The sequence below is a fragment of the Rhinoraja longicauda genome, chromosome 12, assembly GCF_053455715.1.
Source record: "Rhinoraja longicauda isolate Sanriku21f chromosome 12, sRhiLon1.1, whole genome shotgun sequence".
NCBI lineage: Eukaryota > Metazoa > Chordata > Chondrichthyes > Rajiformes > Arhynchobatidae > Rhinoraja > Rhinoraja longicauda.
The window spans coordinates 12,644,859-12,762,855 of NC_135964.1; the positions used below are offsets into that span (position 1 = coordinate 12,644,859).

General features: G+C 41.0%; 1 protein-coding gene across 1 annotated transcript; it reads left to right on the forward strand.

Moving 5' to 3' along the window:
• Positions 1-1,941: 1,941 nt before the first annotated feature.
• gsk3ba (glycogen synthase kinase 3 beta, genome duplicate a) lies at positions 1,942-115,575 on the forward strand. The gene is made up of 12 exons (XM_078409046.1): positions 1,942-2,034; positions 2,462-2,568; positions 48,744-48,937; positions 55,452-55,535; positions 78,762-78,872; positions 86,918-87,048; positions 89,435-89,541; positions 95,826-95,923; positions 96,589-96,684; positions 103,774-103,960; positions 107,718-107,816; positions 111,306-115,575. The coding sequence occupies exons 2-12, from the start codon at positions 2,481-2,483 to the stop codon at positions 111,374-111,376; spliced, it is 1,266 nt and encodes a 421-aa protein (XP_078265172.1). The 5' UTR covers positions 1,942-2,034; positions 2,462-2,480; the 3' UTR covers positions 111,377-115,575.
• The last annotated feature ends 2,422 nt before the right edge of the window (positions 115,576-117,997 follow it).

Sequence of the window (117,997 nt, forward strand, 5' to 3'; positions counted from 1 at the left end):
TGTTCCCAATGTTGGGGGAGTCCAGAACAAGGGGCCACAGTTTAAGAATAAGGGGTAGGCCATTTAGAACTGAGATGAGGAAAAACTTTTTCAGTCAGAGTTGTGAATTTGTGGAATTCTCTGCCTCAGAAGGCAGTGGAGGCCAATTCTCTGAATGCATTCAAAAGAGAGCAAGATAGAGCTCTGAAGGACAGCAGAGTCAGGGGGTATGGGGAGAAGGCAGGAACGGGGTACTTACTGAGAATGATCAGCCATGATCACATTGAATGGCTGGCTCGAAGGGCCAAATGGCCTCCTCCTGCACCTATTGACTATTGTCTATAAGCACCAATGTAGGGGGAAGGGGAATAGCACCTCATATTCCACTTGGGTAGCTTACAACCAAATGGTACCCCCTCCCCCCCCCTTTCTGTGCATCACCTACTCACACCTATTTCACCCCCCTCTTTCTGTGCACCACCTACTTCACCCCCCCCCCCCCCCCCATATTACTTCCTCCAGCTTTTCACAACTCAATGCTTTTGTATCAAACCGTCTGTCTTTTTATCTCTGGGTTTTGTCCAACCATCTGCCTATCAAAAATCCCCTTCACCTGTATCCGCCTATTAAGAAGGGTCTCGACCCGAAACGTCACCCATTCCTTCTCTCCCGAGATGCTGCCTGGCCTGCTGAGTTACTCCAGCATTTTGTGAATAAATCCACCTATTACCTGCCAGACCTTTTACTGCCCCCTCCCCTCCCCTCCCCTCTGGAGAAGAGTCCTGACCTGAAACATCACCTCCCAATGTTCTCCAGAGATGCTGCCTGATTCAGTTATTCCAGCACTTTGTGTCATTTTTTTCCCTGGCAAGTAATCGGTTGATACGCGTGATTGGGTAGAGTAAGTGACACAGGCTGGAGGTGAAAAAGAGACAAAGCTGGAAGGGAGGATATGGGTGGAGGACATTGGGGCAGTGATGTTACCTGAAAATGGAGAATTTCAGGCGTCTTTTACTCAAAGTAGGGAAATCAAGAACAGGGGCCATGACAGGGTGAGAGGAAAGATTTGATAGGAACCTGAGGAGCAACTTTTTAGTACAAAGGGTGGTAGGTATATGGAATGTGCTGCCAGAGGAGGTAGTTACAATAACACATTTAAAAGACATTTGGGCAGGTACACGAATAGGGTTTAGAGGAATCTGGGCCAAACGTGGGCAGGTGGGACAGGGGGTTAGTGGGGCATCCTGGTTGGTATGGGTGAGTTGGGCCAAACGGCCAGCTTCCGTGCTCAATGACTCCAATACTAATTCCATGTTCATGTTCAAACGCTGAGTTACTCCAGCATTGTGTGTCTGTCTTCCATGTTCACACCGTTGGGGTGTAAGGTGCGCAGACGGAACATGAGGTTCACGCTGTTCCTCCAGGGACAGAAAGGTCAGCGTGTGAACACGGTTCCTTGTGCAGCCATTTGAATGGTGAACTCTCACATCTTACTCACTCGTGTCTTCTCCCTGTGCTAATTGTCCCGCAGGCTGCACCTGTGGACCGAGTGGCGCCACTCGTCCCTCCGAGCCTGGAGGCCGCGTTCCGTGACGCAACCAGTCGTCAGGCGCCGCCTGTCGTCAGGGCGCACCCGCTCCTTAGGAGCTTGGCGATTGGCCGCAGCCAGCGGCACTTCGCGGAGCTCGTGCGTTTCCGTGCGTTTCCGTCACCGCCTCCGTGCGAGCGGCCGGCGGAGATAGACGAGGAGGAGGGCGGGGCTTTCCCCCCTCCCTCCCCCCTCCGGCGCCTTCGCTGCCGGTCTACCAAACTTGATCAGCGCCCTGGAAGCACCGCCCACCCGCGCCCATTGGCTGCGTGGGCGGCCGGCGTGACGCAGGCGTCGCCAACGCCCTCTGCGAATGGCACTCCCTCGCGTCAGTCATCACGTCGCCGGCAGCAAGTTAGATGGAGCGCTAGGTTACAGCTGCAGTAAGAGGGAGAAAGAGCCAGGCAGAAAAATAGTACAAAGACAGCCGAGTGAATTAGGGAGGGGTTTTAACCGTTTTAATTTGGGTAAGAACACGGGTTTGCCCCCCTCAGAAATCGCTTTCGTTTTTTTTTACCGTCTGAGGTGCGAATGGGTTTTTGAAGTCTGGAAAAAATAAGCCGAGAAATTAAAAAAGGAAAAAAATTACCTCAGGAATTGAACTGAAGGATCCGCCATGGCAGGAACCACCACCACCATCATCATCATCACCATCCTGCATTGAGCTCAGGTCAAGATACATGTAGAGCTCTCAGATCATTCAGATTTATTTCTGGCGATTCGTTTCCTAAAAGGAAAAGGAATTAAAAAAAATTTTTTATACAGAACTAATTTGTCTGGGAGGAATTTACGCGATGAAACCCGGTGGACAGGATTAAAATTAAGAAAGAGGGGGAAGAAAATAAAGGAACGTAGAAGTGTCTTTTAAAAAAATATATATGTTTGAAAAATTAGATGTCGCTTTAAAGTAATCATGAGTGGTCGACCCAGGACAACGTCTTTTGCTGAGAGCTGCAAACCTGTGCAGCAGCCGTCTGCTTTTGGAAGCATGAAAGTCAGCAGTAAGTACATTTTAACCAAATCATTTTTCTGTATTTTGAGGTTTCATCATCTTGGAAATATCACCGATCGAGCGAAGAATCGATTTGCTGATCAATAATCGGTTGGTTAGCTGGGTAACATCCTATGTAGGAAAATAAAGCCTGGCTTGGCCTACCCTGGCCTGGCCTGATCTTCTTACGATCATAAAGACGATCACAAGCCATTATTCATGAACATTTTCTTTTCGTCTATTTAAAATCCAGTTTAATAATCTTTTAATGATGAATTGAAACTAGCACTGGACTTGCTTTTTTAACTTGGTAAATAGTTAGTGTTAAGATTAACATTGATATCCAGTCCACAGTAATTGAACTGGATTTCTCCCATAGCTGACGGGAGTAAGTATTAGCATAACTTTATGGAACAACGGATAGATTTTGACATATTTTATGTCTGATTTTCAGCCTTTACTGCATCTGCATATCTACTAGATATCTACCAGAGTAGTTGGAGATACAGTAACTTAAATGATTAGGAATTTCACAATTATGTGCCATTTAGTTGCTCTAACTTGTCTATTATTTGAGTTGATTGATTTAATTATTTTAAATGGTTATTTTTTCAGTGATTTAATATATCAGAGGTTTTATATCAAAAAGCAATAATGTGTTTAGGAGAGTATTCTCTATTTTTCGGTTGAGAAAATGCAACGAACTGCAATGAAATATTGCGAAAATAATCTCACTGATTTTCTGTAATTTATCATAATTCCACTCTTTTTGTTAACTAAGAGTAAAGCAGAGTTTAAACCAAAGTTGACTGACTTCATTTATGAGACATCATTGCTAGTGTAACTTCCATGCTGCAAATATACAACCTACAAACTACCCACCATCATTACTGGAGAGGGAATATTTGAGGCTGGCGTGAAGCACATAAGGAAGCGTTGGCAAATGAGACTAGTTTAGATGGGGCATCTTGGTCAGCATGGATAAGTTGCACCAAAGGACTATTTCCCTGCAGTATGTCTCAGCTTCTTTGTCATGACTGACTTTAAAGTTGAGTTTGAAAATTTTCTGCAGTTCATGCTGTTTCACAATATTCTTTGTTATAATTAATGCCTTTATTCTAATTTTATAAATCCTGAAATTGATATTAGTTTAGCATATTTTAAATTAAAATTATTATACATTTATTTTATAAACTACTGTTATGATCATGAGTTCCAAAAGCACATGAAGTGACAGATTGCAGCTTGGCTTTTGTGAGAGTGTATTTGAAAATAATAATTTTTATGCCAGACTTTTTTATGGGGACAGAAGTACATGCAGATGTTGGCATCATGGGAAAAACAAGGGGCTGGAGAAACTCAGCAGGTCAGGCAGCATCAGTGGAGGGAAATGGACAGACGCCATTTCAATTCAGGTACCACCTTCAGCCTGAAACAACGTCTGTGCGTTCCCGCACAGATGCTGCTTGACCCACTGAGCTCCTCTGACACTTTGTTTTGTTCCAGATTCAGTTAATTGAGTTTCCATGTAGATTTTAAAGCAGCAAGTTCTAAATCTTCTGAATGTGGAAAGACAACTATGTCAGATGTTTTCAGGCACTAAAGTTATGCTAAAAGTATTCATCTACTGTTTCAAGGCTAAAGCGGGGCATTTTTCGAAGAGCAGGGAAAATTGCTAAATACTATATAGCAGGGCTATACTATAAGAGACTTGAGATTGATCATTGTTGGTTTATAATCTTGACCACAACGTTGTTGCTGTGCTACTGTTGGCTTCTGTAGTACCAATAAGAGGTGGAAAAAAGCTACGCTCTAGACCACTAATTTGCCTCTTGCAGTCCTTTTGCACAGCCTTTTTTTCCACTTTTGAGATGTTCTTCGAATTTAATGTGAATTGCACCTCTTTCCCTCAATTGCTCTTATTCCCCTCCTTTTCCCCTTTGAGGTTGCTTTGTTTCAAAGTTGCTTTGCTGACAACTCTAGAAGAGATTGGGAAATGCACAGACTTGCAAGTTTCAAGCTATCCTCGTGCATTGTAATAATGGAAATGATGCACTATTGAGGCACTTGTAATCTGCGAGCTTGGTGTACAAATGGTTATTTGTTTATGATGAGTATGTATTTGAAATACTAAGTCACCACCTAATTCTTAGAAAAATGATCATTCCTAGCAGCTAATTCATTATTGCCAAGGCAATATAAAATGATTCATTGTTAACATGTGGTTCAAGGGATTTTGGTACATACTTATTTCGCAGTATTTTTTCAGATGAAGCCTGCTTAACTTCATTTTGAAGTAATTGCAATAGCAATCAACTTAGCAGACATCTATCAAAATAATAAACTGGGATAAAATATGTATCATACAGCTTCTGACTGCATTACGGAAACATAAGTAAGAAAGAGGATTGTTGCTCATTTGTAAACCCTTTTAATTACAGGTCTGCATTAATTTATTTAATAGATTTTGTGCATGTTTTTTTGTTACAGAACCAGTGAAGCTAAAAGATTTTGGATGAGTTTTCAGTTTCTGTGGTTGTTTATTTAACTAAGGAACAATAGATACAGCAAAATATTATCATTAGGTTAAATACAATTCAGTTAAGGCATATTGGAATATCAATGTTATTGTAAGGAACAAATTTTGAATTTTTTTAATTTAATTTATTGTTTCCAGTAGGATTAAACAATAGAAACACTCAGATCTTAATTTGATTGTAGATTTGTGCTGAATCTTCTAACATTGCTTGGCGCTGCAGTTGCCATTGCTGCTGTCAGGAGCGGAGGGGAAGATCAACCAGGCTTCCTGGCCTTGATCATTTTCCAAAAATGCCCATCGCTCCCTGGAAGTGTACATGCAAGGACTAAGTTGCACTCTTATCTATTATTTCTTAAATGGCTCCTGAAGCTCTGCAAACGGGGAGGGAAAAAATGGTCATGGATGTGTTGTGATATAGAGAAAATGTGGAAATCATGGATGTTAAAAATAATTCTAGTGTTTATAAATTATTTCATTTGGCAAATAATCCGTTACTTGGCTACGGTTATATTTATTCAATCTTGGCCATATAGGCGGATTGACCTTGTCTTCAGAATTTTTTTAATAGTACCCTTTACTTTCATGTTATTTTTCTGCTGTTCATTTGCTGCATCAACTTTTCATTCATCATCTTATTACTCGTATTAAAGTTGCACTTATAGGCGCAGAAACTACAATCAAATCTTTTGCAAGGGACCCATCAATATCATGCCACGCATCCTACAACATTCTCGGAAACACGTGGACTGGCCCCAGGGATTCTTTTATAATTCTCCTTTAGCTTGTCTGCTAGGAATACCTCGCGGCCCGTTTTTTGCCATCCTAATTTCCTTAAGTATACTCCAACAACCCTTGCGCTCGAGCTAGCTAGATCCCAGTTGCCTTTACCTGACATATGCCTATCTAGACCCTCTCTATCCTTAGTCAAGCAACGTTCCCCAGCCAGCCTTGCTCTTTACTCCAGGAACATGTGAGCCTGAATTCTTATTGTCTCACTTTTAAAAGCTTAATTTTTCAGATGTCCCTTTACCTGCCATCAGCCTACTGCAATTAACATTTGAGAGTTCCTTCCTGTTGCCATTGAAATTCGCCTTCCTCCAATTTAGGACTTTAAGTTTAGGACCAGTCGAATCTTTATCCACTATTTTCTTGAAACTAAGAGAAAAGTGGTCAAAATTCCTGATGAGCTCCTCCATTGACATGTTAACTATTTACTGAGCCATATTTCTCTAAAGGAGGTTGAGTATAGCTTCTTCTGTATATTACTTGAAAAAACATTTTTTTAAGACCTAAGAAATGAAGCGCCACCTAATCCCTCAGCACTATGATTCCCAGTCAATATCAGGGAAGTTAAAATCACCTCCTCTTACAGCTCTATTCCTACACCTATCTGGGATTTCCCTACATAGAGTCCCTATGGCCCAACCTGCCCATGCTGACCAAGATTCCCCCTCTACACTAGTCCAACCTGCCTGTGATATATCCCTCTAAACTTTTCCTGTCCATGTACCTGTCCAAATGTCTTTTAAATGTTGTTATAGTACCTGGCTCCCCATGTTCTCTGGCAGCATGTTCCGTATACCCACCACCCTCTGTGTAGAGAAAATTGCCCCTCGAGTTGCAATTAAATCTTTCCCCTCTTATCTTAAATCATCAATATCCAGGTACCCAGGAACATTGAACTGCCAATCCTGCCCATCCTTTATTGTATTATATGTATTGACTGGTTAGCACGCAACAAAAGCTTTTCACTGTACCTCGGTACACGTGACAATAAAAAAAACTGAACCATGTTTCCTTATTAATTATAATTCCTTATTAATTATAATATCTTATTCCCTTGTGCTGATCCATGCTCTGAGGTCATCTGCTTTACCTGCTGCATGCATTAAAGTAAATATAGTTTAGTCTATTAGATCTTCCACACTCCCTGCCTCTGCCTCGTCAACTGCTAGATTTTCTGTAATCGATGTTTGCTTCATCTTTCTCATCTGCTATGAGTCCCACCCACATGCTAGACTAGTTTATACCTTCCTGAACAGCACCAGCAAATCTCCAAAGGACCCTGCTCCCCCTCCAGTGCAGATGTGATTTATCCCTCTTGTGCAGGTCGCTTCTGTCCCAGAAGAGATCCCAAATGGTTCCAGTAGCTGAAGCCCCCCTTGTCTGCCCCAGCTCTTCAGCCATGCATTCATGCCTACTCTTATTAGTGTGTGGCACATGGAATAATCCTGAGATGACTGCCCTTAAGGCCTTGCTCTTTAACATGTAGGAGAGAAATGCAGATGCTGGTTTTAAATCGAAGGTAGACACAATCATCGGAGAGAGGAGGAGAACTTCTTCAGTAGTCGTCGGAGAGAGGAGGAGGATTAGTCTGAAGAAGGGTCTCGACCCGAAATGTCACCGATTCCTTCTCTCCAGAGATGCTGCCTGACCCACTGAGTTACCCCAGCATTTTGTGCCTACCTTGCTCTTTAACATTCTGCCTAACTCCCTGTATTTAATTTGCATAACCATGTCTCCCTGCCTGCATCATTGGAACCTATATGGACCCAGACCTCTACCCGCAGCCCTTACTGTCAACTATTTGGCCAAATAATGCAAGTTTTATTGTTCCCACCAATATTTAAATCTGAAAATATACTGGTGTGAACAAGGGTCCTGACTCATAAAGTTGTCTGTCCATAACCCCAAATAGGAATGGCTGACCTGCTGAGTTTCTCCAGTACTTTGTTTTGCTCAAGATTCTGCAGTTCCTTGTCTTCATATTTAAATCATCAATATAATATGTAGTGCAGAAAGCAAGGGACTGAGTACTAAACCGTGCAAAATGCTACTGTCCCTTTCTTCGTGTTTGGAAGACATCTAGATTTTATTTGATTTTTACTTGCCAGTCCTTTTTCATATCCATTCTTTGCTTTTGTAACTTCCCTTTTAATTTCACTTTTGCTCTTAGTGTAGTCTTATTGGCGTTGGTCTTGCCATCTGAGATCAGCTTCCATTTTTATCATACTCTTTTAAGAACCTTCTCATCAAGGCAGTGTTCTATATTTGGCAGTCCCTTGCTTGCTCTTTATCCTAACGCCCCATTTTTCTTCCTTGAATGCCTCCCATTGTTTTAGTACTAATACGCCTTCCGGGACTATTTCAAGCCCATGTTTGCTAATTTCCTCGAGTCCAGTAAAGTTGGCCTTGTGGTAAAACAAAGCTATTATGTATGTTTGGGTTTATTATTGTCATCTGTACTGAGGTACAGTGGAAAAACTTTGGTTTTGCATGCTATCTAATACATAAAAACAATCATGTAAAACTCAGTACAATGGATAGAGCAAAGGGGAAAGATACAGAGGGCAGAATATATTTTTCAGCATTGCTGTGCATCAGGAGCATAGACAAAGTCTGAAGAAGGGTCTCAACCTAAAATGTCACCGTTCCTTCTCTCCAGAGATGCTGGCTGTCCTGCTGAGTTACTCCAGCTTTTTGTGTCTATCTTCAGTTTAAACCTGCATCTGCAGTTCCTTCCTAGACAAAGTCCAATATATACCTTGGCTTCCGATATAATGACTTAAAAGTCTCCTTGAATGCAATTTAGAAATTCTAGCCATCTATACTGACGATAACCCAGTTACTGGGAGGCCATTTGAAATCGGCCACAACTGTCAGAGTGTTTTAGAACTTTTCCCTTCCTCCAAATTTCCTCTTCTATCGCCCTTGAGCTGTTTCGAGATCTACATTACAATCGGAGAAATGTGTTTGTCACTTTTTTCTGTTTTGGTCCAACACATTATTGTCGTCACCTTGCGCTTTACAAAGCGATCAACATAATGAAAGACCTTTTTCATTCTGGTCATTCCCTCTTCTACTCTTCCATCAGTGGAAGATCCAAAGGCCTGGAAGCATGTACCATTAGATTCAGGAATAGTTTATTCCCAGTTGTTACGGCAAGTGATTAGTGTCTTGTCAGTGATGGGGACACAGCCTTTGCTGCATTTTTTAACCATTCTGGAAGGTGGGGTGTAAATAAACATAAGTTTGCCAATTGCAAATATTTAATTAATTATTAAATTGATCAATAGATTTCTGCCAAATAAGGTAGGCAAGATTTCTAACTTCCTGGTTCAAGCTTATTTATATCTAAATTTTGACAGATGATTATATAAAGCATTTAATAGTGTACTGTCGTCATTAAATTTTCCGCCTCCAATGCTCTGATTTTCTGCAATCCTAAAATTAAAAAGTGTAAACACGGATATATTTCCTTTAAAATTATTAAAGAATGAAAGTTGGCAATACCAAGCTAAACATAGAAACATAGAAAATAGGTGCAGGAGTAGGCCATTCGGCCCTTCGAGCCTGCACCGCCATTCAATATGATCATGGCTGATCATCCAGCTCAGTAACCTGTACCTGCCTTCTCTCCATACCCCCTGATCCCTTTAGCCATAAGGGCCACATCTAACTCCCTCTTAAATATAGCCAATGAACTGGTCTCAACTACCTTCTGTGGCAGAGAATTCCACAGACTCACCACTCTCTGTGTGAAGAAATGTTTTCTCATCTCGGTCCTAAAATACTTCCTCCTTATCCTTAAGCTGTGACCCCTGGTTCTGGATTTCCCCAACATCGGGAACAATCTTCCCGCATCTAGCCTCTCCAACCCCTTAAGAATTTTATATGTTTCAATACGATCCCCCCTCAGTCTTCTAAATTCCAGCGAGTATAAGCCTAGTCTATCCAGTCTTTCTTCATATGAAAGTCCTGCCATCCCTGGGATCAATCTGGTGAACCTTCTCTGTACTCCCTCTAAGGCTAGAATGTCTTTCCTCAGATTAGGAGACCAAAACTGTACACAATACTCCAGGTGCGGTCTCACCAGGGCCCTGTACAACTGCAGCAGAACCTCCCTGCTCCTATACTCAAATCCTCTTGCTATGAATGCTAACATACCATTCGCTTTCTTCACTGCCTGTTGCACCTGCACGCTTGCTTTCAATGACTGGTGCACCATGACACCCAGGTCACGTTGCATCTCCCCTTTTCCTAATTGGCCACCATTCAGGTAATACTCTGCTTTCCTGTTCTTGCCGCCAAAGTGGATAATCCCACATTTATCGTGTAGTTATGGATAAGTCTGTAGAAGGGTCCCAACCCAAAATGTCACCTGCCCATGTCCTCCAGAGTTGCTGTCTGACCCGTTGACTTACTCCAGCACTTTGTCTTTTTTGTAAACAAATTGAATGAAATGTTAACTGGGCACCAAGCGAAATTCCTGATGGTAATTGATGCTGGTGGAGGCAAAATGTGTTGCACGGGTGAATGACACTTCAAGTCCACAAATCACAGCTATGGCCATTGTGCACAATAGGATATACACCCAAGGTAGACACAAAATGCTGGAGTAACTCAGCGGGACAGGCAGCATCTCTGGAGAGAAGGAATTGGGTATGTTTTGGGTCAAGACCCTTCAGACTAAGAGTCATGGGAGAGGGAAACGCAAGATATGGAAGGGCAATGCTTAAACTATTTCAGTGTCATTCACCCGTGAGTCTTTATCACAAAATTTCATTCACCCTCAACCAAATTTTCTTATGTTTTTTGGTAATTTTTGTCTTATTCTCCCTTGTGTATAATTTTATATATATTAAGTCATTTACCCCCCCTAGTTTCATTCACCCCCCCTAGTTTCATTCACCCCAAAATAATTTCATTCATCCTTGGGTGAACCATTCACCAGTCTAAGAAGCACTGTGGAGGGGTACAAAGAGCATGTAAGGTGTGAAAAGGTCAGATCAAAGTAGGCGATCAAGGAAATGTACAATGGTTCATTGTTGGATGAGGGGAAGGCATACAAACAGTAAAATTAACCAGGTGGACAATGGAACTAGTAGGAGAACTAGAGTGAAGGAGGGAAAACGAGGGTTGCTTGAAGATAGAGAAATCATATTCATACTGCTGGGTTGTCAGCTGCCCAAGCGAAATATGAGGTGCTGTTCCTCCAATTTGCATTTGGCCTCATTCTGACAGTGGAGGAGGCCCAGGGCAGAAAGGTCGGTATGGGAATCGGAGTTAGTGTTTAGCAACCAGGAGATTGCTTATGCCCTGGTGGACTTAGCAAGAGGTGTTCAGCGAAGCGATCGCCCAGTTTAGGCTTAGTCTTGCCAATATATAGGAGTCCACACCTAGAACAGCGGATATAGTAGATGAGGTTGGAGGAGGTTCAAGTGAACCTCTGCCTTACCTAAAGGACTGTTGGGGTCCTTGGACAGAGTCGAGGGGGGAGATATAGGGGCAGGTGTTTCACACAAAAGGTGGTGGGGGAATGGAACAAGCAGCCAGAGAAGGTAGTTGAGGCAGGGACTATCCACACATTTAAGAAACAGCTAGACAGGTGCATGGATAGGACAGGTTTGGAGATAAACGGGCCAAACGCAGGCAGGCAGGTAGGACTAGTGTAACTGGGACATGTTGGCCGGTGTGGGCAAATTGGGCCAAAGTTCCTGTTGCCACCCTGTATGGCTCTATGACTATCTCCTGCGGTTGCTGGGGAAATTACCTAGAGAAGGGGTAGTTTGGGTGGGAAGGGATGAGTTAACCAGAGTTGCGGAAGGAATGGTCTCTGCGGAAAGCGGTGGAGATGGGAAGATGTGGCTAGTGGTGGGATCCCGTTGGAGGTGGTTAAAATGTCGGAGGATTATGTGCTGTATGCGACGGCTATTTGGGTGAAATGTGAGGACTATCTAGAATGCCTCTGAGATGGTTTCTTAGAGCAGCTTGTAATGTAACCTACCAAAGAAAAGGCAATTCTGGACTTGGTGTTGTATAATGAAACGGATTTGATAAGGGAGCTCAAGGTAAAGGAACTACTAAGAGATAGACACCATAATATGATAAGATACAACTGCAATTTGAGAGGAAGAAGATGAAAGCAGATGTGTCTGTATTGCAGCTGAGCAAAGGTGACTACAGAGGCATGAGGGAGGAGCTGGCCGAAGTTAACTGGAAAGGTACTCTATCAGGAATGGCAATCGAACAGCAAAGGCAGGAATTTCTGGGAATAATTCGAGGGTGCAGGATCTTTTTGTTCCAAAGAGGAAGAAAGATTCTAAGGGGAGAATGAGGTGACTGGCTGATAAGGGAAATCAAAGACAGCAGAAAACTAAAAGAGAAGATATATAACGTTGCAAAGATTAGTGGGTAGCTAGAGGGTTGGGAAGTTTTAAAAAAACCCAGCAGAAGGTAACTAAAAAGGCAATGCAGGGAGAAAAGATGAAATATGAAAGGAAGCTAGCCAATAATATAACGGAGGATAACAAGAGTTTATTCATATATATAAACAGTTAGAATGAGGACCGCTGGAAAATGATGCAGGAGAAGTAATAATGGGGAATAAAGAAATGGCAAAGGAATTGAAGTTCCTTTTTACATCAGTCTTCTCAGGAGAAGACCAGCAAAGTGCCTGAAATTCAAGAGAGTTAGAGGTTGGAAGTTAGTGGAGAAGGTGCTTGGGAAGCTGAAAGGTCTGAAGGTGGATAAGGGACTGCACTCCTGGGTTCTGAAAGAAGTAGCTTTAGAGATTGTGTGGAGTCAGGAGTAGTTCCAGACGATTAGAAATTTGCAAATATTAGCCTGCTGTTCAACAAGGGAGCGAAGCAGAAGAGTGGAAACTATAGGCCGGTTAGCCTGACCTCAGGTTGGCAAGAAATTAGAGTCTACTATAAAGGATGAGGTTTCTGAGTACTTAGAAGTTCATGGTAAAATATGGTTTTGTGAATGGGAAATCTTGCCTGACGAATGTTGGAATTCTTCGAGGAAGTAAATAGGACAGACAAAGGAGAATCAGTTGTTTACCTGGATTTTCAGAAAGCTTTTGATGTTCCTAAGTGATTGGAGGAGAATTAGGCCATTCGGCCCATCAGGTCTATTCCACCATTCAATCGTGGCTGATCTATCCTTCCGTCAACCCCATTCTCCTGCCTTCTCCCCATAACCCCTGACACCTGTACTAATCAAGAATCTATCTATCTCTGCTGTAAAAATATCCATTGACTGCCTCCACAGCCTTTTGTGGCAATGAATTCCTCCTCACCTCCTTCCTAAAGGAACGTCCTTTAATTCTGAGGCTATGACCTCTGGAGGCACGGTGGTGCAACTGTAGAGTTGCTGCATTACATCACTCGCAGCGCCAGAGACTGGTTTGATCCTGGCTATGGGTAATTGTCTGTACGCAGTTTGTGCGTTCTCCCCATGACGTGCGTGGGTTTTCATCGAGAATTTTGGTTTGTCCCACACTCCAAAGACGTTTGGGTTTGTAGGTTAATTGACTTGGTATAATGTAAACATTGTCACTAGTGTAGGATAGTGTTAATGTTAGGGGATCGCTAGTCAGTGTGGACACGGTGGACCAAAGGGTCTGTTTCTGCGTTGTATTTCTAAACGAAAATCTCCCACTCGTGGAGACATCCTCTCCACATCCACTCAATCCAGGTGCCGCATGTGAGGCTGCTAAAGAAGATGTGAGCCCATGGTAAGACATTAGCATGGATAGCAGGTTGGCTGGATGCAGAAAGCAAAGAGTGGCAATAAAGGGGGCCTTTTCTGGTTGGCTGCCAGTGACTAGTGGAGTTCTGAAGGGGTTGGTGCTGGGGCCGCTACTCTTCACGTTGTATATCAATGATTTGGATGAGGGGATTGATGGCTTTGTGGCCAGGTTTGCGGATGATACGAAGTTAGGGGGAGAGGCAGGCAGTGTAGAGAAAGCAGGGACTCTGCAGGTGAACTTGGACAGGTTGGGAGAGTGGACAGAAAAGTGGCAGATGAATGGTAGCGCAGCAAAGTGTGGAGTCATGCATTTTGGTAGTGGGGAAAAAAGGTGTAGACTATTTTCGAAATGGGGAGAAAATTTAGGAATCAGAGGTGCACAGGGACTTGGGAGTGCTGGTGCAGGATTCCCTAAAAGTTAATTTGCAAGTCAAATCGGTAGTAAGGAAGGCAAATTCAATGCATTTATTTTGAGAGGACTAGAATACAAAAACGGGTGTAATGCTGAGGCTTTATAAGGTGCTGGTCAGTATTTTGAGAAATATTGGGCCCCATATCTGAGGAAGGATGTGCTGGTGCTGGAATGGGTCCAGAGGAGGTATACAAGAATGATCCCAGGAATGAGTGAGTGAACATGTGATGAGTGTTTGATGGCACTGGGCCTCTACTTGCTGGAGTTTAGGAGGGTAAGGGGGGACATTAAAATTTGCCGAATAGTGAAAGACCTCGATAGAGTACGGTTGAGAGGATGTTTTCACTCGTGGAAGAGTCTTAAGATCAGAGGCCCTAGCCTCCGAATAAAAGGACGCTCCTTAAGGAAGGAGATGAGGTGGAATTTCTTTAGTCAGAGAGTGGTGAATCTGTGGAATTCATTACCACAGAGGCTGTAAAGGCCAAGTCAATGGATATTTTTAAGGCAGAGATAGATAGATTCTTGATTAGTATGAGTGTCGGGGGTTATGGGGAGAAGGAAGAAGAATATGGTCAAGAAGGAAAGATAGATCAGCCATGATTGAATAGCGGAGTAGATTTGGTGGCCAAAGTGCCTAATTCTGCTCCTGCCACTCATGAACATGACTAGGGGGACTCTGTCCCTGTTTTTGACTGGAAGGAGGGGGCAAGAGCGGAGCTGTGGGATACCAAGGAGACCCCTGTGAAGGCTTCATCTATGATGGAAGAATGTGGAGATCTCGGACGTCCTGGCATGGAAAACCTCATCTTGGGTGCAGATGTGGCACAGTTGGAGCAATTTGGAGTATGGGATAGAGTCTGCAGGAGGCAGGGTGGAAAGAAGTGTACTCTAGATAGCTGTAGGAATCAGTAGGTTTATAATGGACATCAGTTGATAATCTATCTCCTGTGATGGAGACGGTGAGATCAAGAAAGGGAAGGGAGATGTTGGAGATGGTCCAAGTGAAATTTGACTGCAGGGTGGAAATTGGTAGTGAAGTTAATGAAGTCTTAATATGGAGTGATATGATTGAATAGTCTATTACTACATTATTTTTATGTATGGGTGATTTCATTTTTATTGTGGCAAATGGTCTGTGTTCTGGTCCTGTAATTTTTGTTAAGTGTGGTAATGTTTTGGTTAGACTGGTTTGAATAAATAATAGTGGTAAATTGCTGGTTAAACTGTATCTACAGTACTGCATTCAGTTGTTGCATCGCACCCTTACAGCCTTAGAAAATTTGTGCAGCCGATTGCTTCAGGCGATCACGAGAGGAATAGATCAGGTAGATGCACAAAGTCTGGCCCAGAGTAGGGGAATCGAGGACCAGAGGGCTTGGGTTCAAGGTGAAGGGGAAAAGATTTAATAGGAAACTGAGGGGTAACTTGTTCACATAAAGGGTCGTGGGTGTATGGAACAAACTGCCAGAGGAGGTGGTTGAGGGTGGGACTATCCCATTGTTTAAGAAACAGTTAGTTTGGTACATGGATAGGGCGGGTTTGGAGCAAAATGGACCAAGCGCAGGCAGGTGGGTCGAGTGTAGCTGGGACATGTTGGTCCGAAGGGCCTGTTTCCACAATGTATCACTCTATGACTCTGACTTTACTGGAGGAACCCGGGAGCTTGAGAAGCATTTGGGAATATGTCAACATTTTCGATCGAGAAATTGGTTTTATAATCAGATTTTTATTTGGCATTTTGCCTTTTCCATTGAGTATGATCATAGCTAATCTGATTTTAGCCTTGATGCATTCCTACTGCTCCACAAAATCCTTGATTCCCTATCAATTTATTCCAGCCTTGAAATATAGTTAATAACACTGGCTCCACTGCATTCAGGCTAGAGAATTGTGAAGATTTATGATCAGCAGAGACAATCTTTCCTGTTTCTCTCTTAAGTGGTGATCCTTATTCGGAAACCATCCTCCCCTCTAGTTCTGGATCTCCCACGAGGGATCTATCCATACCGTGGGTCTTTCTCAAATGTACTCTTTGCAAGTGTTAAAGATAAAACATTGGTGACAAAGCAGTACAATTACACTGCACCTTTAACCAGTTTTATGTATCCTTGCACATTATGCTCCTTGACATGTGAGCCGAGGTAACGCACATCAATGAACAAAGAAAGCCAACCCTATTTTTATTTCCCATGGTGCTACCATAACATTAAAACGATGCAGTAAGAAGCATTAGAATCAGAGATAGTAAAGAAAAAGATAAGACACTCAATGGCCTGTAGATGCTGGAATCTTGAGTAAAAGACAAAGTGCTGGAGGAACTTGATGGGCAGGCAGCATCTTTGGTTGACGACGTTTTAGGTTGGGAGCCTCTTCCAACTGAAAGAAAAAGATATGTTACGCATGTCAAATTTTGAATCCGATGGCAGTCTTGGTTCTGAATAATAGATTTCATCACAGTTGTGTCAAGCCTTGTAGGTGCATCAATTTTTTAGCTAATGTCTTGCATTTACAGTTCTCATTGCAGTTCCAAAACAATTAGATTAATTGTGGGGAGGGGGGAGGGGGGGGGGTGCGGAATTGAAGATTTGGACAAGTATCAACATAAAGAATGATATTGGAAGATACAATGTGATGAAGGGGCATAGGTACGGATAAGAAATATCAAACAGTGGGAGCCAAACATAAGTTTTGCAATCAGCCTGCTGATGTCATATTTATAGAGGAAATTGGCAGGCGATAGTATGGCTTGAATAAAGTAATAATTATACAGCATGGGAAAAGGTCCTGCTGTTCAACTGTCCAAGCCGACCAATATGTCTCCTGAGCCAGTCCTATTTGCTGCATTCGACCCCTATCCCTCTTTATGTTTGCTATGCATGTACTTGTCTAAATGTCGTAACATTGCAATTATGCCTCTACAGCTTCTTCTGATAGATCATTCCCATCACCTTCTGTGTGGAAAAGGTTGCCCTCTGGTTCCTTTTAAATGTTTCCCCTCTCACCTTAAAATTTTGCCCTCTAATTTTAGACTCTACCATGGAAAAAAGACAGACCCTTTCCCCTTGCCTTTGTCTCTCATCATTTTATCTGGCTTTGTAAGGTCATCCCAAAATCACCTCTGCTACGGGGGGAAAAATAATCCAAACCTGCGCAGTCACATAACTCAAACCGACCAGCACTAGTGACGTCCTTGTGAATTTTTCCCTGAGTAATGCCATTCTTCTGAGACCTGGGTGACCAGAAATGCACACAATACTCCAAGTGTGGCCTGGCCGATAACACGCAGAACAGACACAGGCCCCATGGCACATCTCATCCATGCCGACCAAGATGGTGCATCTAAGTTGTCCTATTTCTCCTGGCCCATATCCTTCTAAACCTTTCCTATCCATGTACGTCCAAATGTATTTAAGATGTTATAATTTGTGCCTGTCTCAACTACTTCCTCTGATAGGTTGTTCCAAACGTCCCCGTCTGTGGAAAAAGTTGCCCCTCGGATTCCAATTAAATTTTTCCCCTCTCACCTTAAAATTATGCCCTCTAATACTTGATTCCATTACCCTGGGAAAAAAGACTTTGTGCATTCACCCTATTTATTTCTCTCGTGATTTTATATACCTCTATAAGATCACTCAGATTTCTGCATTCCGAGGAATAAAGTCTCAGCCTGCCCACCCACTTCCTCGAGTCGTGGCAGCATCTTCGTAAATTTTCTCTGCACCCGTTCTAGCATGATGACATCTTTCCTACAGCAGGATGACCAAAATTTAACACAATGGTCCAAATGCAGCCTCACCAATGTAGTTTTAGAAAATTGGTACTTTAGAGTGTATGACAGATAATGATTAAAATAAAAATGTGAAGGAAAATAACTGGTACAAAATCAAAGGTATCACAAAATGCTGGAGTAACTCAGCGGGTCAGGCAGCATCGCTGGAGAGAAGGAATGGGTGACATTTCGGGTCAAGACCCTTCTTCAGACCCATGAAGGGATTTGACCCGAATTGTCACCCATTCCTTCTCTCCAGAGATGCTGCCTGACCCGCTGAGTTACTCCAGCATTTTGTGATACCTTCAAAATAAAAATGTGTGATCAGGGTCTAGGAAGATTGTGGAGGAGTACTTAATTGGGATAGGAGATGATAGAAGAACAAAATTGTTTCTCATTTGGAAACAGTATTTTCACCAGTTACTTGGCCAACATGTTCTATCACATGCAATATGAAGAAATTAATCAAATTGTATATCATAAAACACATTCAAAACGGGTAGGACTGGTTTTCCATATAAAAATTTGAGATTCGTCTCAAATCAAGATACTTTTGAATCAGTTGTCCAGGTGAGTTTGAACTGTTCAAAAATATATATTTTAGACAGGCTGAGAAAAGTAGGAGCAAAAGTAGGACATTCAGCCCTTGCTCAGCTATTCAATATCATATCATATATATACAGCCGGAAACAGGCCTTTTTCGGCCCTCCAAGTCCGTGCCGCCCAGTGATCCCCGCACATTAACACTATCCTACACCCACTAGGGACAATTTTTTACATTTACCCAGCCAATTAACCTACATACCTGTACGTCTTTGGAGTGTGGGAGGAAACCGAAGATCTTGGAGAAAACCCACGCAGGTCACGGGGAGAACGTACAAACTCCTTACAGTGCAGCACCCGTAGTCAGGATCGAACCTGAGTCTCCGGCGCTGCATTCGCTGTAAAGCAGCAACTCTACCGCTGCGCTACCGTGCCGACCTATGGTTGACCATCTACATTCAACACCAATTTTAATTTTCACCCATAGTCCTTGATCCCTCTAGGCAGTAGAAAATATCTACCACTTCCTTGATTATATCTAAAGCAGTTGAAGCTGAACCATTCTGTCATCAAGAACTCCAGAAGTTCACCATTCTCTTGGGAGCAGAAATTTCTCATCATTTATCTTCAATGACTTGTCCCTATCCTTGACTGTGGCCCCTGACCCAGAACTCTCTGGCTACTGGGAATATCCTTGCTGCATCTAATTTGTCTCGCCCTGGTAGAATTCTGGAGGTTTCTGATGAGATCCCCTTTTAATCTCTAATAATTATTTGCCAAATTGGCCCAATCCTCTCTTTGCCAACGTATCACCAATGGATCAGTGACCGTCACTCCATTGTAAGAACCTCCTCAGATAAGGGGACCGGAGCTGTGCACAATATGTGAGGTGTGGCCTCACAGGACCCTGTACAACCAAATCATAAAATCTCTAAAACTATGTTCAAATCTTGTTGCTATGAAGGCCGGCATACATTTGCAATTGTATGCTGCCCCTGCTTGCTCTCAGGAGCCCAAGAACTCTTGGCTTGTTGCACTTCCTCTGTATCTATCGCCATTTAGATAATTTGAGTTCCTTTTATCGCAACCAAAAATGATAACCTCACATTTATCCACATTATTCTCAATGTGTCAAAGTAACCTGGAACATTTCCGCAACCTTGTCAAGGCTCACCTTCCGACTAAGTTTCATCTGAAAATCTTGAGATATTGCATTTAGTTTCCTCTCGTAGCTGGGGACTCTGCACTGATCCCTGTGCATCTGGGGGTGGGGGGTGGTTATTGGCCTCTAATCCCTGCAGTTTCACTGATACCATTTCCCTACTAATACCAATTTCATTTTGTTCCATTGATCTTTTCTTAGTACAAGTAGAATAAGTTGTATGTATTCTGTGTGCTGGCCCACATCTTATTGTGGAATGGGGTGATCTGTCATGATTCCATGTTTTTCCATCCCATGAAGATGAATCATTTTAGTTAACTGTAGCATGTGGGTTATTACTGGACATTCTTATAGATTTTTAATTCTCTTTTATAGATAATGGTAAACATTTTTTTTGCAAAATCAAAATTGAGACCTTCACACCTACTTTGGAAGTTGGTTTGTTTCTTATGGATCCATGCAGCCTCTTTTCAGTTGTCTCATTCAGGAAATCGATCAATATCTACAATAATAATGTGCAGCATTTCTTAAAATATATCCCAAAGAAAACCTTGATATATAAAGGTCTGAGGAGATTCAGGAGAACACCATTGACTTAACACACTGTTCTCAGAGCTCCAGGAGTTTGATTTAGGGAGATTATATTAACTAATCCTGTGTTTCGTGGAGTATCAAAGGTTAAGTGGAGATTTGATTAAGGGGTTTAAGACTTTGAAAGAATTTATAGGGTCAATGTAATGGGGGTTATCTTGGCATCATAATTTTAAGTTCCCAGTCAGTCCTTTCAGTTGAGAAGTTAACACGTCAAGCAATGAGTTCTTATTACGTGTACAATTCTCAATGGATTGCTTTTCTAGGCAAGGGTGTTAAATGTCATGGAGGCAAGGCAGATAGATAATTTTATCATTCCAGTGCTAGTCAGGGAAAGAGCTTTTGGTAATTGACTTTTTTTGTGTTTCCATGTTGTAGTCCTTTCCCTTTAAGTTTTTAATCCACATTTCTTAATGACTTAGCGGAAAAATAAAATGGAATTGGAGAAATAAGAATGTTATTTTGAAGGAAGTTCTAATAGTGGACACATTAGTATTGCATATAATTATGACCAAATTCTCTTGTATGCACTGAAAACAATGGTATAAGGAACTTTATACATCCATAGATACTTCCAGGCAGTAATTTGTTTGATTTAGCACAATTTAACATACCGTGAATGCTGTTAATTATGTATACATGATACTATTTACTGTGGTAAGAGGCAGACGTGCAATTGAAAGTAAATAGTTGAAAGTTGCTGGCCAAATTGTGCAAACCTCTTGTCTTCAACAAAATAGTATTTTGAGGTCTGCTTCACTAAATTTCTCAGAATTAAACTCACCTGAGAAGCTTTACAAGCACATGGATCTGTACTGACTTGTCATAAAAATTACCAGTCAATTGTACAGTCATAATGACATTTCATTTCTTAAGGCTGTGATTTTTTTAGAAGATTCCAAAAAATATCATTATTTAAAATCCTACATTTCCTTTGGCTTTCTTTATTTTTCAGTTCCTGATTTAAATTTGAATACCTCTTCCTTCTTGCCGTTCTCTTTACTCAGACCCATGTTTCTTTCCCATTCACTGAATCTAATTTCTGAAGGAAGTGCCCTGTTGGTCGGTCTTTTCATTCTGGCTTCACATGTTTGCATTTTCTTGCTGTGATCATGTATTTTCAGCAATTGAGCAGGCAAAAATATTTTGAACTGAAGAGCAAGTCTATCTAATGTTTTAAAAAGACCAGGTAGTTCATAAATTGACCCGTGGAATTTGGTGTGTTTTCTTTTATTTTGTTGATCATAACCTCTTTTCTCGGTATACCATGCTGCGCTTTTAATTTCAATATTTTCTACAAATTACAATTCTCTCTTGTTTCCTTTTTGATTTAATGTCGAGGTTGAACAAGTGCCACCATTGCAAATGAGCAGCAATATTCCCTTTGGAAATAGAAGGCAATTGCTTTGATTTGTTTTTATATTTCCTTAATCTAGCTCCACGGAGATCTTCATATTATACTCAGCAGAAATATGCATCACATTATTGATGTTAGCAGTTCACACTCAAAGGTTAGGTTGGTGCAATTAATTCTGTTGCCAACCTCTTCAAGTGATGCAACTGCAACTGTTCCTTGACTTCTGAAAGGAATGTGTTCCTGGGAAACATTTTAATTAACTGAAATTTAGTAAATTGAAAAAGCTACGCAAACGGCAGAGATTGATACATTGTATGAGAACGTTAACCGTGTATTTACTACTGCTGGTTCAATTGGGTTTATTAGGGAAGGATGTTTCTGTTATATAGTGACATATAATAAGTATTCAGAAGCTCTGTGAAGTGTGTAAATAAATTTAGTACATGTGATTGGGAATACTCTTATTACCAAATGCTGTAATTACATGTCTGCTATTGACGTCAATTCTAATTCACCTATCCAAAGAAGAACTTGGTTTGTAATGTTCAAGTGGCGAGGGATGAAAGCATGTTTAAATGACGGTACTCCCCAGGTTCGACTTGCGATAGTTCGCTTTTGCGATGGTGCAATCGGCAGGGACCCGTAGCGAGCCGTCACTCGCTTCCGGACAGGTGATCGCGTGTTTTCAATGCATTTCGACTCACAATGCTTTCGGTTTCCGATGGGTTTCTTGGAATGGAACCCCATCGGAAGCTGAGGAGTAGCCGTATTTAGCAGACATCTGTCTTAAATAATACCGATTCTCTGCGATAGTTTGTCTACTTTGTAGTAAATTCTAATATTAATATTGCAGAAATATACTGAAAACAAATCTGTCAAAAATAGTACTTTTAGCAATTAAATAAATTGGCCTGCACTATAATATGGTCATTGCTACCCTCTGATACTGAAATTTGGCCTCCACACAGGATAATTCCACCATGACTCAGTTTTAATGTAAGTGTTTTGTGTTGGCTACGTTACATCAGCAGACAACTAAATACAGATGCTGAGAATTGTGCTTGTTCAGTTGCTTGTAATGCTGGGTAATTAATCATCATGACTTCCGACAAAATTGAAGTATTGTGGCTGAAATAAAAACTGAAAATGCAAGTTAAGTGTTAAAAGGATTATATCAAATTAATCTTTCATCAGAATTGGAGAAAAATGATGATAGACACAAAAAGCTGGAATAACTCAGCCGGTCAGACTGCATCTCTGGAAAATAGGAATAGGTGACGTTTTGGGTCAAGACCCTTCTTCAGACAGAGTCAGGGGAAAGGGAAACAAGAGATATAGACTGATGTAGAGAGATACAGAACAAATGAATGAAAGATATGTAAAAATTAAGCTGGTTTGAAGGCAAGGATAGAGATGGGAAAAGGTTAAGTGGAATAGCTGGTGGGGAAGAAAGAAACAAAATTGAACACACTTGATTGGTGGAGTTATCCTGTGGAGGCCAAATTTCAGTATCATAGGGTAGCAATGACCATGTACTAAAAAAGAATGATGTAATAAAAAAGCAGGAGCTATCAATAGTACTAGAGATATTACCGGTTGCTTCTTGTGAATTGAACTTTTTACAAGCGAATGGAGAATTTTGTTCAAAATAATTAAAGATAAGATTCCTGTCTAGAATTTGAAAGGGCCTGTTCGGGCTTTTGGCAAGACCAAGTAGGCTTTACAAATCAAACCCTTTTCCTTTGCCTGCTATAACGTTAAATGGGTAGGTAAGTGAGAGGGAGGAATGTTGTAGGAATGGGAGTGACATAGTCAGGAATTGGAAGAATGATTGGGACTGAATGAGAGGGGCCACAGTATGGGTCCAATGTTGAGGGTTCACTTCACTTTGGGTAATATGGAGACACAAGAGACTGCAGATGCTGTCATCTTGAGCATAAAACACTGCTGGAGAAACTCAGCAGGTCAGGCAGCATCTGTGGAAGAAAATGGACAAATTACGCCCCCCCCCCGATAACAGGCAGCCTTGGAAGCCTATCCTCCCTAGTCAAACCGCATGTCAAAAACCTTGGTGTGATATTTGACTCTGCATTAAAGTTTGACAAGCAAGTCAACGCTGTGGTAAAAGCCAGCTTCTTCCAGTTTCGTACCATAGCTAAAATCTATGACTTGTATTAAAATCAAACCATTCCTCCAATTTGACGACATTGAAAAAATCATCCAAGCATCATTTCCTCCCACCTAGACTACTGCAACTCCCTATATACTGGGATCAGCCAATCATCCCTGTCCCGCCTGCAATTGGTCCAAAATTCGCCGCAGCAAGACTCCTGACGGGTACCCGTAAAAGGGACCACATCACCCCGATTCTGGCCTCTCTCCACTGGCTCCCAGTACAGTACAGAATCAACTTCAAGCTCCTATTCACATATAAAGCCCTAAACGGGCTTGCCCCCCCCCCCCCCCATATCAAAAATCTTCTAACCCACCACTTTATCTCCAGGTCCCTCAGGTCGGTCGACTTGGGGCTACTGCGCGGTCTAGGCTTAAGCTCAGGGGTGACCGCACTTTTGCGGTTGCAGCTCCTAGACTGTGGAACAGCAATCCTCTCCCCATCAGAACTGCCCCCTCCATCGACTCCTTTAAGTCTTTACATCCAGGCTCAAAACCTATTTCTACTCCCTAGCGTTTGAGACCCTCTTAGGGGGCACTGTGAACTGTTTATGTATGTGCTGTTATGTTTGTGTGCCATTGTATGTTCGTTCTTAGTACCTGAACTGATGTACAGCACTTTGGTCAACGTGGGTTGTTTTTAAATGTGCTGTACAAATAAAATTGACTTGACTTGACTCCATGCTCCTGCCATCGGTAACCTATGACTTGTATTAATTTCCCAAAGGTTTATTCGTATGTATAGACTATACACATAAAATAGAGACGACCTCTATTTATGTTGTAATACAAGAATTCACAGGAGCTGGAACCTTGAGCAAAACACAAAGTGCTGGAGTAACTCAGCATTCTTTGGAGAGAATGGATTGGTGACTTTTTGGAATAGGTCCTGAGCTGCTGAGTTACTCCAGCGCTTTGTATTTTGCTGCATTTAAGTTATTCCAGGAGGTGTATTTTTTTCCATTGGTATAATATGCTTTTATTAGAAAAATGCATTAAAATATCATTTTAAATGTTTATTGATTAAGAGTGGTTGCTAGCCTTTGAAATTTGGACATTGCTTGATTTGTGGTAAGATCTTTTTGGAAAGTATTCTTAACTAGTGATTTTTAATTATTTGTTTATGGGAATTGTTGGGGAATGAAAAGTGTGATTGGTTTGTATATGTATATATAAATTGCACCTATTTGCTACTACAAAATATTCTAGGATGGACTGTCTAGTGTTTTTAGTAGCATGAGGGTAAAATATATAATATTGGAAAACTAACAGTCATAATAACTTGATGACTGCAAACAGTTTTTAGCCTATAAGAGATATAACTTGGAAAATGGTGAAATCTGTATTTATGAGACTCAATTTGGATTCTCTTGGGTTTGTTTCACGGAATGGTTTAGTTTAGAGATATAACGTGGAAATGGGCCCTGCAGCCCACCAAGTCCACGCTGACCAATGATCCTTCATGCACTAGTTTATATAAGCCAATTATATAAATTTACAGAAGCCAATGAATCTACAAACTTGCATGTCTTTGGAATGAGGGAGAAAACCACACAGTCACAGAGAGAATGTACAAACTCCATAGAGATAGCACCCGTGGTCAGGATCGAACCCGGGTCTCTGGTGCTGTAAAGCAGCAACTACTGCTGCATCACTGTGGTCTTTAAATTGTGGGATGTGGGAAATAAGAATTGTTTAAGCTTATGAAAATACGACATCATCTAAGCTAAAATATGCATGGCAAAATGTAATTCAGGAGATATTAATTTTCAACATATCTATTTTAAGTAATGAATTCTCAAGTCAATAATTCAAGTGAACAAGCTCTGCTATTTGAGCAAAAATGAATTGATGATATTTTATCAGACTTATGATGTATGCAAAATATTAATGGGCTTTCTGGACCCTTTTTTAACTATTCAATTTAGAGAGAAGAAGAAAATACAATAGGAATGTTTTGCTGTTTACAAATGCACAAAGTTTTTTCAGAAGTTGAGCATTATGAAAAAGCATGACTTTATTTTTTTAATCTGCAGATTTGCTGTTGTAAAGAAACATATTGCATTGCAAATCTCCATCTATGTTTCTTCAGCAGGTCTTGGAACATTTTTTCCCTTCGAGATTGTATAGACATTAGTGATCTTTCAATAATCACTAGTCAGGAGTGGTTCCAGAGGACTGGAAAGTTTGTAAATGTTACTCCACTGTTCAAGAAGCGAGCAGGACAAAAGAAAGGAATTGATAGGCCAGTTAACCTGACTTAAGTGGTTGGTACGGTTTTAGAATCCATTATTAAGGATGAGGTTTCTGAGTACGTTGAAGCACAGGATAAAAATTGGCCAATGTCAGAATGTTTTTGTGAAGAGGAGATCTTGCAAATCTGATAAAGGTGTCAAAGGTTACAGAGAGAAGGCAGGAGAATGGGATTGAGAGGGAAAGATAATCAGCCATAATTGTATGGCACAGCAGACTCGATTGGTTGAATGGTCTAATTCTGTTCCTAAGTCTTATGAATATCTCCCTCCACCCTTCCCACTCTTCCCAAAATAATTTATTCTACTGCTAACTTTTCTTTTACACTTTGTAATCAGAGAGGCACTTTGACGTTGTTCTGGTGCCTAGTTATTGATAGCTTGGCACTTGTCTAAAGAGTCACCGTTCACATATCATTGCATCAATATATTATCTACATGTAGAATGAATAATCTGCCATGGTTTCATTGGCAATATTTCTCAACCCTGCAATCTCCATCACCTCAGACATGATCTGTGAATACATAAAAAGTCATTGCCTTCAAGTTGCTCTCAGTCATATGACATTCTAACCCGGACATAGTTGCTCTGTTTAGCATTGCAAAATCCAGGCATTTCCTAACATGCAGTGGGAATACCTTCATTACACAATCTGTGGTTCTAGATAACATGCATCACCATATTCACACCATAGCAGCTCTTAAAGTATTGGTGCAAGTGGTATTAAACGTAGAAATCTAAAAGTTCCGAAGTGATTTATCCCCCACCCCTTCCCTCCACTGATTGCTGTTTGCATTCTTCTCCATCATAATTGAGGAGACTCATTTAATTGAAATATTTACCAAGCAAATTTTGGAGTAAAAATAACCTCAAAATGTAACATTTTGTTGCCTAACTTTTTAAAGTGGCCTCAAGGATTTACTAAATCGAAAGCTCAAACTGATGAACTCGTCTAATGATTCCGATTAGATATTTAAAACTAACAGATTTATAATTTAAAATAATTTTTTAGATATTTCACCAGGTGTAAATTTTCTAATATTAGTGTTGGAGTGTGGAGTATAAAAGTACGGAAGTTGTGTTGCAGCTGTATAAAATTTGTTTAGGTTATGTTTGGAGAATTGTGCACATACAGGAAGGATGTGGGGGCTTTGGAGAAGGTGCAGTGAAGGATGTGGAGATTCACTAGGATGTTGCCTAGATTAGAGTCTTGGCTATAAGTAGCAGTTGGACAAACTTGGATTCTTTTCTCTGGAGGCTGAGGGGCAACATCATTGAAGTATATGCCAGTCTTTCTCCCAGGATATAAATATCAAATACAAAACGGCATAGATTTAAGTTGAGGGGGGAAATGTTGAAGAAGATTTACAAAGTAAGCTTTCTTTACACAGAGTGGCTGGAACACACTGTCAGGGGAAAAGGTGGAAGCAGATACAATAGCAACGTATAAGGGGTAACTAGACAAACACATCAAGAGGTGGGAAATAGAGGAATTGACATCGTAGTCTGTACAGTGTGGCCCAAAAGGCCTGTATCTGTGCTGTTTGGTGTTATAAATGATGATGCTGATTGAAGAATCTGGATCTAATGGATTCAAAATAAGTTTGTTTTATACCTTTCAGGATTTGCATTATTCTGCAACTAATGTTATAATGACTACGGTTGGTTACTAATTTTAACTTTTTTATTAATCAAAGGCACTAGAGTACTGCTTGACCTGCTGAATATTTCAAGCGTTTTCTGTTTTATTTCAGTTTCCAAATGTGGTGTATTCTGCTTTTGTATTTAAGGTTGTTATGCATCATTGGTCCCATTAATTGTTGGGAGGCTGAACTCCTGTTCCTATATTCCTGCAACAAAAATCTTTTCTTTTTAATTTTGGAAGTGATCAGAAGATAGATTTCTTCCCATTTTGCAGAAAATTAATGTGCATATATACCTGTCTGTGTAGCTCTTTTGCTATAACCAATATTTACTTTGACTTCAATTATCCAAAAATTATCCTCTACCTTGAATTTACTTATTTGTGCTTGCGTGGCATGAAACTCTTGCAAACTGCTGCAGGGAATGAACTCTGAGAATGACATGTTGACATTTAGACCAGGATGGTGATTGACAAACTTTTAAACACGAGCTTTCGAGGGTGGAATTTGGAAAGTATGACCTTGGACATGATACAAATCTTAAGGTCTAATCAAGTTTGTCAGAAAGTGAAACAAAGTTAAAACTTGACCAGATCTGGTTGCATGTTTAATCGTTCATTAAGTTTGCATTGCTGTTTGCTTTTTGAGGTAAAAAGCTGAAAGGTGATCCCCCGTGTCACTGATTGGGCAACGCAGATTTTCCCTTGCAGGATTCACAAATCACAACCCTCAAATTTAAGGTACAGAATAAAATTCACTCTCTTGGAATTTATATTGGAAAAATAGTAAATCAGAACAATTTTGTTTGTTTTAAACATGTTTGGTTTTCTTGGTATGCACAGATAGTCATAATGTGGAAACAGGCTCTTCAGCCCAACTTGCTCATACCGGCCAACATGTCCCAACTACACTAGTCTCACCTACCTGCGATTGGCCCATATCCCTCCAAACCTGTCCTATCCATGTACCTATCTAACTGTTTCTTACATGCTGGGATAGTCCCTGCCTCAAATACCTCATCTGGCAGCTTGTTCCATATGCCCACCACCCTTTATGTGAAAAAGTTATCCCTCAGATTCCTATTAAATCTTTTCCCCTTCTCCTTAAACCTATGTCCTCTGGTCCTCGATTCGCCTACTCTGGGCAATAGACTCTGTGCATCTACCTGATCTATTCCTCTCATGATTTTATACACCTCAATAAATCACCCCTCATCCTCCTGCGCTCCAAGGAATAGAGTCCCAGCCTTCTCAACCTCTCCCTATAGCTCAGACCCTCTAGCCCTGGCAACATCCTTGTAAATCTTCTCTGTACCCTTTCCAGCTTGACAACATCTTTTCTATAACATGGTGCCCAGAACTCAACACAATATTCTAAATGCGGCCTCACCACCGTCTTATACAACTGCAACATGACCTCCCAACTTCTATACTCAATACTCTGACTGATGAAGGCCAATGTGCTAAATGCCTTTTTGACCATGCGTAGCTTTGATGCTTATGTAGCTTTGCGAAAAATTGTGATACTGATCATATTCTAGGAATATGCCCTGCCCCTATCTCTCTGGAATACGGCCTTGTTTGGATCCCTGTGTGTTACTTGGTGGTTTCTATACAATCAGAAACATAGCTTATTGGCAGGTATAAATAGCGTAGAATTTGTATATTATTTTAAAGAGCAATGGAAATTAATTGAAATGGAACCGAGCTTTCTTTTTCATTTAAGAACATGAGGCACAGAGTTTAACGAGACGTTAAGATCATTTAGTAAGATAAATGTCTGCAGTAATGGTAATCTGATAATGGTCTATAGTGCAGAAAGCTCTAGACTATCAATTTGAAATGAACATCTGTGTGTAATTTCTCCAAATAAGCAGTGAAGAGGTCGTGGATTGTAATTTAGGATGAAGATGAGCAGTGATGGTCTTTGATGCCTTCCAATAACGATTTCTAACATTTCTTAATTTACAAACAGTGGGTGAAAGGCAATATTTAAGTCCTGAGATGTACACCATGAATATCTGACAGTACTTGGCATTTTTCCATTCTGGATTTGAATCTACTTGTGGTCTAACAAACAAGCTCTCCAAGGTGACTGCATCTTGAAGTTTTTACAAAACCATAGTTGAACCTGACTGTCCATCTATCCACATTATTGTGTTGTCTTCTTGTCCTTCTTTACTAAGTGTATTTTGCTTCACTAAATTAAAAAAAATCCCCCATACTGTCCAACGTTTGTCAGTTTCCACGTGATTATAACTCATTGAGGACTAGACTGCTTTATTAGATTAAGACTTCATGATTTGGTTCTTTCTGCCATCTGGGATATCTGGTGAATTCGTATACAACATTTCAGAAGAGTCCTTCCTCTTCCATGTGCATATTCTGAAAGCCTGTGGTATGACTTAAGGAAAGCCAATACTCGTAACTGTGTCACATTTTCTTGATTAAGCAGGCTATTGACGTTTTTCCCCCTGATTTTAGCCACGTTCTGATGTGATAAATGCATCCCCCATTTCATCAGTTTTCTCAGGACAGTGAAAATGTTCCCTCGGTTGGTAACTGAATTCTTCAAAGATACCAAGTAAACATGTCTTCTTGCAAAGACTTCTATTACGAATGCTTTGTGATACTGTATGTTACCAAGGGTAACATAAATTCACTATGATGAAATACATTTACCTGTCCAATACAATAAAATAACCCTATTAAATTGAATAAATTTAATGTTCTTTCCAGATCAACCTCAAATAAAAAAGGAGTGCGGGCTTGCATGCTGTCTCACAATTTACCTTGACATGGTAGAGACCTGGGAGCTGGCCATTTCTCTGTTCTAAGAGCTAGAAATTGAGAGACCAATTATGACTTGGATCTTACTTTAAAAAGATGCATTATTTTCTACTTTTTTTTTCTCCAAGCCATTGGCATATTTCCTTTTTAAAAAAGCAGAACTATTAACAGCAAAATGTGAACAATTATATAATTTGCCATTTCAATTGAAGTACTATTTTGATCTACAAAACAAAATTTTTTTTTCACGTAGAAACCATGAACTGCAGGTGCTGATTTACAAAAAATAATCACAGTGCTGGAGTAACTCAGCGGGTCAGGCAACATCTCTAAAGAACATGAATGACATTTCATGTTCTGGAAAAGTAACCAATGTGTTTATTTCACATTGTCATATGTCTTACCACATTACTTAGTCATGTGGGTGCAAAGAGGACATTGGGTAAGTAATTAAAATGCTCTTTGAATATACAATTTCAAATAATAGTTGCAGAAAGGCAGTATAAAGCACTAGTGGTGTCCTAGCCTAGGACAAGGTTCAGTGTTGATCAAAGTTTCAAAATGTTTTCAAAGGCAATTTACTGATTGAGTGCTCATAACTCAAGGCACAGTTTCCTATTCCATTTGCTGTCATTGGAGTCTCCTTTCATGTTTGTCCTTTTTTTGCCCCGAATGTAGAATCATGTTGGAGTGCAGTTGTTATGCCTACTATGATGCTAAGGTGAACACGGCTTTGTTAGTGGATGTGGTGTTGTTATCTGATTAGTAAGATGCATTTAGAGATCTTTTGGAATTAAAGTTAATCGTATCATTAATACCATAAACACTTCCATATGTATATTTTAGTCTATCAGGGGCCATGTTTGAATTCTGCAGGCTTGACTAATGTGTGTAAAAAAATGTATCCTGTTTGCAACTAAAATGTAATTTCCTCCATTTTTAACGTTCCTTTCCCTTGAAATTATATTTTTCTGTAATCTTCAAAATGGTATAGGTAGTGGTAGTGAGCCTCAACCATTGAAAGTATTATATAATTAGAATTATATTCTATCACAGATTCTTTAAATTGGATTTTAGTGTGCTGTAAATCTGGACCACATTACAATTTTTCAGAATGGGTTAAATGGAGCCGAGGAATATGGAACAGACAGTTCAACCATGGAAAAATAGATAATTGTACTCTATCAAAATAGGCACAAAATGCAGGAGTAACTCAGCAGTTCAGGCAGCATCTCTGGAGAATGTGGATAAGTGACGTTTCAGGTTGGGACCATTTTCTCCAGGGATGACACCTGACCCACTGAGTTACTCCAGCATTTTGTGTTTATCTTTGGTATAAACCAGCATCTGCAGTTCCTTTTTATAAAATCAAAATATCACCATTTTCCAAACTATCTAGCTAGATGTAATCTTTTGAGTGCTGAATCATTTCTAAATGGCTTGATGAAAAGGCTGGAATGGCAAGCGTGTGCACACTAATCGTTAAACAAGACATTGAAAATATGGTTAAAATGCTTACTTGCATATTAGGTATAAATAGAGGAACATGAAAGCAAAAATATCATAAATCACTTGTTAGGATTTATGCGGATCTCTTCAGAGGTAGAAGTTCCTGGATACTTCACTGGTTGAACGGGTTCATGTATGAGAAGAGATTGAAAATATAAAGACTATTCTCAGATAACTAGAAAATTAAGTGTTGACATTTTAGATATTTTCAAGTTTGCATAACATGGATAACAATTGATTATTTTCTCTGGTGAGGGGCTTAATAACTCAACCACAGCTCAAAATTTGTTGGTAAAATTTCAAGACCAGTGGTGAGAAAACTGGCCTGTTTCTCGGGTAATCATTCTGTATAATCTTGCTATAAAAAAATGGTATTTTGCCTGGCTGAAGGCTGCAAGTTAGTCAGTGACTCATTTCCATGTTTTTAAACGGATAATTCAATGCCACTATGATTCTTGCTTCTTATTTTCATTCAATGTTCACCGTGATCTGTTAGCATGACTGCAGGTTCCAAATGATAAACCACACCTGAGCTCCTGAACATCGCTCTCACCTGTTTCACGTTTTTGCCCTGCGTTATCAATCTCTTCCCTCTCATAGAAGAATAGGGGAACAAGGAAATGGCAGACGAGTTGAACAGGTACTTTGGATCTGTCTTCACTAAGGAAGACACAAACAATCTCCCAGATGTACTAGTGGACAGAGGCCCTAGGGTGACGAAGGAACTAAAGGAAATTCACATTAGGCAGAAAATGGTGTTGGGTAGACTGATGGGACTGAAGGCTGATAAATCCCCAGGGCCTGATGGTCTGTATCCCAGGGTACTTAAGGAAGTGGCTCTAGAAATCGTGGATGCATTGGTGATCATTTTCCATTGTTCTATAGATTCAGGATCAGTCCCCGTGGATTGGAGGGTAGCTAATGTTATCCCACATTTTAAGAAAGGAGGGAGAGAGAAAATGGGAAATTATGGTCCAGTTAGCCTGACATCAGTGGTGGAGTCAATTGTAAAAGAAGAAATGGTGGAACATTTGGATAGCAGTAACAGGATCGTTCCAAGTCAGCATGGATTTACGAAGGGGAAATCATGCTTGACTAATCTTCTGGAATTTTTTGAGGATGTAACTAGGAAAATGGACAAGGAGAACCAGTGGCTGTAGTGTACCTGGACTTTCAGAAAGCCTTTGATAAGGTCCCACATAGGAGATTAGTGGGCAAAATTAGAGCACATGGTATTGGGGGTAGGGTACTGACATGGATAGGAAATTGTTGGCAGACAGGAAACAAAGAGTTGGGATTAACGGGTCCCTTTCAGAATGGCAGACAGTGACTAGAGGGGTGCCGCAAGGCTCGGTGCTGGGAGCGCAGCTATTTACAGTATACATTAATGACTTGGATGAAGGGATTAAAAGTAACATTAGCAAATTTGCAGATGACACAAAGCTGGGTGGCAGTGTGAACTGTGAGGAGAATGCTATGAGGATGCAGGGTGACTTGGACAGGTTGTGTGAGATGGCAGATGCAGTTTAATGTGGATAAATGTGAGGTTATCCACTTTGGTGGTAAGAACAGGAAGGCAGATTATTAACTGAATGATATCAAGTTAGGAAAAGGGGAAGTACAAAGAGATCTGGGTGTCCTTGTTCATCAGTCACTGAAAGTAAGCATGCAGGTACAGCAAGCAGTGAAGAAAACTAATGGCATGTTGGCCTTCATGACGAGAAGTTGAGTACAGAAGCAAAGAGGTCCTTCTACAGTTGTACAGGGCCCTAGTGAGACCACACCTGGAGTACTGTGTGCAGGTTTGGTCTCCAAATTTGAGGAAGGATATTCTTGCTATTGAGGGAGTGCAGCGTAGGTTCACCAGGTTAATTCCCGGAATGTCGGGACTGTCGTATGTTGAAAGACTGGAGCGACTGGGCTTGTATACACGAATTTAGAAGGATGAGAGGGGATCTATAAAAAAAATTTATAAAAAATTTAAAGAGTTCTATAAAAAATTTAAAGATTTGTTGTTACCAGTATTTATGGAAGTGATACATCAAGCGGAAAAAACTTCTACATTACCAGAATCCTTCTCACTGGCAATTATAACCGTAATTTTAAAAAAAGGGAAAGACCCTTTAAATGCATCTTCTTATAGACCAATATCATTGTTGAATGCAGATTATAAAATAGTTGCTAAACTTTTGGCAAGGAGATTGGCAGAATATTTACCGAAGCTGGTTAAAGAGGACCAAACTGGATTTGTCAAAAAAAGGAAAATATCTGATAATGTAGCAAGATTTATAAGTGTTTTACATTTAGCACAGAAAAGAAAGGAATTGAGCGTAGCAGTTGCTTTAGATGCTGAAAAGGCGTTTGACAGGTTAGAATGGGATTTTTTATTTAAAGTATTAGAGAAGTACGTATTAGGAAATGGTTTCATTAACTGGGTAAAAGCTCTTTATAAACAACCTAAAGCCAAAGTGGTGACAAATGGCCAATCTTCTCAATCATTTAATTTGGAAAGATCTAGTGGACAGGGATGTCCCTTGTCACCGGCTTTATTTGTATTGGCCATTGAACCTCTGGCAGAGCTAATAAGATCAGATTTAGACATTGAAGGATTTAAAGTGAATCAGGAAAATCACAAAATTACTTTATTTGCAGATGATGTTTTAATTTGTCTTACTAGACCATTGGAATTCTTAAGAAAATTATATTTCAGACTGGAAGAATATGGGAAAGTATCAGGATATAAAATTAATAAAGATAAAACTGAAATAATGCCTCTTTCTGAAGGTAATTATGATCAATGTAAAAGAGAAAGTCAGTTTAAATGGCAAAAAGAAGGCATGAAGTACTTACGGGTTAAAGTAGATAATAAGTTAAATAATCTGTATAAACTAAATTATAAACCACAAATTAAAAAAATTGAGGAGGACTTGAAGAAATGGATGAATCTTCCAATTACATTGCTAGGGAGAGTGAACTGTATTAAGATGAATATTTTTCCGAGGTTACAGTATTTATTTCAAACACTGCCTATACCTTTACCAAATAATTTTTTTCAAGAATTGAATAAAATTGTGAGAAATTTTCTTTGGAAAGGTAAAATGCCAAGAGTGTCTATGGAAAAATTAACATGGAAATTTGAATTAGGTGGACTGCAATTACCAAATTTTAAAAATTACTATCTGGCAGCACAAATGAGTTTTATTTCATCCTTTTATCAAGAGGGTGGAAAAACAGCATGGGTTAAAATTGAAATGGATAAAATAAAAGAACTATGCCCAGAAGAATTTATCTATAAATGGGAAGCGAAGCTATTAGTTAAGGATCAAGAGTCACCTTTGCTAAAACATTTAATTAATATATTGTTGAAAACAGTTAAAGCTAATGATAAAAGATTTTTTCTAACAGCTAAAACTCCATTAGTAAAAAATAGATTACTGCCGTTTGCTTGGAATAATCAAATATTACAAGTCTGGGAACAGAAGGGTATTAAACATATGGGAGATTGCTACGAAGGAAATAATTTTTGACATTTTCTCAATTGAGAAACAAATATCAAATTCCAGGGAATAGTATTTTTTTCTATTATCAATTACAATCTTATTTAAGGGAAAAGTTAGGTAATTCAATGTTTTTATTTCAAATTAAAGGAATTGAATCCCTGATTCAGGGCAAGGGAACTAAAAAAATTATATCTTCAATGTATAAATTGTTACAAAAATCTAGTCCAAAGACAGGAATTCAAAAATCAAGACAAAGATGGGAAACAGATCTGAATATTAGCATTGATGAACCAAGTTGGGAAAGATTGTGTTTAGAAAGTATGAAAAATACTATTAAGGTGAGATATAGTTTAGTACAATACAATTTTTTACATCAACTATATTTAACTCCGAAAAAATTAAACAATTTACATCCAAATTTACCTGAAATTTGTTTTAGATGCAACCAGGATGTGGGTACTTTTTTACACTCCACATGGGCATGTCCTAAGGTAACTCCTTTTTGGAAAGACCTAAAAAACTTTTTGGAACAATTGATGAATAAGACCATACCATTGGATTCAAGGCTGTTTTTATTGGGAGATACTAAAGGAATATTACCAAGATTAATTTTAGATAAATATCAGGAAAGATTTCTCAAAATAGCAATAGCAATAGCAAAAAAATGTGTGGCGGTCACTTGGAAAGATCACAATGAAATAAGAATTGCAAGATGGTATGCAGAAATGCGTAGTTGTATCCCATTAGAAAAAGCTACTTATAATCTGAGAGATAAATATGATTTCTTTTTGAAACTTTGGAACCCATTCACTTTAAAACTAGGATTAAGAATTGGAAATATTTAATTTCAGGATTGTTTTGATACCCCTAAAAAGAATTTAATAAGAAATTAGCCGGAAGTGTTTCCTTCTTGTCTCCAGATTCCCTTCTTTCTTCTTTCTTTCTTTCTTTCCTTTTTTAAAATTTTTATTTCTTTATCTTTCTTCTCCTTTTTCCTCTTTTTTCTAACTGGGGGGAGGGGGGTTGTGGGTGGGGAGATAATACAGAACAATACAGGTATAATCGAATTTAAATGTATAATCGAATTTATAATGTAGGTACCATCGCGTACTATGAGTTCATACATGTATTTGTTTTGTTAAAATTTAATTTTTTTTTTTATTTTAAAAAAGAGAGTTAGATAGTGCTCTTAATGATAGCAGAGACAAGGGGTATGGGAAGGGGGCAGGAACGGGGTACTGATTGTGGATAACCAGCCATGATCACATTGAAGGGCTGAATGGCCTACTCCTGCACCTATTGTCTAATCCCACCCATTAATAGGCAGGATGTCATTCAGTTGAAAAGGTGTTTATAAAATTAGATGGTGACAACGTTTTCATTCAGAGTATTGTCCATATCTGAAATGAGCCGCCATAGGCAACTATAGAAGCAGATAAAATTCTGCCGTTTAAAGACAACTGGACAGATATATGAATAGGAGGGGTATAGAGTGCTCTGGGACAAATACCGACAATGGAGACTAGCCCAGCATGCCAACTTAGTCGATGTGGACAAGGGGAACAACAGGGCTTGTTTCTTTGCTGTATGTGACTGATTAACTCTAGGGCACCCCTATTAGTACCATGTCCGTTAGTACTTCCATACTGAGCTTTCTTTCTCTTAGACCGAGTTAGTTATCAAGACAGGCAATTGGCCTTCCAATTTGAATGCTCTTTGAACATTTTTATATTGGCCATGTTATTCCGCTTCTGTTAAGGCCCTGTCCCAGTTAGGTGTTTTTTAAGGCGACTGTCATAGTCGTAGCAGGTCACCGAAAAACCGGCGACTGGACCCCCCCTACGACAATGTCTACGACAAGCTACAACATCCTATCACCTAATCGACGGCAAGCTACCGAAAACCAGCGACCCAATCGTTGCAAGTAGAACGTCCACCTACGACCACACCTACGACAACCTACCACCAGAGAGGCGACAACCGAAGAAAACCTACGTCCACCCGCGACAAGCTATGACACTGAAGACTTTAGACAAATGAAGACAATTCACGTTTCACCCACTTTGGAGACTACTCGTGACCATGCCCGCGACACCCCGGCGACCGTGCGGCGACAGTCTAGTCGCCTAAAAAATCGCCGAACTGGGACAGGACCTTTAACAGAAGCATGAGCTCCATCATACTATCCATGTTTTTGTTTGAGTGGTCAATATCATTAACCTCTTTCTCTTTGTCAGAATCTTCTCCCAATTTATCCTTGGTTAAAACAACCCCTGTCTATTACAGAGCTCCTTCAAAGTTCATAATCCACTTTTTTTTCGTGCTCATTTTCTTGACTCAGCCCACTAATTATTTTGGTACAAATCTGGTCCTCCTGCTCGTTATCTTTCATCCAAACTGTTGCCAATATAACAAACATTGCTCACTCATCGTAACTGTTCTGCTCACTTCCTCTGGTTCTGGTTCCCAGTGTCAGTTTTTAAATATTTTTTGTTCTCGAGTTCTTTGACAGCTGTGGCGCATCACATCCACCCTCACATTGGTGTAATTGCAGTGCAACGTCCTGGCTCTGGCACTCTAATCTAACTGTAATAAGGCCAACAAAACGTTACCTCCATCAATCCTTGCTATTATACATAACCTTTCTGTGTTGTGTACAAGCAATCCACCATCCCTCCTTACAGCAACATTTCTCGATGCTCAGAGTTTGGATGAATGCAGTTTGTGCAGGATAGAGAGTGGGAGAGAAAGAGTGTGTTGCTGTAAAACTGGACCCCGCGCATACCGAGACAAGTATTGGTTTTGTCCTCTCTTTCCAATAAAACTGATTGGCAACTAAACAGACGAGTGAGCCTTTTTCTGTTCTAGTCAGACCCTTGAACCTGTTCCCTTGAAACAATTAGGCGGTTGCTCTACCGCTACCCCACTGTGCCACCCATGTTTTGGGAGGGTGTATTTGTGAATGCAAACTCACTTCCTCGGAGGTGATGCTTTTACCTTCCATTGATCAACAGAGGCCATGCTGCTCTCTAGTTTAGTATTGTACGTCTGCCTGATGCCAAAGTCTTTGCACGTGATATTTTGCCATGCAGATAAAAACTCCAAAGGTGTAGGAAGTGGTGCTCTAAAATCCATGTGATTTCCAATGTCAAATAGCGTGCAGGGTGAGAATGGATTTGACCACACTTGAAGGTTTTAGCTGATGTGTTGCATTCAATGAGTAAAGCCATCAGCCACTCTTAAACTTTATGGTCTCGTGTCAGATTTTGCAAATTTGGATGTTAGAGACTGAGCATGAAATATGGTCTGCAACCTTGGTGTCAGAAAAAAACAATTGGTTATAGATCTGACACTGACTATTCAGGTTTCTGCCTACAGAGCAATTGATTGCAATCATTGAATTTGTGTGTGGCATAGGTGTACTTGTTTAGTGAGCAATGGTGAAACTCGGCAAATATGCAGACTTGTTGAACTGTTTGCTTGGTGAGTTGGCAATCAGTGAGCCACATTGCAAGTCCTCTGTCTTACTTTTCTTTTGTAGCCAAGGATTTGGATCACCTTTAACTGGCCAATATATCATCCACTGATGCTATTATTGATATGTAGATGTTGCCAGGACATGAGGGACTGAGGTATAGGGGGAGATTGAGCAAGCTAGATCTTTATTCCTTGGCGCACTGGAGGCTGAGGGGTGATCTTGTAGAGGTGTATAAAATCATGAGGGGAATAGATAATGAATGCACAGTGTCTTTGACCCAGAGTAGGAGAATCAAGAACCAGCAGACTTAGTTTTAAGGTGAAAGGGAAAAGATAGGAGCCCGAGGGGCATCTTTTTCACGCAGAATATGATGAGTGTGTGGAAGGAGCTGCCAGAGGAGGTAATTGAGGCAGGTACAATAATGACATTTAAAACGCAATTGGGCAGGTACATGGATAGGAAAGGTTTAGAGGGATATAATATAAATGTTTATGAGGGATATTTAGAGTTGTGTGGGATTAGCGTAGATGGGGCATCTTGGTTGGTGCGGACAAGTTGGGTTGAAGTGCATTTTTCCGTGCTATGAGTCTGATTCTATAGCTTACTATTAAGCTTAAACATATAAATAACATCATCATGTACCGTATCTGCTACGGATTACCACAGCCAAGTGAGTAAAAAAAGTATTGTCAAATCACACTTGGTTTGCTTTCAGAGAAATACTTCAGTTGCAAAAGAACATTATGCAGTTCAGATCACATGCTGATGCTATTTCCGCACCTCCGCATTGCACAAACGGGTTTGAGAGAGTTTCTCCGAAGTATAATACAAGGCACTGAAATTGTTTACAACTCGTGCAGTAAATCACAGAAAGGAATCATGGCAGATGCAAGCCTGTAAAGCCTGCCCCCCCCCCCTCCAATAAAACTTGCGGTACAAATTACATTCACCATTTTTTTAAATTAAAACACATGTTTTCCCAGTTTGTGGTGGGGAGAAAAACATGCAAAAACTCCAGTAGAGCAGATTGAGTCAAAAGCATTTTTTTGTCACACAAGGCTACGTAGTATAAAAGCAAAAGAGGGTAGGTGTTCATTGCTGAACAAAAGGTGTTCATTGCTGAACAGCTTTGTGGATATGTGGAGAGAATTAAAGGCAAGTTTCTCAATTCAACTTTGCATAAATAAGTGAGATACCTGTTTGTGACATTGAAATTCAATTACCTATCACTATTTTTGAAATATAATGGGCCACATCACTCTAGTTAATGCCAACAGTTCTGCAGTGACCCAGTGCAATCTACTCCATGAATGGAAGCAAGTTAGAGTCTGCATGAGTAGCCAAATATAGAAATCCCAAACTTATTGACTGATACTAGTGGGCCTGTTAGTTTCATTTTGTGTGTTACAACGAAGAGCAAGAAAAATGTAGGTCAATTTACTTATTTAATCATTTGCTTTTAAAGTAATGTTTCAATAATGTTTTTTTAAATGTATTAGGTATATTTTAAATCTCATTTTTAATACTTTTGGAATGCTGCTGAATACCAGTGACATTCAAGAAGATTGAAAAACTAAGGCTGGGGCAGAGCTTTGCCATCTGTCAGTTGTTGTCAGAGTAGTTCCTTGCGCAGGGAGTTTTCTGGGCAACCCATGTGGCTGAACTAGATCTCCAAGACCTGTCTGCTGCCCTCAGGGCTATCTCTGATGGCAAGATCGGTCTGCTGAGTCTCACCAAGTAAGCCAATGACGATCACAAAAAGCAGACTGATAATTTTACAAACTGAAAAAGGCTGCATTTATTGTCCATCCCTAAATATCTTCATATGGTTTTTAAAAATGGCTTACTAACAAGTCTTTCTCGTGAAGATATTCCCACAATGCTAATGCTTTGAGAATCTTGGGACTTAGTCCCAACTTTGAAGAACGATGTTATATTTGCAAGCCAATCACAAGCTCGTCACTTTCTTCCATCCAGTGCATCCTCACAGTGCGTTGCATTCGAAAGGCTCGAAGTATTGTTTAGGATGCTTGCCATCTGGCCATACCCTATTCCTTCTCCTACCTTCCAGGAAAAATACAGACATTTGAAAGCTTGGACTTCTAAGCTTTCGAACAGCTTCTTTCCCCTTCTCTTAGACTCTGGAACCAATCACCTTTTTCACATCCCCTTCCTATGGTGCTGCCTTAACTCTGTCATGTTTGATTATTTCATTATTGTATTTAATTTATTTTTTGCAGTGCCATCTTGCACCATTTTGCAGTTTTGCACTTGTTTTATTATTGTATTATTACAATATGTATATAGTTTACTCTGTGAGCTTCAAATGAACAATGGGTTTCACTGCACCTTGACATATAGTCAATAGTCGTTTATTTGTCACATACACATAAATGTGTATGATGTGTATGACTATAAACTAAGCAAATTCTGCTGCCCATATCCTCCTCAGTGGTGGATGTTATGGATTTAGGAGGGGGCTGTTGGTGTTAATAAGTAACTGCAATCCTCCTGCTGATGATACATTCTACATCCACAATGTGGAGGAAATGAACATTTAGGGTGGAGATTAAGGTCTTAATCAAAAGGGGGTTTGTCCTGGATAATATTAACTGGCTTATTGTCGGAGATGAAATCCAGGTAGATCCGTTTCCGACCATGAACACTGACAGGAGTTGATGGTGGGGAATTCGGTGATACGTTGAATGTCCAGGGTGAATGGTTAGAATCCCTAATGATGGAAATGGTCAGTGCACCACACTTCTGAGGCCGGAATGTTGACCTCATAAGATCATAAGATCAGGTATGTAGGTTAATTGACTGGGTAAATGTAAAAAATTGTCCCTAGTGGGTGTAGGATAGTGTTAATGTGCGGGGATTGCTGGGCGGCGCGGACTTGGTGGGCCGAAAAGGCCTGTTTCCGCGCTGTATATATATGATATGATATGATATGATAAGTGATAGGAGTAGAATTAGGCCATTTGGCCCATCAAGTCAAATCCACCATTCAATCATGGCTGATCTACCTCTCCCTCCTAACCCCATTCTCCTGCCTCCCTCCCATAACCTCTGACAGCTGTACTAATCAAGAATCTATCTATCTCTGCTTTAAATATATCCACTGACTTTGCCTCCACAGCCTACCGTGGCAAAGAATTCTACAGATTCACCACCCTCTGACTAAAGAAATTCCTCCTCGTCTCCTTCCTAAAGAACGTCCTTTAATTCTGAGGCTATGACCTCTAGACCTAGACGCTCCCACTAGTGAAACATCCTCTCCACATCCACTCTATCCAAGCCTTTCACTATTCTGTATGTTTCAATGAGGACCCACTAATTCTTCTAAATTCCAGCGAGTACAAGCCCAGTGCCGTGAAACACTCATCATATGTTAACCTACTCAATCCCAGGATCATTCTTGTAAACCACCACTGGACCCTCTCTAGAGCCAGCACATCCTCAGATATGGTGTCCAAAATTGCTCACAAAATTCCAAATGCGGTCTGACCAGCGCCTTATCACAAGCCCTCAGCATCACAAGCCTATTTACAAGCCCCCTCGAAATAAATGCTAGCATTGCGTTTGCTTTCCTTATTACCGATTCGACTTGCAGATTAACTTTTTGGGAATGCTGCACCAGCACTCCCAAGTCCTGGTTGGGAGGACCGATTTCTGGATTCTCTCCCCATTTAGAAAATAATCGACGCCTTTATTCCGACTACCAAAATGCTTGACTCCACATTTTGCTACACTATATTCCATCTGCCACTTCTCCGCCCACTCTCCCAACCTATCCAAGTCCTTCTGCAGAGACCGTGCTCTCTCTAGGCTACCTGCCCCTCCGCCTATTTTCGTATCATCCGCAAACTTGGGCCACCAAGCCTTCAATCCCCTCGTCCCAATCATTAATGTACATCGTGAAGAGCAGCGGCCCCAGCACCGACCCCCGAGGAACTCCGTTAATCACTGGCAGCCATCCAGAAAAATCCCCATTCATTGCCACTCTTTGCCTTCTGCCAACCAGCCAACCTGATATCCATGCTAGTATCTGCCCTTTGATACCATGGGCTCTCATCTTCCTTAGCAGCCTCCCTGATAATGTGGCACCTTATCAAAGGCTTTCTGAAAATTGAGGTAAATAACATCTACTAACTCTCCTTTGCTTGTCCTGCTATATACTTCAAAGAATACCAGCAAATTTGTCAGGCAACACCTCCCCTTCACAAAGCCATGCTGACAGACCTATTTTATCGTGAACTTCTAAGTACTCCATAACCTCAACCTTTATAATGGACTCTAAAATCTTACCAACCACCAAAGTCAGACTAACCGACCTATAGTTCCCACTATTCTGCTTTGCTCCCTTCTTGTGTAGTGGGGTAATATTGGCAATTTTCCGATCATCTGGATCACCTAACTCTAGTGATTCTTGAAATATCACTATCAATGCCTCCACAATCTCTAAAGCCACCTCTTTCAGAACCCTAGGGTGCAACCCATCTGGTTCAGGTGACATCCACTTTCAGCTTCCCAAGCACCTTCTCCCTAGTAATAGTCACTTCACTAACTTCCTCCTCCTGACTTGAATTTCAGGCATGTTGCTGGTGACTTCCACTGTGAAGACTGGTGCAAAAAAGTTATTTAATTCCTCTGCCATTTCTTTATTCCCCATTATCACTTCTCATGCATTATTTTCTAGTGGTCCAATGTCCACTCTTGCCTCTTTCTTACTCTTTGTATAACTGAAGAAACTCTTGCTATCCTCTTTTATTTGCTAACTTAGCTTCGTATTTCATCTTTTCACCCATATTGCCTTTTTAGTTACCTTCTGGCATTCTTTAAAAGCTTCCCACTCCTCTGGCTTCCCACTAATCTTTGCAATGTTATATACCTTCTCTTTCAGTTTTATACTGTCCTTCACTTTGCTTGTCAGCCACTGTCGCCTCTTTCTCCCCCTAGAATCGTTCTTCCTTTTTGGAATGAAAAGATCCTGCATCTTACGAATTATTCCTAGACATTCCTGCCATTACTGTTCCACTGTCATCTCTGCTGGGATCCCTTTCCAGTCAACTTTGGCCATCATGCCTCTGTAGTCCCCTTGCTCAGCTGCAATACCGACACATCCGATCGCATCTGCTCCCTCTCAAATTGCAGGTTAAAACATATCATGTTGTGGTCGCTACAGCCTAGTGGTTCCTTTACCTAGAGTCCCCTTATCAAATCCGGTTCATTGCCCAGAATTGCCTTTTCCCTGGTTGGCACTACAAGCTGTTCTAAGAATCCTTCTCAGAGGCACTCTACAAATTTCCTTTCTTGGGGTCCAGTACCAACCTGATTTTCACAGTCTACCTGCATATTGAAATCTCCCATGACCACCGTAGCATTGTCTTTCTAACATGCCAATTGTATCTCCTGATTTATCCTGACTATTGTTTGGGGGCCTGTAAATAACTCCTATTAGGGTCTTTTTACCCATACAATTTATCAGCTTGTTCCTCAATGACTCTACATCCTCTGATCCTATGTCACCCATCGCTAAGGACTGAATTTAATTTCTTACCAACAGGGCTACCCCGCCTCCTCTGCCTATCTGCCTGCCTTTCCAATAGGACATATCTTAAAGATTCAGCTCCCAGTACCGATCCTCTTGCAGCCACATCTCTGTAATTCCCACAGCATCATACCTACCAATTTCTAGCTGTGGCACAAGCTCATCCACTGTATTTCTTATACTGCGCGCATTCTGGTGGGTAGCGCCGTACATGGCAGCCGTGCCAACTGCCTGTCTCGTCTTTTTCTTCTTTTGCTATTGGTCTGTCTTTACTTGTATGTTTTTAGTGTACTTTTAGTTTTTGTATTATGTGGGTGGGGGGGGTTGGGGAAACCCTTTTTTTAATCTTTCCTCGATGGAGTTGCGACCTTTCATCGTATCTCTGTATGCACTGCGGCTTTAACATCATGGAGCTGGCGGTCCCTTTGTTAGGAATCGACTGCAGGAGATCCAACCGCAGGAGCTTCGACCGTCCCGATCACAGGAGCTTCGATCGCCGACTGGGGGAGCTCCGATCGCCCCGACTGCAGGAGAATAGGAGGAAGAAGGTATAAGTTATTTGCCTTCCATCACTGGGGAATGTGAGGTCGCTGAAAAAAAAAATGGACGTGCTGTCTGCACTGGTGAAGACTCGGAGGGAGTGCCTTGAGTGCAGTGATCTTGGTGTTTTGTGGGAACATGGCTCCATGAGGACATCCTGGAGTCTAGTGCGAGAGTGGACGGCTTTCTGACTGTTCGGGCGGACAGGGACTGCAGAGAGAGTGACAGCGGTCAGTACAACTCTGGTCACATCACGGTGAAGGAGCGTGTGTGGCCCGGACATTGAACTGATGGCTGTGGGTCTCCACTTATGCTGTGTGCCCTGGGGATTCTCACACGCCGCTGTGGTGGCTGTTTAACTCTATGGTTCATTTTTATGTGGTTACGTATCTTGTTGCTTTTTTGTATGACTGCTGGCAAATCAAATTCTTTGTATGTTTACATACTTGGCTAATGAATTAATTACAATTACAAAATTAATTACAATTACAATTCAAATACAACACCTTTAATTTGGTATTCTCCACCCCCCCTCTCACACCGGTCCCGATTGTACCTGACCTTACTCTCTTATCCCTTCTTAAACTTTCCGTCCCGTTAATACTGGAGACTTCTGTAACTTTTCCTGCACTCTCTTTCCCTTTAACTCCACCCTTACACTTCCAATTTGCTGACCGCCCCCCGCACTATTGTTTAAAGCTCTATCTACGGCACTCCAGTCTTTGAGCCACGCGTTAACTCTCTAATCCTCTCAACCCTGTGCCAATTTGCACGTGGCTCAGTTAGCAAACCAGAGATTATTACCTTCTTGGTTCTGCTTTTCAATTTGGTACCTAGCTGTTCAAATTCCTTTAGTAGAACCTTTCCTCGTTCTACCTACGGCATTGGTATCCACATGAATACCAGACAATATATCCTGAACCTGGGCACCAGGCAGGCAACACAGCCTTCAGGACTCTCGATCCTCGTGACCGAAAACAGTGTCAATGCCTCTAACAATACTATCCCCAAAGACAACTACGTTTTTCTTCCCTGTTCCCTCTCGAAGGCTGCCCTGAACCAGTGGCCTGGTCAGGTTGCTCATCCTTCTTATCTATCAGGCAGCATCTCTGAAGAGATGGAATGGGTGACGTTTCGAGTCGAGGCCCATCTGAAGAAGGGTCTCGACCCGAAACATCACCCATTCCTTCTCTCCAGAGATGCTGCCTATCCCTGCTGAGTTACTCCAGCTTTTTGTGTCGATCTTTGGTTTCAATTTCAAGTAATGCCTACCTCTTCTTCCCCATCCGGCGTGCACACATTTGTCCCATTATCCTATTCATGCTGTTCCCTTAGCCCTCCTCCATCTGCTTAACTCGCACTCCTCCCATCTCCAAGTTCTCCAACCCGCTTCCCCCTCCTCCATGTCCCCTTCCACTGATATCCCCCCCCCATCTGGCTTTATATTTCACCTCTCTCCTTATCTGACACCACTGTCTTCTTTTCACCTCTAGCCTTTGTTAATTATTCCACCCATCTGCAAATCACCCCCTTCTCACCTGAATCAACCAATCACTTGCCTGGGTTTTCCTCACCCCCACCTCTGTTTTCCAACTTTCTCACCTTCATCTGCATCAGTCTGAAGAAAGGTCCTGACCCGAAACATCATCCCCTCTACAATGCTGTCTGTCAAGAGAGAGCTGGATAGAGCTCTTAAGGATAGCGGAGTCAGTGGGTATGGGGAGAAGGCAGGAACGGGGTACTGATTGAGAATGATCAGCCATGATCACATTGAATGGCGGTGCTGGCTCGAAGGGCCGAATGGCGTCCTCCTGCACCTATTGTCTATTGACCCACTGAGTTCCTCCAGCACTTTGAAATTATGATTGTCAGTGGAAATATTTCTAGATACTTATGAAAGGAAGTGAAGATGTATTTTGAGAGTGGATTTTGGATTTATATTACTAAATCATGGAGCAGATGACTGCCGGAAAGCAGGCATAAAACTTTGGGTAAAGAATACGTGGATGTTCATGCAAAAGGAAACAAAGTGCTGGGTTCATTCAGTGGTTCAGGCAACATCTCTGGAGAACACGGATGGGTGACATTTTGGGTTGGGACCCTTCTTCAGTCTGACCTGCTGAGTTACTCCAGCACTTGGTGTCCTTTTGTGTAAACCAGCATCTGCGATTCTATGTTTCTGCATGGTGCTCCTTCATTTTGTCTGGGAAACTTTGTGGCTTTCCAAGTGCAAGCGTATATTCTGAACAACTAGAACAGCTTTTGGGAAGGGGAAATTGATAAACCAGGTTCAAGATTGTGAATGGTCACATTTGAAATCTGGAGGGTGGTCAAGATATTAGATATCAGATATTAAGAGATGTCTCTGTAGGAATCACGGCTGCGGCCATTCCAGGAAAGATTAAAACTCTGCAGCACAGGGATGCAGCTAGTAGAGTTGCTCTCACAGTGCCAGCGACCTGACCTTGGCTGCTGTCTAAGGAATTTGCTTGTTCTCTGTGACTGCAGAGGTTTCCTCCAGGAATTTCTAATTTCCTCCCAGGTATGGGTTGGTAGGCTAATTGGCAACTTTAAATTGCCATTCCATGTGTGAGTGGTAGAATCTGGGGCAAATTGATCGGAATGTAGGGAGGAGAAAAATAAATGTTTCGACTCGGATTGGTGTAAATGGGTGTTTGATAGTTGGTAGGCTGAAAGGTCTGCTTCCTTGCTGCACGACTCTGTGACTTGGGTGACTGAAACTGGTCTTCCATTTAAATGTAAATAGATCTGAGATTTAATTGTGATTTCTTTATTTCTTTGTGGATTCTACTGCATTTGAGATGGAAAGTGTCATAAACAGTAAGGGCTGATTAACAATTTTTTATTTGGGTACGGCTTTAAAGTTGAAACGGGCAAAGTATTTGAAAATCTTGTGCACAAAGGAAAACTGATTTTTGGTTTAGTTACTTCACGTGGATCATTCACACCTAAATCTCATTGTATCGGATAGTCTTTCCCAATCATTCAAATTCGTCAGCTGGAAACCAGTTTGAGATTCTCACGACACACATTCACACGGCACTCGTATAAATGTTTTAACTGGATGTGTTGGGATGAATGGCAGATACAATTTACGGTTAATTGCTAAGTCATGACAATGGAAAGTGGGATACATAATTTCAATGTAAGCAATTTTATTTTGCAAAATCCCACATCGAAAATAGATTCAAGTGTATTAGAATTCGTCACTGAGTGCTCCATTTGTCATACTGTAAAGGCTTCCTATGGAGATGCTGTGGATTCTACTGCATTGGAGATGGAAAGTCTCTTAAACAAGAATGGCTGACGAAGGTTATTGATTCTAGCCTGGCTTTTGAGTTCAAAAAGGCAAAGTGGTTAGAAAATGTTGTGCACAAAGGAGCACAGTGGGGACACTAGGAATGAAATGGCAAAGAAAGATTTACGCCATCATGTGTTTTGCAGCTTTTCACTCTTACAAGGTCTTTGTGATAAAACACAGGATGTTATTCCAATTCTATTTTTGTCTTTGGTTTAACAATATGCATTGTGATGTCAACTTTGGAGAGAGGCTAAAATATTAACACTGAGTATAGATGCTTGAAGTTGCACATGTACAAACAGAATATACTTCAGGGAATATTGGTTTATAGAAATCTGCTTGTTTTGTGGCAGACGTAACCCTGTGGAAAATGGAAATTTGAAACTTTCTGGCCTGGTATTATCAGGTATATTTTTTAATAAACAATTGGTTGCTGATGCGTATCTTAGTTAATCGTCATTTTGATGTGATTTGGTGTTTGCACAATGTTTATGGTCTGATTTCCCTTTTGATTTAGGGGACAAAGATGGCAGTAAGGTGACAACAGTGGTGGCAACACCTGGACAAGGCCCGGACAGGCCGCAGGAAGTCAGCTACACTGACACCAAGGTGATTGGTAATGGTTCCTTTGGCGTGGTTTATCAGGCGAAACTATGTGACACAGGAGAGCTGGTGGCCATCAAAAAGGTTTTGCAAGACAAGAGATTTAAGGTAAAGAATCCGACTCATCTTAACTGTAAATCTCAAAGCAATTTACACCATTGAACAGTGAAATGCAAGTGGAAATGTCAATGTGTGTGCACGTTTTTAAAATATTATGCTTGCATAACTTGCTATACTGTTTGTATTTACACGTACACAGGAATCCTGGAATGTGCCAGTAGTTACACAGCCCAGAACTGCCAACTTTTCTCTAAGAGCTGAACCTTACATTGTCTTTCATAGCGGCTGATATTAAGGGTCATATTTTTATTATCAACAGGAAGTAAAAGTTGTAACGTGTGCTCTTCTCAATATTTTTAAAAATTGAAATATTTGCACACTAGAAGCATCTTCAAATATGTATGTACAAGTTCATGCTTTTCTGGTGAAATTTTAAAAATTGCTTCATATACATTTTTCCAGGTATAAATACTTGACTGTATTTAATCTGTCCTAGCTGGTTTAGGTTTGCATGTATGAAGGTTTTAGAGATGTGTTTGATGAACTGTCTTTAAATATTGGTTCAGTAAGAGGCCAGGAGTCTAGATGTAAGCTAATTGCAGATGCATAAGATGTAAGCTAATTGCAGATGCATACAATTTACTTGCATCATAGGTAATAAATGCTATTTTCACTTCCACATTAAATGTGTTGACAAATGTTGATATGATAGTGAAATTTGAGACATGGTTAAGAATAAACTAAGCTACTCAAACTCGAGTGCTGCTGATAATGTGGTATATCTTTGGTTGTGCAATAAAGAGCTAAATAATATCTTGTCATATTTATTATTAACCATTCAGCCAAATATTGCTACCCCCTCCTCCATATTTCGCTGTTTTTCTGCAACTTATTCTCTCTTATACATGCCCATCAACGTTTTTTAAATTCTGTTTGTTGCTGTCTTGCATTGAGGGGTAGTTTTAAAGTAATCGATTAACTTCCCGGCGTGTCTTTTGAGCACCTGGAGGAAACCATATGGCCGCACTGAGAACAGTTCAACTTGGTCAGCATTAGAGGTCAATTTTTAACCTAGAGCAATGGAACAGCAGCACCTATTTCTGCTACACCATGTTGTGTCCTTGTGCTTTGTGCATTTGAGTCTGTTGACAAATAGACAACATTGACCAGTTAAGAACACAAACACCATGACCTTAAACAGAAAAAAACTGGTTATGTTGCAACAACTGACACTATGCCTAAATTCAAAGCCTATGCAGCAAATACTATGGTGGAATGAACACTTTGGTGAATCTGTGGTGTAAGCTCCATGCCTGATATTTATTTATTTTTTGAGATGTTTCTCGAGCAGAATCGGTAAATTCTTGTGGTTTGACCATTTTCGCAAGGATCGGAGTGCAATGTCCCTTTACAATTATTGTATTTTGTTAACTTTTGTACACAACTTCATTCCCGTACAGCTTATAGCTACGCACCTTTAGAGATTGTACATTGATATTTGTTTCCTCATTTCAAAATGAAGTACGTCACACCATTTTGAACATATGTCACATTTAATCAATGTTCTTTTGTGCCTTGCTCCTTCCATTTGCAGTCACTAGCAAACTAAGATATAAAGTTCCAGCTTTCTCCAAGCCATTATCTGGTTAAGTGCTGATACCACTATCCTGTTCTTCTGAGGAATACTATTGGTAGCGCTGTCAATTAGGCAATGTACTCTTTAACCTCTGACTCCTACCTAGCCCAAATGCTTGATCCGTATGCAAGACATCTCCTAATCTCTTGGTTAGAAACTTATGAAATCCCTTCATAAATTCTAGGAAAAGAATAAGACCATTCAGCTTATCGTCTTCTCTGCCATTTAATCATAGCAGATCTATCTTTCCCTCTTAACCCCATTCTCCTGTCTTTGCTCCATAACCCCTGACGCCCTTACTAATCAAAAATATGTCAATCTTCGCCTTTAAAATATACATTGACATGGCCTCCACAGACTTCTGTGGCAATGATTTCCACAGATTCACCAACCTCAGACTAAAGAAATTCTTTCTCTTCTTCTTTCTAAGGGTACATCCTTTTTTTCTGAGGCCTATGGCCCTGGTCCTAGACTCTCCCACTCGTGGAAACATCCTCCCCACATTCACTCTATCTATTCACTTTTCTATGTATCTATGTGTCCAGGCCTTTCACTATTCGGTAAGTTTCAATGAGGTCCCCCCTCGTCCTTCTAAACCCCAGCGAGTACAGGCCCAGTGCCTGCAAACGCTCATCATATGTTAACCCAATCATTCCTGGGATCATTCAATTAAACCTCCTCTGGACACTCTCCAATGCCAGCACATCCTTTCTCCAATATGGGACCCAAAACTGCTCACAATACTCCAAATGTGGCTTGACAAGTGCCTGAGCATTACATTACTCTTTTTGTTTTGTAGCCCTCAAAATAAATGCTAGCATTGCATTCGCCTTCCTTACAACCCATTCAAATTGCAAATTAGCTTTTTGTGAATCCTGCACCAGCACTCTCAAATCCCTTTGCACCTCTGATTTCTGAATTCTCGCCCCATTTAGAAAATAGTCTATGCCTTTATTTCTACCACCAAAATGCATGACCCCACACTTTGCCATGCTGCATTCCATCTGCCACTTCTTAGCCCTCTCTCCCAATCTGTCCAAGTCCTTCTGCAGAGTCTCTGCTTTCTCTACAATAACTGCCCCTCCACCTATCATATCATCTGCAAACTTGTCCACAAAGCCTACAATTCCTTCATCCAAATAATTTATGTACTTCGTGAAGAGTAGCGGCCCCAGCACCGAACCCTGCGGAACACTGCTAGTCACTGGCAGCCAACCAGAAAAAGCCCCCTTTATTGCCACACTCTGCCTTCCGCCATCCAGCCAACCTGTTATCCATGCTAGTATCTTCCCTCTGATTACATGGTCTCTCATCTTCTTTAGCAGCCTCGCGTATGGCACTTTATCAAAGGCCTTCTGAAAACCCAGGTAAAGCACATCCACTAATTCTCCTTTATCTATCCTGCTATTTACTTCCTCAAATAATTCCAGCAGGTTTGTCAGGCAAGATTTCCCTTTCACAAAACCATCTTAACTTCAGCCAATTTTATTGTGTGCTTCTAAGTACTCAAAAACCTCGTCTTTTATAATGGACTCTAAAATCTTACCAACCACTGAAGTCAGCCTAATCGTCCTATAGTCTCCACTCCTCTGCCTAGCTCCCTTGTACAGCGGAGTAATATTTGCGATTTTCCAATCATCTGGAGCCACTCCTGACTCCAATAATTCTTGAAAGATCACAACTAATGCCTCCACAATCTCTAAAGCCGTCTCTTTCAGAACACTAGGGTGCAGTCCATTTGGTCCAGGTAACTTAGTCACCTTCAGAACTTTCAGCTTCTCAAGCACCTTCTCTTTAGTGATGGCCACTGCGCTAACTTCCACCCCTTGACTCTCCCGAATTTCTAGCACATTACTAGTGTCTTCTACTGTGAAGACTGAAGCAAAAAACATATTCCATTCCTTTGCCATATCTTTATTCCCCATTATCACTTCATCAGCATCATTTTCCAGCGGTCCAACATCCACTCTTGCCTCTTTTTCTTACCACCTTGATATCCATGTAGACTTCCTCCATAAGCAATTCCTTATTTGCTCCGTCAGTGAGCTCTGTCAGAAACAAATAAATTCTGTCAAACGGTTCTTGCCCTTTGTATATTCTATGACCTATCATCTTACATTTGTCCCGTTTTCAGTACAAGGGTAGAATTTTCTGAGTTCCCAGTCCATCATAACAGATTCTAGCCATTCTATTGCAATTGGCATTCTGACACATCTGCCTGGATTATCTCTGCCACTGTTAATTATTGACATTTTCAAGTTGCAAGGCATCGAGAGGTTCAAGTTTTATATTCTATCTTCTGAGGGACAGAGTTTTTACTTGGTGCTGGAGTAAATCAGAACAATTAAGTCAGACAAATACTGGAATCTCAAACAAAAATACAAGCTGCTGTGGAGGAACTCAGCGGGTCAGGCAGCATCCGTCTGAAGCAAAGACATAGTCAACATTGTGTATGAAAACCTACGGGTGAAAGGGGAGATAGCCAGTATTGAGGTGAGAGGGAGGGGTGAGACGAGAGATAACAAGCCTTGGGGTAATCCAGATGAGGAGTGGTCGATGGGCTGATGGAGCCTGATGGGTGAAGAGAGAGCAGACCTAGCAACAGATTATGGGGTGATAAGTAGAGACAACAAAGCTGCAAAATATGGAATCTGATGAGAAAGGAAGCTGAGGAACCTGATAAGAGAGGAATGGTGGGTAGATGGGAACAGTAAGGGGAGGAGGGTGGGTGTTCAACAGATGGAACCAGGTGGGGGAGGGAAGAGAAACTGGGTAATGTGACTGGAGAGTGGGGGGGGGGGGTGTTTAAAAAGATGTGGAAATATTTGGGTGGATCAGAAGAGAGAAAGGAAGAGAGAGCAAATTGGAAAATTCAATGTTCAAGCCATTGGGCTGCACACCACCCAGGTGGAATGCAAGGTGCTGTTCCTCCAGTGTGCATTTAGCCACACCCTGCCGGCAGAGCAATCAGAGGATATACTGGTTGCTGTGGGATTGACTGTGGGGCTGGGGGTGTGAGTGTTAAAATTGCTTGCAACCAGGTGCTGAAGATGGGTATTGCAGACTGCCCAGGTGTTCGATAGTGGTCTGTACGTGGCCCTGCAGATCTGGAGGAGGCCACATCAAGAGCACCAAAATGCAGTAGAAGCGGTTGGAGGAGGTACATGTGAACCACCACCTCGCCTGGAAATGCTGTTCAGGTGACCGGATGGTGATGAGGGAGGAGGTGTAGAGATGGGTGTTGCACCTCCTTCAGTTGCAAGCTTTTATCTTGGTAATGAGCTTTCTGGCATTCTCTGATCTGCACATCGCTCTTCATATTAATGCCCACAGTGTCCAGGATTTCGTCATCATGTTTCAAAGTAAACCGATTTTGTCTTTTCAAATCTTATTTTCCATACCGAGGCATGGATGAGTCACAACTCCTTGCAACAGATCATTGGTTATAACGAAACAGAAAATGGTGGGAATATTCTGCATGAAAGCAGCATCTGTGAAAAGCGATAACATTTCAGGTCAATGATATTTCATCAGAACTGGTGATGATTAAACATCAACCAGAGATAATTACACAGAACAAATAACAAACTGTTGGAGGAACTTAACAGTTCAGGTAGCATCTGTGGAGGCAAGGAAATAGCCACAAATGCTACCTGACCTGCTGAGTTCTTCCATCATATTGGGTTTTTTTTTGGATCCAGATGCTAGCTTCTGCAGTCTCTTGTCTCCATATTAATGCAAAACATTTTTGAATAATATAACTGAGTCATAACTAAGCAACCAATATATCCAACACAACTGTGGGAGGTCAAAGATGGTAGTAAACTCTACCTTGAGCACATCTTTTGCATTTGCCCTAAGTAGGTCCAGTGGTGTGTTTGCTTGCTTGGCATAGGATGCTTAACTGTGCATTTAAAAGGTAGACCTCATGCTGAACAGCAGCAGCCAACTCAACCCAGGCCATGTTGAACCAAGCAACATCAATAGTTGGTAGACACAAAATGCTGGAGCAACTCAGCGGGTCAGACAGCATCTCTGGAGAGAAGGAATGGGTCACATTTCGGGTCAAGACCCTTCTTCAACGAGTTCAGCAACATCAATAGTTGGTTATCAATGGTGGAATAGTGTTACCAGACAACCGAAGATGCACTAACACTTTGCTCCCTCTTCATGGTCGCACCGCGGCAGTTAAACTCCTGAAGTAACACGGAAACCTCTGGCAGAATGTAGTACATCAACATAATACATGTGACCATGGTAGATAAGGAACTTGACGGTGGGGTCAACATGGGCGTCAAGATGACTGTGCAGCCGCCTTCAAGGTTGAGAAGGAAAGGTCCTAAACAGCTGCACAGAGCTTAAGACTTGTCATGTGTCAGAAGGAACTGCAGATGCTGGTTTAAACCGAAGATAGACACAAAATGCTGGAGTAACTCAGCGGGGCAGGCAGCACCCCCAGAGAGAAGGAATGGGAAACGTTTCCAGTCACGACCCTTCTTCAGACTGATGTCAGGGGAGAGGGAGATACAGTGATAAGGAAGCGTTAGGTGTGAAAATAGAACAAAGGGAATGGAGATCAAGGAAAATGTAGAATAGATCATTGTTAGCTGGGAGATAACAACAAAGCAAACAGAGATAAAATGTAGTCGGAGACAGTAAGACCAACCTTGATCTCCTTCACTAAAGCACTACTACTCCTAACCAAAACCACCAAGTTCAAATTTTGACATTGAGTGGGGGCACACAGTCTCTGTATGATATCTGTTTGGGTTTAAATGCAGACTGTCAGTGACCAAAGATTGAGGATCAGCAAGAAAGGAATATGGTTTAATTTCAGATAGTTTGTGTGTTAGTGCCACAGTGCATACATAATAACAAGTGACTGCTGGTTAAAGTACAGATGAACAACTGCTGTTTCTTTTACAGAATCGTGAACTGCAGATAATGCGAAAACTGGATCATTGTAATATCGTCCGATTACGATACTTCTTTTACTCGAGTGGAGAAAAGGTACACTTTTATATTTGCCATTCCCAAATGTCAGATGATATTTTTACACTTATTAGTGGAATTGCAAATTAAATACTTGAATCAAGATTAGCTTTTCCGTTTCGCAACAAAAGTTCTATTACACAAATTCCTAACCTAAATGTTTTGGTTGTCTTGCTATTAACCATGTATTAATGTTACATTGTATAAATCGGTTGATTATGAATGTAAGGGCAATTTAGATACAAAGAGGATCAGCCACATTTTTTTGACACAGGATTTTACTATACATTTGATGCATTTTACTGTACGGCACGACTTTCTTGGCTTGTTTCATTTGTTGTCCTTGCAGGCTAATGTTCATAACCATACGGAATTATGGTTCCACTGCCAGATATTAGGTTTAGTTTTGAAGAGCATTGGAAAGTGATGCCTTACCCATTTTGTGTCAATTAATCTTAATTCCACAGCCCCATTTCTAGTTCATTCATGCAACCTCATTGGCTCACATCAGTGACTTTGTTTTAGTGGAATCAGTTGAATGACAGAACTTAGCAACTTTTATTAAATTGAAATTGTCTACGTTATTTATCTAAATTGTTAGTCCACGTGCGTTTCTCAGTAGAAATTTGCGGTTTAAACATTTGCTTATATAAAAAAATGGGTCACATCCACTTGCACTACACAACTTAATAGTTACACCAATCAAGAAATTCACTTTATGCCTTGCACTTGCACCAACAAATGTAGAAATTAATTTATGTACACTTGCAAATACTGTGCCAATATTATTAAGAACAATAAAGTGTTGATGGTGTAGTGGCAACTTCAGTCCTTGCAATAAAGTCCTTCCGCTTGCCACCACTTCACAGAGGGTGGAGTAATCGATCCTGACGCAAACCAACAACAGAGAGATCTTAAAGATGTTTCAGTTTAATTAGTCGTTTATTGAAGTAGTAATACAAACAGATCTGTATCTCTCCAAGCTTTTCTCTCATTATAGGTCTGCTAAGAACTATATCTCGCCAAGCTCCTCCGTGTCTGACCCCTCCCGTCTTTGCATTCCCAGATATACCTCGTTTTGGCTCCTCCCAGTCCACTATGCCCATATATGTATTCATCTCACGACAACCCCCAAGTGTCCAAAAATAATACTGCAAGATGCAAAATAATATAATATGCTAAACAGCTAGTACAAACACACATGGCTCCTACATGTCGATTATATAATTTAATAAGCAAGAGAGCGGTTAGCCATTTGAGTTCCCAGTTGGCTACCTATCAAAATCCAAGTTCCACCTTGTTCAGTGGTTCTAGCTGTAGTTAATAAATTATTTTTGTCCCTATTATGTTCATAGTTTTATAACGGGCATAGTGCACTTTTGACTGCTGTGCTTTTTAAAACTTTAGTTATTTCAGCAGTGGAATGAATGGTGGTCCGAGCACATAACTTTCATTTAAGTCAGCCTTATTTAAACCTGCGAAACAGCCGTGTGACTATGCCTGGGTTTCCTCCTTGTCCAAGGGGAGACCGATACCGCTGAGTACTTTTCGTTTACACTTGCATTTACAGTGTAGCACAATAATTTAATACAATAAATTTAATGTCACATAAAATAGTGACAATTTCTGTCCAGAATATTGCTTTAAAGTAACAGCCATTTAAACATGAGCCTTGCATAATCCCTTACTGTAAAAATACAATTTATTTGTTCCCTCTTGTATGTTCAGTTCATTTGGTCCTTGGCTACTCAACGTTTCTCGTGATGGTGGCCTTTCGCAGGCCCCAGAGATCATAAGTTTCTGATAATTAAGTTTGAGATCTCTCTGAATATCCAAGCAATTTTAACAATGTTTGGGTTTGTGTGAATCTCTGCCATCAGACTCAGATCAAATTAGTTTATTGAGATATACACCATGGTGCAATGAAATTCCTTGGTCACATAAAGCCCACAGAGTAAACACTAATGATAAATACAATAAATATAATTGTGCAAAATAGCAGTATGGTGCAAGATTGCAGTACAATCTGAAGTAATACAAAAAACAAGCTAGAGTGCAATAATGGAATGAGGTAAAGTTAAGAGTAAAAGTACATGGCAGTTTACCCGGGAAGGGGGTGTGAAATAAGTGGTTCAGGAGTCGGATAGCAGTGGAGAGGAAGCAATCTTAAGTCTAGACATCACAGCTTTCAACCTCTTGTATATTCTGAAATTAGAGAGAAAAATAAACACCCAGTGTGGCAGGCATCCTTGACGATTGCTATTCATGTACCTACTACGTTTTCATCTCAAAGAAAGCTAATTGTTGTTTTGAGCAAACATTAACTCAAACCAATTCACATAAATGAAACAAAAATTGGGCAAAAATATTTTTATGTTGGGAGCTTTTCTTCTCTCGTAAATAGATCAACTGCATGTCTTCATGGTTGATATTAGGAATTCTAATTGTGGAGTCAAAAGTACCCACTGGTTCTAAGTTTTAAACTGCTGGAACTATAGGCAACATAACGGCCCAAGTGATTGCAGGGAAATTGCACCATTGGGCGGGAGGGTGGCAAATGTAAGACTCGGTTTTAAAAGTAGCTGGTTCAAGTGAAGAAACTATCGGAGCTATCACATTGGAGTTAAGTTGTTAAGAATTTCAACAACGTGGATTTTTAAAACTCACTTGCTCTCAAGAAACTTTTTATGCCTTTTCTCAAGAAATACGGGTTAAGATAACGAAAATACTGCAGATTAATTTTAAATTTAAATTTTCATGAGTACTGGACAAAAGAAATCTAGTATATTTTTAGACGTTCAGATGATGTGGATGTACTAGCAAGGCTAGCTATACAGGCCATTGCGATTGTTCCCTGAACTTGGTGATTTTTAGGTAAGGTCGCTGGGCTAGACCAGATCACAATGGCATCAGGGAAACGGATGAGAGAAGGGTAGGTAATCCTGGTCAAGAGTGAAGGGAGTTTAACAAGTTCGACCAGAAGTGTCCCACTGAAGCGGCTATCACTGATTAGGTTTCCATTCCAGATTTTATTTTATTACATTTGCTGTTTAAATTCCCTTGCTGCCTTGGTGGTATGCACATTTTTGTTTTCAGATTAAGTTTTTGGGGTTCTGGCTCATAATCTCATTTTGTGCACTTTCCGATCATAGCCATAGGAAAGCTAGATACAAAATGCTGGAGTAACTCAGCAGGACAGGCAGCATCCTTGGAGAGAAGGAATAGGAAATATGGCCTATGAGTAGATGAGGTAAAAGGCAAAGAAAACAAAATTGGTTGTTTTGGCCAAAAATGGTAGAGTATTTTCAAATCTGTGTTGAAGCTACCATAATTAATAAATACATTGTCTGTACTTGAGAAATCGTGAGAATCCAAGGAGAGATAGCTCAATTGATAAAAAATTGGCTTCATGGAAGGTGGAAGATAGCTGCTAGGACTGGAGGCTTGTGACTAGTGGTGTGCCTCAGGATTTGGTGCTGGGCCCACTACTGTTTGTCATCTATATCAATAATTTGGATGAGAACATAACACGGCAAGATTAGCAAGTTTGCAGATGATACAAAAGTGGGTGGTTTTGCAGACAGTGAAGTTGGTTGTGAAAAATTACAGCAGGATCTTGATTGATTGGCCAGGTGGGCTGAGGAATGGTTGATGCAATTTAATACAGAGAAATGCAAGAGGTGTTGCATTTTGGGAAGTCTAACATGGGCAGGACCTACACAGTGAATGGTAGGGCTCGGGGAGTGTTGTGGAGCAGAGGGATCTAGGAGTGCAGGTCCATGGTTCTTTGAAGGAGGAGTCGCAGGTACATTGGCCTTTATCAGTCAGAGTATTGAGTATAGATGTTGGGAGATCATGTTGCAGTTGTATAAGACGTTGGTGAGGCTGCATTTAGAGTATTGTGTTTAGTTCCGGGCACCATGCTATAGGAAAGATGTTGTCAAGCTGGAAAGGGTACAGAGAAGATTACGAGGATGTTGCCAGGACTAGAGGGTCTGAGCTATAGGGAGATATTGAGTAGGCTGGGACTCTGTTCCATGGAGCGCAGGAGGATGAGGGGTGATCTTATTGTGTATAAAATCATGAGAGGAATAGATCTGGTAGATGCACAGAATCTCATGCCCAAGTAGGTGAATCGAGAACCAAAGGACATAGGTTTACGGTGAGGGGGAAAAGATTTAACAGGAATTTGAGGGGTAACTTTTTCACACAAATTATGTTGGGTGTCTGGAACAAGCTGCTAGAGGAGGTAGTTGAGGCAGGAACTATCCCAACATTTAAGAAACAGTTAGACAGGTACGTGGACAGGACAGGTTTGGAGGGATATGGACCAAACATGGGCGGGTGGGACTAGTGTAGCTGGGACTTTGGCCGGTGTGGGCAAGTTGTGCCGAAGGGCCTATTTGCACATTGTATCACTCTATGATAACAAGCATGCAGACATACACATGCGCACAGTGTTTCTACAGTCAGGTTTGTGCTGGATGAACTATCCAGGATGGAAGTAAGGGATGGGAGCTTTAAGTAGGTCTGCAAGACTGCATTTGGAGTAATCAGAGCACATTTGGGCCCCATATCTGAGGAAGGATGTACTAGCTCTGGAGAGGGTCCAGAAGAGGTTTACAAGAATGATTGTAGGAATGAGTGGGTTATATGATGAGCATTTGACAGCACTGGGCCTGTACTCGCTGGAGTTTAGAAGGTTGAGGGGGGACCTTATTGAAACTTACAGAATAATGAAAGGCATAGATAGTGTAAGAAAATAACTGCAGATGCTGGTACAAATCGAAGGTATTTATTCACAAAATGCTGGAGTAACTCAGCAGGTCAGGCAGCATCTCAGGAGAGAAGGAATGGGTGACGTTTCGGGTCGAGACCCTTCTTCAGACTCCCTCTCCCCCTCTCCCCTCCCCTCTCCTCCCTCTCCCCCTCTCCCTCTCACTCTCCCCCTCCCCTCCCCCTCCCCTCTCCCCCTCCCCTCTCCCTCTCCCCCTCCCCTTCCTCTCTCCCTCTCCCCCTCTTCCTCACCCTCCACCCTCAACCCATACCTCCACCCTCAACCCTTACCCTCACCCCCTTAACCCTTACCCTCCCCCCTTACCATTATCCTTACCCTCCCACCCTTTCCCTCCCCCCTTACCCTCCCCCTCCTTACCCATCCGATTACCCTTCCCCTCCCCCCCCACTCTGTCCCCAGAAAATCCCCCTTATCCTCCTCCTTCCCTAGGTGATAGATTTAAACTTTAAAATGTGAATAACTTGAAAAATGTAACAATTTCAATGAAACATTTTCCATTAGCACCAAAGGGACAACGGTGAGTAAGGTGAGCCTAAAGTTGTTGCGCTATCGTGTACCGTTTTGGCTGTAGTTCAGGAACAAACAAACAAGAGTTTTAGTATGTAGGTTAGACAGATTTCATGGTGTCATACCAATAAAGGAAACCAAGGGTGGCTTTAACATGCACACAGCTCAACACTTGTTTCAGAGTTTGGATATTATTCCCTTTAGAATGTGATTAAAACATAAATATTTTAATTATTAAGGTAATGCCCATGTGTTCCTATCACCCATTGCCCCTTAGCTGTATATAATGGCCATAATTGTTGTAATGGATGGTTTGGTATGCTTTATGCAGAAGGTTCTAACTCATTCCCAGGAAGATTTTGTAGCTGAAACTTTTTGTCCTCTATGCAGATGCTGCCCAAGCTACAAAGTGTTTCCTATTGTTATGAAAACAGAAATTGGTGGAGATAGCTAGCAATCCAGCCAATGCTCACTTGAAGAAGATGCTGCCTGATCTGCTGGAGTTCTCCAGCATTTTGCTGATTTTTATTTTAGATTTCCGGAATCTGTTTATCACATTTAATAGCTTCAATTGTTTGTTCTAGAATTCCACATCGAGGGTGATTTTTTTTAAATGCGTGTGATTTAGTTTGTCCAACTTCACTGCTCACTCTATTCCAATGTATTTAATAACTAAGAGATGGATGCATTTCAGCAAGCTCTATTGAGATGTTATGGAATGATTCTTTAATCAGACCAGAAGACATGAGAGAAGAATTAGGCCCATCTAGTCTGCTCCGCCATTCGATTATGGCTGATCTATTTTTCCCTCTCATCCCCATTCTTCTGCCTCCTCCTCATAACATTTGGCACCCTAATCAAAAACCTATCAATCTCCACTTAAAAAAAAAAAACAATAACGGCCTCCACTGTCAGCTGTGGTAATGAATTCCACTGATTACACCATCCTCTGGCTAAAGAAATTCCTCCTCATCTTCATTCTAATGGTGTGTCCTTTTATTCTGAGGCTGTGCCCTCTAGTCCTAGATTCCCCCACTACTGGAAACATCCTCTCCACATCCACTCTATCTAGGCCTTGCATTATTCAGTAAGTTTCAATGAGATTCCCCCCTCATCCTTCTAAATGTCCAGTGAATACAGGCCCAGAGTCTTCAAATGCTCATCATACGTTAACCCGATAATTCCTGGGATAATTCTCGTAAACCTTCTTTGGACCCACTCCAATGCCAGCACATTCTTCCTCAGATGTGGGGCCAAACTGTTCATAATATTCCAAATGTGCCTGACCAGTGCCTTATAAAGCATCACTATTACATCCTTGCTTTTACATTCTAGTCATCTCAAAATGAATGCTAACTTTGCAGGCCAAAGGTGCACATCAAAATAGTGTCTTTATTTCTAAAATAAACGGCATCAGAAATGTTAATTGCTTTCTCATCTGTATTTTAAAACTATTTTAATATTTAATTCTTCAAGGCGGAAGGGCATGTTAAGAAAGGATCACAATGGTATGGAGCCTTGTTATAGTCAAGGCTGGATAAAGATGGCACATTGTCTTCCTTGAAGCAAAGATATCGGTAAAACCAGTTATTTTTCGAGCAATTTGCTAGTGGTAAGCTTCTGCTACTGGCTCACCAGCTGATGTTTCTTACACTCATAAACTCAGCAGGTCCCAGATCCCAAGCTTCCTTTTAATCTGCCAGATTTTATTTCACGTGCTCTCTTTAAACATGCCGGACCTGCCAGAAAAGTTTATACACTAATTTGTTTTGGTTGTTAAACAGTATGGGATATTAATTATGAGTAACAGACAATATAACAACCAACAAAGTCCTGAGGTCAGAGTTTTACTGTACTCTTTTTTCTTTACTCCAGGTGATTTATTATTTATTTAAATTTTCAAGCTGCAAGGCCGGATTCTAATTTGTGACTCTGGAGTAATGGTCCAGTGTTCTAACCATTGTGCTGCCGTACTGTTCTGGTTATATGTAATGGGAAGATAAGTAGGTGAGGCGTTGAATGGAGAGTCAAGGTTTTGCTGAAGGAAACCCATAAGGATGCTCTTTGGGCAGAATGTTTCCAAAATGCCAACAAGAAAAGGGAACTATAACAAAACACAGTGAAGCAGCTTTTAGTCACTGCTTCGTGCATCTGGAATAAACTCCCCGAAGAACTCAAACAGGCCCAAACTCTAAATATATTCAAAACTAGGCATAAAACCATGTTCTGCAGTGTATATGACTAGCACTTTGATTCTTGCTACTCTATATATCTTACTTTTGGTCTATTCGTATTACTTTTTATATTTTATTACTTTTTATCTAATTTTATTACTCTATCATTCGCTCGTGTGTCAGACGACGTTAGCTCGCTGTTGGCTTCTGTCGTCGTCCAACATGTTGACAGAATTGGTTGCCCGACGCGTCACAGAGTGCATCGTGTTGTCTTTTCCGGGGGATCGCCATGAGGAGGCTTCTGTCATGATTCCCCTTTACTCTATTAATCTGACTTATAACTATTAATTATTTAGAAACATAGAAACATAGAAAATAGGTGCAGGAGTAGGCCATTCGCCCCTTCGAGCCTGCACCGCCATTTAATATGATCATGGCTGATCATCCAGCTCAGTATCCCGTCTCTGCCTTCTCTCCATACCCCCGGATCCCTTTAGCCACAAGGGCCACATCTAACTCCCTCTTAAATATAGCCAATGAACTGGCCTCAACTACCTTCTGTGGCAGAGAATTCCACAGACTCACCACTCTCTGTGTGAAGAAATGTTTTCTCATCTCGGTCCTAAAAGACTACCCCCTTATCCTTAAGCTGTGACCCCTGGTTCTGGACTTCCCCAACATCGGGAACAATCTTCCCGCATCTAGCCTCTCCAACCCTTTAAGAATTTTATATGTTTCAATAAGATCCCCCCTCAGTCTTCTAAATTCCAGCGAGTATAAGCCTAGTCTATCCAGTCTTTCTTCATATGAAAGTCCTGCCATCCCAGGGATCAATCTGGTGAACCTTCTCTGTACTCCCTCTAAGGCTAGAAGGCTAAGGCTAGAATCTTATTACTCTTATTATTTGTATTTTCCTACCTTTTATCCTTGTTCTGCATTTTTATGTTCTGTGTAAAGCATTTTGAATTGCCATTGCTGTATGAAATGGGCTATATGCGGCACCTGCGGCATGGTGGCGCAGCGGTAGAGTTGCTGCCTTACAGCGAATGCAGCGCCGGAGACTCGGGTTCGATCCTGACTACAGGTGCTGACTGTACGGAGTTTGTACGTTCTCCCCGTGACCTGCGTGGGTTTTCTCCGAGATCTTCGGTTTCCTCCCACACTCCAAAGACGTACAGGTTTGTAGGTTAATTGGCTGGGCAAATGTTTTTTTTAATTGTCCCTAGTGGGTGTAGGATAGTGTTAATGTGCGGGGATCGCTGGGCGGCGGAGACCCAGTGGGCCGAAGGGCCTGTTTCTGCACTGTATCTCTAAATCTAAAAAAAAAGAATCTAAACTTGCCTTGCCTTGCCTTGAATGCTCTATGTCAATAGATAATAAGTCCAGGTGCCAAATAGACTTGTTGATGGTTGAGATTTTGGGGAATTGTTGAAAAAGAAGATACCAGGTATTTTCCTTGGACTCTGGTTATTCTGGTGCAATGTTGCTTCAGACTGAAGAAAACTAAACCTGATGATGCTTGAAATAACAGTGGAAAATGATGGAAGTATTACTCAGTTTTGGTACAGAATGGAAAGTATGATTATCTGAAACTTTTAATTTTATTGTGCCAAGTCTGAAAATGAGGAGCCAGTGCTTGAACTCTCCGATGTCCAAGAGTGAGTGGAATGGAAAATTAAAATGGTAGACAATTGGAAACCTAGAGTCGCCCTTCAGACTGTCAGCAAAGCGCTCGCCCAATTTACTTTGATTTCCCCAATCTATTGTGGAGGAGATGCAACTTGTAAAAGGTACAACCAAATTACTGCACCTTCTTCAGAGGATGTTTCATTCCCTGTGTGGTAGGAATGGAAGGGAAAAGGACACCAGGTGCTGTAATAAAGGGGGGGGTCGGAGGGGGAGGGGTGGACGTGCTGTGAAAAGGGGAGTGGGTGTGTGGAGATAGAAGAGTTTGACCATTGTTGTGAAATGAACTAATCCTTCACAATGCTGTGTGTTGGGGGGGGGGGGGGTGATGTCTGGTAATGACAAAAAGGCCTCGGGAGTAGTTGGTATTAACGGTAGCCAGAGGTCTCCTCCCTGAATCATAGCTTGGATTCTGTTCATCCAATGGACATTACCTTCAAGAAAAATGCAAAGAGTAGCACCAGCCACTATACATGACTATTTTGAACCTTGCCATCATTTTTTCGTTCCATCAGTTATATGGAACTGCTGAACAAGCCTGCTCAGGTTCAGCTGCCCACAGAAATTAGTCTTCATTTTTACACTTGCTCCATAACGCAATGCAAGCCATGACATAAACCATAGGAACAATTCTCTTCAAAGGCAAGTGTCATAAAAGGGTGAGTCATTACTCCACATCATTGATCTTTCTTGCTGCTATATTGCATCTTGCTTCCAACAAGCTGACCGCAGGAGTGGCACAAATTTTCAGAGTTAGCGAGAAGCTGCTTAATGTGTCAGCTACATTCCAGATCTAAACCTTTTCAAGTTGAACACTTTCATTTGTGTGAGCTCAGAACCTGAGCAACATGCCATTGTTGATGCTTACACTGCACCATTTAGGAGAACCAGCATTTTACTTGGCATTCACAGAGCTCCTCTACCAGCCTGTTCCTTCGCTTTACAAAGCAATTAAAGTTAATAGCAAGATGCTGAGCAATCTGGAACACTTTGCACTGGAGCCACCTCTGAATGAAGGCAGACGTTGAAAATGAAATTCACTGCCACCGTCAAAATGCCAACACGGCCTTAGTTTGCTCGAGGAAAATATATTTGGTCAAGACCTTGCACCTAGCTTAAAACTCCCTAAGCGGTGATTCTGTGACTGCCTGCAGCTGGCATCTCAAGCCACTGGCTGTCTTTGTCAAAACCTCCAAATTCACTGGTAAGGCGATTAAAAGGAAGGTAATAAGGCCCTAGATGTACTCATCAGCTACATTGGGCTGACCTGATCATTCACGTGCCAAACAGCAAACTCTCTATTCCAAACTTTGTCATCAGAACAGATTATCAGAACGATAGAGGAAAAAAATTCAATCATGTGTTCTCAAAGATGCCTTGAAGAAATACATCATCCCCTTTAACTCCTGGGAAACCCATGCCTCATGATGACTCCGTGTGGGGGGCTTTGGGATGTTGAGAGCCTTGAGGCCATGCATCCGGAGTACAACGAGGCTCTGTGCAAGAGTGAACCATCTGCAGAGGCATGTATATACCTTTTATTAAGCATGCAAGGATCTGGCAAATACAGAACTTTGTTGGAAAATGTCAGAGTGCCAATTTTGGAACAATAAATAAACTTGTTTACCCAAAGAGAGATTTCAGTTTCCTGATATGCAGAAGGATCTAGTCCACATAAGACTAATATAAAAATGCGGTAACTAATTAGGAAAGCAAAAAGAATGTTATAATTCCTTCTGATGAAAATGGAATGTAAAGAGAGGAAGATGATATGTCAGTTGTTTAGGAAATTAGCAAGACTACATTTGGAGTACTGTGTATGATATTTGTCTCCTAATTTAACGAAGAGTATTAAATTCACTGTAAGCAGTTTTAGTAAGGCTGCCTGACCTAATACCTAGAATGAACAGATTTTTGTCATTAGGGAAGGTTGAACAGGTTAAGTCTTTATCCAGTGAAGTTTAGCAGACTGAAGAAAATGTAAGGACCGGTGGGGTCAGATTAAAATCAGTCTGAAGAAGGGTTCCAACCCGATACATCACGTATCTATTTCCTCCAGAGATGCTCTTGACCCTCTGTTAGTCCAGCACCATGTCTTTTTTTGTAAACCACCATCTGCAGTTCCTTGCAGGTGGACAAACATGAAGAGTATGTTTCAACTTGTGAGAGAATCTACATCCCACAATGTCTGTGCCGAACATAATGTCAAATTAAACTAATATCCTCTGCCTGCACGTGATTCCTCCTTCCATTCCCTGCAGAGCCATGTGCCTATCTAAAAGCCTCTTAAACACCACTGTCATATTTGCATCCACCAGCACCCCTGGCAGTGCTTTCCTGGCACCTAAAACACTCGGTATGAAACCAAAACAAAATATTGCCCTGAACATCTAAAGTTTTCCCTATTCTGACCTTAAAGCTATACTCTAGCATTCAATATTTCCACTCTGGGGAGAAAAGATTTTGACTGTCTACTTTATATAGTTTTATCAGGTCTCCCCTCTGACACCCCGAAGAAATCAACCCAAGTCTGTCCAACATCTCCTTATAGCTAATACCCTCCAATCCAGACAACATGCTGCTGGACATCTGCTGCATCCTCTGCAAAGCCATCACATCTTTCCCATAATGAGGCAACCAGAACTGCACACAATACTCCAAATATAACCAAAGTTTTATTAAGGTGCAACAGAGATTGCTTTATAATATATTTTTTCAGTCCAAGGTAGTCATGAGTCTTTATAACTCTCTTCCTCAAAGAGTGCCGGATGCAGAATCTTTGAATAATTTTACAGCAGAGATAATAAATTCTTGAAAGGTGAAAGGATGCAGAGGGTGGTTGAAAAGGTGAAGCTGAGATTGCAGTTGAATTCACCATAATCTTCTTGGATGGTGAAATTAGCTTAAGGGGTTAAATAGCCTACCCCATTTTGGTCATATCTCTACATGCGCTTTTCTCTGATCCATTGAATGATGCCATTATGATGGAGGTAGGCAGTTATGTAATAAGCAGCTGAAACGAATAAGTGCGCTTCATGTGCAGGCGAGTCATCGACTCACGTCCTTTACCATGAGTCATAACTGGGTGGCAGTCTCATAATTGCAGGTAAAGAAAGCACAACCTTTCAGGTGACTTGATAAGACTAACATTCAGTTAATCTTTTTACTTGGGCAATAGAAAGACTGCCAATGTATTTTTACTTTACATTTAAGTACAGACTTGTGATTTTATAATGCTGTTCACATGCCATCCAGGTAATCCAAGAAATTTTATTGCATTTAAAGGAGTTTTTGAGTTGTAGGAAATGCACAGCAGGATCCAGCAAACGGATGTGTAATAATGATTAGATAATCAACATCACTAAAACAGATTACTAAATAAATAACAGCTAGAGCTCATGGGTTAAATTACGAGAAAAACATACAAATTTAGGATGAATTTCATTCATTACTAAAGTATAGTTAATCAGAGTGCTAAAGTCATATATATATAATGATATAATCCTGGTTGATACAGGAAAGAGTAGTAATTCTTCTGGTCGAGAAATTCTAAACAAGGAAATATGATCTCAAAGTTAGAGCAAGGCCATTCTTCCTAAATTTTGAAAATGTAGTTTCACATGCAGTGTAGGAACTCTCTTCCAAAGAGGCCCTGGGTGCTGAGTCAATTGAAAACTCCCCTTGATCCATTTGTTTATATTTCTTCACTGGTCTTTCAAAAAAAACGTCCCCTATATTTCACAGCCATTGCTGCAGGTGCTCCTTGGCTTACAGAACAGTTCCCTTCCTGGACACTGCACGTCAGAAACGCAGGCACGATCCAAGTTCCTACACCGCATAAGATGTCAGAAGAGGTAGAGTAGATAGTCTGTAGAACATTTTAAATCTCATTATGCCTTTGCTGATATTAACACCTTTATTTCAAACTTGGCCAAATCTGTCCTTTGAGAGATTTTCCTGTAGATGAGGTATTAAATGCTATTGGAGGTTTTATAAAAGACACTCTGCTGCTAGATGGGATTCGATAAATGGACATCAATATGTTAACTAGAATGTGCTCTTGAGTGTAGTTTAGAGATACAGCATGAAAACAGGCCCTTCGGCCCACAGAGACCCCGCCGACCAGTCATCACCCGTGCACTAATTCGACTAGGACAATTTACAGAAGCAAATTAACCTAAAAACCTGTGCATCTTTGGAATGTGGGAGGAAAATGTAGCACCTGGAGAAAACCCACACGGTCGCAGGGAGAAGGTGCACACTCCGAACGGACAGCAGCCGAGGTCAGGATCAGGTCTCTGGCGCCGTGAGACAGCAGCTCTACTGCTGTGGCACTATGCCGCCTTACGCCAGTTTGTTGTGGCAAAATTCCAGCTAGTGTCAAGAACAGTCACCTGCAGCAGCCGCAAAGTCCATTCCCCCAACGTCACAAATGCTGGTTCACATGTAATAAGTCAGGCATCTGAACTGGCAATTCCCAGTACACCCATCTCCCAACACACTTCCCTTAATGCTTAGTGCTTGTGTTCTGGATGTTGCTGTTGGTTCCCATTCTTGATGATGGTCCCTGGCATTTGTTTGCTTAAACATTTGTGCCTGGATCAGATTCATGTTTAAAAGTAGATTGAACTTTTTCCAGGTTTATTTACTTAATTAAACAATGATCTAGAACTCTTGTTGGGTATGGGGAAACAATTGGACACATCTTCCAGCAGGGAAGTATAGAATCTTCACCTGTTCTCCGGACCCAATTGTTCTATTCTAATTTTCCATATAGCACTTTTCTCCACTTAAGTTCTTTGCAGACCATTCTATTTTGCATTTAACTAGCGTATCACGGCCTGGCGTAGCAAGACCAATGTACCAGGAATGCAGGAGTGTGGTGGAATCAGCCCAGTCCGTCACGGGCACTGCCTTCCCCACCGTTGAAAGCATCTACATGAGGCGTTTCCTCACGAAGGTGGCATCTTTCAATCAGACCATACCACCTTCTCACTGCTACCACCAGGCAGATACAGAAGCCTGAAGTCCCACACCACCAGGAACAGCTGTACATCAGCTTCTTGAATCTTAGCAATGGAATGCTAGGACCAGCCCTTGCACTGCCATGGACTTGTTTACCAGAATGCTGCCTGAATTAGAACGCATGACCTGTAAAGAGAGATTGGGCAAACTTGGATTATTTTCTCTGGAGCGTGGAGACTGAGGGGACACCTGCTAGAAGTTTATAAAATTGACAGTCAGAACCTTTTTTTCCCCCATGCTAGAAATGTGAAAGACCAGATGGCATAGCTTTAAGGTCAGAGGGGAAAAGTTTAAAGAACAGTAAAATACGACATAGTAACAGGTTTTTATACATAGAGGCAGGTGCCTGGAGGAGGTGGAAGCAGATACGATAGCGGCGTTCAAGAGATTTTTAGATAAACACATGAATATGGATCACATGCAGGCAGAGGATTAATTTAATTTGGCCTGATATTGTGGGCTGAAGGGACTGTTCCTGTGCATACTATGTTCTGAAAATTGTTGGCTTAGTTATATTAATGATGCCAAAGTGATTGGATGCAAAGGATTCCTTTGAGCTTAGAATGCGAAGTCATACCATGGAAGTCACTCAACCTTTGAGGACAGCTTTCTTTACGTTTTGTAACAAGACTCTTTTCTTCATTGACTGCAAAGTCCAGATGCAAGTGTCATATCGCTAACCAGGACAACTTTCCAATACCAGTTATTACAATATGATTAAAAATAATTTTAACAGCACCTTCACCCTTGATTCAGAGGAATGGAAGATTCCTATTACACAATACTAGTGCCCCTAATTTTTGCCCTTACGGAATTCACAAATAACCTAGAGATTTGATATATGGAATAAAATTTACTCTTATTAAATTTATGTTGAAGGAGAAAAAGTAAATAAATATTTTTGTTTTTCTGCTTATGATGCACGTGCAAATCATATGGCTTTGCGATGTGGAAAATCGCAATAATTAACCTTCCTGTAATTTGGGGTCACTGTGCCAGGAAAGTGAAAGACACTATTGGAAAAAAATGATAGGGTGCGGTAGGCTGAGAAGTCCCATATCACTCCACAGCAGATGAATTGCTTAAACAATTGCCTAATCCAGATTTGCAAATATATTACCACCATTTTAATTGTCAAGGCCATGTTAAGTCCTCTGCATGTGTAAACTAAGGATTTATACAATAATTGGAACTGTTTTATTTTATATGCTCCATGCACTTTATGGAAAAAATGGTGTCGATTTGCAATTCTGAGTAAAGATGAGCAAATGTTATGTAAAATAGCATGTAATGAAGCTAAATGTTTCTGTGGCTGAAGGATTAGAGCAAAACTCTGCAGTCCAGCCACATATAATCATGAACTGTGGTGGCCAACTGCTCAGCTCACGAGGATTGGCTCCAAGATCATACTCCTCAGTGATGGCAGGATCCCCACCAGCACAAAAGCCAATTCAATTCATTTCAGAATGTCATAAAATAGACTCGGAGCTGGAGAAATTCAGTAGGCCAGGCAGCATCTGTAGAGGGAATGACCAAACGGTGTTTTGGGTCACAGCAATTGTTGTGGGCTCAGACAGCATTTTACTGTAAACGTGCTCCAGTGCAAACTGTGCCTCTAGCCAAGTTATTCCAATACATTGGATGGACATAAAAATCTGGAGTAACTCAGCAGGGAAGGCAGCATCTTTGGAGAAAAAGAATAAATGACGTTTTGGGTCGGAACCCATCTTCAGACTTTTCCAGTACTGCATTGGCATCTTTGCAGTAAGGTGTAAAATTGTTCACAAAAAGGAAAAATGCAATCAAGCTAATTACATGCCAATGCACTGATGTCCAATTAGTGTTCCACCAGGGCAACTCATTTCCAGAGTTCACAGCAGTTGTAGTGCAGACGTGGGCCAACAAACTGCATTCAGAGGAAATTGGATTTTTCGCGTTGAAAATCGCTCAGCTGTGTTTTATTCAGAAAAGCAGGACAAATTCAATCTGCTAATTAGTGCCCAATCAGTGTGTTCGCAATCATCAGCAAAGTGAAGTAAGTGTTCACAGCGCTATCAGGCAGCACTTACTTACTAATTACCTGCTCACCAGTGCCCAGTTTGGGTAACAGTAGGGCCACTCAGCTGCAGATTTTGCCACTGCCTTGGTCCAAACACCCACGGTAATCAATAGTCAATTTATTTGTCACATACACATAAATGTGCAGTGAAATGAAAAATTACCCGCAGTTCAACAATAAGACCAATAAGAATAATCAATAAAAATGCAATAACACACACAATCATAAACCAACAACAAACAAAAGAAACATCCATCACAGTGAATCTCCTCCAGTCCCTCCTCACTGTGATGGAAGGCCAGAATGTCTTTTTCTCTTCCCTGCCGTCTTCTCCCGCGGTCAGGCTGTTGGAGTTGGGGCGGTCGGGGCTCCCGACATTGAAGCCCCCGCCGGGCGGAGAAATTCCCGCGGCCTATTTCAGGCCGTGCCGGACGGTGAAAGGTCCGCGGCGGGCCGACCCAAGCCCCGCGATCCGGGGCGGGCAAAGACGCTACCGCTGCCGCTGCTCCCGATGTCGGCCCCACCCAGGGGCCTGCGGGCTTCCGACGTCCAGGCGGCCCGCGCCGAGGCCTCCGGAGACAAGTCGCAGCCGCCCCCGCAGCATCCGAAAGCAGCCAGCGCCGCAGGTGGTGAGTCCGGGCCGCGGGCTTTGCGAACCAGAGCCCAGGTGGTTCTAGCCGGAGCCCGCCAGCTCCAGGTGCATGGCCGGTGGTAGGCCGCAGCGGGAACGGAGACACGACACAGAAACAAAGGTCGGGTCTCCGTTCGGGAGAGACAATGTTACAGTTCCCACCCCACCCCCACATAACACACAACCGCAAACACTACATCATATTTAAACTATAATTAAGACAAAAACAACAAAAAACACAAAAGACAACGGACTGCAGGCAAGCCGAGCTGCGAGGGCATTCGATTAAATGTGACATTAAAAGGCTTCTGTAAAACAACGCTCAGTTTGCAGCAGAGGAAACTGCATGACCAGCTGGAAACTAGGTTTTTATTCTTGGTGTTCAATCATCTCAGTGCCGACATCACTGAAGGAATTTATTGGGCATTTTCCTCAGCTTTATCTATCTGCATTGATGACAGTGATGACATCAACCCTTGACAACAGCACATTGCACTGGCTACAGCGCCTGGAAGGCGTTACATAATTTCTGCTGCCTCAAACGCAAGAAGATCTATCTGCATTTGCTTCATCACTGATTTTCCTTCTATCATAGCTAAATTGGGATGTTTGCTGGTGATTACACAATGTTAAATTAGAAATCTCCTCAGAAAATGAATCAAACTGTCCTGCCTGCATACAGCAAGACCCAGACAATGTTCAGGCACCAGCTGATAACTGGCAGATTGTAATATTACGAATAAGAGACAATCTAATTATTTCAACATTCAGTTGCTCTCAAATAATCCTGAGGGAATCTCCATTAACCAGAAACTCAACTGGATTATTGTGGGTGGAGGAGACTGAGGGACTGAGAATTACGATAACAAGGAACTGCTGATGATGGTTTACACCAAAGATAGACACAAAAAGCTGGAGTAACTCGGCTGATCAGGCAGCATCCCTGGATAGGTGACGTTATGGGTCGGAACCCTTCTTCAGATCAATCCTCTCGTGCTGTATGTGCGTTGCCTTCTGACATCTCAAAAGCCTATTCACTGTCTGCTTAGCCCGTCAGGAATGTAATGAGGTACTCTCCATTTACCCAATGGAATGCAGCTCCGGTGGGTCGGTGTGTGTTATTTCAGAGCACGGGCGGGCTTTAACAGCATAGATGGACAATAAATTCTCTAATTTTAGGTAAACTACGCCCTCCTCCTCCCTTTTTATTCCCATTCCCTTCCCTGTGTCCCACCTAGAGGTAAATCCATTTCTCCCTTTCCCCTTCCCTCCTTCCCCTTCCCTCCTTCCCCTTCCACATATTCTTTCCTTTGGCATCACATTTCACACCTCGTCCATCCTTGTTTTTTATCTCGTGCTTTTTGTCTTATCTCTGGTCTTTGTCCACCCATCTGCCAGGCTCTGTCCCACCAGCTCTCTCCACCAGCTTTCTGCCCCTCCCACTACAATCAGCCTAAAGAAGGGTCCCTAAGATGCCACTTTTCCATGTTCTGCAGAGATGCTGCCTGGCCCACTGAGTTAAACCAGCACTTTGTATCTTTTTTGGTAAACCTGCAGTTCCTTATGAGGAACTTGATTGGGCCCCTCCACACTAAATATTCCTTCCATCGCTGAGGGCATCTCCCAAACTGAAACGTGTCGCCCGAAAGAACAAGCTGGTACATAAAAACATACAAGTTGGGAGTTTATTCACAAAATGCTGGAGTAACTCAGCAGGTCAGGCAGCATCTCAGGAGAGAAGGGATAGGTGACGTTTCGGGTCGAGACCCTTTGGGAGCAGCTGTGGATTACCCAGTCCTTCAAGCCTGGTTAAAATGAATAAGCTTTTTTTTAAATTCAATCAAAACAGATATGTACTTGCATTGAATAATTTTGGCAACATTATGTACAGTTTAAGGGCAATGTCACAGTGATCCCAAGCAATAACAGAATGATTCTGGTGAAGGATTCAGTGATCCAGAGATAAAAACAAGATACTGGCAGTACTCCGCTAGTCAGTATCTATCTACATAGAGAGAATCGGAGTTAATAATTCAGTTTGATGACCTTACATCAGACTGGGAGAAGTTGAGGATAATTAAAGTTGTATAGACTGGTTGGATAGTCAGAGAGAAGAAAAGGGAATGACCATAACAGGACGAAGGGTGGGAGAGAGTGAATGGTCACATAGATGTATGAGTATGGTAAAGACAAGTGAATTTGAAAGGGTATATTGGGGAAGGTATAAACGGGGGATGAATGAATTTGGAAATTACCAAACAATGGTTAAACAAAATATGCTGTGATACTGGAATGGCAGATTATCTGTAAGTGTTGAATTCAATATTGAGTCCAGAAAGCAATTAAACTCCCTCATCAGTAGATGAGACACTGTTCTTTGTGCATATTAATTCATTTTGGAGCTGTGTAGAAGGCCTGAGAAGAAAGGGGTGACGAAATCATCATGGGAGTGGGATGGAGTTTTCAAGTCACGGGCCATAGGAAACCTGGGGCTAATGTATCTGATGAAATTGAGATAAGCAGATTAATTTGATGAAGCAGTCAGCCTCTGTATTTTGTATCTGCTGTGTGGTGCAGACTATATTGTGAGCATTGGGTGCAGGGTTGTAAATTGAAAGAAAGGCAATAAATGACTGCTTCACCTGGGAAGATAAATTTGAGGCCTCTGATTGTAGGGTGGCAAGGAGGTTCAGGTGGAGATTCCTTGATGCCTTCTCAGAGGCCCAGGTTTTTCCCAGCGAAATACTGTTATGTTGTAAAGCTTCAAATTCTCAGAATTCTATTTAAGAATTTTTGACTTGGCTTAAACAGGTAATTGGATTTATATAACACCTTCATCTTAGTTTAAAAATAGCCCATTGGGAGTCGTGTAAGCATCATCAGACGAGTGACCCCCTTAGACATATCCAACCCTGCTAATCAACAATCGCCTACACCATTCAAAAACAAAGCCTTGCCTTAAGCTCTGGTTACAGTCCATCTTTGGAAGAACCAGAGTACCTTTGGTGCAGTCTGTTAGGCATCTCGTTGTTTTTGTAAATGAGCATTGTTACTTTTCTGCTCAAACTCATACTGGCCCTCGCATTAAAAGACATTCTGCTTTCTTTATCATCTAATACTGCCCAATTGCCCATGCCATCCACAAGCTTAACAATGTTGGCAGAGGACTTCAGGTGGTTAACATTGAACATGCAGAACATAGAACAGTGCAAGAACAGGCCCTGTGGCCCACAAAGTCTGTGCCAAGCATGATGCCCTGTGACAGGCCATGGGGCCAACATCTCGTTAAATGGAGATAAGCATTCATGTTTCAGATCATTTCAATTTATAATAAGATAAATATGCAACCATAAAAAATACTATCAAACCTAATACATGGAACAGAAAAGGAGGTCAATTGTCAACATTTTCATATTGTTTTAAGTCTAGTCCTTTGGACTATTCCAAAATCTAGTATAAACTTTATTTTGCCAGGAAATACCAAAAATACCTTTGATTAGTAAAGGTGTCAGGGGTTATGGGGAGAAGCCAGAAGAAAGAGGTTGAGAGAGAAAGATAGATCAGCTGTGATTGAGTGGTGGAGTCGACTTGATGAGCCGAATGGCTTAATTCTGCTCCTATAACATACAATCTTATGAAGCTATGAGAAGGTTCCAGTTCAAGCTACTTATTTTTTTCTCTTAGTCTCATATTCTCTGGTTATACCATTGCATTTCATCTTGTACATCACACTAAAATTAATATTCCAGCTGGAACCTGGATTTCTTTCAGTTAAATTTGGACACAATATTGTTCTCGAGTGTACAACCAACAGTAACTTGACTTTATTTTGCATTGGTACTTGGCAGGAACTGAATCATCCAGGTATTCATCAAATTTGATTTCTTTCCCAGTCTGAGTCAGGCTATTCACAGACAATTCAGCCCATTGATATTGAATTAAGCTTTTAACCACATCCCTCCTTACCTCGTTTTCATGAAGACTGCTAATTTCCCATTTCTGTCGCAGCTAGTGCTCATCTCCGACTGAAACCTTCTTCCATGCTTTTGTTGCCTTCACTTTCTCTTGCTTTCCTGGTCTCAAAATCTTCTACTCGATATAAACCTAAGCATCCAAAATGTTTGCCTATATCTCAACTAGCACTAATCATCTAAGAATTTGCTGACCTAGATTGGCAAATGATCAAGTTGAAGAAATGCTGAAAGATCACATTTTTACATGATTGATTTTATTACCCTATATATCGTAGATTGTGTGAGCCAATATGACAAACTGTGGAACACAATTTATTAATTGGACCCATCTTTTGGTTTTATTAGTATTTTGTTGACATTTTTAAATAAGCCTTTATCAAACTCTACCCAATTTAATCATTATCTAAGCTGGTTCCTCTCCTTCTTGTTTAAAGAATAGAGAGATTGTCAATCAGACCTTCCTTTGTCACTTGGTTAATACTATTATACTTGGCTTTTTTGTACATGTTGGTGCTTTAGATATAAATAAATGTGACAAATTCTTTTTGCTTCAATTTATTCCAAATTGACATTCTGGATTTATTTATTGGATTGTATTCTGCCAAAGAAGCTTCACAGTTCTGCAGCAAATTGTTGTCATTTACTTGCTGGGTTTTGATGTGGGAATCCAAACTCGTCCAAACTTACTGGCTGGCAAATCTGTCTAAATAGTCCACCACTAAATGCCACCGTGAAGCACAGACTCACTGGTAGATCCCATCATATATTGTAAGAAATCTGCCTATGGGTTATATTCTGAGTTAATCATTCAGCACGGAAACGGGCCCTTCGGCCCAACTTGCCCATGAGTCATATAGTATGGAAACGCCTCTTTTGCCCATGCGGACCAAGATACCCCATCTATGCGAGTCCCACCTGCCTGCGTTTGGCCCATATCCCTCTCAACCTTTCCTATCCAAATTCTGATGCAGAATCTTTAGATCCATCCATCTTGGAGATTTTATGAAAGGCAATTAGTAACTTGCCTGTCAGGATGAGAGGCAAGTTATATTTTTCAAATTATTTTGCTTTCAGTATTTTTTGTTATTGGGGACAGAAGCATTCTAAGAGGTTGATAGCTTTGACAGATAGCAAAGTTAGAAGCAAGGATTTACACCTATCAACAGTATGCTCAGTTTTGTGGGTTTACTTGGCTCACTTTGGTGGTTGGATTTTGTCATGTTATTTCACATTCAATTGTGGCATGCTGGTGCCATACTTGACCAATAAAATGCCAAATGCAGGAAAGATTCAGGCTGGTATATTCCATCTTAAAGTTCCTTCTGGGGCTTAATGCCAGTGTATGTTGAGGTCAGTTGGGTTAGGAGTTGGAAAGTCTATACAAGAGTTAAACATTGTGGAAACTAGCTCTTCAGCCCAACTTGCCCACGCCGACCAACAGATTCTCTAAATGAGAATTTGGCAAATTGCTAATTCTTTTTCGCTATGAGGATTAGAAGAGTCATTGGGCCATTTTGTACAATATTATTTATTTGGGGGTAAGAGCAAGAACACATCAGATGCATATTTCAACTATTTCCTGGATTTTTTTTGTTGAGCTGATAGCCGTTCAGTTTGCGAAAATGGGAGTCCTGTGATCTCTTCATCTCTCTGTGCGAGAGGTATTGATGTCCAGAACTACTGCTGACCATTACCCAGTTAACCTTTACGGGGGCTAGTTTAATTGATCAGTTTTGAATTATTTTAATCTGTTAGTGTAATTTCTAGTATTATGTAGTTTGAGGTAGTTCTAAATTTCTCTGCTTGATCATGCTATTATTTCAAGATGCTTTAATTTTTTAGAATATGGTTGTGAGCAAGTTAACCAACTGCCTGCATTTTCAAACTGACCATTATCCCAACTTTATTAGTTTTCCAACTTATTGGACATTTGTGTTATTCTACACAGCACATTTTCTATAATAATGGCCCTGTTTTACTTGAGTAACGTTCTTAAAGGAAATTGGGATTGGATCTTCAAAAATGAGGCTCCTTCCAAAAAAACAATTCTGCAGTAATTTTCTTTTGAAAGTGTGGCTCTCTAAGCGTATAAATTGCTGTGAAGGCATTGACTTGTTTTTTGACTAATGATTAGTTGTTGCCGTTTTTCCTGAGCTATATTTTTAATAACATTTTATGATCGTGACTATTTCTAAAAATAAATGCAAATGTTAAAATCAGCCATTTGGAGATGATCAAACAGCCACTGTAACCACGTAGAGTATGTAATCACCTATATTCAACACTGGATAATTAATGCAGTGAAATGGGTACGGACATAGATTGAGGCAATCTTAGATAGATGTGTTATTTACAAATGATAATTGCAACCCTTTTGTCTCCCTTTCCAGAAAGATGAAGTGTACCTCAACTTGGTGCTAGACTATGTTCCGGAAACTGTGTACAGAGTTGCCAGACATTACAGCCGAGCCAAGCAGACACTCCCGATGATTTATGTAAAAGTAAGAAATTTAACATCTTTCATTTGTGTCAAATTGCTTTTTGTGGGAGTGAATAACTCAGTTATTGCAAAATAATGAGGGATACATTTACACATTCACAAACTGGAAAGGGTGCAGAGAAGATTTACGAGGATGTTGCCAGGACTAGAGGGTCTGAGCTATAGGCAGAGGTTGAAAAGGCTGTTCCCCGATGTTGGGGAAGTCCAGAACCAGGGGTCACAGCTTAAGGATAAGGGGGAAGTCTTTTAGGACCGAGATGAGAAAACATTTCTTCACACACAGAGTGGTGAGTCTGTGGAATTGTCTGCCACAGAAGGTAGTTGAGGCCAGTTCATTGGCTATATTTAAGAGGGAGTTAGATGTGGCCCTTGTGGCTAAAGGGATCAGGGGGTATGGAGAGAAGGCAGGTACAGGTTACTGAGCTGGATGATCAGCCATGATCATATTGAATGGCGGTGCAGGCTCGAAGGGCCGAATGGCCTACTTCTGCACCTATTTTCTATGTTTCTATGACTCTATTCCTTGGAGCGCAGGAGGATGAGGGGTGATCTTATTGAGGTGTACAAGATCATGAGAGGAATAGATCGGGTAAATGCACAGTCTCTTGCTCAGAGTAGGTGAATCGAGAACCAGAGGACATAGGTTTTAGGTGAAGGGGAAAAGATTTAATAGGAATCTGAGGGTTAACTTTATCACACAAAGGGTGGTGGATGTAAGGAACAAGCCAACATTTAAGAAACTGTTGGACAGGTACATGGATAGGACAGGTTTGGAGGGATATGGACCAAATGCAGGCAGGTGGGACTAGTGTAGCTGGGATATGTTGGCCGGTGTGGGCAAGTTGGGCAGAGGGGCCTGTTTCCATGCTCTACGACTCTATCTGTCTGGCGGTCCACCAGGAACCAAGGTCCCTTTCAAAGAGTACAAATTTTATTGACGACCAAATCTAAAATAGAGATTTCTGAATGTGAAGGTTGAGAATGATTATTTTATTGCATTAATGATAAATTATACTTTTTTAATTTTTGCCAGTAGTTGCAGTTCTTATACTTTTTATGGTTTTTGTTAAACTTGTTACTTTGCCACAGAAGGCTGTGGAGGCCAGGTCAATGGATATTTTAAAGACAGAGATAGATAGATTCTTGCTTAGTACGGCAGTCAAGGGTTATGGGGAGAAGGCAGGAGAATGGAGCTGGGAGGGAGAGATAGATCAGCCATGATTGAATGGCGTAGACTTGATGGACCGAATGTCTTTATAATGAATTGTGAATATTGGTTATTGTAAATGTGGCCAGAGCAGTCAACAACAGCTCTTTCCAGGGAATGAAAATTTTAACCAACAAGTTCTAAGTATTGACGTATCACTGAGGTCCCTGGCTTTCATGTGCCATCTTAAGTAAGAAAAATAAATTTTAAAGTGGCTGCTATTTTCAGTATTTCTATTCTGGGATCTGATTAAGTAACCTGGAAAATCCAGTGCGAAAATAATATCAAAGTACTCCGGGCATACAGTGTGTTTGGGATTGTGCATTTTATTGAGTAATTAACTACTTTTCCTGGCAAGGATATAAAAAGAACCATGAAGCCATTTGTAATATGTGAATGCTATCAAGTTCAATAATAAAAAAATACAACCTCTGTTGCCCGGTTAGTTTTTTTAAGAAGACCTGTTGGGGAATGTGTTTAACCTCTGTGACAAGTCATGAATTTGTCCTTGTTCATTTTGCTGCACATGGTGAATCAAAAAGAATTCCAAAGTGCTGTGCTCCTTGTAATTTGGCTGATTAGGCTGCAAACTCAATAGCTGAAAGTTTCTCCACAAGTTTACTTCAGTATTACTTCAATCATATTTTTCTGGTTATTATTTTTACTTGGTCAAATTCTAACTAGTTTCAATTCAGAATTTGTTTTATACAAAAGTTTAGATAGTTTATTATTGTCATAAATTATTTTAACGGATTTGGTGCTGCTTTGCTGTGAACTGTTGGTTTAAATTGCTGTAGGAATTTGTCTTAATCTGAAAATACATATAATTGTCAATCACCCGATCTGAACCCAATTGAGCATGCCTTTTATATGCTGAAGAGAAAACTGAAGGGCTCTAGCCCCCAAAACAAGCATAAGCTAAAGATAGCTGCAATACAGGCAGATCATCACCAGAGAAGACACCCAGCAACTGGTGATGTCCATGAATCGCAGACTTCAAGCAGTCATTGTATGCAAAGGATGTGCAGCAAAATACTAAACTTGACTACTTTCATTTACTTGATATTGCTGGGTCCCAAACATTCTGGTGCCCTGATATGGGAGGACTATGTATAAACACTGCTGTAATTTCTACATGGTGAAACCAAAATGTTTAAAAATGGCCTTCATTAAAATCTGACAATGTGCACTTTGATCACATGTGATTTTTTTCTATTACAAATCTCAAATTGTGGAGTCCAGAGGCAAATAAATAAATGATGGATCTTTGTCCCAAACATTATGGAGGGCACTGTATATACTTAGCTTTACAAAAACAACATGGAAATACTTACTCCTTGCACAATGCACTACCTGGCAAGATACAGTGTGATTAACGTCAGTCAAACCTGTGGCTTCACTCTTTCATTGAGTTGCAGACCTGATGTCCCTCCTCACAAGTGTTGGCTGTATGTTATGTTTTTGTGCTGTTCCAGGGTTCAATAGACAATAGACAATAGGTGCAGGAGTAGGCCATTCAGCCCTTCGAGCCAGCACCGACATTCAATGCGATCATGGCTGATCACTCTCAATCAGTACCCCGTTCCTGCCTTCTCCCCATACCCCCTCACTCCGCTATCCTTAAGAGCTCTATCCAGCTCTCTCTTGAAAGCATCCAACGAACTGGCCTCCACTGCCTTCTGAGGCAGAGAATTCCACACCTTCACCACCCTCTGACTGAAAAAGTTCTTCCTCATCTCCGTTCTAAATGGCCTACCCCTTATTCTTAAACTGTGGCCCCTTGTTCTGGACTCCCCCAACATTGGGAACATGTTTCCTGCCTCTAATGTGTCCAATCCCCTAATTATCTTATATGTTTCAATAAGATCCCCCCTCATCCTTCTAAATTCCAGTGTATACAAGCCCAATCGCTCCAGCCTTTCAACATACGACAGTCCCGCCATTCCGGGAATTAACCTAGTGAACCTACGCTGCACGCCCTCCATAGCAAGAATATCCTTCCTCAAATTTGGAGACCAAAACTGCACACAGTACTCCAGGTGCGGTCTCACCAGGGCCCGGTACAACTGTAGAAGGACCTCTTTGCTCCTATACTCAACTCCTCTTGTTATGAAGGCCAACATTCCATTGGCTTTCTTCACTGCCTGCTGTACCTGCATGCTTCCTTTCATTGACTGATGCACTAGGACACCCAGATCTCGTTGAACTCCCCCTCCTCCTAACTTGACACCATTCAGACAATAATCTGCCTTTCTATTCTTACTTCCAAAGTGAATAACCTCACACTTATCTACATTAAACTGCATCTGCCATGTATCCGCCCACTCACACAACCTGTCCAAGTCACCCTGCAGCCTTATTGCATCTTCCTCACAATTCACACTACCCCCCAGTTTAGTATCATCTGCAAATTTGCTAATGGTACTTTTAATCCCTTCGTCTAAGTCATTAATGTATATCGTAAATAGCTGGGGTCCCAGCACCGAACCTTGCGGTACCCCACTGGTCACTGCCTGCCATTCCGAAAGGGCCCCATTTATCCCCACTCTTTGCTTTCTGTCTGTCAACCAATTTTCTATCCATGTCAGTACCCTACCCCCAATACCATGTGCCCTAATTTTGTCCACTAATCTCCTATGTGGGACCTTGTCGAAGGCTTTCTGAAAGTCGAGGTACACCACATCCACTGACTCTCCCCTGTCAATTTTCCTAGTTACATCCTCAAAAAATTCCAGTAGATTTGTCAAGCATGATTTCCCCTTCATAAATCCATGCTGACTCGGAATGATCCCGTTACTGCTATCCAAATGCTCAGCAATTTCGTCTTTTATAATTGACTCCAGCATCTTCCCCACCACTGATGTCAGACTAACTGGTCTGTAATTACCCGTTTTCTCTCTCCCTCCTTTCTTAAAAAGTGGGATAACATTTGCTATCCTCCAATCCACAGGAACTGATCCTGAATCTATAGAACATTGAAAAATGATCTCCAATGCTTCCACTATTTCTAGAGCCACCTCCTTAAGTACCCTAGGATGCAGACCATCAGGCCCTGGGGATTTATCAGCCTTCAGTCCCATCAGTCTACCCAAAACCATTTCCTGCCTAATGTGGATTTCCTTCAGTTCTTCCATCACCCTAGGTTCTCCGGCCCCTAGAACATTTGGGAGATTGTGTGTATCTTCCTCAGTGAAGACAGATCCAAAGTAACGGTTTAACTCGTCTGCCATTTCTTTGTTCCCCATAATAAATTCCCCTGTTTCTGTCTTCAAGGGACCCACATTTGCCTTGACTATTTTTTTCCTCTTCACGTACCTAAAAAAACTTTTGCTATCCTCCTTTATATTATTGGCTAGTTTACCCTCGTACCTCATCTTTCAAGTGTTAAATCCTATTTCAAGACGTGGGATCAGCCGCAGGACTACCCGCGCCCCCACGATGTCTCCACTGTCTTGTGTGCACGCCACAAGTACAGTTGGCAAGTCGTTGGGTCCAGTGGCTCAGGTCTTGTCTACCTAGCTTGTGAAGCCTGGATGCCATTGGGGATTGATTGAATGGAAAGAAACAGTATGGAAACGGCCCCTTTGACCACACTGACCATCGATCACACATTCACCTTTGTTTTTTGTTATCCCACTTTCACAACCACTCCCTTAACACTAGGGCAATTTACAAAGGCCAATTAACCCACAAACCCAGATGTCGGGGTGTGGATCCATTGTTTCTTATCTCATTTCAGTTTGTCACGTCTCAGTAATGTAAGCTAACATCCCAATTCATCACTTCTGCTTTATGAAACTGAGAGAAGGTTACATTGGGATAATGCCTCTATTCTCACGCCAGTCCCATCAATCAGTGTTGGACATTTACTCCTTCAGTTGTTATCAGTGTCCATGCTTGTATTTTCTTAACATTCTTGGAGAACTTCACAGACTATTGACGATGGTTGTACGTGGCAATCTCCAGAGATTGGTTCAAACTCTGAATATTGTTCAGTCATGTGTTCTGTGATGGGGTTCTTTAAATCCTTTAAAACCACAGATTCCACTCGGTTGTGCTGGGTTACTTTTGCTGCACTGAAGGTGCTGTTGTGCAATTGATGCAAGAGATCAGAATTTGAACTGCAGTCTGCATTTTTCCTAAGTTTCCTCCAATCTTTTGTGTTGATTTTTCAAAGTATGGGGGTGAAAGCAGATTCTGCCCTTGAAGCTAGCCATACTTTCCAGGTTGAATTTATTCAGCTATAGGTTTCTGGTTAAAATGCCTCGATGATTATGTGGGCTTTTAATTGCCTTTGCTTGGTGTGTTTATGGATATAATATCTGCAGTTTTTCATAATATCTGCACTGTATTTGGAAACGAACAAGAACATTCTCACTAGGGAGTCCTCAGCATCTGATTCTAAATTTTCTTTTCCCCAATGCAAATTATTTGTCAAACCTTAAAGACTGTTTGTATATTTTGATTCTATTTTGATTTAGCAGATCCCAGCCAGAACGGCTTGATGAATGCATCAACGAGGACTTGCCGAATTAATATTATTTGCAACTACATTTTCCTCTCCGGTCCTTAGAGTGGCAGGTCTACATTTGCAATTATCCAGATAGCTGTTTTTAATTTTAATTCAAGAAAAGAAAACTAAAAATAAATGAAAGGACATGATTCTTCAGTAAACTATTAAAATAATTCATATTCTCTTCGTGCAATCTCACGCGATATATGGTGACCGTCCATGCCAGTTCAATGCGTTGCTGTGCCAAAGTTCATTATTTGTCTTGCAGCAATGAATCTTTAACATTAATGCCAAATAGATTCCTTGTCAGCATTGTTGCTTTTAGATGCAGACTTCTGCATTGAAAGTAGTGTAATGGAAGTGGTCTAAGATGCAAAATTCACCTTTAACTGGCACAATTTATACAGAAGGTTTCTTTTAAAAACAGGGAACATTTGGGGTCTGAGTCAATTTATTGAGAATATTTTTGAAAGTGGACAACGGGGGGTGGGGGTTAGTTACACACACCAGTGGGTATTTTGGCACTAGGTTGCAACAGGAGGCACAGTGCTGGATCCACCCATCCATCTACTGCCTTGCTGACCTTTCCATTCCTGCTTTGGACAGCTCTCTCTGAATGGATCTTGATTAAAAGATGGAACTATTGGGTATTGCTGCAACACCTATTGCAACAGCAGCATAGTGGGAAGTCCTGAAGCATGAGAGGGTGGTGGAGAGTTTAGGGTTCTATTTTTATATTATGCTCTCCAGTTGTGCATCCTCCAATTTGTGGAAGTCATTTCTCTAAGACAGCTCATGATGTATAAATGGTTAAACAACTGGCTTATGTTGCAGAACTAGGGAAAAGTATGAAATCATTATTTCACATATTTAAACTGGGATCCACTGACAGTTGAAATGGATGAGCAGAATTAGATGCGCACCAAGATTGGTGTTGGAACTCTGCTATGGCTATTCTGGTTTAGTTTGAAATGTAATTAGGAATGGGATAGAATTAACGGCAAAAGTGCTGAGTTGTAGTGAGAATGGTGACTTTAAATATATTAGAGGCTGCCTCTAAACCAAGGCTGGATGCTGGACAAACTGTTTGATAGTAAAAACACTGGCACAGGTCAAGAGGTTTTTGAAGAAGTGGAACTGGTGTCATCAATGTAGACTTAGTGGCTGGTTCAGGTGATCTCAACATTGGCCAAGATGTGATGCAAGATAAAGGAATTGAGCTTCAATCCCCAGGACTCCCAATTTAACAGAGCAAGTAGAAGTGATTGAGTAGGTAACCAGTTAGCGACAGTCCCACCCTAACGGGAAGCCAAGAAAAGCCTTAGGAGTAGGATGGAGCAGGAAGAGTTTTATTTTTACATTACAGTAGAGGTTGACATGTATTTCTGCATGTAAACATGGAGTTGTTGAAAAGCTGGCCACAGATTTTGGATTGCCCCTTCAAAGGCTTAAGTTCTTCAGAAGCTAATGGGTTTTGGCCTCTGGTAACTAGATTACTTCAGCTGACATCATCTCCCTGCAGCCCAAGTATTAAACCTGGAACTTGACCTGTGATTCAGTTCTCTGCCTTAACATGTAACAAGAGTTTTGTAATACAGGGTCAGGCCCTTAAACATTTATTAGTTACCTTAATCTGACATCAGAATGGCATGCAAGTGATTGCACAAGATGAGCACGCACGTATTTTAGCTATTCAAAATCCACTTTGTTGACATTAAACTAAGTCTGCCAGTTTCCTGGCTGTAACTATAAAGTGTTTGCCTTTTCTCATATTTAAAAGTTGAAATTTGTTTACAATTACATTTATGTTTACTCATTACTCTTCAAGTATTTCAGAATGCTATTGTGGAACCTAGTTTAAATTATCATTCCCTTAGCAGACTAGTTTTAGTAGCCCAGGAATTATTATGCTCCGGTCCAGAGGTGATATGAGCCTGCAAACCTTTGAGTAAAGAAAGTAGATACCAACAAAGACCTGCAATACCATGTTTTAACTCGTCGATCTATTAATTGTGGTACTGAAGCCGTTCTGTCTAAGGTGCCAATTTTCATGCGTTAATCTGTGGCTTTACCTGCCATTCTGTTATAGATGTAAAGAATGCATGTCTTTTATGTGGATGTTGGTTGCCAGCAACATAAACACAGATTATCTGGCTGCTCTTTCGTCATTAGTGGGATGGTGCTCTATAAAAACTGGCAGTGATGTTTTGCTTGTATAATTTGATTATCGGCTATTTTGAGCACCCCTGAAAATGCAAATGTATTTTTTAACCATTCCTCATTAACAAATTGTATTAACATATTAATTTTTGATTTTTTTAAATAGTTATATATGTATCAGCTGTTCCGGAGTTTAGCATACATCCATTCCTTTGGAATTTGCCACCGGGATATCAAACCACAGAATCTGCTGCTTGATCCTGACACAGCTGTGCTAAAACTTTGTGACTTTGGAAGGTGAGTAATTGAGATGCTGTTCTTGGATTGCTGCATTACTCCACAAATGTTCAGTAACACCTCCCAAAAGTCTGTGACTCCTGCCAACCAGCCAGAAATGGGAATGCTGCCGCTTGAAGGATTCCCTCCAAGGTCTACACTAACCCGAAACATACTGTTGTATTGCCTTTACCACTGGGTGCAAGCACTGGAACTCCCTTCCCTAAGCTTTGGTGGGGAACACCTTCATTATAAATACATACATTCACACAGGTTGCTTTGTGCCATCTTCTTATAGGCAGTTAGAAGGCCAATACATTTTGTACTGAGTACCAATACAGATTTGCTATTCTGTAACTCCAGTCTATATTTTACCCCAAATAAGATCTGACTTAAGGGTCATTTGGACAGGTACACGAATAGGAAAGATTTAGAGGGATATATATGGGTGAAATATGAGCTGGGATAGATGGTCGGCTTGGACACGTTTCTGTGCTGTATAACAATGGCTTGATCGTAATATTCATCCTCTTTCATCATCTCCCCCAAACATTCCAGATAAAGCCACCTGTTAATATTCCATTTCTAGGGTTTGACCATTGGCAAGTTTTGTCCAGAACTACATGGAACTATTTCACCAGGCATTCAGCCCAAGTTTTCCCTTTAACTGTTTATCTTAATTGTCACATTACTTTGTTGCCTCAAGTATGCTTTGTCACAGCATCATATTCTAGGCACTTGCCACATAAAGTAAATATTCCTGAATTTCGCAAGTAAAAACAGTCCTGTGCTTACTCTGTCAAACCATTCCATGATTTTAAGGACCCCTTAGTAGTTGCATTTACTTAATTGCACTGTGAATAACATTCCTGGACACTTATCCAGCACTCTTTGTATTTGTTGCTTGATTGTTGGATTGTTGACTCATGATCAAAGAATTTGATCTGCAGAAGTAACTTTCTTTTCTCATATGGCCTCAATTTAATTTAGAACTTGTTAGACGGGGTAGTTGAGGTATGTACAATTACAACATTTAAAAAACATTTGGACGGGTACATGGATAGGGCGGCACGGTAGCGCAGCGGTAGAGTTGCTGCTTTACAGCGAATGCAGCGCCGGAGACTCAGGTTCGATCCTGACTACGGGTGCTGCACTGAAAGGAGTTTGTACGTTCTCCCCGTGACCTGCGTGGGTTTTCTCCGAGATCTTCGGTTTCCTCCCACACTCCAAAGACGTACAGGTATGTAGGTTAATTGGCTGGGTAAATGTAAAAATTGTCCCTAGTGGGTGTAGGATAGTGTTAATGTACGGGGATCACTGGGCGGCACGGACTTGGAGGGCCGAAAAGGCCTGTTTCCGGCTGTATATATATGGTATGATATGATATGAAAGGTTTAGAGGGATTTGGGCCAAATGTAGGCCAATGGGACTCGTGTAAATGAGGCATCTTTGTTGGCTTGGGCAAGTTGGATCAAAGGGCTGTTTGCTATACTATACAACTTTAATTGAACAAGACCCTTTATGAAAAAGTTTGCATCATTACTTACAAGTTAATTACAGAAAAACTTAAAAGCAACTTGTTTCTTCGTTTGGTAGTTCGTACTATTCTTTCTGATAAAAATAAATAGAGGTTATGTTTGTTGTTTTGCGAAAAATGGTTTTGTGACTTCAAACTTCCATATTTAGTACATGTCTCAATAGCAGAATATGCTGCAGTATATATATTAAAGGAATTTGTTATTGATATCTTGTTTGGATTTTTGCTATTCTCCATTTTGTGCTGACACGGGAAACTACAGATGCTGGAATCTAAAGCAAAAACGAAAATGCTGGAGGAACTCAGCGTCAAGCAGCTTCTGTGAAGGAAGAAAGGTCCTGACCCAAAATGTCGATTGTCCATTTTCCTCCTTAGATGCCTGCCTGACCTGCCAAGTTCCTCCAGCACTTTTTTTGCAAACGCTTCCTGACATTTGCATTGACTTAAGTAAATTAGATGTCCTGATTTCGCACAAACAAGGAGAACATGAAAGACATCAGCTCATGCTATCTGTGACCTCCTGTAAAAGTTTAAATCCAGCTGTTAAGCAAAAATTTGTCGCAAGAGCTTGTGAAACTTCTTGCGTTCTGAAACTTTGGACTTGGCAACTTACATTTGCCACCTGATGTGAAATATGATAAGATTTCTGTACCCCATACTGTAAAAGAAGGTTATATCTGTGAACTACAGGTGAAATAGCAGATATTGAAGATAAACTCACATGTGCTCATCCGTGTGATTGTAGAAGTTATGTGCACTTAAAAATTGACCCGTAAACCTACCATATATTATTTTGATTTTAATTTCTAAAAGTTAGAATGTGAGCTGATTATTTCCAGTATAGTTTATTTTCATAAACTTTTATTTCAGTGCAAAACAATTGGTGCGTGGTGAACCAAATGTTTCTTATATCTGCTCACGGTACTATAGGGCACCGGAGTTGATCTTTGGTGCCACCGATTATACCTCCAGTATAGGTGAGTTGTATTATTTTAATAATTCTTGATGTATTTAGCTACTTGATGTGCATCTTCAACCTTTTGCTCTTGCTGTAGTATATGATAGAATTTGCGGCAAGATGAAAGTGAGAGATTTATTTTTGATGTATTGTTTAAGATGATGTTATTCTCCATTATGTGGCAAATATTGTTTGTTTTTCTAACCTGTATCCTGCACTTTGATAGCACTATGATAGCCCTGGTCTCTACAATGGGTCGCTTTGAAGTATTTGAAGATCAAAAGGCTAGACAACTGGAAATCTGAAATAAAAGCAAATATTCAGCTGCAGAGAGATGCAGTTAACATTTCAGATCATTGACCCATTGCTAGTTCTGTAAAAGATGTACTGACCTGAAACGTTAGCTTGTTCTTTCTCCACAGATGCAGCCTGACCCATGCCTTTTTCAGCATTTTGTCTTTTCTTTAACTTTGAATTGTCCTACCTTACAACAGTGTATTTATTGTACTGCCAATGTCAATAAAATAGTACTCCCACTGCCACTAAATGAAACAAATTAATTTTTCAGTGTTAGTTCAAGGAACCCAAGGAATAATGCATCATTTTCTGCTAACTGGATGAGTGGTAAATGGTGTAGGTGATGTTGAAAAGGTGACCATCCAATGAACTTTGAAGTAGTATATAGGATGCAAGGATGTAGTTGTATGAAGTAACAATTGTGGAAGTGTTACCAATTTCAAAAGTTAAGGTCAATAAAAATCTAATTTAGCTGCAGAGGCATCCACCCTGCTGTATTAAACATAGAAAATAGGTGCAGGAGGAGGTCATTCAGCCCTTCGAGCCAGCACCATCATGGCTGATCATCCACAACCAGTAACCCATGCCTGCCTTCTCTCCATGTCCCTTGATTCCACTAGCCCCAAGAGCTCTATCTAACTCTCTTTTAAATTCATCCAGTGAATTGGACTCTACTGCCTTCTTAATTTGCAAAAGATGCCCATAGATTTGCTTTTGGAGGAGGAGGGGGCCTAGGAATGTGAGAGTGCAGATTTAGAAAAAATAGATTCTACTCTTAAAAAGAATTGTCCTTTAGCTGATGGACCATCTGATCCAAGAGGAAAGTTGATTTGTGATAAACACAAGGCACTTGCTCCACAATGGGACATTCTGACTTCAACTTTTCTGATTTTAAAGTTTCAGAATTTGCAGTCAGCAGGTGGTCCCCTATACTTTCTGCTGGCAAGAAATTAGATTGTAAATACAATCACTTGACAGCTGGCTTGCATTGAACAATGCATTAGGCGGCACGGTGATGCAGCAGTAGAGTTGCTGCCTAACAGCGCCAGAGACCTGGGTTCGATCCTTGTCTTTCGGGTACTTGTCTGTCCGGAGTTTGTATGTTCTCTCCGTGACCTGCGTGGGTTTTCTCCCACACTCCAAAGACATACAGGTTTGTAGGTTAATTGGCTTGGTAAAATTGTAAATTGTCCCTTGTGTGTGTAGGATAGTGTTAATGTGTGGGGATCACTGATCAGCATTGACTCAGTGGGCCAAAGGGCCTGTTTCCGCGCTGGATCTCTAAACTGAACGAAATGAAAGAACTCTGCACGAAAAATGACAACTAGTCCAGACGCAGAGCAACATTTTTTTGGTTTGCATTCAGTCTAGCTTCCTGTTTATTATTTTCTGCGCCTTTGTTTAAAAAGTCCAGGATCCCATATATTATTAATTTCTTTGTTTGGCATGAAGTGAAAATTTCAAAAGATTTATGCACATCTGCAGAGTTCTGTTCTTCCACCTCTGATAAATTTGTGAAGTTATCAATTTACAAATATTAAATTGTATTATTTAGCACTAACAGTTCATCATTTCCACTCTCCTATCAAAAATGTATTATCTACGGTACTCTGCATTAAATGTAACATCCTATATGTGCCATTTCTTCTGTCAATTGCAATCTTATTTGTTATTTATAAGTTTATTGCCTTCTGCAAAGTTTGAAGTTATGCTTTGAAGTCTAGCTAGCTCAATGTTCCGAGGAAGTGCAAACTGTGTCAAACATGTGAGCGGCTCGAGAATTATAAGGTCACAAGGGACACGAGCAGAATTAGGCCATTTGGCCCATCAAGTCTACTCCTCCATTCGATTATAGCTGATCTATCTCTCCCTCCCAACCCCATTCTCCTGCCTTCTCCCCATAACCTCTGACACCTGTACTAATCAAGAGTCTATCTATCTCTGCCTTAAAAATATCCACTGATTTTGCCTCCACAGCCTTCTGTGGCAAAGAATTCCACATTCACTACACTCTGACTAAAGATATTTCTCCTCATCTTCCTAAAAGAACGTCCTTTAATCCTGAGGCTAAGACCTCTAGTCCTAGACATTCCCACTCGTGAAAACATCCTCTCCACATCCACTCTATCCAAGTTTTTCACTATTCTGTATCTTTCAGTGAGGTCCCCCCTCATTCTTAACTCCAGTGAGTACAGGCCCAGTGCCGACAAATGCTCATCATTAACCTACTCATTCCTGGGATCATCCAGACCGCTGATTGTTTAATTTTTGGATCCTGCTATATCCTCATACTTAACCTGCCCAGCAGATTTGCATGCACATGAAATATTGGTTCCTTTTGGAATGAATGGAGCCAAGGCAGGAGGCCATTCTGATTATCCTGGTAGATATGAGGACTCAAATTGTGGATATCTTTGGAGAAAACAAAATGAACAGAATTTTAGAATGAATTAGTCTGGCACCTTTTTTTCAGACGAAAATCTGAGAATGTGGGTCCCAGCCATGATGACTTTGGGAATAAGTTAAAAGTATCAAGATTAATTCCTTTCTCTAGGTCTGCATTTATTTCTTGGTGGAGTTTGAGGATACAATAAGGCTCGGATAATCTGGCACCCTTGGAATTCTGGTGATGAAGGACAGGCATATCTTTGCTCCTATTGCTCCAATCGATACGCCAACATGCTTTTGATTCCCCTTTTATTCATATGTTCCACAGTGGTATCATAAATGTTTCATTGAATCAAGTGAGTTTAATGTGTGCCATAGGCACAAAGGAACTGCAGGTGCTGGTTTACAACAACAAAAAAGACACAAAGTGCTGGAGTAACTCAATGGGTCAGGCAGCATCTCTGGTGGAAATGTTCTGAGTTGGGACCCTTCTTCAGACTGATTGTAGAAGTGAGGGGAAAGCTGGAAGAGAGGTGGGACACAGCTGGCAAGTGATAGGTGGATACAGGTGAAGGGGTTTGATTGGCTTAATGTGAAACTGCAAACGGAGTCCTAGTGAGTTTAAAGTGAGCATGGAACGGTGCTCTGCTGAGCCAAATGCCGAACCATCGGAGTAGATTAGCAGGTTATTGGTGTTAGGTAAACTGTTGGGGCTGAAGGCAGATAAATCCCCAGGACCTGATGGTCTGCATCCCAGAGTACTCAAGGTGGTGGCCCTAGAAATCGTTGATGCATTGGTGATCATTTTCCAGTGTTCTCTCGACTCTGGATCAGTTCCTGTGGACTATCGGGTAGCCAATGTAACTCAATTTTTTAAGAAAGGAGGGAGAGAGTAAACGGAATTATAGACCAGTTAGCCTAACATCGGTAGTGGGGAAGGCGCTGGAGTCGATTATTAAAGATGTTATTGCAGCGCATTTGGAAAGCATTGACGGAATCGGTCAAAGTCAGTGTGGATTTATGAAGGGGAAATCATGCTTGACTGATCTTGTGGAATTTTTTGAGGACGTAACAAGTAGAATGAATAAGGGAGAGCCAGTAGATCTAGTGTATCTGGACTTTCAAAAAGCCTTTGACAAGGTCCCACACAAGAGATTGTGCAAAATTAGAGCACATGATATTGGGGTAAGGTATTGACATGGATAGAGAACTGCAGTAACTCAGCGGGACAGGCAGCATCTCTGGAGAGATGGAATAGGTGACGTTTTGGGTCGAGACCCTTCTTCAGACTGATGTCAGGGGAGTGGGTGGTACAAAGATATAATGTAGACGGAGACAGTAAGACTAGTGGGAGAACTGGGAAGGGGGAGGGGATAGAGAGAGAGGGAAAGCAAGGGTTATTTGAAGTTAGAGAAGTCAATGTGCATACCGCTGCGAAATATTTCGCATGGGTAAGCTACCCATGCGAAATATGAGGTGCCATTATGAGGTACCTCATATTTCGCTTGGGTTGCTTACACCCCAGAGGTATGAACATTGACCTCTTAACGTCAAATAGCCCTTGCTTCCCTCTCTATCCCCTTCCCAGTCTTACTGTCTCCAACTACATTCTATGTTTGTCCCCGCCCACTCCCCTGACATCAGTCTGAAGAAGGGTCTGGACCTGAAACGTCACCTATTCCTTCTCTCCAGAGATGCTGCCTGTCCCGCTGAGTTACTCCAGCATTTTGTGCCTACCTTCGATTTAAACCAGCATCTGCAGTTCTTTCCTACACATGGATAGAGAACTGGTTGGCAGACAGGAAGCAAAGAGTAGGAATTAACGTGTCCTTTTCAGAATGGCAGGCAGTGACTAGTGGGGTGCCGCAAGGCTTGGTGCTGGGACCCGAGCAGTTTTGGTCTCCTAATCTGAGGAAAGACATTCTAGCCTTAGAGGGAGTACAGAGAAGGTTCACCAGATTGATCCCTGGGATGGCAGGACTTTCATATGAAGAAAGACTGGATAGACTAGGCTTATACTCGCTGGAATTTAGAAGACTGAGGGGGGACCTTATTGAAACATATAAAATTCTTAAGGGGTTGGAGAGGCTAGATGCGGGAAGATTGTTCCCGATGTTGGGGAAGTCCAGAACCAGGGGTCACAGCTTAAGGATAAGGGGGAAGTCTTTTAGGACCGAGATGAGAAAACATTTCTTCACACAGAGAGTGGTGAGTCTGTGGAATTCTCTGCCACAGAAGGCAGTTGAGGCCAGTTCATTGGCTATATTTAAGAGGGAGTTAGATGTGGCCCTTGTGGCTAAAGGTATCAGGGGGTATGGAGAGAAGGCAGGTACAGGTTACTGAGCTGGATGATCAGCCATGATCATATTGAATGACGGTGCAGGCTCGAAGGGCCGAATGGCCTACTCCTGCACCTATTTCCTATGTTTCTATGACCCCAGTTGTTTACAATATATAAAATGATTTAGACAAGGGAATTAAATGTCACATCTCTAAGTTTGCGGAAGACACAAAGCTGGGTGGCAGTGTGAGCTGCGAGGAAAATGCTATCAGGCTGCAGGGTGACTTGGACAGGTTGGGTGAGTGGGTAGATGGATAGCAGATGCAGTATAATGTGAATAAATGTGAGGTTATCCACTTTGGTGGCAAGAACAGGAAGGCAGATTATTATCTGAATGATGTCAGATTAGGAGATGGGGAGGTGCAATGAGACCTGGGTGTGCTTGTACATCAGTCACTGAAAGTAAGCATGCAGGTACAGCAGGCAGTGAAGAAAGCTAATGGCATGTTGGCCTTCATTCTGAGAAGATTTGTGTTTAGGAGCAAGGAGGTCCTACTGCAGTTGTACAGGGCCCTGGTGAGACCACACCTGGAGTATTGTGTGCAATTTTGGTCTCCATATTTGAGGAAGGACATTATTGCTATTGAGGGAGTGCAGCGTAGGTTCACCAGGTTAATTCCTGGATGGTGGGACTGACATATGATGAAAGAATGGGTCGACTGGGTTTGTATTCGCTGGAATTTAGATGAAAGGGGATCTTATAGAAACATATAAAATTCTTAGAGGATTGGACAGGGTAGATGTAGGAAAAATGTTCCCGATGTTGGAGGAGTCCAGAACCAGGGGTTACAGTTTAAGAATAAGGGGTAGGCCATTTAGGACTGAGATAAGGAAAAACTTTTTCACTCAAGAGTTGTGAACCTGGAATTGAATTATCTGCCACAGAAGGCAGTGGAGGCCAATTCACTGGATGTTTTCAAGTGAGAGTTAGATTCAGCTCTTGGGTCTAAGGGAATCAAGGGATATGGGGAAAAAGCCGGAACGGGGTACTGATTTTGGATGATCAGCCATGATCATTTTGAATGGCGGTGCTAGCTTGAAGGGCCGAATGGCCTACTCTTGCACCTATTTTCTATGTTATCACAAATTTACTGTACTCTGCTTAAATGTGGTTATGTACAATGTGGAAAATATATTCATGAAATTAATGTGCCAATTTATCTGTGCAAGTCCTGCCATGCTTCCAAAAAGAATATTCTGAACAAGATCAATTTTTTTTAAGAAATCATGGTCACTGCTCTGAAAATTAACCGCTTGACTTGCTTTTACATTTGTAGATGTGTGGTCAGCTGGCTGCGTATTAGCAGAGCTATTGCTAGGACAGCCCATCTTCCCCGGTGACAGTGGTGTTGATCAGCTGGTAGAAATTATAAAGGTATGCTATCACACGCAAGCATTTGTACGTAATGGTGTACCTAGATTGTTTTGTTGTTTTACCTTTTGGAAAGTTCGTTTTTTAAGCCTCTAACCTATGCTTAATTCCACGACGACAATAACCCTAATCCTTACCGTACTGTGGCAGATCAGTTTGATAATGATGGAACAAAATGCTTTGAAAGGCTTCATTTTCTGCTGCTTTATTCCACATCTGGAGCCTGACGCAAGTTCTCAATTGACTTGAAGTGGAATGATTTATGTAATGCATGTGAGTGTACACTTGACTGTTTAAACAATTAACATATCTATAAGTGTACCACTTGAAAGAATTCTAACATTTCAATGTAGAATTGGTCTTTGAGAACATTGGATGAGTTAGGACTGACCAGATGGAACATGGATAATTGGCATTGCATCCCAACCTTTTGAGGTTTCTGTTTGTACGTGGTTGAACTTATTTCAAAGAATGTAACCATACCTTTGGTTGATAATCTATAGCACTTGAAACTCAATCCTTGCACCTTGGCCTGTTCTTATGCACTAGCGTTGAGGATGTGTTAGACACCAGTGTTCAACTTACAAGTAATTGTATCATCTAATGAATTGTATTCTTGTGTATGAATTCATCAGATTATACAATGCATATTTCATGTTTGTTTCCAGGTCCTGGGAACACCAACAAGGGAGCAAATCAGAGAGATGAATCCCAACTACACTGAATTCAAATTCCCACAGATCAAGGCACATCCTTGGACTAAGGTAAGCGAAGGAACATTTATGCAGTAGTACAGGGCAAAGTTTAGCGAGCCAAGAACTGCCAAGATCTCCCTCGGTCAAGCTAATATTGGAGTTTTAGAATCTAACTCTAAAATTACAGCAGAAAGCATTTATGGTTTTTGACTGTAGAGTTTTATGCCAAACTTGTCAGGTCAATATTGACCAACATACACATTCAGCAGCTGTGTTTTCAGCCCAGTATTCTATAAAGAGATAAAATGTTTATAAAATATTGTAGTTTTTACACAGTGAAAATTCAAACTTTAGTCTGTCATGACTATTAAATGCTAATACTATAAATTGGAATAAATATGTGGATTTAATGCTTTTCTGTCGAGCAAATTTCTGTATGATGTATCGGAACGGGGGAAAAAAATTAGAAACAGTATCAGGGCTTATTTTGGATCTTTTGCAATCATTGCTCAAAGTTTATGAAATTAACTTTTTAATTTCCATTGCATTGTGAGAGATTTTATTTTAAATTGGTTCTAGGCAGCAAATTCCCTTTTAAACCCTTCATTGGTTATGAAGTACTAATTACATATTATTAACTATTCAATCCCACACAAAACAATATTTCCCATTAATATTATTCTGTTTTGTTTGCATATTTTCAGTTCACAATTTGATATGGACCCTGATAATTTATGGATTCATACCCACTGAGCCTGAGTTGAAAGTGCATAAATGTATTTTAATTTGAGCCTTTTCACTTCCTTGATATGGAGAAGAGAACTTCCTGGCAGTTCTCAACACTAAATCAAAACTTGCACCATTCACCCGTTATTGTGAATTTCACAACTATCAAGCAAAATCATTATGTGTATGAAGGAACTGAAGAAGGGTCTCAACCCGAAACGTCACTCATTCCTTCTCTCCAGAGATACTGCGTGTCCCGCTGAGTTATTGCAGCATTTTGTGTCCATCTTTAAGCAAAATCATTAAATGAAACAATATTTCAGTGGTTCACTGTAGTTCTGTCTTAAAGCTCTTTGCATCACCACAGCATCTATGAATCAAATGCTGTTATTTACCCTCCTAGAATATGAAACAAAAATTGCTAAGTTGGCACTGGGGATGAGCAATTGTATGTTGGCTGCACTGGTAAAGGTCTGATTGGATCCACAAATTGTTCCCTCCCCTGGGGTAAAAGGAGAGTCATTGGGTGATTATATGTAGACACATGGAACTGCAGCTGCTGGAATCTTGAGCAAAATACATTGTGCTGGAGGAACTCAGCAGGTCAGGCAGTATCTGTGGAAGGAGTGGACCGGTGACCATTCTACAGCCTGACCCACACTTTAGGGGGACAGTATGAATCAGCTTAATTATGAGTGCAAGAATTTGCTAATGAAATGAATCAATTGTAAGTGAGTGGTTGAGAATATATGCAATAATAGATATGAGTTTGGGAGAAAGTAGAAAAAGAGAATGAAAATAAGGGCAAAAATATGTGCTAGAGTTGTTTGGATAGAGTGAGCAAATCAGAGATTGAGTGAACAGAATCATGCAGGAGAATAATCGGAGTCTTAAATTTCAGAGGCCAATGGCACATTTTGTGCACGTTGTGAATTACACTCATGGTCAAAGTATCAGTAGGTGAAGATAGAAGTCATGCTTCTGCAAGGTGCCAGTGCTGTTTAACTGCGAAGGGTATACAAAGATTTGCTGCAGCAGAAGCACAACAAACCAAATAAAGTCGCTGGATCAGGCAGCAACTGGAGAACCTGGATAAATGGCATTTCAGGTTGAGACCCTTGTTCAGACTGAGAAGAGATTGGAGAAGGATCCCGACCTGAAATGCCACCCATCAGTCCAAAGAAGAGTCCTTACTTGAAACGTCATCTATCCACGTCTCCAGAGATGCTGTCTGACCCACTGAGTTACTCCAGCTCTTTGTGTCTTTTTTTGTAAACCGGCATCTGCAGTTCCTTGTATCCACAAAAATCAAATAGTGTATGCCTTCTATGTTTAAATATTATTTCAAAATCTCTTTAATAGATAATTCTTTCACTCTTCTAACATTGAACATATTGCACGATTAAAGCTATTCCTTTTCCTGATGATAGACATGTGGATTCGACACCAGATTTGGCGGATGCATCATGTGTATAAAGCTGTAGGGACCTGATTTTTTTGTGCAGGACCCCATGTCAGTGAGGATTAGTTGAGTAAGTCCAATTCCAGAGCCCACACTTGCTCAGTTAATGACCACCAGCTATAACGTGCATTATTTTCTGGCAATATTCTTACGTTCTTCTGCGAAGGACTTCAATCATGAGAAAAATTGATTTTTTAAAAATGCAATGATTTAGTAATGGGAAAGGCAATCAGCCCTTGGCAGCTTGACGCTGATTGCTTCATCTTGAGAGTGATCAAATTCATAGATGGAGCACTCTAGGAGATAAAATTCTATCTAGCTGTTGCTAATTCTTTTGAAACCTGGAATAAGAAAGATTAACGAGCAAATGGGGCTCTTTAGTGTCACGCCCCGGTCTTTGCACTGGTGTTTGCAGGTACTCAAATTAATGCTTGCTTTTGCCGATGTTTTGTTGGCGAACAATCATTTTGCCTCCAAGCTCATGGAATCTAGACAATGAAACCACAAATCTGCGTTGGATATAAATATCTTTTATTTGTTAATGAGCTTGGATTTATTTCGGAATGTAGAATTTTTATATTCTTGTACAACTGTCCAATTTAGTTTATTGGGAGAGCAAAGCTACTATTTGTGCTAAACGTAGAAGGAGCTTTTTCATCTTGGAAAAAATTGGGGTACCTTGGGTATGGGTTTTTTTATTCTTTGAACATAGTTCAACCTCCTTTTGGTTTTCTTTTGTGATCTGTTCTATCATTCAGCTTCCTATTTCTCTGTGCAGTTAACTTGCGGGCATTGCCCAAATTTCATTTTGAAAAAGTTGAATTTTACACAGAAAGTATTCGGAAACCAGGCAAAGGAAAACATCTGTTCTATGGGAACATTGCATCTAAGGTGTACTGTATTAACATTCCGCGACAATGCATCCCTCCACTACCTTCTCTCTCTGCCTGCATCACATACCTTGTCTCCCACATCTCCAGACCTCTTTCTTGAGCAGAGCTTAGTTAATTTAACAGCAGCATAATGTCCTTTCTTCAGATCCAACGCCAACAGTTTGTATTAAGGTAGCTTGTGAAGACTGGCGTGCTTTTAGAAGAGGTTGCTGTGGGGCAGCTGTTGAGATAAAATGGTAGATCCTGGGGGAATCTCTGGTTACAGTGCAGTCGGAGCAAGTGAGGAACAAGTAGACCGTTCACTCTGTGTAAGAGGAGAATAACAAGATCAGTATTGGCATAAGGTTTGAGGAGGTGTGATGAAAATAAAGTGACAGTTCTGACAGGGGGAAACTCTAGCACCAGGCAGCGGGTAGTGCAGGAAAGAACATTGGAAATCCAAGGAACTGCAGATGTTGGAATCCTGAGCCAAGCATTGGTAAGTCGGCAGTGGGATGTGTGAGTTGGTTGGTTAAAATGAGCACTGGGAAAGTAAGTACAAACTCCATTCTTGGCAGAGAGAAACCTGCAGGAGAGCCTGAAGAAGGAAGTTAGTTTAAACTTTCTGTCCCAAAGGAATCCTGGAATAATGACTTTGGGATCCAGGGAATCCTGGAATAATGACTAAGGTACAATGAGATTCGAACTGCCATGCAGCCATACTAAAAAAAAAGCAGCAAGACACACAACTACATAAAAGTTAACATAAACATCCACCACGGCAGATTCCCCACATTCCTCACTGTGATGGAAGGCAATAAAGTCCAACTTCTTCCTCTTTTATTCTCCCGCAGTCGGGGCAATCGTAGCTCCCGCAGCCGGCGGTCGAAGCCTCTGCATCGGGGCGGTCAAAGCCTCCGCGTCGGGGCGATCAAAGCTCCAACATCGGGGCGATCGAAGCTCCCGCGTTGGGGCGGCCGAAGCTCCTGCAGCTTGGAGCTCCCAAAGTCGGTCTCTAACCAGAGACCGCGAGCTCCACGACGTTAAAGTTCGCAGGCTCCCACGGTTGGAGCCCCAAAGTCGATCCCCGACAGGGATTGCAAGCTCCGCGATGGTAAGTCCTGCTGACTCCCATGGTGGAGTTCTCAAAGTCGGTCTCCAGCAAAGGCTGCCAACTCCTCGATGTTAGGCCACAGTGCGGATGGAGATACGATACGGGAAAAAATCGCATCTCCATCGAGGTAAGAGATTAGAAAAAGTTTCCCCCAACCCCACACCCCCCACATAAAACAAGCTAAAGAACACTAAAAACATACATTTAACACAAACAAACAATCAACAAAGAAGGAAGGGACAGACAGACTGTTGGTGAGGCGATCATTGCTGGCATCACCCTGCACCACAAAGAAATGTAGCTGAATGCCGGAGATTGGGTTTAATAGGAACAAGATGGCAGTGAATGTGGAATTGAGCAATTTGAAATCTGAAGAACTGTTATGGTAAATGAAGTTGGTCTTTAGGAAATTTGAGAGTGTCGCTGCAAGTGGCTAGAGAGTATTATTTTCTCCTGTGGATGGTGGAGGAAATGGAGTTGGAAAGGCCATAAACATTTTAACAAATGCAGGGAAATATTCTGAAATACTATGTTAACCATTTTTCAGTTAATGCCAAACCCCAATGTTTTTTTGCTTCCCCTCTGTTTGAAAGATATCTGGACAGTTACATGGATAGGAAAGGTTTGGAGGGATGTGAGTCAAATGCAGGAAAATGGGACTACCTCTGGAAGAGACCTTGGTTGGCATGGAAAAGTTGGACTGAAGGGCCTGCTCCCATGCTGTAAGGCCGATTTATTCATTCATTTCCACATGCAAGCTATGAGAAGACTAATATTTTATCTTCTGTGAGGTGCTTTCCCAATCAGTACAGAAATAGGTTTGCAAAACTATTTAACTGAACTTTTACTGATAATTTTCCTGCAGCATGTGCAAATTGAACCTCATAGTACTGGGAATCTTGAATGACAATCTCATACAAATTTTTGCTATATAGAATTTTACATGGCAGAATGGTGAATAGAACAGATTTTACGAGTAACTAGACCGTGGACCCGTTGGGGCCCTAACCTCTCCTGCATTGGTGCAGCACCCTTTCCCTCTCCTTCTCCCTCTCCCCTCTCCCCCCTCCTCCTTTCCCCTCCACTCCATCCCCCTCCACTCCATCCCCCTCAACCCCCCTTATCCTCCCTCCCTCCCTAGGAGATAGATTTAAACTTTAAAATGTGAATAACTTTAAAAATATTACACCGATTTCAATGAAACTTCTTCCATTAACACCAAAGGGACAACGGAGTATGGTGGGCCTGAAATTGTTGCGCTATCGTGTACCGTTTTGGCTGTAGTTCAGGAGCAAACAAACAAGAGTTTTGGTATATAGATGTCGCAAGAGTGGTAGAAAAACATTATTTTTTTGACAAAGGATATAGAACATCTTTAACAATCTGAGCTCAAACGTACCTCACTCCAATAATGTACTTTCCAAATGTAATCAATTACAATTTTAAAAGGGTAGCAAAAATTTGCATTAGTAAACTGACAATTATTCTCCTTTTACAAGTATTGACTGGTAAAGCAGTCTGTACATAGACTGTGATACATAGATATGTGGTGTTTAGTGTGATATATGCAAATCACCCAGTGAATTTGCTCCTTACAACTAATATTTGTGCTCTTGATCATGCCTACTTCCTGGTCTTGCTCTTTACTTTGCAATGAAGCTTCATTTTTTATAAACTAATTTTAGCATTAAATTCTTAAAACAACACAGTACTAGTTGTATAAATTGGCAGATCTCCAGCAACTCATCGGAATCTTTCACTTTTTAAGTATAGTCTTTAGTCTAGAGTAGATTAATTGGTTAATAACAATGTGCATAGTCCACGTGACAAAGAGTTAAATTCCACGATGACATTATTGATAAAGGGTAAATTTAATCTAGGCATAATCACTGATGTCTGCCGTTAACTGATAAAAGTGCTTTTAGAAATCGTCTCAATGCTCCAAATATCAAGGGTAAATTGTCTCGGCTGCCTCCAGACTAGCAAAGTCACAAGTTATCGTGGTATTTAAGTAAACATTGACCAGAGTGATAGGTAGCAGTGGAACTTTGTCCGTGCACGAGCTTCTGCCCTTCAGCAAAGGTACAGAGAAACCTGGATGAGGTAAAACTTTGAGAAAGGTTGTTTGATTATTAAATACTCGATCAACCATACCAGTTGCATCAGGAAATCGCATAACTATTTAACGGGATAAGTTGTTTCACCTGTTCAAGTTTTGATTTCATATTCATCAAAATGTATTTTAATTATGTGCTTGTTATCGGAAAAACTAAGTTTTATAAACTTGCTGTAAAATTGTCTGATGCATTTGACATTTGGTTGGGTGATTATTTTTAAACTCTAATATTTAGGGTGCTTTCTATGACTTGGATGATCAGAATTATTTCACAAATGGTAGAGTGAAATATGTATTAATACAGATGCATTCTAACAGGAAAGTTCCACAATATAACATTGCAATAATTTACTGGATAACTATTTTTGGTGAAGTTATTAATGGTACATATGATTCAGGATTGGGGCATCTTGGTTGGCATGGATCAGTTGGGCCAAAGGGCCCGTTTCCTTGCTGTCTGACTCTGTGATGCAAAATATCATTTTCTTTGAATAGTGCCACATAATACATTGGAAAGATAGACAGGCTTTCATAACATCCCCTGATCACTTCAGTCCTGCCATTGTATTAAACTAAGTCATGGAGGCACCTGGCTTTTTACGAATAGGTTATGTGCCTGAAAAGTAGAGAGCAATCCAAAACGTGTAAATTAAACATCGGCAATCAATGTCCCAGCAGTAAATTTGAACGCATTATTCCAAAATCAAACTTTCATATTTGAGGAACAAACTGGTTATTTCAAAAATGTATTAATCGCGAGATGCCTGTATAATCAAATATCAACTGTTGCCCCATTTCATTTGAGAACTATGTGCATTTTTCAATTGGTGATATTTGTATTGATTAAAGATATTTTTATTTTGGACAGGTCTTCCGACCCCGCACTCCGCCGGAAGCAATTGCGCTCTGTAGCCGACTGCTGGAATATACACCCACCGCCCGTTTGACACCTCTAGAGGCATGTGCACATACATTCTTTGATGAACTACGGGACCCAAATGTCAAGTTACCAAATGGACGTGAGAAACCATTACTGTTCAATTTCACTACTCAAGGTGAGGACGAAGAAAATAACAATTTTTGAAGGCTAAATTGAAAAAGCAAGCCAATTTAAAATTGTGTTTTCTGTACTTGCAGTTTTTTTAGGTTAAGATTTGTTATTGTCACGTGTACAGAGAGAGGTACAGTGAAGAGCTTTGCTTTGCATGCTATTCAATCAAATCAGATAATACTGTACATAAATAGAATCAAGCCAAACTCAAGTACAACAGGTAGAGCAAAGGGGAGGACAGAGAATTCGGAATATAATCCTTGACTTTGTAACGCACCAGTTCCAGGGACAAAGTCCAATGTCCACAATGAGGTAGAAGTGAATCGGACAGTACTCTAGCTTATGGAAGGGCTGTTCAGAAGCCTGATAACAGAGGGGAAGAAGCTGTTCCTGAGTCTGGTGGCGTGTGCACTTTCAAGCTTCTGTACCTTCTGCGTGATGGGAGCGGGGAGAAGAAGGAATGACGCACGGGTGGGACAAGTTTTTGATTATGTTGCTTTTGCGAAACAGTGTGAAGCATAGAGGGTGTCAATGATGGGGAGTCTGGTCTGTGTGATGGACTGGGCTGCATCCACAACTCTCTGCAATTTCTTGCGATCTTGGACAGAGCTGTCCTGCAACCTAGCAGTATGCTTCCTTTGGTGCACCTATAGTCTGCTTATAGTACAGTACAACACTCTTGGTCTAATTCAAAATGCTTACAAATACATCGCCCTTTTACTATGTTTTAAGAAAGATCCACTGTGTCATGTGCTGTTTTGTGGTGCAGTTGGCTCAAATCCCTCACAATGGCAGTGCTGGAGTAACTCAGCGGGCCACACAGCATCTCCCATTCTCACACTGACCTTTCTGTCCTGGGCCTTCCCCATTGTCAGAGTGAGACCCAGCGCAAATTGGAGGAACAGCCCCTCATATTTTGCTTGTGCAGCTTACACCCCAGCGGTATAAACATTGACCTCTAACTTCAAGTAGCCCTTGCTTTTCCTCTCTCTCCATCCTCTCCCCCTTCCCAGTTCTTCGACCAGTCTTACTGTTTCCGACTACATTTTATCCCTGTACCGCCCACTCCCATGACATCAGTCTGAAGAAGGGTCTCGACCCGAAACGTCACCCATTCCTTCTCTCCAGAGATGCTGCCTGTCCCGCTGAGTTACTCCAGCATTTTGTGTCTATCTCTGGAGAACATGGATAGGTAAAGTTTAGGGTCGGGCCCTTCTTCAGACTGGTGTTTAATAGGATGGGATGAGTGGTCAATGCTGATCTGTGGAGCTGCACCTTCATGAGGACTACGGACCAGCGCTGGGATCTGCAGCAGCTCCTGCTCCCCATGTGTGGACCGGTTCTCCTCGCCCAAGGCTCTCCCTCTCTGCCACGTGTTGAATGTGACAGAGTCTGCTGGCATCCCCCTGTCTTTGTTTATTTACACTTCGTTCCCCAGCTGAATGGTAATGAGCTCAATGGCTGGCCACCGACAGGGGCATAACTCATTGTTTTGTGGCACTGCCATTGTGCTAAATGCTGTATACTCAAGACTGATTTGGCAGCTCATAATTTACCATGCACGAGGCACTGAATGATCCGCAGAATTGCAATATACACCACATTTTGTAATCTTTGGCATGGTCTTATCACTCACTCATATCTGTGCATTCAAGCCAGGGGGTTCATGTTGGTTTAATGAAGACAAAAGGGCATGCCATGTGCAGCTTCAGACTTAAAAATGAGTAGTGAAGCTGTAACACAAGACTGGGTGATTAACAGAGTTAATGCAATCCTCGACCAATGGATCGGATCAAAGGTATGAAGTCCAGCTACATCCATTCACGAATGGTGGCCATCAGTTGAATGGTTAGCAGAAGGCGGAGACTCCAAGGACAAACCTGTCCTCAACAGTGGCTGAAATCCAGAGGTCAGATGAAAGTGTCTGCCATGGCATCAAGGCAGAATCTGACCAGGTGTGGCATCAAACTGGTCATCAGGAAGAAAGATCACCCCTCAGCCTCCAACAGAATAAGCCCATCTTATCCAATCTCTCCTTATATCTGCAGCGCTCCATTCCAGGCAACGTCTCTTCCTCATCCTCTATTGCTACGGCATCTTCCTTGTGGTCACCAGAAATTTATATCAAGCTCCCAAGTGCGATCTGACCAATGTTTTGTGATGCTGCAACATGAAGTCCCAACTCTTACGCTCAGAACTAGAGCCCATGCAGAAAGCATTCCAAATGCCTTCTTCACCACCTTATTGTTCTGTGTCAACATTTTCAGGGAGCAATGGACTTGCATCTCAAGGTCTCTCTGTATATCAAAACTCTTAAGATCCCTGCCATTGCTCTATTTGCCCTGCTGGAATTTGACTTTCAAAAGTGCACTTGGTTTAGAGATCCAGCATGGAAACAGGCCCTTCAAACCACTGAGTCCATGCAGACCATTGATCACCCATTCACACTAGTTCTGTTATCTCACCTTCTCATCCACTCCCTACACACTAGGGACAATTTACACAGGCCAATTAACTTACAAACCTGCACGGCTTTGGGATATGGGAGGAAACCAGAGCACCCGGAGGAAACCCACACGATCACAGGCAAACGTGCAAACTCCATGCAGACAGCACCTGAGTTCAGGATTGAAATAGTGTCTGTGATGCTGTGAAGCAGCGGCTCTACCTGTGGTGCCACTGTTTCGCCCCTATCTCACTTATCTGGATTAAATGCTATCTTCGACCACTTTCCAGCTGATAGATATCTTGCTATGTCCTAAGACAATCGTCTTGCTATCTACGACTCCAGCAATTTTCATGTCATCTGGAAACTTACTAATGGGACCCTTCTCATTCATCCAAGTCATTTGTACATATGACAATACAACAATGGTCCCAGCACTGATTCCCTGACTCATAATCATGGAAACAACTGTCCACCGCTAACCTCTGCCTTCCATCACCAAGCAAGGATCCAGTTTGCCAACATGCTGAAGATGCCTTGTAACAACCTTCTGGCCCATCCAACATGCTAGCCCTTGTCAAAATCCTTGTAAAGTCCATGTAAACCATGTCTTCAGAGCTCTGCAGGTCAAAGACAGGATGGATAGTGGTTTCTGCCCCAGGGCAGCGGAGTCTAGAACTAGAGGGTACAGGTTTAAGAGGAGAGTGAAGACATTTCAAGGTGATCTGATGGGCAGTTTTTCGCTTGCAGTAGTATCTGGATCGAGCTGCCAGCGGAAATAGCAGAGGAAAATAGAATTACAATGTTTAGAAAACATTGGGACGGGTACTTGGATAGGAATAGTGAAGAGGGTTGTGGATCTAGTGCAGGCAAATGGGATCAGTGTGAATAGGTATCACATGAGTGAGGTGGACTATTTCTGTGCCATTTGATTCCATAAAAAATAAAATGTCCAGTTTGTTACAGCTTTTGTAGATTCCACAGGATGGCTGTGGCATCATAATTTCAGGGATTAGTAGAATACATGAAAATAGAATTTAAGATAATCAAAGAGAAAAGTTTTATTCTGAAAGATTTCTCACAACACCAAAACAAAAATACTGGAAACAGTCGGCTCATGTTCACAGCTTTATTAATGATCCTTCTGTTGTACACAATCAATTGTTGTTACCGACACAAAAGATTTCCATTGTATTGTTCCAGTCATAAAAATTATTGAACTGTTCGGTATGAAGCCCAGCTAGTGCTTCATTGTTCTTCCACTGGAGATAATCTGGTGCATAAAATGCATTGAGCATTTATCTTGTGTTTGCAGAACTGTCAAGCAACCCCGCACTGGCAACAATCCTTATCCCCCCTCACATTCGGAATCAGGCTCCTGCTTCAACTCCAACGAATGCTTCCGCAGTGTCAGGTGGGTGTCGTAGAGTGAATTATTTCAGTTTGCCGGTGGGAATTTGTTTAGTTGAAATTAGAGATACAGCATGAAAAGAGGCCCTTTGGCCCACCGAGTCCACACCGACCATCCATCACCCGCTCACATTAGCTCTGTAACCCCACTTTCCCCTCCACTCCCCATGAACTTGGGGCAATTTTACAGAGGCCAATTAACCTACATATCCGTACGACTTTGGGGTGTTGGAGGAAACCTAAGGAACCCCTCATGGTCACATGGAGAACCTGCACACTCCACAGTCAACACCCGAGGTCAGGATTGAACTGTCTCTGACACCGTGAAGCAGCAGCTCTACCAGTTGTGCCACTGTACTGCCCTCTTTACCACTAAGTATTTTCTCAACAAATGGTTTGGGTTTAGGTTATTGTCACATGTACCCAGATACAGAGAAAAGGTTTGTTTTGCGTGCTATCAGATCAGATGGTACTACAGATACATACAGTTGTCAAACTCAAGTACAACAGGTAGAGCAAAGGGGAAGATAGAGAGTGCAGAATATAGTTCTCAGTATTGTAGCGCATGTGTTTCCAAGGCAAAGTCCATCGTCCACAATGGGGTAGAGATGGATCAGAGGCGGCACAGTGGCATAGCGGTATTCGCTGCCTTACAGCGCCAGAGACCCGAGTTTGATCCTGACTACGGGTGCCGTCGTTTGCACATTCTCTCTGTGATCACGTTGGTTTCTTCCCACTCTCCAAATGTTTGTAGGTTAAATGGCTTCTGTAAAATTGTAAATTGTCCATAGTGTGTAGGATAATGTTAGTGTACGGGGTGATCACTAGTCAGCGCGGACTGGGTGGGCCAAAGGGCCTGTTTGAGCAATGTATCTCTAAAGTCTAAAGTAAGGAGAATGTCATTAGAACATTTGGAAACGGTGCTAGATTTACTGGTAGGAAAGAGATTACAAAGAGTAGAGAGATTGTATCGGATGTTAGTAGATCCTCCCCTGGAATCCATGCAAAGAGTCACCACACTCCAGTATCATCTGGAATGTAAATGGATGAACATAATTTCAGGCAGTCCAATTCTGTGATATAATAAAATTGTAATCTTATCTCTATGAAATCTGCAATAAAACAAAGATGGAATAATACTGGAGAGAAAATAGAAGTCATCTCAGATGAAGCAGACAGATTTCCCAATGAGAACTGTGAAACCATGGAAGTATGGTATGATGAGGTTTTCCTGTGGTTGCATTTATCACCCACAAATATCAGTAGACAGAGTTGCTGCATCTATAACTCTGCCGTGTTGACAGGACCAGAGTTGTACGAATAATTCTTCATTTAAAGTAAACTTTACCTGAAAAATATTCTCAAGTCAGGAATTTTGAAATCTAATTCTTCTATTGGTATCTATAAGATGACTTCTGTATTTTCTCCTGCATTATTCAATCTTTGTTTTATCACAGGTATCATGGGAGATAAGATTACAATTTTATTATATCACAGAATCGAACTGCTTGAAATTACTGCTCAAATTTTCACGGTCCCCTTTTACACATTTTTTTTCATGCCTTGTTTTATTTACGTGATATGAAAGTTGTGAAGTTGCACTCATTTTATACCAAGATCGCACAGAACAATGAGTTGAGGAGGAATTTGTGATAAAAATGTATATGAGAAGTTTGCAGCAAATGTGCTGTTTTGCATATTCACACTAAGCTAAACCTTTGTAGTGAACGAGTCTGATGGTGATAAGGTTAATGGGATATAACATAATACACAAAGTGCTGGCATAAGTCAGTGGGTCAGGCAGTATCCCTGGAGAACATGGATAGATGATGTTTTGGGTCAGGACTGGTCTTATTCTGAAGAATGCTGTATCGTTTCAGAGGTGAGCAGTAATTTTTGCTTGTGTCTCCATTGGTGTGGGTAAACTGGTACTAACGGGACAACAAAGGTAGACACGAAACGCTGGAGTAACTCAGCGGGCCAGGCAGCTTCTCTGGCGAGAAGGAATAGGTGACGTTTCGGGTACAGACCCTTCTTCAGACTGATGTCAAGGGAGGGGGTGGGACAAAGATAGAATGCAGTTGGAGACAGTAAGACTGGTGGGAGAACTGGGAAGGGGGAGGGGCTGGAGAGAGAGGGAAAGCAAAAGCTATTTGAAGTTAGAGGTCAATGTTCATACCGCTGGGGTGTAAGCTGCCCAAGCAAAATATGAGGTGCTGTTCCTCCAATTTGCGCTGGGCCTCACTCACTCTGACAATGGAGGAGGCCCAGGACAGAAAGGTCAGATTGGGAATGGGAGGGGGAGTTAAAGTGCTGAGCAACGGGGGAGATCGAGTAGGTTAAGGCGAACTGAGAGGATGTGTTCAGTGAAACGATCGGCAAGCTTGCACTTGGTCTCGCCGATGTACAGTAGTTGACACCTGGAACAGCGGATACAGTAGATGAGGTTGGCGGAGGTGCAAGTGAACCTCTGCCTCACCTGAAAAGACTGTCGGGGTCCTTGGATGGAGTCGAGGGGGGAGGTAAAGGTGTTGCATCTCCTGCGGTTGCAGGGGAAAGTACCTGGGGAGGGGGTGGTTTGGGTGGGAAGGGACGAGTTGACCAGGGAGTTGTGGAGGGAACGGTCTCTGCAGAAAGCAGAAAGGGGTGGAGATGGGAAGATGTGGCCAGTAGTGGGATCCCGTTGGAGGTGGCGAAAGTGTTGGAGGATTATATGCTGTATGTGACGGCTGATGGGGTGGAAGGTGAGGACAAGGGGACTCTGTCCTTGTTGCAAATGGGGGGAGGGGGATCAAGAGCGGAGCAGCGGGATATCGAGGAGACCCTAGTGAGAACCTCATCTATAATGGAAGAGGGGAACCAATGATCTAGTATGGAAAACCTCATCCTCTCTCTCCATCCCCTCCCCCTTCCCAGTTCTCCCACCAGTCTTACTGTCTCCGACTACATTCTACCTTTGTCCCGCCCCCTCCCCTGACATCAGTCTGAAGAAGAGTCTCGACCCGAAACGTCACCCATTCCTTCTCTCCAGAGACGCTGCCCATCCCACTGAGTTACTCCAGCACTTTGTGTCTACCTTCGATTTAAACTAGCATCTGCAATTCTTTCCTACTAACTTGGGACAAGACAGGTTTAATTTTTAGAATTAGCTCATCAAACAGGCGCATGCTTGCAGTGAAAATAACAAGTTCCTACAGCGGAGGAAACAGTTGCTGAGTGTGTAGGAAAGAACTGCAGATGCTAGTGTACACTGAAGATAGACACAAAATGATGGAGTAACTCAGCGGGTCAGGCAGCCTCTCGGGAGAAAAGAAATAGGTGAAGTTTCGGGTCGAGACCCTTCTTCAGACTGAGAGTCAGGGAGAGGGAAACAATTGCTAAGTTTTGGAATCAAAACGGTGTTCAGATAGCGGAACAGATAAACAAATGCATTACACGAGTCAACTTTTTGCAAAACGTAGTGTAAAATGTGCTCTTTCCACTTGCTTGCCAGATACAAATGCTGCTGTGGACCGTGGACAGTCAACCAATGCAGCTTCAGCCTCGGCATCCAACTCAACCTGAGAACGGGTCAAGCCCGCCTCAGATGTCCAGTCAGCTGCAACTATGCTGGTCAACTACCAAGAAACAACGTCATTAGTGTTCATTTTATTTAATCTTGTTTTAAACAAAAAACACGTACAAATTAAATACAAACCAATCATTTACTCACTGAAGAGGGATTGAAAAAGGAATGTGGGGCAAGGTTAACTCTTCCCTTGACAATCTTTTATTGAAGTCTGCCATTGCGTTCAGATCTCCCCCGCTTGGGCAAACACATGAAACACCGAGGTGTGTTTCACTCTGGTGTAGACTTTGGATTTGGCAAACAACGATTGGCGTCAGATTCCCTCCAAAGAATCTGAGTGAGAAGTGGTGGTATTTTGGTATGGGTATTAAGCTTTATCCGTACCAGCACAAATGGACAATACAGATCCACTCCGGCAATCACTGTAACACAAAAAGCAAAGACTGCAGTCACCGTAATATTCCCCCTGGTGAGGAGGTTTCACACACTCAGTACCTTTTTTGTCACTTGATTATTTGACTGTTCAGGGCTAATGGTTACTTTTTGTGATCCAATGGACTTCTGTTCTAGTCCCATTTATTTAAATCGAGTCATTGCAAAATCAGTGTAGTGTGTATACCCCCGTTAAATGTATAGAAAAAATCCATAGGTCTCAGTAGGTTTCTGAACTACACCAACTGAAATACAATCTTGAGTTCTCGAAGGAGTGTAAAAATTATCCCACTGATTTCAGACTTCTTCCCTCTTCTTCCCTGCCCCCACCCTTTTTTATTATTTTTGTACATAAAGTAAGTGGACCTGGGAACTGATGAGAGCAACAAACATTCAGGGCAAATTTTGTTAATTGTAGGAGAGCTTTTAAAGCCATAGTTTCAATTCTGTACTATAGATGCGGCTACAGTGTACAAGGAATTAGTGCTGTATAGTATCTAGTTTTTAGTGCCTTTGCTTCCAATGTTTGAATTTTTTTTAATTGTCCCTCACTAAAGTATATTTGCTGTTTATTTCATATTTAACCCTTTATGTACCTTTTTATGTTGACCTATTGATTAGAGAGTTTTATTTTGGGTATCAGATTCACACTGCAGTTGGAAAAGAGTTGTACAGAATTGTTGAACACTTCAAAAGTTGCATTTTTTTAAATATTAGTTAAAATGTTTGGGCTCTCAACAGGTTATGACGATTTAAGATTTGAAACTGGTGTATTCTACAAAAAAATAATTGTTTTCAGTTGATTTGGCAGAGTTCATTTGAAAGTAATCTACTATACAAATTTTAGTACATCGTATACATGTATAATCAATTATTTGAACTCTAAATGTGCTACGCCAACTCTGTTTTATTCTCCGAAAATTTACTTAGGATATGAAGCGAGGAATGAAAGAAAACCTGGCCGAGTTGCCACTAGTGCTGCATGAAACTTATATTTTTAATGTACAAATTATTTGACATTTTATAATGCAAATCTTGATTTTTTTTTAATGAGTTTTGTTTTACCAAATGCTTTTATCTTGTGTGCACCAGATTAACACCGGGAGTGTCCCATTATAAGGTTCCTTTTGAACTATGGACTTTATTTGGTCAGTTGCAGCTTATGAAGTTTCAAGTGGATTTGTACTATGGATGAGAGAACTATTAGGATTTGATTAGTGCCTTTAAAGGAGGAAATTCATATTGCCAATTGAACTTTCCTTCCTAATTGTTGCAACATGTGTAGCACTATTTAAAAATACCACACTGGTGATATTTTTGACATTTTTCATATCCACGTAAATAAATATATTAAAATATGTAATGAGGAAATGCCACTAAATACAGCAGTGGGAAAAGTGGGCATTGAATTACAAAGGAATAAAGGGCATGTTTAATCAGAATAGTTTGCTCATCCTTAATGCATCTCTGGCTGCAGTATATATATATATATATAAATATATATACACACATATATATATATACATACACATACATATATATATATATACATTATATATATATATATCCCTTACAAGCAACAAGGTATGGACTGGCTTCTGCATTGTACCAGGAGTGAGTGGATTTCCAGGCTGAGTAGGCAGTTGTTCCCGTTATGGAATGTACACTATCCACCGTGTCACTTTTATCTGTTTAGAATTTGGATAGTATATCTTAATGGAGATTCAGCCCAGCAGTTCCATGCATTTTTAGGCAGTTCAATATGGCATGCACATGGAGAAAAAAAACTGCTTGTGTTTTATGTTTCAAAATCTAAATGTATTTCATGTTTTTCATCTTAGTGCGGTTTTTTTTTGACCAGGTCCTAGTCTCCTGAGGCTGCTCTGACCCAGCCATCAGTGAGAACACAAATACATCCAGAGCTTGGTGACCCTGTGTTGTGTTCACCTTTTACACCAGGGCTTGTATGATCAAAGGAAACAATTGAAGTCTCCAATTTCAGAAAGAAAACTTAAGAGTTCTTGTATTTTATTTTAAAAATAAAACAACACAAATAGGAATTGCATTTTTTTAAACCATGGCCTGCTGTTAAGCACGCTGCCAATTTAAGCTACAGAACCTTTTGGGGAGGTGTGGGGCAAGATAAGAGTCTTGGTTGTTACATTAGACTAGTCTAAATAGAGCAGTAATTTGTAGTGCTCTGATCATCCTCCCCAGTCGATATTGCAGAGCACTGCAGTGCTGGGCAGACCTGATTATATTGACTTTGCATCCTACACTGGCAGGTTTAAAGGAATCCCAAATGACCAGAAAATCATTTGGGATTGGTTTGTACAATTTTTTTGGTATAAACCATTTTTTTATAGCATCAAATATTTTTACAATATGGAAATTAATATTCAAACATATATATTGCATTCTTTAGGTTTTTTTTAGTATACACTTAATATTCCTCTGTATGTTTAATTGTTACAAAGAAACATATAATAGAAGTGAAGATCCTTGCCATTTTAGCCGGCTAGATTCGACAGGGACCGGTTCGAGATGTGGCTTGCAGAAGGTAGTGAGTGAGTTAATCATTGATCTGAGCAGATATTTTCATTAGGATCATCTTCATCCCACCACCAGTATCAATATCTAAAATACTGAATTTAGTGCTCTTATTATGAGGAGGGGAAAAAAAGGAACACATACAATACTTAAGTCGGTTTCCTGAGATAGTTTTCCGAAATGTGGCCATTAATGAAAAAAGAGCAAATCGTAAGCATATTGCTAACCAGCCGGAAGTAAATTCCAAGTCCACGTCTTTGTACTGTACTGGCTACAATGATTACCCATAGTTTCAGTACTTTGTTTTAAACTGGTAGTGCTGTCCATTTCCCTGGTCCTGAAATAATCTACATGGTGTAATTTTGTCAGGGTAAGAGAGAACTGACTACAGGGAGTGACTCCTGGTGGCTGGGTTTCCTGAAAGCAGCAATATGTTTGGTCCAAAGATTTAGATTTGAGTGTTTTTTTTGGGAAGGTGTTGGGGGTTTTCTCCAGTTGCTGCCTGTCCAATTTTGATTTCTAGAATCAAAACGAATGATTAGATTTTTGTTGTAAAGACCAACCAAATCTTTGAAATTGTCCAAGAGTATATGTTGAAGTCCCAGCCTATATCCTTGATTTTATGTTGCAATTGGTACACAAAGGGTTAAACGTGGTAATTTACTTGTGTGACTACCTGCTTGCCTGTATAATCCGCCTTAGAGATGTTTTGCTATGCTTCACACAGCCTGTACACAAAAGCATCACCACCTCTGTCAAAAAGAACTGTGGATACTATACAACCATTGCATCACGTGTGAACTGTCTTGGTTTAAAAAAAAAAAAAAAAAATCTGTTTAACATTATTACTTGAATGCTTCTGTTTGTGACTGAATTTTTATTTCATTTTAATATAAATTTTTGTGACGTATGCTTGATGTTTATCCCTGTAAATACAATTCGTTCTGTGTGACTCAGTTCCGAATAGATACTGGTACTGTAATTTGCATTAAATAAAAAGTAGGATAGGCCACAAACAATTCATAGTCCCTTCCTGTCTAATTTTGTAAGTCTTCCTTTTTAATGTGCAAGTTGATTTTGATCAAGTAAAAATGGTTAATCTTTTCACAGGGAATAACCAGTAATGTAGGATTGCAATGTAGTCTGCCTTTTTGTGTATTTAATAAAATGTCTTAACTGTAGCATTTTATGAAATAAATACATGTGAAACATAGTTTTATCACTAGTAAAGATCTACTGCAATAGCAAAATTATTAAAGGTATACTTCAATATAGACATGCCCGTTTTTATGGTCATCAAGCACTCAACCCAACTGCTTGAACGTCTTAGAGATGGAAGCTTAGAGAGGTTAAATTAGAATCATGTTTGCGGGATGAGTTTGGTGAGCAGGGCAATGCTTGCAGAGACAGATACAAATATTAGAAGGCAATAAAACTAGCTGTGCATCACTGATTCCATGATCCACTTTAATGACCCTGACGAGTTCACTGCTCAGTACTTACCAGCAGTTCAATATTCCAACGTAACGTACTCCCTCCGAACATCACCCCCATAGAACCAATGATGAATCAGCCTTAAAGTAGTCCCGATGTTGAAAGCAACCTAAATTTCTCCTTAATTTCAAACACGATTCGTTTTATTGTATAATTTGGTTTAGGAACAATAATATTCATCGAAAGAATTGATCTGTAATTTTATCTGTAATAATATTTTAAAGTAGCCCGGACAAATACCACGGTATCAGTTGCATTTTTTTCAGAGGTATTCAAGATGAACCACTTTATAATGCAATTATTGTGAATTTAATCACTACTCAATATTTTATTTATACTGTGCATTCAGATGGAGCTGTGACTATTGCATCTGACTGGTTAAACAATGTGAAGCTGAACTGCAAAATACATGGTTGTATATCGATACATATACAAGTGAGCTACCAGAGAAAATAATAGAAATTGCTGCTGTTCTTGTTTCCTCAAAGTGTTACTTGGCTTAAAACAATAAAATTATACCTAAATTGAAACATTGGTCTGAAAAATATCAGTTCCAGTGTCATGTAAACATAATGCTTTTTTTTTTGTTTTGTGCATGATTACCAAAAGCTTGTGGGGAGGGGGGGAGGGGAGAATGGGGATCAAAATACTGTTACATTTAGTAAGGTCTGTTAAACCTTGGTGTTGGGCTTTAATAAAAGAAAATCCTGTAAAAAGATTATTTTAACAGCAAACCTCACAAGAACAGGCTGTTTTTTTAAAAACAATTTTAAAAGCTAAGATTTTATGAGAAAAGGTAACTGTTTAATTATTTGACTTGTATTATACTCCACATGTGGTTTAAGTAATGCCACTGTGAAAATATGTGGGTGATTTTTATTTCTATTGATTTTCCACCTTGCTTTTGACTTTCACACAATTTTCGATTATACCCTTCATATGTTGTACATTATTTCAATAAAATATGGTGTTTAGCAACAGGTTCAGTGTTAAACCTAAAAATTCTTCAGGTTTTCTTACTTGGGTGACAGTGAAGCTATCCTTAATGAGATGTAATCTAAAGCTTTTGCAACCAATGTAATCAAAGCAATGAAATTAATAGTTTTATAAAATGGAGATAAGATTAAAAAAATGTGTCCAATAGCATTAGTTAAACATTTTTGCTGAATGAGGCTAATTTTTAGATACTTTCAGCTCAAAATAAATGTCCTCTTTATTTTACATACTACAATTGAAAGTGCATTGATTGTGAGCGAGGGCAGAGTTTGCGATTATTTACTACAGATATCTTTTGTCTACTTTAATCTCACTTCATATTTTGAGCTAAAGATTTAGTGCAGGCTACCTCATGGAATGGTGAGAGGCAGTGTACGCCAACATTTCTCTGCCGCATGACTTTCAACCTGAGAATCAGGCGAATGGAACCAAGCATGAGGGTGAGTCTCCTTGATCTATTGGAGAATAATCACATGGCCTTTTGGGAAGAGAATTCTTTGGCTGTGCTGTAAATGAGGAACATAAGTGAAGCTGTACAGAAGCTTCCAAAGCAGTTGTGTCGTGATAGTAACCCTAGAATTGGTTAGTGCATAACCTGAATTATATTGCACCTTTCATATGAGAAAAAAACCAAGAAACATTAGAAATAAAACCAGCAAAGGTGTGTTAGAAAGTACAAAGTGCTAGAGTTAACTCAGTAGGTCAGGCAGCATCTCTGGAGAACATGGGCAGGTGACGTTTCAGGTCTGGACCCATCAGACACTTTTAGTTTAGTTTATTGTCATGTGTACTGAGGTACAGTGAAAAGCTTTTTTTTGCATGCTACTCAGTCGGTGGAAAGACAATACATGATTACAATCAAGCCATCCAGAGTGTACACATACAGGATATCGGAAATAACGTTTAGTGCAAGATAAGTCCAGTAGAGTCTGATTAAAGGTAGGTTTCTAATGCGTTGATGGTAGGTTAGGACTGCTCTCTAGTTGGTGATAGGATGGTTCACTTCGCTGATAACATCTGGGAGGAAACTCCCTGAACCTGAAGGTTTCCACCTGGTCTGATGGAAATCTGGTTCTAAGTGGTGAAATGTGATTTATGGAGAGAATGCTGCCAAGTTGTGTTCACTGCTAAAGATTCTACCACCA

What these genes read in the sequence shown, in the direction of transcription:
- gsk3ba (XM_078409046.1), top strand. Translation starts at nt 2,481, where the DNA reads ATGAGTGGTCGACCCAGGACAACGTCTTTTGCTGAGAGCTGCAAACCT. An exon ending in TGGAAGCATGAAAGTCAGCA is followed by an intron (nt 2,569 to 48,743) that starts GTAAGTACATTT and finishes CTTTTGATTTAG; the next exon opens with GGGACAAAGATGGCAGTAAG. An exon ending in GTTCAATTTCACTACTCAAG is followed by an intron (nt 103,961 to 107,717) that starts GTGAGGACGAAG and finishes TTGTGTTTGCAG; the next exon opens with AACTGTCAAGCAACCCCGCA.